General features: G+C 54.5%; 7 protein-coding genes and 2 long non-coding RNA genes across 22 annotated transcripts in view; 4 read left to right on the forward strand and 5 right to left on the reverse strand.

Moving 5' to 3' along the window:
* Positions 1-18899, reverse strand: part of LOC129134543 (valine--tRNA ligase, mitochondrial-like) — a 20753-nt gene extending 1854 nt beyond the window's left edge. Inside the window, exons 1-16 of the mRNA XM_077191062.1 lie at positions 18786-18899; positions 18538-18725; positions 17702-17783; positions 16014-16095; positions 14066-14179; positions 12128-12194; positions 10141-10238; positions 9941-10022; positions 9106-9225; positions 8451-8562; positions 7816-7904; positions 6930-7020; positions 4665-4792; positions 3604-3707; positions 1620-1701; positions 886-962 (exon numbers count right to left, since the gene is read on the reverse strand). Coding sequence (XP_077047177.1) covers positions 886-962; positions 1620-1701; positions 3604-3707; positions 4665-4792; positions 6930-7020; positions 7816-7904; positions 8451-8562; positions 9106-9225; positions 9941-10022; positions 10141-10238; positions 12128-12194; positions 14066-14179; positions 16014-16095; positions 17702-17783; positions 18538-18725; positions 18786-18840 — 1571 coding nt within the window. The 5' untranslated portion in view covers positions 18841-18899. The remainder of the gene's footprint in view (positions 1-885; positions 963-1619; positions 1702-3603; positions 3708-4664; positions 4793-6929; positions 7021-7815; positions 7905-8450; positions 8563-9105; positions 9226-9940; positions 10023-10140; positions 10239-12127; positions 12195-14065; positions 14180-16013; positions 16096-17701; positions 17784-18537; positions 18726-18785) is intronic.
* Positions 18900-19055: 156 nt separating this feature from the next.
* Positions 19056-33974, forward strand: GTF2H4 (general transcription factor IIH subunit 4). Its single transcript, XM_077191232.1, is given in 19 exon segments — positions 19056-19099; positions 20147-20279; positions 21279-21342; positions 21345-21378; positions 23568-23621; positions 23623-23697; positions 25374-25435; positions 25438-25469; positions 25565-25613; positions 25616-25652; positions 26153-26261; positions 27208-27276; positions 28201-28284; positions 29256-29320; positions 29358-29440; positions 30149-30279; positions 31445-31492; positions 32655-32733; positions 33666-33974. Coding segments are annotated over 18 exon segments (1365 nt in total). The 5' UTR covers positions 19056-19099; positions 20147-20162; the 3' UTR covers positions 33839-33974.
* Positions 33975-36088: 2114 nt separating this feature from the next.
* DHX16 (DEAH-box helicase 16) lies at positions 36089-67448 on the forward strand. Of its 10 annotated transcripts, XM_077191217.1 has the most exons (20): positions 36090-36362; positions 36778-37016; positions 37929-38073; positions 39067-39123; positions 41165-41419; positions 44345-44569; positions 48824-49012; positions 49556-49666; positions 50393-50508; positions 53064-53274; positions 54274-54372; positions 54975-55127; positions 56030-56170; positions 57769-57931; positions 59107-59225; positions 61382-61449; positions 62935-63097; positions 63302-63463; positions 65350-65523; positions 67216-67448. In XM_077191217.1, the coding sequence occupies exons 1-20, from the start codon at positions 36153-36155 to the stop codon at positions 67342-67344; spliced, it is 3129 nt and encodes a 1042-aa protein (XP_077047332.1). In that variant the 5' UTR covers positions 36090-36152; the 3' UTR covers positions 67345-67448. The 10 variants fall into 10 exon arrangements, with proteins under 10 accessions (XP_077047333.1, XP_077047332.1, XP_077047334.1 ...); XM_077191218.1 differs by lacking the exons at positions 62935-63097; positions 63302-63463; positions 65350-65523; positions 67216-67448 and adding an exon at positions 62310-62592 and having other exon boundaries at positions 36089-36362; XM_077191219.1 differs by lacking the exons at positions 36090-36362; positions 36778-37016; positions 37929-38073; positions 39067-39123; positions 41165-41419 and adding an exon at positions 42456-42509.
* C27H6orf136 (chromosome 27 C6orf136 homolog) lies at positions 67447-72831 on the reverse strand. Its single transcript, XM_054654184.2, has 6 exons — positions 72550-72831; positions 71548-71886; positions 70702-70790; positions 69294-69494; positions 67731-67800; positions 67447-67656 (listed from the first exon to the last, which is right to left on the reverse strand). Exons 1-6 carry the CDS (start codon positions 72679-72681, stop codon positions 67573-67575), a joined length of 915 nt encoding a protein of 304 aa, XP_054510159.2. The 5' UTR covers positions 72682-72831; the 3' UTR covers positions 67447-67572.
* Positions 72832-73785: 954 nt separating this feature from the next.
* Positions 73786-84086, reverse strand: ATAT1 (alpha tubulin acetyltransferase 1). Of its 4 annotated transcripts, XM_077191228.1 has the most exons (11): positions 83847-84086; positions 83435-83495; positions 82717-82799; positions 81695-81755; positions 80383-80406; positions 80125-80214; positions 78966-79067; positions 77479-77524; positions 76110-76184; positions 75436-75604; positions 73786-73928 (listed from the first exon to the last, which is right to left on the reverse strand). In XM_077191228.1, the coding sequence occupies exons 1-11, from the start codon at positions 83945-83947 to the stop codon at positions 73904-73906; spliced, it is 837 nt and encodes a 278-aa protein (XP_077047343.1). In that variant the 5' UTR covers positions 83948-84086; the 3' UTR covers positions 73786-73903. The 4 variants fall into 4 exon arrangements, with proteins under 4 accessions (XP_077047343.1, XP_077047342.1, XP_077047344.1 ...); XM_077191227.1 differs by lacking the exon at positions 80383-80406 and having other exon boundaries at positions 80125-80238; positions 83847-84085; XM_077191229.1 differs by lacking the exon at positions 80383-80406 and having other exon boundaries at positions 80125-80238; positions 82717-82803; positions 83847-84003.
* Positions 84087-84668: 582 nt separating this feature from the next.
* On the reverse strand, positions 84669-86762 carry MRPS18B (mitochondrial ribosomal protein S18B). The gene is made up of 7 exons (XM_077191231.1): positions 86556-86762; positions 86055-86166; positions 85866-85963; positions 85557-85625; positions 85164-85230; positions 85008-85067; positions 84669-84929 (listed from the first exon to the last, which is right to left on the reverse strand). Exons 1-7 carry the CDS (start codon positions 86622-86624, stop codon positions 84691-84693), a joined length of 714 nt encoding a protein of 237 aa, XP_077047346.1. The 5' UTR covers positions 86625-86762; the 3' UTR covers positions 84669-84690.
* Positions 86763-86839: 77 nt separating this feature from the next.
* LOC129134527 (uncharacterized) lies at positions 86840-87711 on the forward strand. Its single transcript, XR_008536174.2, has 2 exons — positions 86840-86967; positions 87382-87711. It is a non-coding gene; the product is annotated as an uncharacterized LOC129134527 (long non-coding RNA).
* A 27564-nt stretch (positions 87712-115275) lies between these two features.
* Positions 115276-115878, forward strand: LOC143695806 (uncharacterized). Of its 2 annotated transcripts, none has more exons than XR_013185337.1 (3): positions 115276-115592; positions 115628-115649; positions 115787-115878. It is a non-coding gene; the product is annotated as an uncharacterized LOC143695806 (long non-coding RNA). The 2 variants fall into 2 exon arrangements; XR_013185338.1 differs by lacking the exon at positions 115787-115878 and adding an exon at positions 115709-115753.
* Positions 115879-118103: 2225 nt separating this feature from the next.
* Positions 118104-137433, reverse strand: part of ABCF1 (ATP binding cassette subfamily F member 1) — a 37019-nt gene continuing 17689 nt past the window's right edge. Inside the window, exons 12-23 of the mRNA XM_077191063.1 lie at positions 135128-135276; positions 132870-132953; positions 130947-131071; positions 128879-128991; positions 126191-126362; positions 122561-122635; positions 122009-122079; positions 121397-121429; positions 119998-120166; positions 119378-119442; positions 119221-119293; positions 118104-118422 (exon numbers count right to left, since the gene is read on the reverse strand). Coding sequence (XP_077047178.1) covers positions 118256-118422; positions 119221-119293; positions 119378-119442; positions 119998-120166; positions 121397-121429; positions 122009-122079; positions 122561-122635; positions 126191-126362; positions 128879-128991; positions 130947-131071; positions 132870-132953; positions 135128-135276 — 1296 coding nt within the window. The 3' untranslated portion in view covers positions 118104-118255. The remainder of the gene's footprint in view (positions 118423-119220; positions 119294-119377; positions 119443-119997; positions 120167-121396; positions 121430-122008; positions 122080-122560; positions 122636-126190; positions 126363-128878; positions 128992-130946; positions 131072-132869; positions 132954-135127; positions 135277-137433) is intronic.

Below are 137433 nucleotides of genomic sequence, written 5' to 3' on the forward strand. Positions count from 1 at the left end.
TGGGACATGTCCGTCACATCTGATACCACGCCCACCACACCTGGGACACGCCCACTGCTGGGGAGACCACGCCCACCACAGCTGAAACCACGCCCCGGACACGCCCATCGCAGCTGAGACCACGCCCACCACGTCTGGGACACGCCCGCTGCTGAGGAGACCACGCCCACCACGTCTGGGACACGCCCGCTGCTGGTGAGACCACGCCCACCACGTATGGGACACGCCCGCTGCTGGGGAGACCACGCCCACCACGCCTGGGACACGCCCGCTGCTGGGGAGACCACGCCCACCACATCTGGGACACGCCCACCACTTCTGGGACACACCCACTGCTGGGGAGACCACGCCCACCACGTCTGGGACATGCCCACCACACCTGAGACCACGCCCACCACAGGTGAGACCCCACCCACCATATCTGAGACCACACCCACCACATCTGAGACATGCCCATCACTGGTGAGACCACGCCCACTACACGTGGGACACGCCCACCACACCTGAGACCACACCCACCACACCTGGGACACGCCCAGCACTGGGGAGACCACGCCCACCATGCCTGGGACATGTCCATCACATCTGATACCACGCCCACCACATCTGGGACACGCCTACCACACCTGAGACCCCGCCCGCCACACATGGGACACGCCCACCACTGGTGAGACCACGCCCACCACTCCCGAGACCACGCCCCTCAGATCTGAGACCACTCTCACCACACATGAGGCTCCACCCACAACAACTGGGACCCACCCACCACAGCTGAGACTCCGCCCCCAACAGCTGAGACACCTCCCACAACAGCTGAGACCACGCCCACCAATACTGAGCCCCTCACCTGACCCCGCCCCCTCACCCCGAGGCCCCGCCCCTCACCCCGCACTCTCCATCCAGCTTTTCCAGTTTTTCTCGTGGAATTTGGGCACCAGGCGGAGCCGCCCCGACGTCACCGCCTGGCACAGGTGAGAGGAGAGAGACCCCAAAATGTCCCCAAATCCCCCCAGGTGACAGAGACCCCAAAATGTCCCCAAATGTCACCACAGGTGAGACCCCTCAGGTGAGACCCCTCAGGTGAGAGAGACCCCCCCAAAATGTCCCCAAATGTCACCACAGGTGAGACCGACCCCCCAAAATGTCCCCAAATCCCCCCAGGTGAGAGAGAGCCCAGGTGAGACCTCTCAGGTGTGAGACCCCCCCAAAATGTCCCCAAAATCCCCCTCAAAATGGCACCACAGGTGAGACCTCTCAGGTGAGACCCCCCAAAATGTCCCCAAATGTCACCTGCTGGCCACCCAGGTGAGACCCCTCAGGTAGGACACCCCCCTAAAATGTCCCCAAATCCCCCCAAAATGTCACCACAGGTGAGACTGACCCCCCAAAATGTCCCCAAATCCCCCCCAAATGGCACCTGCTGGGCACAGGTGAGACCCCTCAGGTGAGACCCCCCCCAAAATGTCCCCAGATCCCCCCCAAAATGGCACCTGCTGGGCACTCAGGTGTCCCCAGGTGTGTGTGTGACCCCTCCCAGGTGTCCCCAGGTGTGTGTGTGACCCCCCCCAGGTGTCCCCAGGTGTCCCCAGGTGTCCCCAGGTGTCCCCAGGTGCCCTCACCTGCAGCGCCTCCCTGGCCATGTCCCCGCAGGTGAGGAACCACTGGCGCTTCAGCAGGAACTCGACGACATCACCGGAGCGGCTGCGGGGACAGGGACACCTGAGGGACACCTGGGGGACACCAGGGACACCTGGGGGACACCTGGGACAGCTGGGGACACCTGGGGGACCTGAGGGGGCACCTGGGGACACCTGGGACACACCTGGGACAGCTGGGGACACCTGAGGGACAGCTGGGGACACCTGAGGGACACCTGAGGGACACCTGAGGGACAGCTGAGGAGACACCGGGGAACACCTGGGGGACATTGGGGACACCTGAGGGGACACCTGGGGGACACCTGGGGGGCACCTGAGGGACACCTGGGGGACAGCTGGGGGGGCACCTGAGGGACACCTGGGGGACAGCTGGGGGACACCTGGGGACACCTGAGGGACACCTGGGGACACCTGAGGGACATTGGGGACACCTGGGGACACCTGGGACAGCTGAGGAGACACCTGGGGGACAGCTGGGGACACATGGGGGACACCTGGGATACTTGAGGAGCACCTGAGGGACACCAGGGACACCTGGGGGACACCTGAGGGACACCTGAGGGGCATTTGGGGATACCTGGGACACCTGAGGGACACCTGAGGGGGCACCTGGGGGACACCTGGGCACACCTCAGGGACACTGGGGACACCAGGTGTGTTACCTGCACAGGGGCAGGGTCATGGCGTGGGTGACACTGGGGACATTGGGGACAGGTGAGGTGACATTGGGGACATTGGTGACATTGGGGACACCAGGTGTGTTACCTGCACAGGGGCAGGGTCATGGCATGGGTGACATTGGTGACACCTGAGGTGACATTGGTGACATTGGTGACACCTGGGGACAGGTGTGTGTTACCTGCACAGGGGCAGGGTCATGGCGTGGGTGACACTGGGGACAGGTGAGGTGACATTGGTGACATTGGTGACACCAGGTGTGTGTTACCTGCACAGGGGCAGGGTCATGGCGTGGGTGACATTGGGGACAGGTGAGGTGACATTGGTGACATTGGGGACACCTGTGTTACCTGCACAGGGGCAGGGTCATGGCGTGGGTGACATTGGGGACACAGGGGACAGGTGAGGTGACATTGGTGACATTGGGGACACCTGGGGACAAGTGTGTGTTACCTGCACAGGGGCAGGGTCATGGCGTGGGTGACACTGGGGACAGGTGAGGTGACATTGGGGACACCAGGTGTGTGTTACCTGCACAGGGGCAGGGTCATGGCGTGGGTGACATTGGGGACAGGTGAGGTGACATTGGGGACATTGGTGACACCTGTGTTACCTGCACAGGGGCAGGGTCATGGCGTGGGTGACACTGGGGACATTGGGGACAGGTGAGGTGACATTGGGGACACCAGGTGTGTGTTACCTGCACAGGGGCAGGGTCATGGCGTGGGTGACACTGGGGACAGGTGAGGTGACATTGGTGACAATGGTGTCACCTGTGTTACCTGCACAGGGGCAGGGTCATGGCGTGGGTGACATTGGTGACACCTGAGGTGACATTGGTGACATTGGTGACACCTGTGTTACCTGCACAGGGGCAGGGTCATGGCGTGGGGGATGTTGGGGACACTGGGGACAGGTGAGGTGACATTGGTGACACCTGAGGTGACATTGGTGACACCTGTGTTACCTGCACAGGGGCAGGGTCATGGTGTGGGTGACATTGGGGACAGGTGAGGTGACATTGGTGACATTGGTGACACCTGGGGACAGGTGTGTGTTACCTGCACAGGGGCAGGGTCATGGCGTGGGTGACATTGGGGACAGGTGAGGTGACATTGGTGACATTGGTGACACCTGGGGACAGGTGTGTGTTACCTGCACAGGGGCAGGGTCATGGCGTGGGTGACATTGGTGACATTGGGGACAGGTGAGGTGACAATGGTGACATTGGGGACATTGGTGACATTGGTGACACCAGGTGTGTTACCTGCACAGGGGCAGGGTCATGGCGTGATCCGTCACCCCCCGGAGCAGCCCCCGCTGGGCCAGCGCTGCCACCACCTGAGCACGGGCCTCGAACCTGGGGACACCCTGGGGACATTGGGGACAGTGGGGACATTGAGGGGACATTGGGAAAAAATGGGGGAAAAAAGGAAAAAATGGGACTGGGGACATTGGGGATGTTGGGGACATTGGGGACATTGAGGGGATTGGGGACATGGGCCAGGTTTGGGCCCGTTTGGGGTCATTTTTGGGGACAGTTTGGGGACACCTTGGTGTCATTTTTGGGGTGATTTTTGGAGTCATTTGGGGACAATTTGGGGTCATTTTTGGGGACACTTCGGGGTCATTTTTGGGGCCATCTGGGGACAGTCTAGGGTAATTTTTGGGGACAGTTTGGGGCCGTTTGGGGTCAATTTGGGGTCATTTTCGGGGCCACTTTGGGGCCATTTTTGGGGCCATTTTTGGGGCCAGTTTGGGGTCATTTTTGGGATCATTTTTTGGGACACTTTGGGGTGATTTTTGGGGCACTTTGGGGCCATTTGGGGTCATTTTTTGGGACACTTCCGGGTCATTTTTGGGGTCAGTTTGGGGCCATATTTGGGGCCATCTGGGGCCAGTCTGGGGTCATTTTTAGGGACAGTTTGGGGCCGTTTGGGGTCAATTTGGCGCCATTTGGGGTGATTTTTGGGGTTATTTTTGGGGCCATTTTTGGGGCCACCTTGGGGCCATTTTTAGGGCCATTTGGGATAATTTTTGGGGCCCTTTGGGGTGGTTTTTGGGGCCGTTTTTGGGGCCCTTTGGGGTGGTTTTTGGGGCCATTTTGGGGCCACTTTGGGGCCATTTTTAGGGCCATTTGGGGTAATTTTTGGGACCATTTTGGGGCCCTTTGGGGTGGTTTTTGGGGCCATTTTGGGGCCCTTTGGGGTGGTTTTTGGGGCCTTTTTGGGGCCATTTTTGGGGTGATTTTGGGGCCCTTTGGGGTGGTTATTGGGGCCCTTTGGGGTGGTTTTTGGGGCCATTTTTGGGGTGGTTTTGGGGCCGTACCTGCAGCCACCCCCCTCCCGGGGGACACAAGGTGCCGTCGTCGGCGATGACCGAGAGCAGCGGCAGCGCGTGGGCCCGGGCCAGGGCCAGGTCCTGGGGGCTGTGCCCAGGGGTCACCTTCACCGCACCTGGGGACAGGGACACACCTGGGTCACACCTGGGTCACACCTGGGGCACACCTGGGTCACACCTGGGGCACACCTGTGCCACCTGTTTGTCATCTATTGTCAGTTATTGTCATCTATTGTCATCTATTGTCACCTACAGGGCCTGGGGGCTGTGCCCGGGGGTCACCTTCACCGCACCTGGGGACAGGGATGGGACAGGGTCACACCTGGGTCACACCTGGGGCACACCTGGGTCACACCTGGGTCACCTGTTTGTCATCTATTGTCACCCACAGGTCCTGGGGGCTGTGCCCGGGGGTCACCTTGACTGCACCTGGGGACAGGGATGGGACAGGGACACACCTGGGTCACACCTGGGTCACGCCTAGGTCACCTGTTTGTCATCTATTGTCACCTATTGTCACCCAGTGTCACCCACAGGGCCTGGGGGCTGTGCCCGGGGGTCACCTTCACCGCACCTGGGGACGGGGACAGGGCAGGGTCACACCTGGGTCACCTGTTTGTCATCTATTGTCACCCATTGTCACCTATTGTCACCCACAGGTCCTGGGGGCTGTGCCCAGGGGTCACCTTGACCGCACCTGGGGACAGGGATGGGACAGGGACACACCTGAGTCACCTGTTTGTCACCTATTGTCACCTATTGTCACCTATTGTCACCTACAGGGCCTGGGGGCTGTGCCCAGGGGTCACCTTGACCGCACCTGGGGACAGGGACGGGGCAGGGATGGGACAGGGACACACCTGAGTCACACCTGGGTGACACCTGGGTCACACCTGTGTCACCTGTTTGTCACCTATTGTCAGTTATTGTCACCCACAGGTCCTGGGGGCTGTGCCCGGGGGTCACCTTGACTGCACCTGGGGACAGGGACAGGGCAGGGATGGGACAGGGACACACCTGGGTCACACCTGGGTCACCTGTTTGTCATCTATTGTCACCCAGTGTCACCCACAGGGCCTGGGGGCTGTGCCCGGGGGTCACCTTCACCGCACCTGGGGACAGGGATGGGACAGGGTCACACCTGTGTCACCTGTTTGTTATCTATTGTCACCTACTGTCAGTTATTGTCATCTATTGTCACCTATTGTCAGTTATTGTCACCCACAGGGCCTGGGGGCTGTGCCCGGGGGTCACCTTGACTGCACCTGGGGACAGGGATGGGACAGGGACACACCTGGGTCACACCTGGGACACACCTGAGTCACCTGTTTGTCACCTCCTGTCACCCAGTGTCAACCCAATCCCTCCCAGTTTATCCCAGTCCCTCCCAGTTTATCCCAGTCCCATCCCAGTTTATCCCAGTCCCTCCCAGTCCCATCCCAGTTTATCCCAGTCCCCTCCCAGTCCCCCCAGTTTATCCCAGTCCCTCCCAATCCCCTCCCAGTCCCTCCCAGTTTATCCCAGTCCATCCCAGTTTATCCCAGTCCCATCCCAGTCCCTCCCAGTCCACCCCAACCCCATCCCAGTCCTCCCAGTCCATCCCAGTTTGTCCCAGTCCCCCCCAATCCCCTCCCAGTCCCTCCCAATCCCCTCCCAATCCCCTCCCAGTCCCTCCCAATCCCCTCCCAGTCCATCCCAGTTCATCCCAGTCCCTCCCAGTCCCCCTTTAACTTCGCCCATTTTGTCCCAGTCCCTCCCAGTCCCTCCCAGTTTATCCCAATCCCCTCCCAATCCCCCCCCAGTCCCTCCCAGTTTATCCCAGTCCCTCTCAGTCTGTCCCAGTTTATCCCAGTCCCCTCCCAGTCCCTCCCAGTCCCCCTTTAACCCCTCCCAGTCCCTCCCAATCCCCTCCCAGTCCCCCTTTAACCCCTCCCAGTCCCCCTTTAACCCCTCCCAGTCCCTCCCAGTCCGTCCCAGTCCCTCCCAATCCCCTCCCAGTCCCTCCCAGTCCATCCCAGTTTATCCCAATCCCCTCCCAGTCCCTCCCAGTCCCCCTTTAACCCCTCCCAGTCCCTCCCAATCCCCTCCCAGTCCCTCCCAATCCCCTCCCAGTCCCCCTTTAACCCCTCCCAGTCCCTCCCAGTCTGTCCCAGTCCCTCCCAATCCCCTCCCAGTCCCTCCCAGTCCCTCCCAGTTTATCCCAATCCCCTCCCAGTCCCTCCCAGTCCCTCCCAGTCCGTCCCAGTTCCTCACCGGTTCCCAGCTGGGGCTGCACGCTGGGGTCGCTCACCACGGGCAGCAGGGCCCCGCTGAACGGGTGCCTCACCCGCCGGCCCTGCAGGTGCTGAGGGGGCGTGGTCAGACGGGGACACGCCCCCAAACCACACCCCATAACCCTAACCCTTTAAGAGCCTCCGGGTAAGCCACGCCCCTTTGTGGGTGGAGCCATTCCAGACCAATCCCTGCCTGGCTGTGAGATGGCGCCGCCCAGCCATTGGCCACGCCCACAGCAATGAAGCTCCACCCCCCCTTTACCCCAAGCGCCGCCTCTTTACCCTTATATGGATGCACAGAAAAGGGGAGGGGCTAAACCTGGACAGCCAATGGCTGCCCTGCAGGGGAGCCACGCCCACCATGCCCATAAATTTAGGGAGTCCCGCCCATCCCAATGAAGCCCCGCCCATCCCGATGAATCTGCGCCCATCCAAATGAAGCTCCGCCCATCCTAATGAGGCCCCGCCCATCCTAATGAGGCCCCTCCCATCCCAATGAATTTCTGCCCATCCCAATGAAGCTCCAACCATCCCAAAGAAGCCCCACCCATACAATGAAGCTCCACCCCTCCCGATGAAGCCCCGCCCATCCCAGTGAAGCCCCGCCCCTCATCAGGTACTGGGGGTCCCTTGGGTGCACGGCCCCGGGCCCCAATGAAGCCCCACCCATCCCAATGAAGCCCCGCCCATCCCAATGAAGCTCCGCCCATCCCAATGAAGCCCCGCCCCTCACTGAAGCCCCGCCCCTCATCAGGTACCGGGGGTCCCGCGGGTGCACGGCCCCAGCCCCAATGAAGCCCCGCCCCCTGACTCAGCCCCGCCCATGCCAACGAAGCCCCGCCCCCAGGTTAAGCCCCGCCCCTCACCAGGTATCGGGGGTCCCTTGGGTGCACGGCCACGGCCACGTCCCCAAAGAGCGTCTCAGGGCGCGTGGTGGCCACCGGCACCTCCAGCCCTGGGGACACCAGGGGACACTCAGGGGACACCCGGGGGACACTCAGGGGACACCCAGGGGACACTTAAGGAACATTGGGGACACTCAGGGGACACCCAGGGGACACCAGGGGACACTTAAGGGACATTGGGGACACATTGGGGACACCCGGGCGAGAGCCACGGGACACCCAGGGGACATTGGGGACACTCAGGTGACACCAAGGGACACCAAGGGACACCCAGGGGACACGTTGGGGACATTTATGGGACATTTGGGACACCCAGGGGACACCAGGAGATACTCAGAGGACATTGGGGACACCCAGGGGACACTCAGGGGACATTGGAGACACCAAAGGACACCCAGGGGACACCCAGGGGACACCCAAGGGACATTGGGGACACTCAGGTGACACCCAGGGGACACCAGGGGACACTCAGAGGACAATGGGGACACCCAGAGGACATCAGGGACACGTTGGGAACGCTCAGGTGATACCCAGGTCATGTTCAGGATGTCCCCAGTGCCACCCCCAGTGTCCCCAGTGTCCCCAGTGCCACCCACCGTCGTCCCCCTCCACGGGGTAGGCGAAGGTGACGAGGACACCGAAGGTGACGGGGTGGGGACAGTTGGGGACGTTCAGCGCCGTGGGACCTGTCAGGACACGGGGCTCCACCTGGGGGGACATTGGGGACATTTGGGGACATTGGGGACACCTCAATGTCGGCCAGCGCCGATCTCAGGGCGCAGCTCCAGGTCACACTGGGGACATTGGGGACATTTGGGGACATTGGGGACATTGGGGACACCTCAATGTCAGCCAATGCTGATCTCAGGGCGCAGCTCCAGGTCACACTGGGGACATTGGGGACATTTGGGGACATTGGGGACATTTGGGGACATTTGGGGACATTGGGGACATTGGGGACACCTCAATATCAGCCAATGCCGATCTCAGGGCGCAGCTCCAGGTCACATTGGGGACATTTGGGGACATTTGGGGACATTTGGGGACATTTGGGGACACCTCAATGTCGGCCAATGCAGATCTCAGGGCACAGCTCCAGGTCACACTGGGGACATTGGGGACATTTTGGGGACATTTTGGGGACATTTGGGGACACCTCAATATCAGCCAGTGCAGATCTCAGGGCGCAGCTCCAGGTCACACTGGGGACATTGGGGACATTTGGGGACATTTGGGGACATTTGGGGACACCTCAATGTCGGCCAATGCCGATCTCAGGGCGCAGCTCCAGGTCACCGCCCTCTGGTCCCTGCGGATCAGCCCGGCCTCGAAGAGACGCACGAAGGCCTCGGTGACAGCGCGGGAGAAACCCTGGGGACACCATGGGGACAGCTGGGGACACTTGGGGACACTTTGGGGACACCTGGGGACACTTTGGGGGAGGTTTGGGGACGCAATGGGGACGGTTCAGGGAGGATTGGGGACAGTTTGGGGGAGTTCAGGAGAGTTGGGGACGCTTGGGGACACTCTGGGGACAGTTGGGGACACTGGGGACAGTTGGTGACAGTTTGGGGACACTCTGGGGACAGTTGGGGACAGTTTTGGGGACAGCTTAGGGACATTTTCGGGATGCTTTGGGGCCAGTTGGGAGCATTTAGGGACACTCAGGACACTTGGGGACAGCTGGGGACAGCTCAGGGACCCTTGGGGACAGCTCAGGGACCCTTGGGGACACTTTGGGGATGGTCTGGGGACACGTTGGGGACACGTTGGGGACAGTTTGGGGACATTCTGGGGACAGTTTGGGGAGAGTTGGGAACGTTTCAAACGCTTGGGGACAGCTTGGGGACAGCTTGGGGACACTTTGGGGACACTTTGGGGACACTTTCGTGACACTTTGAGGACATTTTGGTGACACTTAGGGGATGGTCTGGGGACACTTTGGGGACACTTTCGTGACACTTTGGTGACATTTTGGGGACAGGCTGGGGACACTCTGGTGACACTTTGGGGACACTTTGGGGACAGTTTGGGGACACTTTGGTGACACTTTGGCGACACTTTGGGGACATTTGGTGGCACTCACGGGGTCCATGGTGAAGGCGCAGCGGCTCCAGTCCAGCGAGGCCCCGAGCGCCCGCAGCTGCTGCAGGATCTGCTCCCCGTGCCTGGGGGGACACCAGGGTGTCCCCAATGTCCCCAAGGTGTCCCCAAGGGTCCCCAATGTCCCCAAGGTGTCCCCAAGGTGTCCCCAGTGTCCCCAAGGTGTCCCCAGTGTCCCCTCACCGCTCCTTCCAGCGCCAAACCTCGCGCACGAACTCGGCCCGGCCCAGGTCCTGCCGGCGCTGCCGGCGCTGCTGCCACAGCCAGCGCTCCACGATGGCCTGGGGACATTGGGGACACATTGGGGACAGCCCTGGGGCTGCCACAGCCAGCGCTCCACGATGGCCTGGGGACAATGGGGACACATTGGGGACATTGGGGACACATTGGGGACATTGGGGACAGCCCCCAGTGCTGCCACAGCCAGCGCTCCACGATGGCCTGGGGACACATTGGGGACAATGGGGACACATTGGGGACAATGGGGACACATTGGGGACATCAGGGACAGCCCCCGGGGCTGCCACAGCCAGTGCTCCACGATGGCCTGGGGACAATGGGGACACATTGGGGACAATGGGGACACATTGGGGACATTGGGGACACATTGGGGACAATGGGGACAGCCCCCGGGGCTGCCACAGCCAGCGCTCCACGATGGCCTGGGGACACATTGGGGACATTGGGGACACATTGGGGACATCAGGGACAGCCCCCGGGGCTGCCACAGCCAGCGCTCCACGATGGCCTGGGGACACATTGGGGACACATTGGGGACAATGGGGACACATTGGGGACATCAGGGACAGCCCTGGGGCTGCCACAGCCAGCGCTCCACGATGGCCTGGGGACAATGGGGACACATTGGGGACACTGGGGACATCCCTGGGGACATTGGGGACAGCCCCCGGGGCTGCCACAGCCAGCGCTCCACGATGGCCTGGGGACAATGGGGACAATGGGGACACATTGGGGACATCAGGGACAGCCCCCGGTGCTGCCACAGCCAGCGCTCCACGATGGCCTGGGGACAATGGGGACACATTGGGGACACATTGGGGACACATTGGGGACATTGGGGACAGCCCCCAGTGCTGCCACAGCCAGCGCTCCACAATGGCCTGGGGACAATGGGGACACATTGGGGACACACTGGGGACAGCCCTGGGGCTGCCACAGCCAGCGCTCCACGATGGCCTGGGGACACATTGGGGACAATGGGGACACATTGGGGACACTGGGGACACATTGGGGACACATTGGGGACATTGGGGACACATTGGGGACATCCCCTGTGCTGCCACAGCCAGCGCTCCACGATGGCCTGGGGACACATTGGGGACACATTGGGGACACATTGGGGACACATTGGGGACACTGGGGACACATTGGGGACATTGGGGACAGCCCTGGGGACATTGGGGACAGCCCTGGGGCTGCCACAGCCAGCGCTCCACGATGGCCTGGGGACAATGGGGACACATTGGGGACATTGGGGACACATTGGGGACAATGGGGACACATTGGGGACATTGGGGACACATTGGGGACATCCCCAGTGCTGCCACAGCCAGCGCTCCACGATGGCCTGGGGACAATGGGGACACATTGGGGACATTGGGGACACATTGGGGACAATTGGGGACATCAGGGACAGCCCCCAGTGCTGCCACAGCCAGCGCTCCACGATGGCCTGGGGACACATTGGGGACACATTGGGGACACATTGGGGACATCCCCTGTGCTGCCACAGCCAGCACTCCACGATGGCCTGGGGACACATTGGGGACACATTGGGGACATTGGGGACACATTGGGGACATCCCCTGTGCTGCCACAGCCAGCACTCCACGATGGCCTGGGGACAATGGGGACACATTGGGGACACATTGGGGACATTGGGGACACATTGGGGACACATTGGGGACATCCCTGGGGCCAGGGCAAGCAGATTTGGGGACATTTCAGGAAGATTTAGGGACATTTGGGGACAGTTTGGGGACATTTGGGGACACACCTGGGTGGCAATGCCAGCGTGGGGATGTTCAGAGGGGATTTGGGGACATTTGGGGACATTTGGGGACACACCTGCATGGCAATGCCAGCGTGGGGCTGTTCAGAGCGGATTTGGGGACATTTGGGGACAGTTTGGGGACATTTGGGGACACACCTGGGTGGCAATGCCAGCGTGGTCGGTGCCCGGCACCCACAGGACGTCCCAGCCCTGCATCCTCCGCCTGCGCCCAAAAAAAACCCAAAATAACCCCCAAAAAAACCCCCAAATAACCCCCCCAAAATAACCGCAAATAACACCCCAAATAAATCCCAAAAAAACCCCAAAGTAATCTCAAAACAGCCCCAAAAAACCCCAAATATTCCCAAAACAGCCCCAAAATAATCCCAAAACAAATCCCCAAAATCCTGCAAAATACACCCCAAAAACCCCCCAAAAACCCTCCTAAGTTCCCCAAACCCCACTCAAACCCCCCAGACCCCCCAAAACCCCCACTCAAACCCCTCAAATCCCCCCCAACTCACCCCAAATCCCCCCCAAACTCACCCCTAACCCCACTCAAATCCAACTCAAACCCCCGAAAAAATCCCCCCCAAAATCACCCAAAATCCCACTCAAACCCCCCAAAATCCCCCCAAACCCCACTCAAACCCCCCAAACCCCCCAAAATCCCTTCTCAAACCCTTCAAATCCCCCCCAAATCCCACTCAAACCCCCCAAAACCCCCTCTCAACCCCCCCCAGACCCCCCAAACACCCTCTGAACCCCCCAAAATTCCCCCAAATCCCCCCAAACCCCACTCAACCCCCCCAAAATCCCCAAATCCCCCCAAAATCCCACTCAAACCCCCCCAAACCCCCTCTCAACCCCCCAAAACTTCCTCTCAAATCCCCCAAAATCCCCCCAAACTCACCCCAAACCCCACTCAAACCCCCCCAAATCTCCCTGAACTCACCCCAAACCCCACTCAAACTCTTCAAGTCCCCCCCAAATCTCCCCAAACTCACCCCAAAATTCCCCCAAACTCCACTCAAATCCCCCCAAACTCCACTCAAACCTCCCAAATCCCCCCCAACTCACCCCAAATCCCCCCAAACCCCACTGAAACCCCACTCAAACTCCCCAGAACCCCCATTCACACCCCCCAAATCCCCCCCAAATCTCCCCTAAAATCCCCCCAAATCCCACTCAAACCCCCCAAAATCCCCCCAAACTCACCCCAAACCCCACTCAAACCCCCCAAAACCTCCCCTCAAATCTCCCAAATCCCTCCCTAACCCCACTCAAACCCCCCATAACCCCACTCAAACCCCTCAAATCACCCCCAACTCACCCCAAAACCCCCACTCAAACCCCCCAAAATGCCCCCAAACCCCACTCAAACCCCCTCTGAACCCCCCACATCCCCCCCAAATTCCCCCAAACCCCACTCAAACCCCCCAAACTCACCCCAAATCTCCCCCAAACTCACCCCAAACCCCACTCAAATCCCCCCCAAAATGCCCCCTAATCCAACTCAAACACCCCAAATCTTCCCCCAAACCCCACTCAATCCCCCCAAACCTCCCCTAAAATCCCCCCAAATCCCACTCAAACCCCCCAAAACCCCCTCTCAAGCCCCCCAGACCCCCAAAAATCCCCTCAAACCCCTCAAATCCCCCCCAAAATCCCCCCAAACCTCACTCAAACCCTTCAAAATCCCACCATAACCCCATTCAAACCTCTCAAATCTCCCCAAAATCCCCCCAAACCCCACTCAAACTCCACAAAACCCCCACTCAAACCCCCAAATCCCCCAAAATCTCCCCCAACTCACCCCAAATCCCACTCAAACCCCCCCAAAGTCCCCCCAAACCCCTCAAATCCCCCCAAATTTTCCCCAACTCACCCCAAATCCCCCCAAAATCCCCCCAAACCTCCCCTAAAATCCCCTCAAAATCCCCCCAAACCTCCCCTAAAATCCCCCCAAATCCCACTCAAACCCCCCAAATCTCCCTGAACTCACCCCAAACCCCACTCAAACCCCCCAAATCCCCCCCAAACCCCCCCAAACCCCCAAATCCCCCCCAAATCCCCCCATTTTCCCCCCCGTACCAGCGCACCAGCGCGTCCTGCAGGCTGACGCTCAGGGCGTGGCCCAGGTGCAGGGACCCGGTGACGTTGGGGGGGGGCAGCACCAGGCTCAGCACCGGGGCCCCCCCCCGGGGCCTGGGGGAGGGGAAAAATGGGGCTGGGGGGGGGGGAGGGGCACCCCCCAGGTGGGGCTGGACCCCCTCCCCAAAGTGGGGATGGACCCCCCCAAAGTGGGGCTGGACCCCCTCAGGTGATTTTGGGGTCCCTCAGGTGGGGCTGAACCCCCCAAGGTGGAGCTGGACCCTCCCCAAGAGGTTTTGGGGTCCCTCAGGTGGGGATGGACCCCCCCAAAGTGGGGATGGACCCCCCCAGGTGGGGCTGGACCCCCCCCAAAGTGGGGCTGAACCCCCCAAAGTGGGGATGGACCCCCCCAAGAGGTTTTGGGGTCCCTCAGGTGGGGCTGGACCCTCTCAGGTGAGGCTGAACCCCCCCCCAAAAGTGGGGCTGGACCCTCCCAAAGTGGGGCTGGACCCCCCCCCAAGGTGATTTTGGGGTCCCCCAGGTGGGGCTGAACCCCCCAAGGTGGGGCTGGACCCTCCCAAGGTGGTTTTGGGGCTCCTCAGGTGATTTTGGGGTCTCCCAGGTGGTTTTGGGGCTCCCCAGGTGTGTTTTGAACCCTTCCCAGGTGGTTTTGGGGTCCCTCAGGTGGGGCTGGACCCTCCCACAGGAGGTTTTGGGGTCCCCCAGGTGGTTTTGGGCTCCCCAGGTGGGGCTGAACCCCCCCAAAGTGGGGCTGGACACCCCCCCCAAGGTGGTTTTGGGGCTCCTCAGGTGGGGCTGGACCCCCTCAGGTGGGGCTGAACCCCCCAAGGTGGGGCTGGACCCCCCCCCCAAGGTGGTTTTGGGGTCCCTCAGGTGGTTTTGGGGTCCCTCAGGTGGTTTGGGGCTCCCCAGGTGATTTTTGGGACCCCCAGGTGGTTTTGGGGTCTCCCAGGTGTGTTCTGAACCCTCCCCAGGAAGTTTTGGGGTCCCTCAGGTGGGGCTGAACCCCCCCAAAGTGGGGCTGGACCCTCCCAAGGTGGTTTTGGGGCTCCTCAGGTGATTTTTGGGGTCCCTCAGGTGGAGCTGGACCCCCTCAGGTGGAGCTGGACCCTCCCAAGGTGGTTTTGGGGCTCCCCAGGTGGGGCTGGACCCCCTCAGGTGGGGATGAACCCCCCCAAGGTGGGGCTGGACCCTCCCAAGGTGGGGCTGGACACCCCAAAGTGGGGCTGGACCCCCCCACAGGAGATTTTGGGATTCCCCAGGTAATTTTGGGGTCTCCCAGGTGCTTTTGGGGTTCCCCAGGTGATTTTTGGGACCCCCAGGTGGTTTTGAACCCTCCCCAGGTGGTTTTGGGGTCCCTTGGGTGCATTTGGGGCTCCTCAGGTAATTTTGGGGTCCCCCCCAGGTCATTTTAGGGACCCCCCCGGTCATTTTTTACCCCATCCCAGGTGATTTTGGGGACCCCCCCAAGTAATTTTTGGGTCCCCCCCAGGTGATTTTGGGGATCCCTCCCAGGTCATTTTTTACACCCCCCAGGTAATTTTGGGGGTCCCCCCAGGTGATTTTGGGGATCCCCCCCAGGTGATTTTTTACCCCCCCAGGTGATTTTTGGGACCCCCCCCCAGGTAAATTTGGGCCCCCCCCCAGGTGATTTTTTGGGTCCCTCCCAGGTCATTTTTTACCCCACCCCAGGTCATTTTTTACCCCACCCCAGGTGATTTTTGGGTCCCCCCCAGGTGATTTTGGAACCCCCCCCCCCAGTGATTTTTTGGGTCCCCCCCCAGGTAATTTTGGACCCTCCCAGGTGATTTTTGGGGATCCCCTCCAGGTGATTTCTGGGCCCTCCCCAGGTCATTTTTTTGGGTCCCCCCCGGTGGTTTTTGGGGTCCCCCCCCCCGGTGGTTTTTGGGGTCCCCCCCCCCCTCACCTGTGCAGGTGGGCGGGGTCTGAAGGCCCCGCCCCTCTCCCACCATTGGTACCAAGCGGCCTCGACGTAGCGGGGGCTGTACCTGGGGGGGAGGGGCACGGCCGTGGCTGCGGCCCAGGGGGCACCTCAGGGGGGGGGGAGGGGCCACAAAACCCCCCCAAAAAAATCTACACAAAAATCCCAAAAAAACACCCGAAAAATCCACCCAAAATACCCAAAAATCTGCTCAAAATTCACCAAAATCCACCCAAAATCAGGGCTGTACCTGGGGGGGAGGGGCACGGCCGTGGCTGCGGCCCCAGGGGGCACCTCAGGGGGGGGGGGAGGGGCCACAAAACCCCCCCCCAAAAAATCCCCAAAAAAATCTACACAAAATACCCAAAAATCCACCCAAAAATCCCAAAAAACCACCCAAAAATCCCAAAAAATCCACCCAAAATACCCAAAAATCCACCCGAAAATTCACCCCAAAATCCCCAAAAAAATCTACACAAAAATCCACCCAAAAATCCCAAAAAAACACCCAAAAATCCACCCAAAATGCCCAAAAAAACACCCAAAAATTCACCTAAAATACCCAAAAACCCACCCAAAACCCCACCCAAAATCTGCCCAAAATTCACCCAAAAATCCACCCAAAAACCCCAAAAAAATCCACTCAAAATCACCCTAAAATACTCAAAATTCACCTCAAAAACCCACCCAAAAATCCACCCAAAGCACCCAAAAATCACCTCAAAATCTGCTCAAAATTCACCCAAAATCCACCCAAAAATCCACCCAATAATCCCCAAAAATCCACCCAAGAATCACCCTAAAATACTCAAAATTCACCCCAAAAATCCCAAAAAACTCACCCAAAAATCCACACAAAAATCCCAAAAATCCACCCAAAAATCCACCCAAGAATCACCCTAAAATACTCAAAATTCACCCCAAAAAATCCACCCAAAAATCCCAAAAATCCACCCAAAAATCCACCCAAAAAATCACCCTAAAATATTCAAAATTCACCCCAAAAATCCACCCAAAAATCCACTTAAAAATCCATAAAAATCCACCCAAAAATCCCCACAAAAATAAACCTAAAATACTCAAAATTCACCCCAAAAATCCACCCAAAAATCCACCCAAAAATCCATAAAAATCCACCAAAAAATCCCAAAAAATCCACCCCAAATCACCCTAAAATACTCAAAATTCACCCCAAAAATCCCAAAAAACTCACCCAAAAATCGCCCCAAAAAGCCCAAAAATCCACCCAAAAATCCACCCAAGAATCACCCTAAAATACTCAAAATTCACCCCAAAAATCCACCCAAAAATCCACCTAAAAATCCACCCAAAAATCCCAAAAAATCCACCCAAAAATCCACCCCAAAATCACCCTAAAATACTCAAAATTCACCCCAAAAAATCCACCCAAAAATCCACACAAAATACCCAAAAATCCACCCCAAAATCACCCGAAAATACTCAAAATTCACCCCAAAAATCCCAAAAAGCCCACCCAAAAATCCACCCCAAAAATACCCAAAACCTGCTCAAAATTCACCCAAAATCCACCAAAATCGCCCCAAATTTCACCCAACCCTGGGCTGTCCTGGGCCAGGGCTGTCCCCAGTGTCACCTCCCCCCCCCCCCGCTTGGGGACACCCAAAATGTCCCAAAATGTCCCCAATTTTTACCCTTTTTGCCATCGGGGCCCAGCGGGTGCTGATATTGCAGCTCAGCCTGGGGGCTCCAGCCCTTAGGGAGGGGCTGCGGCTCCTGCGGGACCAGTACGGACCAGTATAAACCAGTATGGACCAGTATAAACCACTATAAACCAGTATGGACCAGTATGGACCAGTATGGACCAGTATGGACCAGTATAAACCAGTATGGACCAGTATAGACCAGTATGAACCAGTATGGACCAGTATAAACCAGTACGGACCAGTACGGACCAGTATGGACCAGTACGGACCAGTATGGACCAATATGGACCAGTACAGACCAGTATAAACCAGAATAGCCCAGTATGGACCAGTATAAACCAGTACAGAGCATCTAAAACCAGTCCAAGCCAACCCACACCAGTACAAACCAGTGCTCGTCACGGTCTCCCAGTTTCTCCCAGTATAAACCAGTAACCCCAAATCCCCCTTGAACCCATTCCCAGCCCCTCCAATCCCCCCAATCCCCTCCCAGTCCCTCCCAGTATAAACCAGTAACCCCAAATCCCCCTTGAACCCTTTCCCAGTCCCTCCCAGTACAAACCACTGACCCCAAATCCCCCTTTAACCCTTTCCCAGCCCATTCCCAACCCTCTCCCAGTCCCTCCCAGTCCCCCCAGTCTCTCTCCCAGTCCCTCCCAATGCCCCCCAATCCCCTCCCAGTCCCTCCCAGTACAAACCAGTAACCCCAAATCCCCCTTTAACCCTTTCCCAGCCCCTCCCAGTCCCTCCCAGTACAAACCAGTAACCCCAAATCCCCCTTTAACCCTTTCCCAGCCCATCCCCAACCCTCTCCCAGTCCGCACCTTCTCCCGCACCGCCCCTCTCTCCCTCCTCAGCCGCTGCCGCTTCTCCCTCTGCTCCCGGCCCCGCAGCCTCGCCCGCTCGGGCCCGTCCCACGCGGGGCTCCCGGGGCTCTCCCCGGCCGGGGGGGTCCCGGCTGAGGGGGTCCCGCTGCTCCAGGCGCGGGGCCGGGCCCGAGGAGCCCCGGGAGGCCCCAAAACCCGGGGGGCGCCGAGGGCAGCGCGGCTGAGGGAGGGCGCCGCCATGGGAGGCCCCAAAACCCGGGGGGCGCCGAGGGCAGCGCGGCTGAGGGAGGGCGCCGCCATCTTGGAATGGGAAAGGGCGGGGCACGTGACCGGGGAAAGGGCGGGAATGGCGTCACGTGACCGGGAATGGGCGGTGATGGCATCACGTGACCGGAAACGGCGTAAAATGACATCACGTGACCAGGAAAAGGGCGGAGATAACATCACGTGACCGGGGGAAGGACGAGAATGGAGTCACGTGACCGGGAAAAGGGCGGGAGCTGCGATTGGGGGCGTGGCCCCGGCGGGAAGGGGGCGTGGCCGCGGGCCGCGGCGTGGGGTGAGTGTTTGGGGCGGATTTTGGGGGAAATTTGGGGGAATTTGGGGAGTTTGGGGGGGAAAGCGGGGCTGGGGGGCGGCGGGGGTTGGAGGGCAGCGAGGGGGTTTGGGGTAACTGGGGTTAATTTGGGTTAATTGGGGGTTTGGGGTAATTGGGGTTAATTGGGGAGGTTGGGGGGTTTGGGGTAATTGGGGTTAATTGGGGAGGTTTGGGGTAATTGTGGGGTTTGGGTTAATTTGGGTTAATTGGGGGGTTTGGGTTAATTTGGGTTAATTGGGGGGGTTGGGGTAATTGGGGTTGATTGGGGTTAATTTGGGGCAAAGTGAGAGTGGGGATTTCGGGGATCATTAGGGGAGGTGCCCCCGGGTGTAACCCAGGTGTAACCCAGGTGTAACCCAGGTGTAACCCCAGTATATCCCAGGTGTATCCCATGTGTAATCTGTGTGTAACCCCGGTGTATCCCAGGTGTATCCCCGGTGTATCCTGTGTGTATACCAGGTGTAACCCAGGTGTAACCCCAGTATATCCTGTGTGTAACCCGTGTGTATCTCAGGTGTAACTCAGGTGTGATGTCGCGGGTGCAGCTGCAGTGCAAGAACCTGCCCGAGTTCCTGTCCCAGGTGTAACCCATGTGTATCCCATGTGTAACCCATGTGTAACCCCGGTGTATCCTGTGTGTATCTCAGGTGTAACCCCTGTGTAACCCTGGAGATGTCGCGGTGCAGCTGCAGTGCAAGAACCTGCCCGAGTTCCTGTCCCAGGTGTAACCCATGTGTAACCCTGGTGTATCCTGTGTGTATCTCAGGTGTAACCCAGGTGTAACCCTGGAGATGTCGCGGGTGCAGCTGCAGTGCAAGAACCTGCCCGAGTTCCTGTCCCATGTGTAACCCCGGTGTAACCTGTGTGTAACCCAGGTGTAACTCAGGTGTGATGTCGCGGGTGCAGCTGCAGTGCAAGAACCTGCCCGAGTTCCTGTCCCAGGTGTAACCCCGGTGTATCCTGTGTGTAACCCCGGTGTAACCCCGGTGTAACCCGTGTGTATCTCAGGTGTAACTCAGGTGTGATGTCGCGGGTGCAGCTGCAGTGCAAGAACCTGCCCGAGTTCCTGCGGGGGCTGAGCCCCCCCACGCTGGACCGGCTCTATGGGCACCCGGCCACCTGCCTGGCCGTCTTCAGGTGGGCTAATTAACACTAATTAATGCTAATTAGTACTAATTAATCCTTTATTTATCCTTTATTAACCCTAATTAATCAACATTAAATCTAAATAACCCTAAGTGACCTTGTGCTACCTGCCTGGCCGTCTTCAGGTGGGCTAATTAATGCTAATTAACATTAATTAATACTAATTAATCCTTAATTAATCCATAATTAAGCCTTCATTAACCCTGATTAACCAAAATTAAAGCTAAATATCCCAAAATAATCGTGTGCCATCTGCTTGGCTGTCTTCAGGTGGGCTAATATTAATACTAATTAGTGTTAATTAATCCTTAATTAATCATTAATTATACCTAAATAATCCAAAATAATCCTGTGTCACCTGCCTGGCCGGCTTCAGGTGGGTTAATTAACACCAATTAACCCTAATTAACCTTCAATTAATTGCAATTAACCCTAATTTCCCCCCAGGGAGCTGCCAGGCCTGGCCCAGGCCGGGATTTGGGGCCATTTTGGGTGGATTTGGGCCATTTTTGGTGATTTTTTTGAGCCGTTTTTGATGAATTTTGGGAGTTTCTTGGGTGGGGTTTTTGGGGCTGTTTTGGGTGATTTTGGGGTAATTTTGGGGTTTTTTTTTTGGGGTGATTCTGGGGTGATTCTGGGGGTCCTGACCCCCCAAATTCTCCCCCCCCCAGGGAACTTCCAGGCCTGTCCCAGGCCGGCATTTGGGGCCATTTTGAGTGGATTTGGGGCCATTTTTGAGCTGTTTTTGACGGGATTTTGGGGTTTTTTTGGGGTGGGGTTTTTGGGGTGATTTTGGGGTGATTTTGGGGGTCCTGACCCCCAAATTCTCCCCTCAGGGAGCTGCCAGGCCTGGCCCAGGCCGGGATTTGGGGCCATTTTTGATGATTTTTGAGCCGTTTTGACAGGATTTTTGGGGTTTTTTTGGGGTGGGGTTTTTGGGGTGATTTTGGGGTGATTCTGGGGGTCCTGACCCCCCAAATTCTCCCCTCAGGAGCTGCCAGGCCTGGCCCAGGCCGGGATCATGCGGATGCTGTTCCTGGAGCAGCCCCTGCCCCAGGCGGCGTGGGGCTCTGGGTCAAGAAGGAGCACAGCAGGTGGGGCTGGGGGCATTTTGGGGGGTCCTGGGGAGGTTTTGGGGGTCCTGGGGAGGTTTTGGGGGTTCTGGGGTGGTTTTGGGGGTTCTGGGGTGGTTTTGGGGCATTTCATGGGAATTTTGGGGATTTTTGGGAGGAAATTTGGGGTTTTTGGGAGGTGGTTTTGGGTTAAGAAGGAGCCCTGGGAATGGGGCTGGGGGCGATTTTGGGGGTCCCTGGGGTGGATTTGGGGGTCCTGGGCGATTTTGGGGGGTCCTGGGTGGATTTGGGGGTCCTGGGGTGGATTTGGGGGAATTTTGGGGGGTCCTGAGGGGGAAATTTGGGGTTTTTGGGGGGTGGTTTTGGGTCAAGAAGGAGCCCTGGGAATGGGCTGGGGGCGATTTTGGGGGTCCTGGGTGGATTTTGGGGGTCCTGGGGAGGTTTTGGGGCATTTCATGGGAATTTTGGGGATTTTTGGGAGGAAATTTGGGGTTTTTGGGGGGTGGTTTTGGGTCAAGAAGGAGCACAGCAGGTGGGGCTGGGGGCGATTTTGGGGGGTCCTGGGGTGGATTTGGGGGTCCTGGGGTGGATTTGGGGGGACCTGGGGTGGATTTGGGGGTCCTGGGGTGGATTTGGGGGAATTTTGGGGGGTCCTGAGGGGGAAATTTGGGGTTTTTGGGGGGTGGTTTTGGGTCAAGAAGGAGCCCTGGAATGGGGCTGGGGGCGATTTTGGGGGTCCTGGGGGATTTTGGGGTCCTGGGGTGGTTTTGGGGTATTTCATGGGAATTTTGGGGGATTTTTGGGAGGAAATTTGGGGTTTTGGGAGGTGGTTTTGGGTCAAGAAGGAGCACAGCAGGTGGGGCTGGGGGCGATTTTGGGGGTCCTGGGGTGGATTTTGGGTTCCTGGGGTGGATTTGGGGGTCCTGGGATGGATTTGGGGGCATTTTGGGGGATTTTATGGGATTTCAGGGGATTTTGGGGGATTTTTGGGAGGAAATTTGGGTTTTTGGGGGTGGTTTTGGGTCAAGAAGGAGCCCTGGGAATGGGGCCGGGGGCGATTTTGGGGGTCCTGGGAGGGGTTTGGGGAATTTTGGGTGATTTAGGGGTGTTTTGGGGCTATTTTGGGGCGGTTTGGGGGTCTCAGGGAAAGTTTTGAGGTATTTTGGTTGATTTTGGGGCTATTTTGTGGTAATTTTGGGTATTTTTTGGGCTGTTTTTTGTGTGATTTTGGGGTGATTTGTGTAATTTCGGAGCTGTTTTGGGTGATTTTGTGGCTGTTTTGGGTGATTTTCTGTGATTTTGGGCTGTTTTGGGCGATTCTTGGTGATTTTGGGGTGATTTTCTGTGATTTTGGTGTGATTTGTGTAATTTTGGGCTGTTTTGGGGCGATTCTCGGTGATTTTGGGGTGATTTTCTGTGATTCTGGGGCTGTTTTGGGGCGATTCTCGGTGATTTTGGGGTGATTTGTGTAATTTTGGGGCTGTTTTGGGGCGATTCTCGGTGATTTTGGGGTGATTCTCTGTGATTTTGGGGTGATTTTCTGTGATTTTGGGGCGATTCTCGGTGATTTTAGGGTGATTTTCTGTGATTCTGGGCTGTTTTGGGGCGATTCTCTGTGATTTTGGGGTGATTTGTGTAATTTTGGGGCTGTTTTGGGGTGATTTTCTGTGATTTTGGGGTGATTTTCTGTGATTTTGGGGTGATTTTCTGTGATTCTGGGGCTGTTTTGGGGCGATTCTCGGTGATTTTGGGGTGATTTTCTGTGATTTTGGGGTGATTTTCGGGCGATTCTCTGTGATTTTGGGGTGATTTTGGGGCGATTCTCGGTGATTTTGGGGCGATTTTCTGTGATTCTGGGGCTGTTTTGGGGCGATTCTCGGTGATTTTGGGGTGATTTTGGGGCGATTTTCTGTGATTTTGGGGTGATTTTCTGTGATTTTGGGGCGATTCTCGGTGATTTTGGGTGATTTTGGGGCGATTCTCAGTGATTTTGGGGTGATTTGTGTAATTTTGGGGCTGTTTTGGGGCGATTCTCGGTGATTTTGGGGTGATTTTCTGTGATTTTGGGGCTGTTTTGGGGCGATTCTCGGTGATTTTGGGGCGATTTTCTGTGATTTTGGGGTGATTTTCTGTGATTTTGGGGTGATTTTCTGTGATTTTGGGGCGATTCTCGGTGATTTTGGGGTGATTTTGTGGCCTCTGTGTTTCAGGGAGCAGCAGCAGAGCCAGGAGGTGCTGCTGGAGCTGCGCCTGTGGCACCCCACACCCTCCCGGGGGGCTCCCGGGGGTCGCCCTGCACCCCAACTTCCGACAGAACCTGCGCGTGGCCCTGCTGGGGGGGTGAGGGGGAAATGGGGGGAAAACAGGAAAAATGGGGGAAAAAAACAGGAAAAAATGGAGAAAAAACTAGAAAAAAATGGGGGAAAAACCAGAAAAAATGGGGGAAAAAACCAGAAAAAAATCAGAAAAAAATGGGGAAAAAAACAGAAAAAATGGGAAAAAAACAGGAAAAAATGGGGGAAAAAACCAGAAAAAATGGGGAAAATGGGGGAAAAAACCAGAAAAAATGGAGAAGGAAAAACAGAAAAAAAAAATGGGGAAAAAAACCAGAAAAAATGGGGGAAAAAACCAGAAAAAATGGGGAAAAAAAACAGAAAAAAATGGGGGAAAATGGGGGAAAAAACCAGAAAAAATGGGGGAAAAAACCAGAAAAAAATGGGAAAAAAACCAGGAAAAAATGGGGGAAAATAGGGGGAAAAATTAGAAAAAATGAGGGGGGAAATGGGGGGAAAATGGAGGGGAAACGGGGAAAAATAGGGGGAAAAATCAGAAAAAAATAGGGGGGAAAAGTCAGAGAAAATAGGGGGAAAATGGGGAAAAATCAGAAAAAAATAGGGGGGAAAAGTCAGAAAAAATGGGGGTAGAAATGGGGAAAAATAGGGGGAAAAATCAGAAAAAAATAGGGGGGAAATGGGGGGAGCATCAGAAAAAATGAGGGGGGAAATGGGGGGAAATCAGAAAAAATGAGGGGGGAAATGGGGGGAAAATGGGGAAAAAATAGGGGAAAATCAGAAAAAAATAGGGGGGGAAGGTCAGAAAAAAATGGGAGGGAAAATGGGGAAAAACGGAGGGAAAACGGGGAAAAAATAGGGGAAAATCAGAAAAAAAATGAGGGGGAAAATGGGGGAAAAATCAGAAAAAATGGGACAAAAGTCAGAAAAATAGGGGGAAAAATCAGAAAAAAAAAAAAAAAAAAAAATTAGAATAAATGGGGGGAAAATAGACTGATTTTGTAGGGTCCTGCAGGGCTCAGGTTCGTGTGGGAATTTGGGCCAAACAATCAGAAAATCAGGAATTTTGGGACACTTTTGGGATTTTTTTGGGTCTAGGGTTTTGAGGGGGCAGTTTTGGGGGCTTTTTGTTTTTTTGGGTTTTTTTTGGGGTCTAAACCCCCTCAGGGATTGCTGATTTTGGGGGTTACCTCAGAGCCAAGGCCTGTGTGCAAATTTAGGCCAAACAACCAGAAAATCGGGGTTTGTGAGGGGATTTTGGGAAGATTTTGGGACTTTTTGGGTCTGGAGGTTTTTGGGGGCCGGTTTTTAGGTTTTTTGGGGTGGTTTTTGGGTCCAGATCCCCTCTGGGTGGTGATTTTGGGGGGGTCCTTCGGCAGCAAGGCCTGTGTGGGAATTTAGGCCAAACAACCAGAAAATCGGGTTTGTGAGAGGATTTTGGGAAGATTTTGGGAGTTTTTGGGTCTGGGGGTTTTTGGGGGTGGTTTTTGGGTTTTTTTGGGTGTTTTTTTGGGGTCCAGATCCCCTCAGGATGGTGATTTTGGGGGGCCCCACAGCATCAAGGCCTGCGTGGGAATTTAGGCCGAGCAACCAGAAAATCGGGATTCGTGAGGGGATTTTGGGAAGATTTTGGACTTTTTGGGTCTGGGGGTTTTGTGGGGTGGTTTTTGGGGTTTTTTGGGGTGCTGACCCCCCCGGGGGGCCGCGTTTTTGGGGTTCTGGCAGGGGCAAGGCCTGGTCGGACGACACGGCCCCGCTGGGCCCGGACCGGCACGCCCGCGACGTTCCCGCCTGGACAAGTACGCCGAGGAACGCTGGGAGGTGGGAATTGGGACATTTTGGGGATTTTGGGGCACTTTGTGGGATTTTGGGGGGTTTTGGGGGTGCCAAAGAGGCTGAATTTTTATTATTTTTAGGTGGTTTTGCACTTCATGGTTGGGTCCCCGAGCGCGGCCGTCAGCCAGGACTGGCGCAGCTGCTGGTGCAGGCCGGGCTCATGAAGAGGTTTGAGGAATTTGGTGCATTTTTAGGGGAGATTTGGGAATTTTGGGGGGTCCCTGAGGGGGTTTAGAGGGAATTTGGAGGGGTTTGAGGGGATTTGGGGAGGATTTGAGGGGATTTTGGGGGGTTTTGGGGGAAGTTTGGGGCCTGGTGCAGCTGCTGGTGCAGGCCGGGCTCATGAAGAGGTTTGGGGGAATTTGGGGCATTTTTCGGGGAGATTTGGAATTTTGGGGAGTCCTGAGGGGGTTTAGAGGGAATTTGGGGCCCGTCCCCAATTTTGGGGTCACCAGTGAGGGAAACTGGGAGTTTTGGGGAGGATTTTGGGCCGATTTAATTGGATTTTGGGGAGGATTTTGGGCCGATTGAATTGGATTTTAGGGGGGATTTTGGGGAAGATTTTGGGCCGATTCGTTTGGATTTTGGGGTGCTGTGAATTTGGGGTGATTCCTTCAGATTTTGGGGTTTTTCTGACACCTCCTCCCCATTTTTTTTGGGGTCCCCAGCGAGGGGGGGGAGCCGCCCTGCATCACCTCGGCCGGGTTCCAGTTCCTGCTGCTCGACACCCCCGCCCAGCTCTGGTTCTTCATCCTGCAGTACCTGAAGGGGGCCGAGGTCAGGGAGCCCCAAAATCCCCCAAAATTCGGGTTCGGGGAGCCCCAAAACCCCAAAAATTGTGGGGTCCCCAAAAAACCCCGAAATCACCTCAAAACGACGCCCGGGTTTGGGGGGTTTTGTCATCCGGGAGGTGCTGGGAGGGAAATCCCGAAATTTGGGGGGGGTCCTAAAACTCGGGAGGGTCCCCAAAATATGGGGAGGGTCCCCAAAAAATGGGGAGGGTCCCTAAAAGGTCTAAAATTTGTGAGTTTTAAAAAAAAATTGGGGATTTGCCCAAAACGTGGCTCAGAGTGACCCCACCAGGGTTTGGAGCTTCGTTGTGGGATTTTGGGGGGGGATCCCAAAATTTGGGGGTGGGATCCCAAAAAAATCTGTAGGGGGTCCTCAAAATCTGGGGAGGGTTCCTAAAATTTGGGGGGTTTTCCTTAAAATTTGGGGTTTTCCCTAAATTTGAGGTTTTTCCCCCAAAATCTGGGGAGGGTTCCTAAAATTTGGGGGTTTTCTCTAAATTTGAGGTTTTACCCCCAAAATCTGGGGAGGGTTCCTAAAATTTGGGGTTTTTCCCTAAAATTTGGGGTTTTTTTTCCCAAATTTGAGGTTTTTCCCCCAAAATCTGGGGAGGGTTCCTAAAATTTGGGGGTTTTCCCTAAAATTTGGGGTTTTCCCTAAATTTGAGGTTTTCCCCCAAAATCTGGGTAAGTTCCCCAAAAATTGGGGGGTCCCTAAAATCGGGGAGGGGGTCTTAAAATTTGGGGTGGGGGGGTCCCTAAAATTTGGGTTTTTCCCTAAAATTTGGGGGTTTTTTCCACAAATTCGAGGTTTTTCCCCAAATCCGGGGAATTTCCCAAAATTTCGGGGAGGTCCCAAAAATCCCAAAATTTGGGGGGGGGGGGTCCCCAAAAGCCCCGGGACCCCCCCAAACCCCCCCTGTGCCCCTCCCCAGGCGCGGGGCATGGACCTGGTGGAGATTTTGTCCTTCCTGTTCCAGCTGAGCTTCTCCACCCTGGGCAAGGTGGGACTGGGAGGGACTGGGAGGGACTGGGAGGGACTGGGATGGGCTGGGAGGGGACTGGGATGGACTGGGAGGGACTGGGATGAACTGGGATGAATTGCAAGGGACTGGAATGAACTGGGAGGGGACTGGGAGGGAACTGGGAGGGACTGGGAGGGAACTGGGATGGGCTGGGACGGGATTGGGATGGACTGGGAGGGACTGGGAGGGGATTGGGGGGGACTGGGAGGGACTGGGATGAACTGGGATGAATTGCAAGGGACTGGAATGAACTGGGAGGGGACTGGGAGGGGACTGGGAGGGACTTGGAGGGGATTGGGAAGGATTGGGATGGACTGGGATGGACTGGGATGGACTGGGAGGGAACTGGGAGGGACTGGAATGAACTGGGAAGGGATTGAGGGGAACTGGGATGGACTGGGAGGGACTGGAATGAACTGGGAGGGGATTGAGGGGAACTGGAATGAACTGGGAGGGGATTGAGGGGAACTGGGAGGGATTGGGATGAACTGGGAGGGACTGGGAGGGACTGGGAAGGGATTTGGATGAGCTGGGATGAATTGGGAGGGACTGGAATGAACTGGGACGGGATTTGGAGGGACTGGGGAGGGGATTGGGATGAACTGGGAGGGGATTGAGGGGAACTGGGATGGACTGGGGGGCACTGGGGAGGGACTGGGATGAACTGGGAGGGGATTGGGGGGGGGGCATTGGAATGAACTGGTTTGAACTGGGAGGTTACTGGGCTGAACTGGGAGCGTCCCAGGGCTGTTCCTGGAGCACTGAGAGCGTCCTGGATGTTACTGGGCTGAACTGGGATGAACTGGGCTGAACTGGGAACTCACTGGGAACTCACTGGTCCCAACTGGTCCCAACTGGTGCAAACTGGTGCAAACTGGTGCGAACTGGTGTGAACTGGTGCAGGATTACTCGGTGGAGGGCATGAGCGAGTCCCTGCTGACCTTCCTGCAGCACCTGCGCGAGTTCGGGCTGGTGTTCCAGAGGAAGGTGAACTGGGAGCACTGGGAGCACTGGGAGGGCACATGGGGACACTGGGAGGGGACACTGGGGGGGACTGGGAGGGGACACTGGGGGGGACTGGGAGGGGACACTGGGGGGGACTGGGAGGGGACACTGGGGACACTGGGGACACTGGGAGGGACTGGGGACACTGGGAGAGACATTTGGGGGCACTGGGAGGGGACACTGGGGATACTGGGAGGGGACACTGGGGGGGACTGGGAGGGCATTGAGGGGACACTGGGGACACTGGGAGGGGACACTGGGGACACTGGGGATACTGGGAAAGGACATTGGGGACATGGGGACACTGGGGACACTGGGAGGGGACATTTGGGGACACTGGGGACACTGGGGACACCGGGAGGAACTGGGAGGGACATTTGGGGACACTGGGAACACTGGGAGGGACATTGGGGACACTGGGGACGCGGGGGCCATGGGGACACTGGGAGGGGACACTGGGGACACTGGGAGGTGCCAGGACTGACCTGGGGACACTCAGGGACACTGGGGACAGCTCCTGCCTCAATGGGGACACCTGGGGACATTTGGGGACACTCAGGGACAGCTCATGTCCCACCTGGGGACAGCTGGGGACAGCTGCTGGCACCTTGGGGACACATGGGGACACCAAGGACAATTCCTGGGGACACTCGGGGACACTCAAGGACAGCTCCTGTCCCGTTGGGGACACTTGGGGACACTTGGCGACACTCAGGGACAGCTCCTGGGGACACTCAGGGACACTCAAGGACAGCTCCTGTCCCACTTGGGGACATTTGGGGACACTGGGGACAGCTCTTAGCCCCTTGGAGACACTTGGGGACACTCAGGAACAGCTCCTGGGGACACTCAGGGACACTCAAGGACAGCTCCTGGCCCCTTGGAGACACTTGGGGACACTTGGGGACATTTCCTGGGGACACTTGGGGACACTGCGGTCACGCTGTCCCCAGCGGAAGTCGCGGCGCTTCTACCCGACCCGGCTGGCCATCGCGCTGGCCTCGGGGACAGCGGGGACATCGCTGGGGACATCGCTGGGGACATCCCCGGGGGACAGCAGGGACGGCGCTGGGGACAGAGCCCGACGGCCACGGCTTCATCCTGGTGGAGACCAACTACCGCATCTACGCCTACACAGGTGGCACTGGGGACACTGGGGACACCTTGGGGACAGCCCTGTCACCCTGGGGGACACCTGGGGACACCTTGGGGACAGCCCTGTCACCTCCCTGTCACCCTTGGTCCTCCCTGTGTCTCAATGTCCCCAACCCTCAATGTCCCCAATGTCCCCCTCAATGTCCTCTCAATGTCCCCAATCTCCCCAAATGTCCCCATTGTCCCCAATGCCCCCATTGTCCCCTTAATGTCCCCTCAATGTCCCCAATCCCCTCCATGTCCCCTCAATGTCCCCAATTCCTCCAATTTTCCCAATGCTCCCACTGTCCTTGATGTCCCCAATGTCCCCTCAATGTCCCCAATGGCTCCAATGTCCCCAATATCTCCAACCCCCCCCAAATGTCCCCAATCCCCCCATTGTCCCCATTGTCCCCAATGTCTCCAATCCCCCCAATGTCCCCAATGCCCCCTCATTGTCCCCAGTCCCCTCAATGTCCCCTCAATGTCCCCCAATGTCCCCAATGTCCCCAATGGCTCCAATGTCCCCAATATCTCCAACCCCGCCAAATGTCCCCAATCCCCCCAATGTCCCCGGTGTCCCCAATCCCCCGATGTCCCCTCAATGTCCCCATTGTCCCTGATGTCCCCTCAATGTCCCCTCAATGTCCCCATTGTCCCCATTGTCCCCAATGTCCCCTATGTCCCCTCAATGTCCCCGCGCTGTCCCCAGACTCGGAGCTGCAGGTCGCCCTCATCGCGCTCTTCTCGGAGCTCCTCTATCGCTTCCCCAACCTGGTGGTGGCCCAGGTGACAAGGGACAGCGTGCAGGCGGCCATCGCCAACGGCATCACTGCCGAGCAGGTGACACTGGGGACACTGGGGGGATTGGGGACATTGGGGACACCATTGGGGGGATTGGGGACACTGGGGACAGCGTGCAGGCGGCCATCGCCAACGGCATCACGGCCGAGCAGGTGACACTGGGGACAATGGGGGGATTGGGGACAGCGTGCAGGCGGCCATCGCCAACGGCATCACGGCCGAGCAGGTGACAATGGGGACAATGGGGGGATTGGGGACATTGGGGACACTGGGGACAGCGTGCAGGCGGCCATCGCCAACGGCATCACTGCCGAGCAGGTGACACTGGGGACACCAATGGGGACATTGGGGACATTGGGGACATTGGGGACAGCGTGCAGGCGGCCATCGCCAACGGCATCACGGCCGAGCAGGTGACACTGGGGACACTGGGGACAATGGGGACATTGGGGGGATTGGGGACATTGGGGACATTGGGGACACTGGGGACAGCGTGCAGGCGGCCATCGCCAACGGCATCACGGCCGAGCAGGTGACACTGGGGACAATGGGGGGATTGGGGACATTGGGGACAGCGTGCAGGCGGCCATCGCCAACGGCATCACGGCCGAGCAGGTGACAATGGGGACATTGGGGACACCATTGGGGGATTGGGGACATTGGGGGGATTGGGGACACTGGGGACAGCGTGCAGGCGGCCATCGCCAACGGCATCACCGCCGAGCAGGTGACACTGGGGACAATGGGGGGATTGGGGACATTGGGGACACTGGGGGGATTGGGGACATTGGGGACAGCGTGCAGGCGGCCATCGCCAACGGCATCACCGCCGAGCAGGTGACACTGGGGACACCAATGGGGACATTGGGGACATTGGGGACACTGGGGACACTGGGGGGATTGGGGACATTGGGGACACTGGGGACATTGGGGACAGCGTGCAGGCGGCCATCGCCAACGGCATCACGGCCGAGCAGGTGACAATGGGGACATTGGGGACAATGGGGACATTGGGGACATTGGGGGGATTGGGGACACTGGGGGGATTGGGGACATTGGGGACATTGGGGACAGCGTGCAGGCGGCCATCGCCAATGGCATCATGGCCGAGCAGGTGACAATGGGGACATTGGGGACATTGGTGACACAGGGATTTGGGGACATTGGTGACATTGGTGACACTGGTGGTGTCCCTCCCCCGCAGATCATTCACTTCCTGCGCACCCGCGCCCACCCCGTGATGGCCAAACAGGTGAGGGGACCCCAAAGGGGGGCCCAGATCCATTCTGGGGGTTCCCAAATCCATTCTGGGGGTTCCCAAATCCCTTATGGGGATCCCAAATCCGTTCTGGGGGCTCCCAAATCCATTCTGGGGGCTCCCAAATCCATTCTGGGGGTTCCCAAATCCATTCTGGGGGTTCCCAAATCCTTTATGGGAGGTCCCAAATCCTTTGGGTATCCGAAATCCTTCAGGGGGCCTAAATTTGGGGGGGTCCCAGATCCATTTTGGGGGTCCCAAATCCATTCTGGGGGTTCCCAAATCCTTTATGGGGGGTCCCAAATCCTTTTGAGGGGTCCCAAATCCTTTGGGTATCCGAAATCCTTCAGGGGGCCTGAATTTGGGGGGTCCCAGATCCATTTTGGGGGTCCCAAATCCTTTATGGGGGGGTTCCCAAATCCTTTATGGGGGCTCCCAAATCCTTTGGGTATCCAAAATCCTTCAGGGGGCCTGAATTTGGAGGGTCCCAAATCCATTCTGGGGGGTCCCAAATCCTTTATGGGGGCTCCCAAATCCATTTTGGGGGGTCCCAAATCCTTTATGGGGGGGTCCCAAATCCATTCTGGGGGCTCCCAAATCCATTTTGGGGGTTCCCAAATCCTTTTGGGGGGTCCCAAATCCTTTGGGTATCCGAAATCCTTCAGGGGGCCTGAATTTGGGGGGTCCCAGATCCATTTTGGGGGTCCCAAATCCTTTATGGGGGGGTCCCAAATTCTTTTGGGGGGTCCCAAATCCATTCTGGGGGGTCCCAAATCCTTTATGGGGGGGTCCCAAATTCTTTTGGGGGATCCCAGATCCATTCTGGGGGGTCCCAAATCCTTTATGGGGGGGGTCCCAAATCCATTTGGGGGGTCCCAAATCCTTCATGGGGTGTCAAAAATCTTTTGGGGGTCCCATTCCTGGGGTACCCCACTGTCCCCCTGTGTGTCCCCATCCCTGTCCCTGTCCCCTGTGTCCCCACCGTGTCCCCATGGTGTCCCTGTCCCTGTGTCCGTGTCCCTGTCCCCCTGTCCCTGTCCCCATGTCCCCACGGTGTCCCTGTCCCCCTGTCCCTGTCCATGTCCCTGTCCATGTCCCTGTCCATGTCCCTGTCCCTGTCCCCATGTCCCCACGGTGTCCCTGTCCCTGTCCCCAGAGCCCGGTGCTGCCCCCGACCATCACGGACCAGATCCGGCTCTGGGAGCTCGAGCGGGACCGGCTGCGCTTCTCGGAGGGTCAGTGTCCCCAAAGTGTCCCCAAAGTGCCACCAGGGTAACCCCAAAGTGTCACCAAAGTGCCACCAGGGTAACCCTAAAGTGTCCCCAAGGTGTCACCAGGGTGCCCCCAAAGTGTCACCAAAGTGCCCCCAAATTGTTCCCAAAGTGTCACCAAAGTGTCCCCAGGGTGCCCCCAAAATGGTCCCAAAGTGTCACCAAGGTGTCCCCAGGGTGTCACCAAAGTGTCCCCAAATTGTTCCCAAAGTGTCCCCAGGGTGCCACCAGGGAGTCCCCAAATATCACCAGGGTGTCACCAGAGTGCCCCCAAAGTGTCCTCAGGGTGTCCCCAAATTGTCCCCAAGGTGTCCCCAGGGTGTCACCAAAGTGTCCCCAAATTGTTCCCAAAGTTGTTCCCAAGGTGTCCCCAAAGTGCCACCAGGGTGTCCCCTGAGTGCTCCCAAATGCCACCAAGGTGTCCCCAAAGTGTCCCCGGAGGGTTCTGAAAGTGTCCCCAAGGCGGGAGGTGCCACCCTGGGGATGTCCCCAAAGTGGGAGGTGCCACCACAAGGTGGGAGGTGCCACCCTGGGGATGTCCCCAAAATGGGAGGTGCCACCACAGGGCGGGAGGTGCCACCCTGGGGATGTCCCCAAGGCGGGAGGTGACACCCAGGCCGTGTCCCCAAAGTGGGAGGTGCCACCACAGGGTGGGAGGTGCCACCCAGGCCGTGTCCCCAAGGTGGGAGGTGCCACCCTGGGGATGTCCCCAAAGTGGGAGGTGCCACCCTGGGGATGTCCCCAAAGTGGGAGGTGCCACCCCAAGGTGGGAGGTGCCACCCAGGCCGTGTCCCCAAAGGAAAGCGCCACCCCTGGCGATGTCCCCGAGGTGGGAGGTGCCCCCAAGGGCTGCCACGCCCCGCTGGCACTGTCCCCTCCCTCTGTCCCCCCCCCAGGTGTGCTGTACAACCAGTTCCTGTCCCAGGTGGATTTCGAGGTGCTGCGGGACCACGCCCGGGCCCTGGGCGTGCTGGTGTTCGAGAACCCCGCGCGGCGCCTGATGGTCGTCACCCCCGCCGGCCACCCCGACGTCAAACGCTTCTGGAAGAGGCAGAAACACAACGGCTGACCCCAAAAACCCCAAAATCCCGGAGTTTGGGATCCCTGAAAACCCCGAAATCCTCAAAATCGCGGAGTTTGGGGTCCAAAAAACCCCAAAATCGCCAAATTTGGGGTTACTGGGGCACCTCGACATCAAACGCTTCTGGAAGAGGCAGAAACACAACGGCTGACCCCAAAAACCCCAAAATCACCAAGTTTGGGATCCCTGAAAGCATCAAAATCATCAAAATCGCGGAGTTTGGGGTCCAAAAAACCCCAAAATCACCAAATTTGGGGTTACTGGGGCACCTCGACGTCAAATGCTTCTGGAAGAGGCAGAAACACAACGGCTGACCCCAAAAACCCCAAAATACCCAAAATCCCGGAGTTTGGGGTCCAAAAAACCCCGAAATCACGAAATTTGGGGTCGGAAATCACCAAATTTGGGGTTACTGGGGCACCTCGACGTCAAACGCTTCTGGAAGAGGCAGAAACACAACGGCTGACCCCAAAAACCCCAAAATACCCAAAATCACTGAGTTTGGGATCCCTAAAAACCCCAAAATACCCGAGTTTGGGGTTGAAAAATCCCAAAATTTGGGGTTACTGGGGCCACCCTGATGGTCGTCACCCCCGCCGGCCACCCCGACGTCAAACGCTTCTGGAAGAGGCAGAAACACAACGGCTGACCCCAAAAACCCCAAAATCCCGGAGTTTGGGATCCCTGAAAACCCCAAAATCCTCAAAATCGTGGAGTTTGGGGTCCAAAAAACCCCGAAATCACAAAATTTGGGGTCGGAAATCACCAAATTTGGGGTTACTGGGGCACCTCGATGTCAAACGCTTCTGGGAGAGGCAGAAACACAGCGGCTGACCCCAAAAACCCCAAAATACCCAGAAACCCCAAAATCCCAGAGTTTGAGATCCTCAAATCCTCAAAATCGCAGAATTTGGGGTCCAAAAAACCCCGAAATCACGAAATTTGGGGTTACTGGGGCACCCTGATGGTCGTCACCCCCGCCGGCCACCCCGACGTCAAACGCTTCTGGAAGAGGCAGAAACACAACGGCTGACCCCAAAAACCCCAAAATCCCGGAGTTTGGGATCCCTGAAAACCCCGAAATCCTCAAAATCGCGGAGTTTGGGGTCCAAAAAACCCCAAAATCACCAAATTTGGGGTTACTGGGGCACCTCGACATCAAACGCTTCTGGAAGAGGCAGAAACACAACAGCTGACCCCAAAAACCCCAAAATACCCCAAATCCCGGAGTTTGGGATCCCTGAAAACCCCAAAATCCTCAAAATCCCCGAGTTTGGGGTCCAAAATCACCAAATTTGGGGTTACTGGGGCACCTCGATGTCAAACGCTTCTGGAAGAGGCAGAAACACAACAGCTGACCCCAAAAACCCCAAAATCCCCAAAATCCCGGAGTTTGGGATCCCTGAAAACCCCAAAATCCTCAAAATCACCGAGTTTGGGGTCCAAAATCACCAAATTTGGGGTTACTGGGGCACCCCGATGTCAAACGCTTCTGGAAGAGGCAGAAACACAATGGCTGACCCCAAAAACCCCAAAATCCCCAAAATCCCGGAGTTTGGGGTCCAAAAAACCCCGAAATCACGAAATTTGGGGTCCTGTTGCCCCAGAATGTCCCTGCAAATCTAAAACTTTGGGTTTGGGATCTTTGGGGTTGCGGGCGCCCCAAAATTTGGGGTTCTGGCGCCTCGTTCCTACAGAAATCCAGGATTTGTAGGGGGAAATGTCATTTTTTTGTACAAACGCTGTTTTTTTGCGAAGGTTTTTTTGTAGTAAAAACGTTTTGAGCCAAAAAAGCGAAGTTTTGAGAGCCTGAGGGAAAAGTAGATCCTGGAAATTTTGGGGGATTTGGTGGGAAAATCCCGGATTTTGGGGAGAAAATTTTGGGGATTTTTGGGAATTTTGGAGTTGGGAGAGGGGGGGATTTCTGAGGGGAAAAACACGGATTTAGGGAAAATAGCGACGAATTCCCGGGGGAGAGACGGGATTGATGGATTTTGGGGGTGAAAATGGGGAATTTGGGGATAAAACTGAGGATTTTGGAGATAAAAATCGGAATTTCGGTCCCAGTATCCCAAATGCCGAATTTAGGTTGTGCTTCTCACCGCGGCGTTACGGTAAAGCCGCCATCGCTCTCGCGATATTACGGTAACGCCGCTAGTGGGCGCGGCCTCGCTCTGATTGGCCGAACCCGCCCGCCGCGGGCTACCCTTGCGCTGATTGGCCGAGTCTTTCCCGCGCTGTGCGCTGATTGGACAGCTCCGTGAGGGAGGAGGAGAAGGAGGAGGAAGACGCAGCAGCGGCCATGGCGGCCACGGCGGCCCTGGAGCGCTGGGTGTCCGGGCAGCTGCAGGAGCTGCTGGGCCTCAGCGCCCGCCATGTCCCCGCCTTCCTGGTGGCGCTGGCGCGGCGCAGCCGGAGCCTGGAGGAGCTGCTGGAGCGGCTGCGCGAGACCGAGGCCCTGCGCGTGGAGGAGCCGCGCGTGCGCGAGTTCGCGCGGCAGCTGTGGGACAAGGTGGGCGGGAACCCGTGAGGGGAGAGGGGGAAGGGGGCGGGGCTTCTCGGGGAGGCGCGAGAATGGGAGTGGGCGGGGCTTGTCTGAGGGGAGGCGGTTTTGTATGGAGATGGAGGCGTGGCCTAAGGGAGTGGGCGTGGTTTGAACGCGGCCTATTTAGTGCTGGGGGCGTGGCCAATGGAGAATGGGAGAAGCCTAAAGACAAGGTGTGGTCAGAAGTGGGCGTGGTTTAACCAACTTTGAGGATGACATCACGACCAGTGGGCGTGGCTGCCACACAGAGCAACCAATCAGGCTGAGCTCTGGCTTGCAAATGGGCGTGGACATTTCTAGGTGTGGCCAAGTGGGTGTGGCCATATTGGGTGTGGTTCAGTGGGCGTATCCATGGGCGTGTCCTGACCCCGCCCACCCGCAGGTGCCCCGTGAAGCCCCCCGGGAGCCCCCCGGCCGCGCGGCCGAGCGGGCGGCGCTGGAGCTGCAGCGCCAGAACCGCGGCTACCGATTGGTGGAGAGCGACGAGGAGGAGGCGGGGCCGGGCCCCGCCCACCCCGACCACGCCCAGAACGAGCCACGCCCCCGGCGGCGACACCTGAGGCGACGTCACCGCTCCGAGTCCCCCCCTGAGACCCCCCCGGCCGCGCCCGAGCCCCCACCGTGAGTGCAGGGGGGGATTTTGGGGTGAAATCCCCACATTTTGGGGTCACCCCAATTCTGGGGGGGCTTCCCTTCCCCTTGGGGCTCCCCCCGATCCTTTGGGTGCTGCAATTTTGGGATTTCCCCTCTCAGAACCCTCCCAAAAAAAACCCTCAAATCCCACAAATTTCGCCTTTTTTTGTGCTCATGGGGGGATTTTGGGGGTCCCAGGTGGGGCTTGGGATCCCAGGTGGGATTTTGGAGTTCCCAAGTGGGGATTTTGGGGTTCCCAAGTGGGGTTTTGAGGTTTCCAGGTGGGGATTTTTGATGTCCTGAGTTGGATTTTTGGAGTTCCCAGGTGGGATTTTGAGTTCCTGAGTGGATTTTGGGTCTCTCAAGTTGATTTTTGGGGTTCCCAGGTGGGGTTTGGAATCCCAGGTGGGATTTTGGGTGTCCCAAGTTGGATTTTTGGGATCCCAGGTGGGGTTTTTGGGGTTCCTGAGTGCATTTTGTGTCTCCCAAGTTGATTTTTGCCATTTCCCGGGTGGGATTTTGGGTGTCCCGAGTTGGATTTTTGGGGTTCCCAGTTGGGATTTTGGGTCTCCCAAGTTGATTTTTGGGGGTCCCAGGTGGGATTTTGGGTGTCCTGAGTTGGATTTTTGGGGTTCCTGAGTGGATTTTGTGTCTCCCAAGTTGATTTTTGGGGTTCCCAAGTGGGATTTTGGGGTTCCTGAGTGGATTTTGTGTCTCCCAAGTTGATTTTTGGGGGTCCCAGATGGAATTTTGGGTGTCCCGAGTTGGGATTTTTGGGGTTCCCGAGTTGATTTTGGGGTGGGATTTTCACCCTTCCTTTGCCTCCCGGCTCCCATCTCCCCCTCCCCTCTCCCCGGGGGTGTTTTTGGGGTCCCCCCGCCCATTCCCGGCCTCCCCAAGGGCCCCCGAGGAGCCGGAGGAGGAGTGGGAGGCGTCGGAGCGGGAGCGGCTGCGGGACCTGCGCGAGCGCGACGCCTTCGCCGAGCGCCTGCGGCGGCGGGACCGGGACCGGGACAGGGACAGGGGCGCTCGGGGGGACCCCAAGGTGGGGCCTGGAGGGGTCCCAGGGGGGTTTGGGGGGAGTCTGGGGGACCCCAAGGTGGGGGTTTGGGGGGGTTTGGGGGGGTTTGGGGGCTCCTGGGGGGGGTTTGAGGGGGGTTTGGGGGGGCTGGGGGGACCCCAAGGTGGGGCCTGGGGGGGTTTGGGGGGGACTGGGGGGAGTTTGGGGGTCCCAGGGGGGTTTGGAGGGTCCTTGGGGGGATTTGAGGGGGGTTTGGGGGGCACGGGGGAACCCCAAGGTGGGGCCTGGGGGGTCTCAGGGGGGTTTGAGGGGGATTTGGGGGGTCCCAGGGGGGTTTGGGGGGGGTTTGGAGGGTTCTTGGGGGGATTTGAGGGGGGTTTGGGGGGCTGGGGAGACCCCAAGGTGGGGCCTGGGGGGGTCCTGGGGGGGTTTCGGGGGCTGGGACGGGATGGGGGGACCCCAAGGTGGGGCCTGGGGGGGTCCCAGGGGGGTTTGGGGGGTCCCAGGGGGGTTTGGGAGGCTGGGGAGACCCCAAGGTGGGGCTTGGGTGGGGCTATGGGGCATTTGGGGGCCTGGGGGGACCCCAAGGTGGGGCCTGGGGGGTCTCAGGGGGGTTTGAGGGGGATTTGGGGGGTCCCAGGGGGGTTTGAAGGAAGTTTGGGGGCTCCGTGTGGGATTTGAGGGGGCTTTGAAGGGGCTGGGGGGTCCTGGGGTGACTCCAAGGTGGGCCTGGGGGGATTTGGGGGGTCCTTGAGGGGATTTGGGGGGTCCTGGGGGGCTGGGGATGCTCGGGGGGACTCCAGGGTGGGGTTTGGGGGTGTTTTGGAGGGTCCTGGGGGGTTTGGGGGGGTTTGAGGGGAGTTTGGGGGCTCCGTGTGGGGTTTGAGGGGGGTTTGAGGGAAGTTTGGGGGGTCCTGGGGGGGTTTGGGGGGTCCTTGGGGGGCATTTGTTGAGTTCTGGTGGAGTTTGGGGCATTCTCAATGGGATCGGGGCCCTCACCCCCTTTGCCTTGCCCAGGCCTACGAGGAGGCCCAGAAACGCCTGAAAATGGCAGAGGAGGAGCAGAGAGCCCTGGTGAGAGACAGGAGGGGAGGAACCCCCAAATGCCCAGTTCCCCTTTTCCTCCACATTTTCCCTATTTCCCCAAATCCCAGAGCACCCGCCCATTTCACCCCATTTGAATGCCATTTTTTCCCATATTTTCACCATTTTTTCTCATTTTAATCCCATCTTTTCCCCATTTTTTGCCCCCAGATCCCCGAGCTGCGCAAGCGCTCCCGCCGCGAGTACCTGCCCATTGCACCCCATTTCACCCCATTTTAATGCCACTTTTTCCCATTTTTCACCATTTTACCCCATTTTAATCCCATTTTTCCACCATTTCACCCAATTTTACCCCATTTTTTCACCATTTTTTCACCATTTTTTCCCCCATTTCCCCTCAGATCCCCGAGCTGCGCAAGTGCTCCCGCCGCGAGTACCTGCCCATTTCACCCCATTTTAATCCAATTTTTCCACCATTTCACCCAATTTTTTCCCATTTTAATGCCATTTTTCCCCATTTTTCCCCCATTTTTTCCCCCATTTTTTCCCCCATTTTTTTCCCCCAGATCCCTGAGCTGCGCAAGCGCTCCCGCCGCGAGTACCTGCCCATTGCACCCCATTTTACCCCATTTTTTCACCATGTCACCCCATTCTAATCCCATTTTTTCTCATTTTAATCCCATTTTTTCCCCATTTTACCCCATTTTTTCACCATTTACCCCATTTTTTTCCCCGTTTTTTCCCCAGATCCCCGAGCTGCGCAAGCGCTCCCGCCGCGAGTACCTGCCCATTGCACCCCATTTTAATGCCATTTTTTCACCATTTTACCCCATTTTAATGCCATTTCTTCCCATTTTTCTCATTTTTTCACCATTTCACCCCATTTTAATGTCATTTTTTTCCCATTTTTTCCCATTTTAATCCCATTTTTTCCCATTTTTTTCCAGTTCTTTCACCATTTCCCTCCCAGATCCCCGAGCTGCGCAAGCGCTTCCGCCGCGAGTACCTGCCCATTGCACCCCATTCTAATCCCATTTATTCACATTTTAATGCCATTTTTTCACCATTTCACCCCATTTTTTCACTGTTTCACCCAATTTTTTTCCCATTTTTTCCCCCATTTTTTGCCCCCAGATCCCCGAGCTGCGCAAGCGCTCCCGCCACAAGTACCTGCCCATTGCACCCCATTTTAATCCCATTTTTTCCCATTTTAATGCCATTTTTTCCCATTTTAATCCCATTTTAATGCCATTTTTTCCCCATTTCTCCCCAGATCCCCGAGCTGCTCAAGCGCTCCCGCCGCGAGTACCTGCCCATTGCACCCCATTTTAATCCCATTTTTTCCCATTTTTTTCCCATTTTTCCCCCATTTTTTGCCCCCAGATCCCCGAGCTGCGCAAGCGCTCCCGCCGCGAGTACCTGCCCATTGCACCCCATTTTAATCCCATTTTTTCCCATTTTAATCCCATTTTTTCACCATTTCACCCCATTTTAATCCCATTTTTTCTCATTTTAATGCCATTTTTTCCCCCCAGATCCCCGAGCTGCGCAAGCGCTCCCGCCGCGAGTACCTGCCCATTGCACCCCATTTTAATCCAATTTTTTCACCATTTCACCCCATTCTAATCCCATTTTTTCTCATTTTAATGCCATTTTTCCCCATTTTTTCCCCATTTCTCCCCCAGATCCCTGAGCTGCGCAAGCGCTCCTGCTGCGAGTACCTGCCCATTGCACCCCATTTTAATCCCATTTTAATCCCATTTTTTCACCATTTTACCCCATTTTAATGCCATTTTTCCCCATTTTTCCCCCATTTTTTGCCCCCAGATCCCCGAGCTGCGCAAGCGCTCCCGCCGCGAGTACCTGCCCATTTCACCCCCATTTTTTCCCATTTTAATGCCATTTTTTCCCCATTTCCCCCAGATCCCCGAGCTGCGCAAGCGCTCCCGCCGCGAGTACCTGCCCATTGCACCCCATTTTAATCCCATTTTTCCACTATTTTACCCCATTCTAATCCCAGTTTTTCGCCATTTCACCCCATTTTTTCCCATTTTAATCCCATTTCTCCCAGATCCCCGAGCTGCGCAAGCGCTCCCGCCGCGAGTACCTGGCCAAGCGGGAGCGGGAGAAGCTGGAGGAGCTGGAGCAGGAGATCCAGGACGAGGAGCTGCTCTTCGGGGAGGAGGCGCTGACGCTGCCCGAGCGCCGCGAGCTGAGCTACAAACGGCGCCTGAGGGACCTGGCCCAGGACTACAAACGGGCGGGGGCCAGGGAGCAGCTGGAGAGGAGCAGCCGCTACCACATCCCCGAGGAGACACGGGACAAGGTGGGGGGAACTAAAATCTGCACTGGAAAAACCCCAAATCAGCAGCTGAAAAATCCCGAAATTGGCACCTGAAAAATCCTGAAATTGGTACTTGAGAAATCCCAAAATTGGTACCTGAAATATCTGAGAAAACCTCAGAGTTGGAACCTGAAAAATCCCAAAATTGGCGCCTGAAAATCCCAAAATTGGCACTTGAAATGTCCTGAAATTGGCACCTGAAAAATCCCGAAATTGGCGCTTGGGGAGGGGCAGCCGCTACCACATCCCCGAGGAGACACGGGACAAGGTGGGGGAAACTAAAATCTGCACTGGAAAAACCCCAAAATCAGCAGCTGAAAAATCCCGAAATTGGCACCTGAAAAATCCTGAAATTGGTACCTGAGAAATCACAAAATTGGTACTTGAAATATCTGAGAAAACCTCAGAGTTGGAACCTGAAAAATCCCAAAATTGGCACCTGAAAAATCCCAAAATTGGCGCCTGAAAATCCCAAAATTGGTACTTGAAATATCCTGAAATTGTTATCTGAGAAACCCCCAAAGCTGGAATCTGAAAAATCCTGAAATGGGTACTTGGAAAGTTCCAGAATTGGCACCTGAAAAATCCCAAAATTGGGACCTGAAAAATCCTGAAATCTGCACCGGAAAACCCCCAAAATCAGCAGCTGAAATTCAGCTGGGAAATGCTGAAATCAGCACCTGAAAAATCCCGGAATTGGTACTTGAAAAATCCCAAAATTGGCACCTGAAAAATCCCAAAATTGGTACTTGAAATATCCTGAAATTGGCACCAGAAAAATCCCAAATTGGCACGCAGGAAATCCTAAAATTGGCACCTAAAAAACCCCAAAATTGGTACCTGAAAAATCCCAAAATTCACACCTGAAAAATCCTGAAATTGGCGCCTAAAAAACCCCAAAATTCACACCTGAAAAATCCCAAAATTGGCACCTAAAAAACCCCAAAATTCACACCTGAAAAATCCCGAAATTGGCACCTGAAAAATCCCAAAATTCACACCTGAAAAATCCCAAAATTGGTGCTTGGGGAGGGGCAGCCGCTACCACATCCCCGAGGAGACACGGGACAAGGTGGGGGGAAACTAAAATCTGCACTGGAAAAACCCCCAAAATCAGCAGCTGAAATTCAGCTGAAATGCTGAAATCGGCGCCTGAAAAATCCCGGAATTGGTATCTGAGAAATCCCAAAATTGGTACTTGAAATATCTGAGAAAACCTCAGAGTTGGAACCTGAAAAATCCCAAAATCGGCACCTGAAAAATCCCAGAATTGGTACTTGAAATATCCCAAAATTGGCACCTGAAAGATCCCAAAATTGGCACCTGAAAAATCCCAAAATTGGTACTTGAAATATCCTGAAATTGGAACCTGAAAAACCCCAAAATTCACACCTGAAAAATCCCGAAATTGGCACCTGAAAAATCCCAAAATTGGTACTTGAAATATCCTGAAATTGTTATCTGAGAAACCCCCAAAGCTGGAACCTGAAAAATCATGAAATTGGCACCTAAAAACCCCCAAAATTGGCGCCTAAAAAACCCCAAAATTGGCACCTGAAAAATCCCGAAATTGGCACCTAAAAAAACCCAAAATTCACACCTGAAAAATCCCAAAATTGGCACCTAAAAAACCCCAAAATTCACACCTGAAAAATCCCGAAATTGGCGCTTGGGGAGGGGCAGCCGCTACCACATCCCGAGGAGACACGGGACAAGGTGGGGGAAACTAAAATCTGCACTGGAAAAACCCCAAAATCAGCAGCTGAAAAATCCCGAAATTGGTACTTGAAAATCCCAAAATTGGCACCTGAAAAATCCCGAAATCTGCACCTGAAAACCCCAAAATCAGCAGCTGAAATTCAGCTGAAATGCTGAGATGGGCACCTGAAAAATCCCGGAATTGGTACTTGAGAAATCCTGAAATTGGTACCTGAAATATCTGAGAAAACCCCAGAGTTGGAACCTGAAAAATCCCAAAATTTGCACCTGAAAAATCCCAAAATTGGCACTTGAAATGTCCTGAAATTGGCACCTGAAAATCCCGAAATCAGCACCTGAAAAATCCCAAAATTGGTACTTGAAATATCTGAGAAAACCCCAGAGTTGGAACCTGAAAAATCCTCGAAATCGGCACCTGAAAAATCTCAAAATTTGTACCTGAGAAATCCCAAAATTGGTGCTTGAAAAATCCTGAAATCTGCACCTGAAAACCCCCAAAATCAGCAGCTGAAATTCAGCTGAAATCAGCACCTGAAAAATCCCAAAATCTGCACCGGAAAATCCCCTCACTGACCCCCAATCCCCCCAAGCCGCCCCCAAATCCCCCCTAAAACCTCTCCCCATGACCCCAAACCGCCCCAATTCCCCCCAAACCCCCCCCAATCCCCCCAAAACCTTTCCCCATAATCCTCAATTCCCCCCAGATTCCCCCAAATTCCCCCTAAAACCTCTCCCCATGATCCCAAACCCCCCCAAATTCCCCCCAAAACCTCTCCCCATGACCCCAAACCCCTTCCCACGATCCCAAACCTCTCCCCAGATCCCCATAAACCCCCCCAATCCCCTCGCTGACCCCCAATCCCCCCTAAACCTCTCCCCATGACCCCAAACCCCACCCCAAACCCCCATAAAACCACTCCCCATGACCCCAAACCCCCCCAGTCTCCCCCAAATCCCCTCCAATGCCCCCCAAAACCTCTCCCCACAATCCTTAACCCCCCCCAGATGCCCAAATCCCCCCCAATTCCCCCCAATCCCCCTCGCTGACCCCCAATCCACCCCCAAAACCTCTCCCCATGACCCCAAACCCCTCCCCATGATCCCAAACCTCTCCCCACGATCCCAAACCTCTCCCCATGACCCCAAACCCCCCCAATCCCCTCACTCTCTCCCAATCCCCCCCAACAGAAGATTCCAGAACGGGAGGAGGCGCAGGAGGAGGCGCTGGCGCCGCGGGACGAGCAGCGGCGCTGGGAGGAGCAGCTGCTGGGGGCGGCCGCGCTGCGCTTCGGGGCCAGGGACGCGCGCGGCAGGGACGGCAAGGACGGCAAGGAATACGAGCTGCTGCTGGAGGAGGAGGAGATGGTGCAGTTCATCAGTGCCGCTCAGTTAGAGGGCACTGACCCCCAAAAGGTGGGGTTTGGGGTCACCCAGGGGGTCCTGACAGGGTTTGGGGGGGATTTGGGGTGGTTTGGGATGGTTCAGGGGGGTTCAGGGGGGATCAGAGCTGCTGCTGGAGGAGGAGGAGATGGTGCAGTTCATCAGTGCCGCTCAGTTAGAGGGCACTGACCCCCAAAAGGTGGGGTTTGGGGTCACCCTGGGGGTTTGGGGGGGATGTGGGGGGGATTTGGGGGGGATTTGGGGTGGTTTGGAGGGGATTTGGGGGGATGTGGGGGGGATCAGAGCTGCTGCTGGAGGAGGAGGAGATGGTGCAGTTCATCAGTGCTGCTCAGCTCAAGGGGACTGACCCCCAAAAGGTGGGGTTTGGGGTCACCCAGGGGGTCCTGACAGAGTTTGAAGGGGATTTGGGGTGATTTGGGGGGGATTTGGGGTGGTTTGGGATGGTTCAGGGGGGTTTAGGGGGGATCAGAGCTGCTGCTGGAGGAGGAGGAGATGGTGCAGTTCATCAGTGCCGCTCAGTTAGAGGGCACTGACCCCCAAAAGGTGGGGTTTGGGGTCACCCTGGGGGTTTGGGGGGGATTTGGGGGGGATTTGGGGTGGTTTGGAGGGGATTTGGGGGGATCTGGGGGGGATCAGAGCTGCTGCTGGAGGAGGAGGAGATGGTGCAGTTCATCAGTGCCGCTCAGTTAGAGGGCACTGACCCCCAAAAGGTGGGGTTTGGGGTCACCCAGGGGGTTGGGGGGGGATTTGGGGTGGTTTGGGGGGGATTTGGGGCAGTTTGGAGGGGATTTGGGGGGATCTGGGGGGGATCAGAGCTGCTGCTGGAGGAGGAGGAGATGGTGCAGTTCATCAGTGCTGCTCAGTTAGAGGGCACTGACCCCCAAAAGGTGGGGTTTGGGGTCACCCTGGGGGTCCTGAGTGGGTTTGGGGGGGATTTGGGGTGGTTTGGGGGGGATTTGGGGTCATAGGAAGGGGTTTGGGATGGCTGGGGAAGGACCAGGAGCTGCTGCTGGAGGAGGAGGAGATGGTGCAGTTCATCAGTGCCGCTCAGTTAGAGGGGACTGACCCCCAAAAGGTGGGGTTTGGGGTCACCCAGGGGGCTTGGGGGGGATTTGGGGTGGTTTGGGGGGGATTTGGGGTGGTTTGGGGGGGATTTGGGGTCATGGGAGGAGGTTTGGGATGGTTGGGGAGGGACTACGAGCTGCTGCTGGAGGAGGAGGAGATGGTGCAGTTCATCAGTGCCGCTCAGTTAGAGGGGACTGACCCCCAAAAGGTGGGGTTTGGGGTCACCCTGGGGGTTTGGGGGGGATTTAGGGTCATAGGAAGGGATTTGGGGGGGGATTTGGGGTGGTTCAGGGGGGTTTAGGGGGGATCAGAGCTGCTGCTGGAGGAGGAGGAGATGGTGCAGTTCATCAGTGCTGCTCAGTTAGAGGGGACTGACCCCCAAAAGGTGGGGTTTGGGGTCACCCAGGGGGTTGGGGGGGGATTTGGGGTGGTTTGGAGGGGATTTGGGGGGATCTGGGGGGGATCAGAGCTGCTGCTGGAGGAGGAGGAGATGGTGCAGTTCATCAGTGCTGCTCAGCTCGAGGGGACTGACCCCCAAAAGGTGGGGTTTGGGGTCACCCTGAGGGCCCTGAGTGGGTTTGGGGTCACCCAGGGGGCTTGGGGGGGATTTGGGGTCATAGGAAGGGGTTTGGGGGGATTTGGGGTGAATTTGGTGACACTGAGGGTGACCCCAGGATGTCCCCGAGGCCGAGCGCCACCAGCAGTGGGTGGTTACTGGTGGGAGCAGGGTGAATTTGGGGTGAATTTGGGGTGAATTTGGGGTGAATTTGGTGACACTGAGGGTGACCCTGGGGTGTCCCTGGTGTCCACAGGATGTCCCCAAGGCCGTCCCCGAGGCCGAGCGCCGCCGGCAGTGGGTGGTTATTGGTGATTTTGGGGTGATTTTGGGGTGAATTTGGTGACACTGAGGGTGACCCTGGTGTCCCCAGGATGTCCCCGAGGCCGAGCACCGCCGGCAGGGGGTGGTTACTGGTGGGAGCGGGGTGAATTTGGGGTGAATTCAGTGACACTGAGGGTGACCCCAATGACCCCGCGGTGTCCCCGGTGTCCCCAGGATGTCCCCGAGGCCGTCCCCGAGGCCGAGCGCCGCCGGCAGTGGGGACAGGGGGTGGTTACCGGTGAATTTGGGGGTAATTTGGGGTGAATTTGGTGTCCCCAGGATGTCCCCGAGGCCGTCCCTGAGGCCGAGCGCCGCCGGCAGTGGGTGGAACCGGGGTGATTTTGGGGTGAATTTGGTGACACTGAGGGTGACCCCAATGACCCTGGGCTGTCCCCAGGATGTCCCCGAGGCCGTCCCTGAGGCCGAGCGCCGCCGGCAGTGGGGACAGTGGGTGGTTATTGGTGATTTTGGGGTGAATTTGGTGACCCTGGGGTGTCCCCGGTGTCCCCAGGATGTCCCCGAGGCCGTCCCCGAGGCCGAGCGCCGCCGGCAGTGGGTGGAACCGGGGTGAATTTGGGGTGAATTTGGGGTGAATTTGGGGTGAATTTGGGGTGGATTTGGTGACACTGAGGGTGACCCCGGTGTCCCCAGGATGTCCCCGAGGCCGTCCCCGAGGCCGACCGCCGCTGGCAGTGGGTGGTTATTGGTGATTTTGGGGTGAATTTGGTGACCCTGAGGGTGACCCCAATGACCCCAATGACCCTGGGCTGTCCCCAGGATGTCCCCGAGGCCATCCCCGAGGCCGAGCGCCGCCGGCAGTGGGGACAGTGGGTGGTTACCGGTGATTTTGGGGTGATTTTGGGGTGAATTTGGTGTCCCCAGGATGTCCCCGAGGCCGTCCCCGAGGCCGAGCGCCACCAGCACGGGGTGGTTACCGGTGATTTTGGGGTGAATTTGGGGTGAATTTGGTGACACTGAGGGTGACCCCAATGACACCGAGGTGTCCCCAGGATGTCCCCGAGGCCGTCCCCGAGGCCGAGCGCCGCCGGCAGTGAGTGGAACCGGGGTGAATTTGGGGTGAATTTGGTGACCCCAGGATGTCCCCGAGGCCGTCCCCGAGGCCGAGCGCCGCCGGCAGGGGGTGGTTACCGGTGATTTTGGGGTGAATTCGGGGTGGATTTGGTGACACTGAGGGTGACCCCAATGACCCTGGGCTGTCCCCAGGATGTCCCCGAGGCCATCCCCGAGGCCGAGCGCCGCCGGCAGTGGGTGGTTATTGGTGATTTTGGGGTGAATTTGGGGTGAATTTGGTGACACTGAGGGTGACCCCAATGACCCCAAGGTGTCCCCGGTGTCCCAGGATGTCCCCGAGGCCAAGCACCACCAGCAGTGGGTGGTTCCTGGTGAATTTGGGGTGAATTTGGGATGGATTTGGTGACCCCAATGACCCTGGGCTGTCCCCAGGATGTCCCCGAGGCCGTCCCCGAGGCCGAGCGCCGCCGGCAGTGGGTGGTTATTGGTGATTTTGGGGTGAATTTGGTGACACTGAGGGTGACCCTGGGGTGTCCCCGGTGTCCCCAGGATGTCCCCGAGGCCGAGCGCCACTGGCACTGGGTGGAACCGGGGTGAATTTGGGGTGGATTTGGTGACACTGAGGGTGACCCCAATGACCTTGGGCTGTCCCCAGGATGTCCCCGAGGCCGAGCGCTGCCGGCAGTGGGTGGTTACCGGTGATTTTGGGGTGAATTTGGGGTGAATTTGGTGACACTGAGGGTGACCCCAATGACCCCGAGGTGACCCTGGTGTCCCCAGGATGTCCCCGAGGCCATCCCCGAGGCCGAGCGCTGCCAGCAGTGGGTGGAACCGGGGTGAATTTGGGGTGAATTTGGTGACCCCAGGATGTCCCCGAGGCTGTCCCCGAGGCCGAGCGCCGCCGGCAGTGGGTGGTTACTGGTGATTTTGGGGTGGATTTGGTGACACTGAGGGTGACCCCAATGACCCTGGGCTGTCCCCAGGATGTCCCCGAGGCCGTCCCCGAGGCCGAGCGCCGCCGGCAGTGGGTGGAACCGGGGTGAATTTGGGGTGAATTTGGTGTCCCCAGGATGTCCCCGAGGCCGTCCCCGAGGCCGAGCGCCGCCGGCAGTGGGGACAGTGGGTGGTTATTGGTGATTTTGGGGTGAATTTGGTGACACTGAGGGTAACCCTGGTGTCCCCAGGATGTCCCCGAGGCCGTCCCCGAGGCCGAGCGCCGCCGGCAGTGGGGACAGTGGGTGGTTACCGGTGATTTTGGGGTGATTTTGGGGTGAATTTGGTGTCCCCAGGATGTCCCCGAGGCCGTCCCCGAGGCCGAGCGCCGCCGGCAGTCGCTCCAGGACGGCCGCCGGGCCCTGCCCATCTTCCCCTTCCGGGACGAGCTGGTGGCGGCCGTGGCCCAGCACCAGGTGCTGGTGATCGAGGGCGAGACCGGCTCGGGGAAAACCACCCAGATCCCCCAGTACCTGCACGAGGAGGTGAACTGGGAGCACTGGGAGCACTGGGAGGGGATTGGGGGGGATTGGGAGGGATTGGGGGTGATTTAGGGGGAAATTGGGAGGGACTGGGGGAACTGGGAGGGACTGGGAGGGGATTGGGGGAAATTGGAAGGGACTGGGAGGGGATTGGGGGGAACTGGGAGGGACTGGGAGGGACTGGGAGAGGATTGAGAGGAACTGGGAGGGGATTGGGGGAAATTGGGAGGGACTGGGAGGGGATTTGGGGCAATTGGGAGGGACTGGGAGGGACTGGGAGGGGATTGGGGGAAATTGGGAGGGACTGGGGGGACTGGGGGCAATTGGGAGGGACTGGGAGGGGATTGGGGGACACTGGGAGGGACTGGGATTGAACTGGGAGGTGGTTGGGGACACTGGGAGTGATTTGAGAGGATTTGGGGTCCTGGGGGGATCCGGGGCCGCTCAGGTCTCGTTTTTGGGGTCAGTTCAGTTCCAGGGGGGTCCCTTGGGGTCGGGGGTCTCTGTGACCCCCCCTGACCCCCACATTGTCCCCGATGTCCCCAGGGCTACACGCGGGGGGGGCTGAAGATCGGCGTGACGCAGCCGCGACGCGTGGCAGCCATGAGCGTGGCAGCCAGGGTGGCCGTGGAGATGGGGACAAAGCTGGGCAACGAGGTGACAAAGGGGACAGCGGGGACACTGGGGGACATTGGGGACATTGGGGAGACTGGGTACATGGGGGACACTGGGGACATTGGGGACAATGGGGACATTGGGGGACATGGGGGGACATGGGGGACATTGGGGACACTGGGGACATGGGGGACATTGGGGGACACTGGGGACATTGAGGGACATGGGGGACATTGGGGGACATTGGGGACATGGAGGACACTGGGGACATTGGGGACAACGGGGACATTGGGGGACATTGGGGACATGGGGGGACACTGGGGACATTGGGGACAACGGGGGCAATGGGGACATGGGGGGACATTGGGGACACTGGGGACATTGGGGGACATTGGAGACATTGGGGACAATGGGGACATTGGGGAGACAACATGGGGGACATTGGGGGACACTGGGGACAAAGCTGGACAATGAGGTGACAACGAGGACACTGTGAGGACACTGTGAGGACACTGGGGACATGGGGGACATTGGGGGGACATTGAGGACAAAGGAGACACTGTGGGGACACTGGGGACACTGGGGACACATCCCTACCCCTACCCACACCGTCCCCACTTTGGGGACACGTCCTGCTCACTCTGGGGACACTTGGGGCACGTGAGTGACCTCAGGGGGGTGGCCTGAGTGACCCTGAGGGTGACAGCGACCCCGGGGAGGGGACAGCAGCCCCGGGGAGGTGACAGGGCCGTGTCCCTTGTCCCCAAGGTCGGGTACAGCATCCGCTTTGAGGACTGCACGTCGGAGCGCACGGTGCTCAAGTACATGACAGACGGGATGCTGCTGAGGGAGTTCCTGACAGAGCCAGACCTGGCCTCCTACAGGTGACACTGGGGACACTGGGGACACTGGGGACACCTGGGGACATTGGGGACATTGGGGACAGGGACAGCCAGGGGACATTGGGGACACCTGGGGATGCTGCTGAGGGAGTTCCTGACAGAGCCAGACCTGGCCTCCTACAGGTGACACCGGGGACACTGGGGACACTGGGGACACCTGGGGACATTAGGGACACTGGGGACATTGGGGACCCTGGGGGACATTGGGGACATTGGGGACGGGATGCTGCTGAGGGAGTTCCTGACAGAGCCAGACCTGGCCTCCTACAGGTGACACTGGGGACACTGGGGGGACATTGGGGACACTGGGGACGTTGGGGACACTGGGGACATTGGGGACACTGGGGACAGGGACAGCCAGGGGACACTGGGGACATTGGGGACGGGATGCTGCTGAGGGAGTTCCTGACAGAGCCAGACCTGGCCTCCTACAGGTGACACCGGGGACACCGGGGACACTGGGGACACTGGGGACACTGGGGACACTGGGGACACTGGGGACATTGGGGACACCTGGGGACAGGGACAGCCAGGGGACATTGGGGATGTGTCCTTCTTTGTGTCCCTGTCCCTGTGTCCCTGTCCCTGTGTCCATCCCTGTGTCCCCATGTCCATGTCCCCATGTCCATCCCCGTGTCCCTGTCCTTTTCCCCATGTCCATCTCTGTGTCCGTGTGTCCATCCCCATGTCCGTGTGTCCATCTCCGTGTCCGTGTGTCCGCAGCGTGATCATGGTGGACGAGGCCCACGAGCGCACCCTGCACACGGACGTGCTCCCTGTGTCCCTGTCCCCATGTCCATCCCTGTGTCCCTGTGTCCCTGTGTCCATCCCTGTGTCCCCATGTCCCCATGTCCATCTCCGTGTCCGTGTGTCCGCAGCGTGATCATGGTGGATGAGGCCCACGAGCGCACCCTGCACACGGACGTGCTCCATGTGTCCATCCCCATGTCCATCCCTGTGTCCCCATGTCCATCCCGGTGTCCATGTGTCCATCCCCGTGTCTGTGTGTCCATCTCCATGTCCCCATGTCCCCATGTCCATCCCGGTGTCCGTGTGTCCGCAGTGTGATCATGGTGGACGAGGCCCACGAGCGCACCCTGCACACGGACGTGCTCCCTGTGTCCCTGTGTCCCTGTGTCCCTGTGTCCATCCCCATGTCCCCATGTCCATCTCCGTGTCCGTGTGTCCCTGTGTCCATCCCTGTGTCCCCATGTCCATCTCCGTGTCCGTGTGTCCCTGTGTCCATCCCCATGTCCCCATGTCCATCTCCGTGTCCGTGTGTCCATCCCCATGTCCCCATGTCCATCTCCGTGTCCGTGTGTCCGCAGTGTGATCATGGTGGATGAGGCCCACGAGCGCACCCTGCACACGGACGTGCTCCATGTGTCCCTGTGTCCCTGTGTCCCTGTGTCCCTGTGTCCATCCCCATGTCCCCCATGTCCCCATGTCCCCGTGTCCATCCCAGTGTCCATGTGTCCTCAGTGTGATCATGGTGGACGAGGCCCACGAGCGCACCCTGCACACGGACGTGCTCCCTGTGTCCCTGTGTCCCCGTGTCCATCCCTATGTCCCCGTGTCCATCCCCATGTCCGTGTGTCCATCCCCGTGTCCCCGTGTCCATCCCGGTGTCCGTGTGTCCATCTCTGTGTCCGTGTGTCCGCAGTGTGATCATGGTGGACGAGGCCCACGAGCGCACCCTGCACACGGACGTGCTCCCTGTGTCCCTGTGTCCCTGTGTCCATCCCCATGTCCCCATGTCCCCGTGTCCCCATGTCCCCATGTCCATCCCGGTGTCCATGTGTCCATCCCGGTGTCCGTGTGTCCGCAGTGTGATCATGGTGGACGAGGCCCACGAGCGCACCCTGCACACGGACGTGCTCCCTGTGTCCCCATGTCCCCATGTCCCTGTGTCCATCCCCGTGTCCCCATGTCCATCCCCGTGTCCGTCTGTCCATCTCTGTGTCTGCAGTGTGATCATGGTGGACGAGGCCCACGAGCGCACCCTGCACACGGACGTGCTCCCTGTGTCCCTGTGTCCATCCCCATGTCCCCATGTCCATCTCCGTGTCCGTGTGTCCATCCCCATGTCCCCATGTCCATCTCCGTGTCCATGTGTCCTCAGTGTGATCATGGTGGACGAGGCCCACGAGCGCACCCTGCACACGGACGTGCTCCCTGTGTCCCTGTCCCCATGTCCCCATGTCCCCATGTCCCCATGTCCCCGTGTCCATCCCCGTGTCCATGTGTCGATCCCGGTGTCCCCATGTCCATCTCCGTGTCCGTGTGTCCTCAGTGTGATCATGGTGGACGAGGCCCACGAGCGCACCCTGCACACGGACGTGCTCCCTGTGTCCCTGTCCCCATGTCCCCATGTCCATCCCCATGTCCCCATGTCCATCTCCGTGTCCGTGTGTCCTCAGTGTGATCATGGTGGACGAGGCCCACGAGCGCACCCTGCACACGGACGTGCTCCCTGTGTCCCCATGTCCCCATGTCCCCATGTCCGTGTGTCCATCCCGGTGTCCGTGTGTCCGCAGCGTGATCATGGTGGACGAGGCCCACGAGCGCACCCTGCACACGGACGTGCTCTTCGGCCTCATCAAGGACATCGCTCGCTTCCGGCCGCAGCTCAAGGTCCTGGTGGCCTCGGCCACGCTGGACACCGAGCGCTTCTCGGCCTTCTTCGACCACGCGCCCGTGTTCCGCATCCCGGGGCGCCGCTTCCCCGTCGACATCTACTACACCAAGGTGACACTGGGGACATTGGGGACACTGGGGACAGACAGGGGACATTGGGGACACTGGGGACACTGGGGGCATTGGGGACATTGGGGGTGTTCAGGGCATTGGGGTCATCCCGGGGCGCCGCTTCCCCGTCGACATCTACTACACCAAGGTGACACTGGGGACACTGGGGACACTGGGGACAGACAGGGGACATTGGGGACATTGGGGCTGTTCAGGGCATTGGGGACACTGGGGGCATTGGGGGCATTAAGGACTTGGGGATGTTAATGGGGACATTAATGGGGACATTGGGGGTGTTCAGGGCATTGGGGACACTGGGGACATTGGGGACATCAGGGGACATTGGGGCTGTTCAGGGTGTTCAGGACACTGGGGACATTGGGGACACTGGGGGCATTGGGGTCATCCTGGGGCGCCGCTTCCCCGTGGACATCTACTACACCAAAGTGACATTGGGGACACTGGGGACACTGGGGACACCAGGAGACATTGGGTGTGCTCAGGGCATTGGGGACACTGGGGACATTGGGGGCATTGGGGGCATTAAGGACTTGGGGATGTTAATGGGGACATTAATGGGGACATTGGGGGTGTTCAGGGCATTGGGGACACTGGGGACATTGGGGACATCAGGGGACATTGGGGGTGCTCAGGGCATTGGGGACATTGGGGGTGTTCAGGGCATTGGGGACATTGGGGACATTGGGGGCATTAAGGACTTGGGGATGTTAATGGGGACATTAATGGGGACATTGGGGGTGTTCAGGGCACTGGGGACATTGATGGGGACATTTGGGGTGCTCGGGACATTGGGGACATTAATGGGGACACTGGGGGTGCTCAGGGGTACCAGGCTCTGTGGGCTCTTGACAGTGTTTGGGGACACAGGAGAAGGGGGGGATGGCTGGGGATCTCTGGGGACAGCTGGTGCTGGTGTCCCCATGTCCCCTGTGTCCCCAATGTCCCCAATGTCCCCTGCTGTCCCCAATGTCCCCGCAGGCGCCTGAGGCCGATTACCTGGAGGCCTGCGTGGTGTCGGTGCTGCAGATCCACGTCACCCAACCCCCGGGGGACATCCTGGTCTTCCTCACCGGGCAGGTCAGTGTCACCTCAGTGTCCCCTCAGTGTCACCTCAGTGTCACCTCAGTGTCCCCCTGCTGTCCCCATCCCTGCAGGTGTCCCTGTTCTCTGCTGTCCCCAACCCCAATTTCCTGCCGCCGGTCTTTGTCCCTCTGTGTCCCCAGTCTCCCAAATGTCCCCAATGTCCCTGATACCCCTGAGTGTCCCCAGTGTCCCCAATGTCCCCAGCGCTGTCCCCAATGTCCCCTGGGTGTCAGGAGGAGATCGAGGCCTGTGTGGAGCTGCTGCAGGAGCGCTGCTGGTGCAATGTCCCCAATGTCCCCAAATCTCCCAAATGTCCCCAATGTCCCTGATACCCCCAGTGTCCCCAATGTCCCTGATACCCCTGGGTGTCCCCAATGTCCCCAATGTCCCCTGGGTGTCAGGAGGAGATCGAGGCCTGCGTGGAGCTGCTGCAGGAGCGCTGCTGGTGCAATGTCCCCAATGTCCCCAATGTCCCTGATAACCCCAATGTCCCCAATCCCCTGGGTGTCCCTGATCCCCCTGATATCTCTGAGTGTCCCCAATGTCCCCAATGTCCCTGATACCCCTGGGTGTCCCCAATGTCCCCTGGGTGTCAGGAGGAGATCGAGGCCTGCGTGGAGCTGCTGCAGGAGCGCTGCCGCCGCCTGGGCTCGCGCCTGCCCGAGCTGCTGGTGCTGCCCATCTACGCCAACCTGCCCTCGGAGCTGCAGGCCCGCATCTTCCAGCCCACGCCCCCCGGCGCCAGGAAGGTGCGCTGGCCCTTTAAGGGAGGGGCGGGGCCTCGGGAAGGGGCGTGGTGTCATGGGAGAGGGGCGGGGTTTAAGGGAAATGGGGTGGGGTTTAAGGGGAAGGGGATGGGGTTTCATTTAGGGAGCCAGGAAGGTGCGTGGGCCCTTTAAGGGAGGGGCGGAGCTTCAGGAGGGGGCATGGTGTAATAGGAGAGGGGCGGGGTTTAAGGGAAATGGGTGGGGTTTCATTTACAGACCCAGGAATATGCGCTGGCCCTTTAAGAGAGAGGGTGGGACCTGGGGGGGGGTGTGGCTTCATGAAAGTGAGTGGGGCTTAATTGGGTGTGATCAGCAGAGGCGGGGCCTAAAGGGGGTGTGGTTTTCTTGGGTGTGGTCAGAATGGGTGGGGCTTGATTTGGGTTGGTCAAAATGGGTATGGCTCAATTGGGTGTGGTCAGAATGGGCGTGGTCTAAACAGGGTGTGGCTCAATTGGGTGTGGTCAGAATGGGGTGTGGCTTTGTTTTATGAGGTCAGAGTGGGTGTGGCTCAATTGGGTGTGGTCAGAAGGGGTGTGGTCTAAACAGGGTGTGGCTCAATTGGCTGCGGTCAGAATGGGCGTGGTCTAAACAGGGTGTGGCTCAATTGGGTGTGGTCAGAATGGGTGTGGTCTAAACAGGGTGTGGCTCAATTGGGTGTGGTCACAAGGGGTGTGGTCTAAACAGGGTGTGGCTCAGTTGGGTGTGGCCAAAATGGGCGGAGCCTAAAGGGCTGCGGCTTCCTTGGGCCTGGCCCGCCGCGTAGCCCGCGATTGGCTGGAGCTCCACGTGGGCGGGGCTTAACAGCCGCAGTGCTTTCCCTGGGGGCGTGGCCTGCGAGGGCGCGTCCCGGGCGTGTCCCAGCGCTGTCCCCTCACCTGGCACAGGTGGTGGTGGCCACCAACATCGCCGAGACCTCGGTGACCATCGACGGCATCGTCTACGTGCTGGACCCCGGCTTCTGCAAGCAGAAAAGCTACAGCGCCCGCACGGGCATGGAGTCCCTGGTGGTGACACCCTGCTCCAAGGTGCGTCACCTGGGTGTCACCTGTGTCACCTGAGTGTCACCTGTGTCACCTGTGTCACCTGTGTCTCACCTGTGTGTCACCTGTGTCACCTGTGACACCTTATTGTCATGTACTGTCATGTATTGTCATCTATTGTCACCTGTTGTGAGCCCCCCACACGGGCATGGAGTCCCTGGTGGTGACACCCTGCTCCAAGGTGCGTCACCTGTGTGTCACCTGGGTGTCACCTGTGTGTCACCTGTGTCACCTGTGTCACCTGTGTCACCTTATTGTCATGTATTGTCATGTATTGTCATCTATTGTCACCTGTTGTGAGCCCCCCACATGGGCATGGAGTCCCTGGTGGTGACACCGTGCTCCAAGGTGCGTCACCTGTGTCACCTGGGTGTCACCTGTGACACCTTATTGTCATGTACTGTCATCTATTGTCATCTATTGTCACCTGTTGTGAGCCCCCGCACGGGCATGGAGTCCCTGGTGGTGACACCGTGCTCCAAGGTGCGTCACCTGTGTGTCACCTGGGTGTCACCCGGGTGTCACCTGTGTGTCACCTGTGTGTCACCTGTGTCACCTGTGTGTCACCTGTGACACCTTATTGTCATGTACTGTCATGTACTGTCATGTATTGTCACCTGTTATGAGCCCCCGCACGGGCATGGAGTCCCTGGTGGTGACCCCTGCTCCAAGGTGGGTCACCTGGGTCACCTGTGTCACCTGGGTGTCACCTGTGTCACCTGGGTGTCACCCTATTGTTATGTACTGTCATGTACTGTCATGTATTGTCACCTGTTGTGAGCCCCCGCACAGGCATGGAGTCCCTGGTGGTGACACCCTGCTCCAAGGTGGGTCACCTGTGTGTCACCTGGGTGTCACCTGGGTGTCACCTGGGTGTCACCTGTGTCACCCTATTGTCATCTATTGTCACCCTATTGTCATCTATTGTCACCTGTTGTGAGCCCCCGCATGGGCATGGAGTCCCTGGTGGTGACACCCTGCTCCAAGGTGTGTCACCTGTGTCACCTGTGTCACCTGTGTCACCTGGGTGTGACCTTATTGTCATGTACTGTCATGTATTGTCATCTGTTGTCACCTGCTGTGAGCCCCCGCACGGGCATGGAGTCCCTGGTGGTGACCCCGTGCTCCAAGGTGTGTCACCTGTGTCACCTGGGTGTCACCTGGGTGTCACCTGTGTGACCTTATTGTCATCTATTGTCACCCTATTGTCATGTATTGTCACCTGCTGTGAGACCCCGCACGGGCATGGAGTCCCTGGTGGTGACCCCTGCTCCAAGGTGCGTCCCAGGTGTGTCCCAGGTGTATCCCAGGTGTGTCCCAGGTGTGTCCCAGGTGTCCCGGGTGTGTCCCAGGTGTGTCCCAGGTGTGTCCCAGGTGTGTCCCAGGTGTCCCGGGTGTGTCCCAGGTGTGTCCCAGGTGTGTCCCAGGTGTCCTGGGTGTGTCCCAGGTGTGTCCCAGGTGTCCTGGGTGTGTCCCGGGTGTGTCCCAGGTGTGTCCCGGGTGTGTCCCAGGTGTCCCAGGTGTGTCCCAGGTGTGTCCCAGGTGTGTCCCAGGTGTCACAGGTGTCCCTTTGGTGTCCCCAGGCCTCAGCCAATCAGCGCGCAGGCCGCGCCGGCCGCGTGGCTCCCGGGAAGTGCTTCCGGCTCTACACGGCCTGGGCCTTCCAGCACGAGCTGGAGGAGACGGCGGTGCCGGAGATCCAGAGAGCCGACCTGGGGGCACTGGTGCTGCTGCTCAAGAGCCTGGGTAGGGACTGGGAGGGACTGGGAGGGACTGGGACAGACTGGGAGGGACTGGGAATGGACTGGGAGGGACTGGGAGGGACTGGGAGGGACTGGGAATGGACTGGGAGGGACTGGGAATGGAGTTATGGGGACTGGGAAGGACTGGGAGGGAACTGGGATGGACTGGGACAGACCTGGGGGCACTGGTGCTGCTGCTCAAGAGCCTGGGTAGGGACTGGGAGCACTGGGAGGGACTGGGACGGACTGGGAGGGACTGGGAATGGACTGGGAGGCACTGGGAGGGACTGGGAATGGACTGGGACAGACTGGGAGGGACTGGGAATGGAGTTATGGGCACTGGGAGGGACTGGGACAGACTGGGAGGGACTGGGAGGGACTGGGAATGGACTGGGACGGACTGGGACAGACTGGGAGGGACTGGGAGGGGCTGGGAATGGAGATATGGGCACTGAGATGGACTGGGACGGACTGGGAATGGAACTGGGATGGACTGGGAGGGACTGGGACGGACCTGGGGGCACTGGTGCTGCTGCTCAAGAGCCTGGGTAGGGACTGGGAGCACTGGGAGGGACTGGGACAGACTGGGAGGGACTGGGAATGGAGATATGGGCACTGGGAGGGACTGGGAGGGACTGGGACAGACCTGGGAGGGACTGGGAATGGACCTGGGGGCACTGGTGCTGCTGCTCAAGAGCCTGGGAAGGACTGGGATGGACTGGGAGGGACTGGGAGGGACTGGGAGGGACTGGGCAGGGATTGGGGGGCACTGGGACGGACCGGGAGGGGCTGGGAATGGAGTTATGGGCACTGGGAGGGACTGGGAGTGGACTGGGAATGGAGTTATGGGCACTGGGATGGACCTGGGGACGCTGGTGCTGCTGCTCAAGAGCCTGGGCAGGGACTGGGACAGACTGGGATGGACTGGGAATGGACTGGGATGGACTGGGATCAAACTGGGATGGACTGGGATGGACTGGGACAGACTGGGATGGACTGGGATGGACTGGGAATGGAGTTACGGGCACTGGGAGGGACTGGGGACACCAGGGTGACACAGGGGGGGTTTGGGGACAGCCAGGTGACCCTGAGGTGACCCTGAGGTGACCCCGAGGTGACCCTGAGGTGACCCTGAGGTGACCCCGAGGTGACCCTGAGGTGACCCTGAGGTGACCCCAGGTATCAATGACCTGATCCACTTTGACTTCCTGGACCCTCCCCCCCACGAGACGCTGGTGCTGGCGCTGGAGCAGCTCTATGCCCTGGGGGCACTGAACCACCTGGGGGAGCTCACCACGGTACTGGGAATACTGGGATGGACTGGGAATACTGGGAATGGGGAATGAACCACCTGGGGGAGCTCACCACGGTACTGGGATGGACTGGGATGGACTGGGAGGGACTGGGATGGGAACTGGGAATGGGGAATGAACCGCCTGAACCACCTGGGCGAGCTCACCACGGTACTGGGAATACTGGGAGGGACTGGGAGAGGGACTGGGAATGGGGAATGAACCACCTGGGGGAGCTCACCACGGTACTGGGAGCACTGGGAATACTGGGAGGGACTGGGAATACTGGGAGAGGGATTGGGAATGGGGAATGAACCGCCTGAACCACCTGGGGGAGCTCACCACGGTACTGGGAATACTGGGAGGGACTGGGATGGACTGGGAGGGACTGGGATGGGGAACTGGGAATGAACCGCCTGAACCACCTGGGCGAGCTCACCACGGTACTGGGAGCACTGGGAATACTGGGATGGACTGGGAATACTGGGAGAGGGACTGGGAATGGGGAATGAACCGCCTGAACCACCTGAGGGAGCTCACCATGGTACTGGGACGGACTGGGAATACTGGGAGAGGGACTGGGAATACTGGGAGAGGGATTGGGAATGGGGAATGAACCGCCTGAACCACCTGGGCGAGCTCACCACGGTACTGGGATGGACTGGGAATACTGGGAATACTGGGAGAGGGACTGGGAATGGGGAATGAACCACCTGAACCACCTGGGGGAGCTCACCACAGTACTGGGATGGACTGGGAATACTGGGAATACTGGGAGAGGGACTGGGAATGGGGAATGAACCACCTGAACCACCTGGGTGAGCTCACCACGGTACTGGGAATACTGGGATGGACTGGGAGGGGAACTGGGAATGGGGAATGAACCGCCTGAACCACCTGGGGGAGCTCACCACGGTACTGGGAGGGACTGGGAATACTGGGAGGGACTGGGAATACTGGGACAGGGAACTGGGAATGGGGAATGAACCGCCTGAACCACCTGGGGGAACTCACCACGGTACTGGGAGCACTGGGAGGGACTGGGAATACTGGGGGAGGGATTGGGAATGGGGAATGAACCGCCTGAACCACCTGGGGGAACTCACCACGGTACTGGGACGGACTGGGATGGACTGGGAGGGACTGGGAATACTGGGAGAGGGATTGGGAATGGGGAATGAACCACCTGAACCACCTGGGGGAGCTCACCACGGTACTGGGACAGACTGGGAGGGACTGGGAGGGACTGGGAGTGGGGAATGAACCGCCTGAACCACCTGGGGGAACTCACCACGGTACTGGGAATACTGGGATGGACTGGGAGGGACTGGGACAGGGACTGGGAATGGGGAATGAACCACCTGAACCACCTGGGGGAGCTCACCACGGTACTGGGAGCACTGGGAGGGACTGGGATGGGAACTGGGAATGGGGAATGAACCGCCTGAACCACCTGGGGGAACTCACCACGGTACTGGGAGCACTGGGAGGGACTGGGAGGGGAACTGGGAGGGGAACTGGGAATGGGGAATGAACCACCTGGGCGAGCTCACCATGGTACTGGGAATACTGGGAATACTGGGATGGGAACTGGGAATGGGGAATGAACCACCCGAACCACCTGGGGGAGGTCACCACGGTACTGGGAATACTGGGAGGGACTGGGAGGGGAACTGGGAATGGGGAATGAACCGCCTGAACCACCTGGGGGAGCTCACCACGGTACTGGGAATACTGGGATGGACTGGGAGGGACTGGGAATACTGGGATGGGAACTGGGAATGGGGAATGAATCACCTGAACCACCTGGGGGAGCTCACCACGGTACTGGGATGGACTGGGATGGACTGGGAGGGGAACTGGGAATGGGGAATGAACCACCTGGGGGAGCTCACCACAGTACTGGGAGGGACTGGGATGGACTGGGAATACTGGGAGAGGGACTGGGAATACTGGGAGAGGGACTGGGAATGGGGAATGAACCACCTGGGGGAAATAACCACGGTACTGGGAGGGACTGGGATGGACTGGGATGAACTGGGAGCACTGGGATGGACTGGGAGCACTGGGACACACTGGGAGTGTCCCCGGGGGTCTCCCTGGTGGTCACTCTGTCCATCTGTCCCCTCTGTCCCCTCTGTCCCCCTGTCTGTCTGTCCCAGCTGGGCCGGCGCATGGCGGAGCTGCCGGTGGAGCCCATGTTGGCCAAGATGATCCTGGCGAGCGAGCAGTGAGTGACAGATGGGTCCCCAGAGTGTCCCCAAAGTGTCCCCAGTGTGTCCCATCTCCCCTCAGTGCTTCCCCAAAGTGTTCCCAGAGTGTCCCCAAAGTGTCCCCAGAGTGTCCCCAGTGTGTCCCATCTCCTCTGAGTGTCCCAAAAGTGTCCCCAGAGTGTCCCCAGAGTGTCCCCAGTGTGTCCCCAGAGTGTCCCCAGTGTGTCCCATCTCCTCTGAGTGTCCCCAAGGTGTCCCCAGAGTGTCCCCAGAGTGTCCCCAGTGTGTCCCTGGTGTGTCCCCAAAGTGTCCCTGGTGTGTCCCCAGAATGTCCCATCTCCTCTGAGTGTCCCCAGTGTGTCCCCAGAGTGTCCCCAGTGTGTCCCCAGTGTGTCCCATCTCCTCTGAGTGTCCCAAAGGTGTCCCCAGAGTGTCCCATCTCCTCTGAGTGTCCCCAAAGTGTCCCCAGTGTGTCCCCAGTGTGTCCCATCTCCTCTGAGTGTCCCCATAGTGTCCCCAATGTCCCCACCCAGGTACAACTTCACGGAGGAGGTGCTGATGTTGGCTGCCATGTCCCCAGTGTCCCCTCAATGTCCCCAATGTCCCCAATGTCCCCAATGTCCCAGATATGGCTGCACAGAGGAGGTGCTGACGGTGTCCCCAATGTCCCCTGAGTGTCCCCAATGTCCCCAATGTCACAGATATGGCTGCACAGAGGAGGTGCTGACAGTGTCCCCAATGTCCCCTCAGTGTCCCCAATGTCCCCAATGTCACAGGTATGGCTGCACAGAGGAGGTTCTCACGGTGGCAGCCATGCTCTCGGTGAACAACGCCGTGTCCCCACTGTCCCCTGAGTGTCCCCAATGTCCCCAATCAGGTATGGCTGCACAGAGGAGGTTCTCACAGTGGCAGCCATGCTCTCGGTGAACAACGCCGTGTCCCCAATGTCCCCTCAGTGTCCCCTCAGTGTCCCCAATGTCCCCAATGAGTTATGGCTGTACCGAGGAGGTGCTGACAGTGTCCCCAGTGTCCCCTCAGTGTCCCCAATGTCCCCAATGTCACAGGTATGGCTGCACAGAGGAGGTTCTCACGGTGGCAGCCATGCTCTCGGTGAACAACGCTGTGTCCCCAATGTCCCCTGAGTGTCCCCTCAGTGTCCCCAATGTCCCCAATATCTCAGTTACGGCTGCACAGAGGAGGTGCTGACAGTGTCCCCAATGTCCCCTGAGTGTCCCCAATGAGTTATGGCTGTACCGAGGAGGTGCTGACGGTGTCCCCAATGTCCCCTGAGTGTCCCCAATGTCCCCAATGTCACAGGTATGGCTGCACAGAGGAGGTTCTCACGGTGGCAGCCATGCTCTCGGTGAACAACGCCGTGTCCCCAATGTCCCCTCAGTGTCCCCAATGTCCCCAATGTCCCCAATGTCACAGTTATGGCTGCACAGAGGAGGTTCTCACAGTGTCCCCACTGTCCCCTGAGTGTCCCCAATGTCCCCAATCAGGTATGGCTGCACAGAGGAGGTTCTCACGGTGGCAGCCATGCTCTCGGTGAACAACGCCGTTTTCTACCGGCCCAAGGACAAGGTGCTCCACGCCGACAGCGCCCGCGTGGCCTTCAGCGTGCCCGGGGGCGACCACCTGGTGCTGCTCAACGTCTACAACCAGGTACGGGGACACCTTGGGGACACCTTGGGGACATCGTGGGGCTGGGGCCACCTCCGGCAGCAGCACTGACCTTCGTGTCCCTTGGTGTGTCCCTGTCCTGCTGTCCTCATCCGTCTCGTGCCCATGTCTGTGCTGTCCCATTGTGTCCCCCCCGTGTCCCCTGTGTCCCCTGTGTCCCCCCCGTGTCCCCTGTGTCCCCTCCAGTGGGTGGCCAGCGGTCACTCCCTGCAGTGGTGCTACGAGCACTTTGTCCAGGCGCGCTCCCTGCGCCGCGCCCGGGACGTGCGGGAGCAGCTGCAGGGGCTGATGGAGCGCGTGGAGATCGCCCCGTCCTCCTGCCAGGGCAACCTGGACCTCGTCAGGAAGGTAAAGCCCAAAATATCCCAAAATACACCCCAAAACGGCCCCAAAACCCCTGCCAAAATATCCCAAAATATTCACAAAATATCCCCCAAAATATCACCCAATCATGCCTCAGCCCCGTCCTCCTGCCAGGGCAACCTGGACCTCGTCAGGAAGGTAAAGCCCAAAATATCCCCCAAAATATCCCCCAAAATATCCCAAAATATTCACAAAATATCCCCCAAAATATCCCCAAAATGTCCCCAAATACACCTCAAAATATCCCCCAAAATATCCCACGTAATAACCCCAAATCACGCCTCAGCCCTGTCCTCCTGCCAGGGCAACCTGGACCTGGTGCGCAAGGTAAACCCCAAAATATCCCCCAAAATATCCCCCAAAATACCCCAAAATATTCACAAAATATCCCCCAAAATATCCCACGGAATAACCCCAAATCACGCCTCAGCCCCGTTCTCCTGCCAGGGCAACCTGGACCTCGTCAGGAAGGTAAACCCCAAAATATCCCCCAAAATGTCCCCAAATACACCTCAAAATATCCCCCAAAATATCCCAAAATATCCCAAAATATCCATAAAATATCCCCCAAAATATCCCACAAAATAACCCCAAATCACGCCTCAGCCCCGTCCTCCTGCCAGGGCAACCTGGACCTGGTGCGCAAGGTAAACCCCAAAATATCCCCCAAAATAAACCCCAAATACACCTCAAAATATCCTAAATTACCCCCCAAAATATTCACAAAACACACCCCAAAACGTCCCCCAAATACACCTTAAAATAGCCCAAAATACACCCCAAAATATTCACAAAATACACCCCAAGAAGTCCCCCAAATACACCTCAGAATATCCCAAAATACACCCTAAAATAAACCCCAAATCCACCCCAAAATATCCCCAAATACACCCCAAAATATCCCCCAAACACCCCCTAAAATATCCACTGATTCCAGTGTATCCCAGTGCCCTCCCAGTCCCTCCCAGTCCATCCCAGTCCCTCCGAGTGCATCCCAGTCCCTCCGAGTGCATCCCAGTCCCTCCGAGTGCATCCCAGTCCCTCCCAGTGCCCTCCCAGTCCCTCCCAGTGCCCTCCCAGTCCCTCCCAGTCCATCCCAGTGTATCCCAGTCCCTCCCAGTCCATCCCAGTCCATCCCAGTTCCCTCCCAGTGCTCTCCCAGTGCCACTGTCCCCATTTTTGTCCCCCCAGGCCATCACAGCCGGGTTCTTTTACCACACGGCGCGGCTGGCGCGGGGCGGGTACCGATCCCAGTGCATCCCAGTCCATCCCAGTGCCCTCCCAGTGCCCTCCCAGTCCATCCCAGTGTATCCCAGTCCCTCCCAGTGCCATCCCAGTAACACTGTCCCCTCTCTGTGTCCCCCCAGGCCATCACAGCCGGGTTCTTTTACCACACCGCATGCTTGGCGCGGGGCGGGTACCGATCCCAGTGCATCCCAGTCCCTCCCAGTCCATCCCAGTTTATCCCAGTCCCTCCCAGTTTATCCCAGTGCCCTCCCAGTGCCATCCCAGTAACAGTGTCCCCGTTTTTGTCCCCCCAGGCCATCACAGCCGGGTTCTTTTACCACACCGCACGCCTGGCGCGGGGCGGGTACTGATCCCAGTGCCCTCCCAGTCCATCCCAGTGCATCCCAGTCCCTCCCAGTCCATCCCAGTGCCCTCCCAGTCCCTCCCAGTGCCATCCCAGTAACAGTGTCCCCGTTTTTGTCCCCCCAGGCCATCACAGCCGGGTTCTTTTACCACACAGCGCGGCTGGCGCGGGGCGGGTACCGATCCCAGTCCATCCCAGTGCCCTCCCAGTCCATCCCAGTTTATCCCAGTCCCTCCCAGTGCCATCCCAGTGCCACTGTCCCCTCTCTGTGTCCCCCCAGGCCATCACAGCCGGGTTCTTTTACCACACGGCGCGGCTGGCGCGGGGCGGGTACCGCACGGTGAAGCACCAGCAGCCGGTGTTCATCCACCCCAACAGCGCCCTGTTCGCCCTGCAGCCCCGCTGGGTGCTCTACCACGAGCTGGTGTGCACCTCCAAGGAGTTCATGAGACAGGTGGGGACATGGGGACACCTTGGGGACAGTGTGGGGACAGTGTGGGGACACTGTGGGGTCATGGGGACACAGGGCAGGGACAGGGGGACACAGGGGAGGGTGGGTACAGGGACACGCTGAGTGCTCTACCACGAGCTGGTGTGCACCTCCAAGGAGTTCATGAGACAGGTGGGGACACCTGGGGGACACCCTGGGGACACCTGGGGGACAGTGTGGGGTCATGGGGACACAGGGCAATGTGGCTATGGGGACACAGGGTGGGTACAGGGACACACTGAGTGCACCTCCAAGGAGTTCATGAGACAGGTGGGGACACCTGGGGACACCTGGGGACACTGTGGGGACACCTTGGGGTCATGGGGACACAGGGCAGTGTGGGTACAGGCACACGCTGGGTGCTCTACCACGAGCTGGTGTGCACCTCCAAGGAGTTCATGAGACAGGTGGGGACACCTTGGGGACATGGGGACACCCTGGGGACACCTTGGGGACAGTGTGGGGTCATGGGGACACAGGGCAGGGTGGGGCTATGGGGACACAGGGTGGGTACAGGGACACAGGGTGGGTACAGGGACACGCTGGGTGCTGCACCGTGAGCTGGTGTGCACCTCCAAGGAGTTCATGAGACAGGTGGGGACACCTGGGGACACCTTGGGGACACTCTGGGGTCATGGGGACACAGGGCAGTGTGGGTACAGGGACACACTGGGTGCTCTACCACAAGCTGGTGTGCACCTCCAAGGAGTTCATGAGACAGGTGGGGACATGGGGACACCTTGGGGACAGTGTGGGGTCATGGGGACACCCTGGGGTCATGGGGACACAGGGCAGGGTGGCTATGGGGACACTGTGTGGGTACAGGGACACAGGGTGGGTATGGGCACACGCTGGGTGCTGCACCGTGAGCTGGTGTGCACCTCCAAGGAGTTCATGAGACAGGTGGGGACATGGGGACACCTGGGGACAGTGCGGGGTCATGGGGACACCTTGGGGTCATGGGGACACAGGGCAGGGACATGGGGACACAGGGCAGGGTGGCTATGGGGACACAGGGTGGGTACAGGGACACACTGAGTGCACCTCCAAGGAGTTCATGAGACAGGTGGGGACACCTGGGGACACCTGGGGACACTCTGGGGACAGTGTGGGGTCATGGGGACACAGGGCAGGGACATGGGGACACAGGGCAGGGTGGGTATGGGGACACAGGGGACGCACCTCCAAGGTGACAAAGCAGTGACCCCAAGCCATCACCCCCATCCCCACATGTCCCCAGGTGTGTCCCAGGTGTGTGACAGGTGTGTCACGGGTGTGTCCCAGGTGTGTCCTTGTCCCCAGGTGTGTCACAGGTGTGTGCCTTGTCCCCAGGTGATCGAGATCGACAGCTCCTGGCTGTCCTTAGGGGTGTCCCCAGGTGTGACAGGTGTCCCTAACCCTAACCCTAACCTTCATAGATGTCCCCAGGTGTGTCCCAGGTGTGTCCCAGGTGTCCCCAGGTGTGTGACAGGTGTCCCTAGATGTCCCCAGGTGTGTCCCAGGTGTCACACAGGTGTGACAGGTGTGTCCCTTGTCCCCAGGTGATCGAGATCGACAGCTCCTGGCTGTCATTAGGGATGTCCCCAGGTGTGTGACAGGTGTCATAGATGTCCCCAGGTGTCCCCAGGTGTGTGACAGGTGTGTCCTTGTCCCCAGGTGATCGAGATCGACAGCTCCTGGCTGCTGGAGGTCGCCCCCCATTATTACCAGGCCAAGGAGCTCGAGGACGGCAGCGGCCGCAAAATGCCCAAAAAAGCCGGGAAATCGCGGGAGGAGCTGGGCTGACCCCGCCCCCGGGGACATTGGGGACATTTGGGGACATTGGGGACATTGGGGACACCATCAGGGCCCAGCCCAATACACCCGCCATGCTCGGGGACGCCGCTGTCCCCGTGTCACCGCTGCTCCTTTATTCTGTACATTAATTTAAGGGAGGGGAGGGGACAAAGGTGACAAAGGTGACAAAGGGGGGGGGGGGGGCGCTCAGGTGTCGCTGTCACCTCCGTGGTGGCCTCAGGGCCGGGCCAGCGCCACCGCCAGCGCCGCGGCCACCAGCAGCTTCTTGGGCTCGGGGACGGCCGTGGGGGCTGGCATCAGCTGGGGACACCAAAGTGTCACCAAAGTGTCACCAAAGTGTCACCGAGGTGTCCCCAAGGTGTCCCCAGACTCACCTTGTCCACGCGGTGGCAGCGGATGAGCCCCTGGGGGTTGAGGAAGAAGGTGGAGAGGGCGTCGTAGGACCTGGGGGGACATTGAGGGGACACTTGGGGACACGGGGGTGGCACCAGCGCCTCGGGGGTGACTCAGGTGTGACTCAGGTGTGACTCAGGTGTGACTCAGGGGGGTCACTGAGAGCAGCAGGTGCTGGTGGTAGGAGGGGGTGACACAGAGGGGGACACAGGGATGGCACAGGGGGTGACACAGGGGTGACACAGTGACAATGGGGGGTGACACAGGTGTGACACAGTGACACAGAGGTGTGTCAGTACCTGAGCAGTGTCCGTTTGTCCCGGCGGTACCAGCGCAGCAGCAGCAGGTGCAGGGGCAGTGACACAGGGTGACACAGGGATGGCACAGGGGGTGACACAGTGACACAGGTGTGACACAGGTGTGACACAGTGACAATGGGGTGTGTCTGTACCTGAGCAGTGTCCGTTTGTCCCGGCGGTACCAGCGCAGCAGCAGCAGGTGCAGGGGCAGTGACACAGGGATGGCACACGGGGTGACACAGGGATGGCACAGGGGGTGACACAGTGACAATGGGGGTGACACAGGGGTGACACAGTGACACACAGGTGTGTCTGTACCTGAGCAGTGTCCGTTTGTCCCGGCGGTACCAGTGCAGCAGCAGCAGGTGCAGGGGCAGTGACACAGGGGCAGTGACACAGGGGGTGACACAGGGGGTGACACAGTGACACAGGGGTGACACAGGGTGTGACACAGTGACAATGAGGGCTCACACAGGTGTGTCCGTACCTGAGCAGTGTCCGTTTGTCCCGGCGGTACCAGCGCAGCAGCAGCAGGTGCAGGGGCAGTGACACAGGGGCAGTGACACAGGGATGGCACAGGGGGTGACACAGGGGTGACACAGTGACAATGAGGGGTGTCCCTCACCTGAGCAGTGTCCGTTTGTCCCGGCGGTACCAGCGCAGCAGCAGCAGGTGCAGGGGCAGTGACACGGGGGCAGTGACACAGGGATGGCACAGGGGGTGACACAGTGACACAGGTGTGACACAGGTGTGACACAATGACAATGGGGTGTGTCCGTACCTGAGCAGTGTCCGTTTGTCCCGGCGGTACCAGCGCAGCAGCAGCAGGTGCAGGGGCAGTGACACAGGGGCAGTGACACAGGGGCAGTGACACAGGGGCAGTGACACAGGGATGGCACAGGGTGTGACACAGTGACAATGGGGGCTCACACAGGTGTGTCCGTACCTGAGCAGTGTCCGTTTGTCCCGGCGGTACCAGCGCAGCAGCAGCAGGTGCAGGGGCAGTGACACAGGGGCAGTGACACAGGGATGGCACAGGGGGTGACACAGTGACAATGGGGGTCACACAGGTGACACACAGGTGTGTCCCTCACCTGAGCAGTGTCCGTTTGTCCCGGCGGTACCAGCGCAGCAGCAGCAGGTGCAGGGGCAGTGACACAGGGGCAGTGACACAGGGGCAGTGACACAGGGATGGCACAGGGTGTGACACAGTGACAATGAGGGGTCACACAGGTGTGTCTGTACCTGAGCAGTGTCCGTTTGTCCCGGCGGTACCAGCGCAGCAGCAGCAGGTGCAGGGGCAGCCCCGTCAGGCGCCACCGCGCCCGCAGGCTCCAATCCTCCGGGTGCCGCGTCAGCGCCAGCACCTCCAGCCTGAGGCTGGCAAAGTAACCCCAGGCCAGGGCCCGGCACAGCGCCACGGCCACGGCGTACATGGCCCGGCCCCTGGGGACACGGGAGAGTGGCATTGTCACCCATTGTCACCTCCCTGTGCCACCCATCGCTGCCACTGTCACCCATTGTCACCAACTGTCACTGCCCGGCACAGCGCCACGGCCACGGCGTACATGGCCCGGCCCCTGGGGACACGGGAGAGTGGCATTGTCACCACTGTCACCCATTGTCACCTCCCTGTGACACCCTGACAGTGCCACTGTCACCCATTGTCACCCATTGTCACCCATTGTCACCCACTGTCACTGCCCGGCACAGCGCCACGGCCACGGCGTACATGGCCCGGCCCCTGGGGACACGGGAGAGTGGCATTGTCACCTCCCTGTGACACCCTGACACTGCCATTGTCACCCATTGTCACCCATTGTCACTGCCCCATCAGGGCCCGGCACAGCGCCACGGCCACGGCATACATGGCCCGGCCCCTGGGGACATGGGGACATTGTCACTGTCACCATTGTCACCCATTGTCACCTCCCTGTGACACCCTGACACTGCCATTGTCACCCATTGCCACGGCCACGGCGTACATGGCCCGGCCCCTGGGGACACGGGAGAGTGGCATTGTCACCTCCCTGTGCCACCCCGATACTGCCACTGTCACCCACTGTCACCCACTGTCACTGCCCGGCACAGCGCCACGGCCACGGCGTACATGGCCCGGCCCCTGGGGACACAGGGACATGGGGACATTGTCATTGTCACCTCCCTGTGCCACCCCGACACTGCCATTGTCACCCACTGTCACCCATTGTCACCCCTTGTCACTGCCAGGCACAGCGCCACGGCCACGGCGTACATGGCCCAGCCCCTGGGGACATGGGAGAGTGGCATTGTCACCTCCCTGTGACACCCTGACACTGCCACTGTCACCCATTGTCACCCATTGTCACCCATTGTCACCCATTGCCACGGCCACGGCGTACATGGCCCGGCCCCTGGGGACATGGGGACATTGTCATTGTCACCCATTGTCACCTCCCTGTGCCACCCTGACACTGCCATTGTCACCCACTGTCACTGCCCGGCACAGCGCCACGGCCACGGCGTACACGGGGACAGGGGACAGCGTCATTGTCACCCATTGTCACCTCCCTGTGCCACCCCGCAGGTGTCCATGGCTGTCCCCATGGCTGTCCCCATGGCTGTCCCCATGGCTGTCCCCAGTGGTGTCCCCAGTGTCCCCAGTGTCACCCACCGCGTGTGCAGGTGCAGGTGCTGGCACTGGAACTCCACGTCGGGGGCGTACAGGGCATAGTCCGGGATCTTCAGGAAGAAATTGGGGAGCTGGGGAGGGGACACGGGGGGGTCACTGGGGTTGTTGTCACCTCCCCCTGGCTGCTGTCACCTCCCCTGGCTGCTGTCACCTCCCCCTTTTCCTGTCAATCCCCCACAGTTTTGTCACCCCTTGCTCCATTTTGTCCCCCCCTTCCTTGTCACCCCCTCCTCCATTTTGTCACCTCCTCCCCAGTGCTGTCACCCCCCCATTTTGTCACCCCCCCCGTTCTGTCACCCCCTCCCCATTTCATCACCGCCTCCCCAGTGTCCCCAATGCTGTCACCCCCCTCCATTTTGTTCCCCCCTCCCCATTTTGTCCCCCCCCTCCCTGGGCCTTTTTTTCCCCCCCTCCCCATCTTATCCCTGTCCCCATTGTGTCCCCCCCCTCCATTTTGTGTCCCCCCTCCCCATGTTACCCTTGTCCCCATTGTCCCCCCTCCCCATTCTGTGTCCCCCTCCCCATCTTACCCCTGTCCCCATTGTCCCCTCCCCATCTTACCCCTGTCCCCATTGTCCCCTCCCCATTTTGTGTCCCCCTCCCCATTCTGTGTCCCCCTCCCCATCTTATCCCTGTCCCCATTGTCCCCCCCATGTTACCCCTGTCCCCATTGTGTCCCCACTGTCCCCCCCATGTTACCCCTGTCCCCATTGTCCCCCCCTCCCCATGTTCCCCCCACCGTCCCCATTGTCCCCCCCCGTCCCCATTGTCCCCCCCTGTCCCCCCTGTCCCCATTGTCCCCCCATTTTGTGTCCCCCGCGCTGTCACCTCGTGCCGCAGCCTCTCGTGCATGCTGGCCAGGTGCTCCTCCATGGACGGGGGGGGGCTCTGGGGGGGGCTCCCCCCGCTGCCTTTTGGGGGCGGGGTCCCCGGGGAGGGGGAGGGGCCGGGGGCGGGGCCCAGCAGCAGCCGCCGCCCCCCGAAGGGGCCGGGCCGGGGCGGGTCCCGGACGTCGATGTCGTCCTGGCTCCTCCCGTCCACCGTGGTCACCGGAGCCCCCCCGAGCCCCTGCAGCCCCCGGGGAGGGGTCCCGGGGGGCCGGGGGGGGCAGCGCGGGGGGGGCAGCAGAGCCAGGGCCGGGCCCGGAACCAGGGGGGGCTCCAGGTCCTGGAAATTGGGGGGGGAAAGGGGAAAATTGGGGGGGGAAAAGGGGATTTGGGGGGAAAAAAAAGGGGAATTTGAGGCTGGGGCAGTGAGGGAGCACCCGGGGCTGGGAGTGGGTCATTGGAGGGGGGTTTGCCCCATGGAAAATGGGGATTTTTCCCGATTTTCGAGAGATTAACTAACTCCATTTTTGGGGGATTTGGCACCATATTAGGAGGATTTGCCACACGGAAAATTGGGTTTTTCCCGGTTTTGGAGAGATTTACCCCATTTTGGGGGGGATTTGCCCCATTTGGTTCCCACCAGGAACCCCCGGCTCCGCCCCCAGAAGGAAGCCCCGCCCCAACAGGAACCCGCCCTTGATTTGCATAACCACGCCCCGCTAGCGGCAAAAGCGAAACTATTTAAGGACTCTAATTTGCATAGCCACGCCCCGTTAACGGCAAACCGAAAGTATTTAAGGATGCGATTTGCATAACCGCGCCCAGCCTTAATTTCGCACACGCCTCTTTAATTGCATGCCCCGCCCACCCACCGCTTTTTATTTGCATAACTCCTCTCCCCGCCCACCCACAACCCTAGTATTTACATAACCCCACCCACTCTGCGGCTCTATTTGCATAACCCCGCCCCCCGTGTGTCCCCCCCTCAGCGCTCTCCCCTCACCTGCGGCCGCGCTCGGTAGCGGCGGCGCGGCGGGGCCGGCCCGGGAGGCGCTGCCGCGGCTGCCGGAGCCCAGGCGCGGCCGGGCCGGAGGCGGACGGCGGCGGTGACGGTGGCGGTGACGTGCCGGTACATGGCGGCCCCGGTGTCCCCTCGCTGTCCCTTCGCTGTCCCCGCTCGGCGCTGCCGCCGCCGCCGCCGCTTTTCTCCCCTCACGGCGGCCGCTCGCTCTGCGCCTGCGCGGGCCGCGCGCGCGCTTCAAGCCCCCCCTTCCCCCCCCCCCGCCTCACCGCAATGCGCCTGCGCAGAACGCGGGAAGGTGACCCGGAGCCGGCTGCGCATGCGCGGTGGCGCCGCGCCGGTCCCGCCCATCCGTAGTTCATTCATGAGGTAGAAAAGGGGCGGAGACAAGAGATGCGAGCCAATAGGAAGCGCCGCTCCTACGCTCGGAGGTGGAACCATGACCATATATGGGTAAAATTGCAAAAAAACCACGCCCACACCCGGAAGAGACGTCAAGAAGGAGCCAAAATCGCCGATTTTATTGAAATGTCCCCAAAAAAACGAGCGGGGGGCGGGAGGGGAAGGCACCCCCCGGGGCCGGGCGGGGGGAGGGGCACCCACGGGGCAGGGAGGAGGGGCCCAGTGGGCGGGAACTGGTCCCAGTAAGGTGGGAACTGGTTCCCAGTATAGCAGGAATGGGTTCCCAGTTGGGTTATGGGGTGGGAACTGGTTCCCAGTAGGGCAGGAACTGGTTCCCAGTTGGGTTATGGGGTGGGAACTGGTCCCAGTGGGGTGGGAACTGGTTCCAGTGGGGCAGGAATCCATTCCCAGTTGGGTTATGGGGTAGGAACAGGTTCCCAGTATAGCAGGAATGGGTTCCCAGTTGGGTTATGGGGTGGGAACTGGTTTCCAGTGAGGCTTCCAGTGGGATAGGAACTGGTCCCAGTGGGGTTATGGGGCAGGAACTGGTCCCAGTTGGGTGGAAACTGGTTCCCAGTAAGGCTGTGGGGTGGGAACTGGTTCCCAGTTGGGTTATAGGGCAGGAACTGGTTCCCAGTGGGGCAGGAACTGGTTCCCAGTTGGGTTACGGGGTGGGAACTGGTCCGAGTGGGGCAGGAATCCATTCCCAGTTGGGTTATGGGGTGGGAACTGGTTCCAGTTGAGTCCATGGAGCTGGGGGGGGGGGGGGGGGGGGGTCAGTGGCCACAGTTGGGGGTCAGGGGGGGGGGGGGGGGGGGGTCAGTGGCCACAGTTGGGGGTCAGTGGCCAGAATTGGGGGCCAGTGGCCATGGGGGGGTCAGTGGTTGGATTTTGGGGGTCAGTGGCCGGAGGGGGGAGGGGCTGGGGGGGGAGGTCAGCGGCCGACGCGCCCCAGGGAGCTGTGGGGGGAGGGGGAAACACCTCAAACTGAGCCTGAGACTGAGCCCAAAATCCCTAAAACTGAGCCCAAAATCCCCAAAACGGAGCCCAAAATCCCTAAAAGTGAGCCCAAAATCCAGCCCAAACGCAATCCTAAAACTGAGCCCAAAATCCCCAAAACGGAGCCCAAAATCCCAAAAACTGAGCCCAAAATCCAGCCCAAACTCAATCATAAAATTGAGCTCAAAATCCCTAAAACTGAACACAAAGTCCCTAAAACTGAGCCCAAAATCCAGCCCAAATCCATCCCTAAATGAGCCCAACCTAAACCCAAACCCAGCCCAAAGTGATCCCAAGGTGTCCCCAGGTACCCCCCATTTCCCCCCCATTCCCCCCAATTTTCCCCCCCCATTTTCCCCATTTCCTCCACAATTTCCCCCCCATTTCCCCACACATTTCCCCCCCATTTCCCTCCAGTTTCCCCCCATTTTCCCCCCCATTTTCCCCTATTTCTCCCGCATTTCCCCCCCAATTTCCCCCATTTACCCCCCCATTTTCCCCCCATTTCTCCACCCATTTCCCCTCCATTTCCTCCCCCCAATTTCCCCCCCATTCCCCTGCATTTCCCCCCATTTCCTTCGCATTTTCCCCACATTTCCCTCCCCATTTCCCCCCCTTTTTCCCCCATTTCTCCCCCAAGTTTCCCCCCCATTTTCCCCCTATTTCCCCCCCCATTTCCCCCCCAGTTTCCCTCATTTCCCCCCATTTCCCCACCCATTCCCCCCCTTTTTCCCCCATTTCCCTCCCCCATTTTCCCCCACACATTTCCCACATTTCCCCCTCCATTTCCTCCCCCCATTTTCCCCCATTTCCCCCCCCATTCCCCCATTTCCTCCCCAATTTCCCCCCAATTTTTTCCCCCATTTTTCCCCTATTTCCTCTCCATTCCCCCCCAATTTCTCTCCCCATTCCCCCCCAATTTTCCCCCATTTTCCCCCCCATCCCCCCCCATTTCCTCCCCAATTTCCCCCCACCCATTCCCCCCCATTCCCCCTTTTTCCCCCTCATTTCCCCCCCCATTCCCCCATTCCCTCCCCAATTTCCCCCCTCACTTTCTCCCCATTCCCCCCCCCATTTCCCTCCCCCATTTTCCCCCCCATTCCCCCCCAATTTTGTCCCCCATTTACCCACCCATTTCCCCAATTTTCCCCCCATTTCTGCCCCCATTTCCCCCACGCATTCCCCCCCTTTTTCCCCCATTTCCCTCCCCCCATTTTCCCCCATTTCCCCCAATTTCCCCCCCCCATTCCCCCATTTCCTCCCCAATTTCCCCTCAATTTTTTCCCCCATTTTTCCCCTATTTCCTCCCCATTCCCCCCCCATTTCTCTCCCCATTCCCCCCCAATTTTCCCCCATTTTCCCCCCCAATTTTCTCCCCCATTTACCCACCCATTTCCCCCATTTCCCCCCCCATTTCTGCCCCCAATTTCCGCCCCCAATTTCCCCGCCCCCATTTCCGGTGCGTACCTGGCTCGGCGCGGGGGCGGCTCCGGGGGGGTCTCTGTTCCCGGGGGGGTTCCCGGGGGGGTCCCCGGGGGGGTTTCCCGGCGCACCAGGAAGGGGCGGAGGCTGCCCCGCACCGGGGACCCCCGGCCCAGGTTAAAGGGCCAGGGGGGCTCGGGCTCCTCGCGCAGGACTGAGGGGGCGGGGCCAGGGTCAGGGGGCGGGGCCAAACAAAGTGACCACACCCACCAGCCCCCCTTGATCACAGTCACTGCCTGGGGGCGGGGCCACGCGCAGTGACCACACCCACACACCCATGGATCAGTCACTGACTGGGGGCGGGGCCAAGCAAAATGACCACACCCACCAGCCCTCATTGATCAGACACAGCTTGGGGGCGGGGCTATGCACAGTGACCACACCCACCAGCTCCCATTGGTCACAGTCACTGCACGGGGGCGGGGCCATGCGGTGACCACACCCACCAGCCCCCACTAATCAGTCACTGCACGGGGGCGGGGCTAACGGCAGGGGGCGGGGCCACTCACAATGACCACACCCACAGATGTTGCTCACCCCCATTGGCCATGGGTGGGGCTACAAAGAGGGACACGCCCACTGACCACACCCACACACCTAACGGCCACACCCACTGACCACACCCACTGACCACGCCCCCTGACCACGCCCCCGCTCACAGTGGCGCTCGCTCAGCGAGTACGGCTTGATCGGCTCCTCGGGGCGGGGCCGCGGGAACGGGCGCCGGGCCGGGGCTGCGGAGAGGAGCCCAAAATCACCCAAAATTCACCCAAAATGCAGCCCAAAATTCACCCAAAATCACCCAAAATTCAGCCAGAATTTACCCCCAAAAATCAGCCAAAATTCACCCAAAATGCAGCCCAAACTCACCCAAAATTCAGCCAGAATTCACCTCAAATTCACCCAAAATGCAGCCCAAAATCACCCAAAATGCACCCAGAATTCAGCCCAAAATGCACCCAGAATTCAGCCCAAAATCACCACAAATTTAGCGAGAATTTACCCCCAAAATCACCCAAAATTCACCCAAAGTTCAGCCCAAAATTCACCCAAAATTCAGCCCAAAATTCAGCCAGAATTTACCCCAAAATCACCCAAAATTCACCCAAAGTTCAGCCCAAAATGCAGCCCAAAATCACCCAAAATGCAGCCCAAAATGCAGCCAGAATTCACCTCAAAATCACCACAAATTCACCCCAAAATTCACCCAAAATTCAGCCAGAATTCAGCCCCCAAAATCATCACAAATCCAGCCAGAATTCACCCCAAAATCACCACAAATTCAGCCAAAATTCACCTCAGAATCACCTCAAGTTTACCACAAACTCACCCAAAATTCAGCCAGAATTCACCCAAAAGTCCCCTCAAAATCACCCCAAATTCAGCCAGAATTCACCCCAAAATTCACCCCAAAATTCACCAAAAATTCATCCCAAATTCAGCCAAAATTCACCACAAATTCACCCTAAAATTCAGCCAGAATTCACCTCAAACTCACCCCAAATTCACCACAAAATTCACCTCAAATCCACCCAGAATTCCTCCCAAAATTCACCTCAAATTTACCTCAAATTGAGCCCAAATTCATCCTAAATTCACCTCAAATTCACCCCAAAATTCACCTCAAATTCTCTCATAATTCACCCCAAAATTCATCCCAAATTCATCCCAAATCCACCCAAAATTCACCCCAAAATTCACCTCAAATTCTCTCATAATTCACCCCAAAATTCACCCCAAAATTCACCAAAAATTAATCCCAAATTCAGCCAAAATTCACCCCAAATTCAGCCCAAAATCACCACAAATTCACCGAAAATTCACCCCTAAAATCACCACAAATTCCCCCTAAAATTCAGCCAGAATTCACCTCAAATTCACCCCAAAATTCACCTCAAACTCACCCAAAATTCACCCCAAAATCACCTCAAATTCACCCCAAATTCACCCAAAATCCACCCAAACTCCAGGAAATGCAGGAATTGACCCCAAACCAGGGAGAGGAGGAGAATTCCAGCCCAGCCTCACCTGTTCTGGTGGAGAAAAATCCCTCAAAAATGACAAAATTGTTCACCTGGAGAGGGGGAAATGCAAAAATGCCCTGCAGGGTTTAAAACCTGATTTCCCTGACTCCCATTTACGCTAATAAATAAAAATAAAATAAAGCAAAAATTAAAAATAATGAAGAAATGGGTAAAAAGCCTCAATAATTATAAATATAAACATATATAAACAATTTAATTATAAATATAAATGTGAACAAATGCAATCATAAATATAAAATTAAATAAGAAATATATTATTAAGCAAAAATAAATATAAAATTAAGTAATAAATTTAAAATGTAAATATAAATAAATATTAAATTTTATAATAAATAAATATACAAATAAGTAAGGCTAAAATATAAATATAAATAAGTATTGAGTAGAATAAATAGCTGTAAATATAAAATAAATACAAGTATAAAAATCACTAAAATATATAAAAATAAAAATATTAAAAAAATTTGAAAATAATGAACACACAACCATAACATTAAAAATAAAGTAAAAAATAAAATTAAAATAAAATAAATATAAATATTTAACCAAAACCCCATCATTTAAACCCAAACCCTTAAATTACCCAACCTGGCCCAATAAAACCCCCAAAAAAACCCCAAAAAACCCCCAATAAAACCCCCCAAAAAAACCCCAGTAAAACCCCCAATAAAACCTCAATAAAACCCCAATAAAGCCCCGATAAAACCCCCAAAAAAACCTCAATAAAACCCCAATAAAACCTCAATAAAACCCAAAAAACCCCCAATAAAAACCCCATTAAAACCCCAATAAAACCCCCAATAAAACTCCCAAAAAACCCAATAAAACCCAAAAAAAAACCCCAAGAAACCCAAATAAAACTCGAAAAAAAACCCCAAATAAAACCCGAAAACCCCCCCCCAAAAAACCCATAAAAACACATTAAAACCCCCAAAAAAACCCAATAAAACCCCAATAAAACCCCCAAATAAAACCCCAAGAAAACGCCAATAAAGCCCCGATAAAACCCCAATAAAACCCGAAAAAAACCCCAATAAAACCCCCCAAAAAAACCCAATAAAACCCCCAAAAAAAACCCCAAAAAACCCCAATAAAACCCCGATAAAACTCGAAAACAAACCCCAATAAACCCCCAATAAAACCCACAAAAAAACCCCAAAAAAACCCCGAAAAAAAAACCATTAAACCCCCCAAAAAACCCCAATAAAACCCCCAAATAAAACCCCAAGAAAACGCCAATAAAGCCCCGATAAAACCCGAAAAAAAACCCAAAAAAAACCCCAATAAAGGCCCAATAAATCCCCAATAAAACCAGAATAAATACCTAATAAAGCCCCAATAAAACCCCAATAAAACCCCAATAAAAACCCGAAAAAAACCCCTAAAAAAACCCAAAAAAACCCCAATAAAAACCCCCAAAAAAACCCATTAAAACCCCAAAAAATGCAAATATTCCCATTTCCAGCCCACCTGTGGGATGAGGTCGCAGAGCCCGAAATGTTTCCTGAGGAAGCCCAGGAGCTTCTCCGAGGGTCTGTCCACGGCCAACTTGTGGGGCTGCACCCGCTCCCGCTGCAATTGGGGGATTTTGGGGGGCCAGGAACCCCAAATTCTCATTTCCCACCTCAAAATCCCCATTTCCCACCTTAAAAATCTAATTTCCCACCTTAAAATCCCCATTTTCCACCTTAAAATTCCAATTTCCCCTCACAAAATTCTCATTTTCCCTCTTAAAATTCCCATTTCCCCTCACAAAATTCCCATTTCCCGCCTCAAAATTCCCATTTTCCGTCTTAAAATTCCCATTTCCCCTCACAAAATTCTCATTTCTCCTCACAAAATTCCCATTTACCCCCTTAAAATTCCAATTTCCCCTCACAAAATTCTCATTTCCCCCTCACAAAATTCTCATTTCCCCTCACAAAATTCCCATTTTCCCTCACAAAATTCTCATTTCCCCTCACAAAATTCCCATTTCCCGCCTCAAAATTCCCATTTCCCACCTCAAAATTCTCATTTCCCACCTTACAATTCCCATTTCCTCTCACAAAATTCCCATTTCCCACCTTAAAATTCCCATCTCAAAATTCTCATTTCCCACGTTAAAATTCTCGTTTCCCCTCACAAAATTCCCATTTCCCACCTTAAAATTCCCATTTCCCACCTCAAAATTCTCATTTCCCCTCACAAAATTCTCATCTTAAAATTCCCATTTCCCCCCTTAAAATTCCCATTTCCCCCTCACAAAATTCTCATTTCCCCCTCACAAAATTCCCATTTCCCCTCACAAAATTCCCATTTTTTTTCCTCCTCAAAATCCCATTTTTTCCTCCCAAAAATCCCATTTTTCCCTCCAAATTTCCCTATTTCCCCCCAAAACCCCATTTTTTTCTCCCAAAATCCAATTTTTTCCCCCCAAAATCCCATTTTTTCCTGCCAAATTTCCATTTTTCTCTCCCCAAAACCCCATTTTTTCCCCCCAAAACCCCATTTTTCCCCCCAAAAATCACATTTTTCTGCCCCAAACCCCCATTTTTTCCTCTCAAATTTCCATTTTTCCCCCCAAAACCCCATTTTTCCCTCCCCCAAACCCCATTTTTGCCCAATTTTGCCGTTTTTCCCCCCAAACCTGCAGCATCTCCCGGAAGAGCTCCCGGCCCAGCCCCCGGCGCTGTTGGGACTCGTGGATGTAAAAATCCAAAACACAGAGAGGCTCCACCTCCACGTGGGACCCGTCCCGCTCCTGGAAACCCCAAAAAATCCCAAAATTCCACCCAAAATCCCCAAAAAAACCAAAAAATTCCAGCCCAAAATCCCCCAAAACCCCAAAATTCCGGCCCAAAATCCCCAAATTCCAGCCCAAATCCAGGACACAGAGAGGCTCCACCTCCACATGGGACCCGTCCCGCTCCTGGAAACCCCAAAAAATCCCAAAATTCCACCCCAAAATCCCAAAAAATCCCCAAAAAAACCAAAAAATCCCAGCCCAAAATCCCCCAAAACCCCAAAATTCCGGCCCAAAATCCCCAAATTCCAGCCCAAATCCAGGACACAGAGAGGCTCCACCTCCACATGGGACCCGTCCCGCTCCTGGAAACCCCAAAAAATCCCAAAATTCCAGCCCAAAATCCCCAAAAATTCAGGCCCAAAATCCCAAAATTCTACCCCAAAATCCCCCTGGGATCCACCCTAAAATTCCCCTCGGATTGGGACCCAAAATTTCACCCCAAATCCCACAGGATCCACCCCAAATCCCCCAGATTTCACCCCAAAACCCTCAGGGATTGAGGCCCCAAATCCCCCAGATTTCACCCCAAATCCCACAGGGATTAAAAACCCCAAATCCCACAGGATCCACCCCAAATCCCACAGGGATTGAGGCCCCAAATCCCCAAATTTCCCCCCAGAAATCCCAAAATCTCCCCCAAAAATCCCAAAACCCCACCCAAAATCCCACAGATTCCACCCCAAATCCCACAGATTTCACCCCAAATCCCACAGAGATTGAGACCCCAAACCCCCCAGATTCAGACCCCAAACCCCCAAATTTCCCCCCAGAAATCCCCAAATCTCCCCCAAAAATCCCCAAAGTCCCACCCCAAACCCCCCGGATTTCACCCCAAATCCCCCAGGGATTGAGACCCCAAATCCCACAGGATCCACCCCAAATCCCACAGAGATTGAGACCCCAAATCCCCCAGATTTCACCCCAAATCCCCCAGGGATTAAAAACCCCAAATTCCGCAGATTTCACCCCAAATCCCCCAGGGACTGAGGCCCCAAATTCCCCAGATTTCACCCCAAATCCCCCAGGGATTGAGGCCCCAAATCCCCCAGATTTCACCCCAAAATCCCCCAGATTTCACCCCAAATCCCCCAGAGATTGAGACCCCAAATTCCCCAGATTTCACCCCAAAATTCCCCTGGGATTGAGGCCCCAAATCCCCCAGATTTCACCCCAAAATCCCCCAGATTTCACCCCAAATCCCCCAGGGATTGAGGCCCCAAATCCCACAGGATCCACCCAAAAACTCCCCTGGGCCTGGGACCCCAAATCCCCAAATTTCCCCCCAAAAATCCCCAAATCTCCCCCAAAAATCCCAAAGTCCCACCCCAAACCCCCCGGATTTCACCCCAAATCCCCAAAAAACCCCAAAAATCCCCAAAAAAGCCCCAAAACCCCAAATCCCAGCTCTCACCAGCAGGAAGAGTTTCTTGTATCCCACCTTGAGGAACCCCAGCACTGCACCCCGGGGGCACCTGCGGGATTTGGGAAAATTTGGGAGGAATTTGGGAAAATTTGGGAGAAATTTGGGGTAAATTTGGGAAAAATTTGGGGGAAATTTGGGATAAGTTTGGGGGAAATTTGGGATAAATTTGGGATAAATTCGGGAGAAATTTGGGAAAAATTGGGGAAATTTGGGGGAAAATTGGGGTAAATTTGGGAGAAATTTGGGATGAATTTGGGGGAAATTTCGGATGAATTTGGGAGAAAATTGGGATAATTTCAGGAGAAATTCGGGAGAAATTTGGGGGGATTTGGGAAAATTTGGGGGAAATTTGGGGGAAATTTGGGAGAAATTTGGGGGAATTTAAGAGGGAATTTAAGGGGGGACTTGGGGGAAAATTTGGGGCAATTTGGGGGGGAGTTTGGGAAGATTTTGGAAAGTTGGGGGAAATTTGGGGGAATTTAATGGGGGATTTGCGGGAAATCTGGGGGAAAAATTGGGGGGAATTTGGGGGGAATTTGGGATAAATTTGGGGGGTTTGGGGGAAAATTTGGGGAGAGTTTTTGGGATATTTTGGGGGTGATTTAGGGGATATTTTGAGAATACTTTGGGGGTGATTTGGGGGATATTTTGGGGGTGGTTTTGGGGATATTTTGAGGATATTTTGGGGGTGATTTTGGGGATATTTTGAGGATATTTTAGGGATATTTTGAGGGTGATTTTGGGAATATTTTGAGGATATTTTGAGGATATTTTAGAGATATTTTGGGGGTGATTTTGGGGATATTTTGAGGATATTTTAGGGGTGATTTAGGGGATATTTGGGGGATATTTTGGGGGTGGTTTTGGGGATATTTTTAGGATATTTTAGGGGTATTTTGGGGGATATTTTAAGGATATTTTGGGGATATTTTGAGGATATTTTAGGGGTATTTTGGGGGTGATTTTGGGGATATTTGGGGGATATTTTGGGGTGGTTTTGGGGCTCTCACCGGGTGTCCCTGAGGATGTACAGCACGTGCCTGTTGCTCTCCATTCGCGCCGCGCTCGTCACGGGGGTGGAGAGGCCCTGGGCCTGCCTGGGGGCACACGGGACCCCCCATGACCCCCAAATTCCATCTGGGACCCCCCCAATTCCCCCTGGGACCCCCCATGACCCCAAAATTCCATCTGGGACCCCCCAAATTCCCCCTGGGACCCCCCATGACCCCCAAATTCCATCTGGGACCCCCCAGATTCCATCTGGGATCCCCCAATTCCCCCTGGGACCCCTCAATTCCTCCCTGGGCCCCCCAGTTTCCCCTCAGACCTCCCCAGTTTCCCTTTGTGACCCCGAATTTCCCTCTGGGACCCCCCAATTCCCCTTGGAACCCCCCCAGTTTCCCCTCAGATCCCCCAATTTCCCTCTGGGATCCCCCAGTTTCCCCCTGGCAACCCCCAATTTCCCCCTCAGACCCCCAGTTCCTCCTCAGACCCCCCGAACTTCCCTCTGGACCCCCCAATTTCCCCCTGGAACCCCAAATTTCCCTCTTGGACCCCCCAATTTCCCTTTGTGACCCCAAATTTCCCCCCTAGGACCCCCCCAGTTTCCCTCTGGGAACCCCCAATTCCCCCTCAGACCACCCCAAATTCCCCTTGGGACCCCCCTGTGACCTCCCATTGTTCCAAATGAGCCCCAATTCCCCTCAGTGACCCCCCCAGTGCCCCCACCTTGGCCGAGGCCTTGCCCAGTTCATCGATCACCGTCCTCAGCTGCTGCTCCAGCTCCTCCCTGAGCCGGGGGACACCGAGAGGAGCCATTGGGACCCCACTTTGCCCTCACAAAAACCCAAAAAACCCCAAAAAACCCGGGTCTGCCAGCTCCTCCCTGAGACAGGGGACACCGAGAGGAGCCATTGGGACCCCACTTTCCCCTCACAAAAACCCCAAAATCCCCCCAAAAACCCCAAAAAAGCGGGGTCCGCCAGCTCCTCCCTGAGACAAGGGACACCGAGAGGAGCCATTGAGACCCCCCTCACAAAATCTCCAAATCCCTCCAAAATCCCCCAAAAAAGCGGGGTCCGCCAGTTTCCCGGCATGCCCCGCGACCCTTCCCGTCCTGCCCCGCGCCCATTCCCGGTACCGTTTGACGGTGCCGCCGGGGCGCCCCGCGGGCCGCAGGTGCTGATCCACCACGCAGAAACGATCGCCCAGCACCGGGGCCAGGTCGAAAGGGAACTCCATGATGGAGTTGCGGGCTCCGAGCCCCGGGCCCGGCTCGGCACCACCGCCGCCTCCGCCCGCCGGGCCCGGCCCGGCCGCCACCGCCACGGCCGCGCCCGGGCGGCAAAGAAACCACGCCCCCCGCGGGGAGGAATCAGCCAATCGTGGTACGGCCCGCCAAGCGCCGGCCAATCGGTGCGCTGGATTTTTCCGTGCTTAACAACGGAGTCCCGCCTTTAGTAACCGCCAGCCAATCGTTGCTGCGGCCGCACCCGTCTCTAGCAACCAAGTACCGCCCTTAGCAACCGTCAGCCAATCGCTGCTGACCGTTTGACAGATCTTAGCAACCAAGTCCCGCCCATGGCAACCGCTTACCAATGGCAGCTGCCCTCAGCAATCAAACCCCACCCATAGCAACCGCCGCCAAATCGCTTCCGTAGTCAGACATCAAACCCCGCCCCTAGCAACCCCTCAACCAATCGTGTATTTTCTCCTGGACTAAGCTCCACCCCTGGCACCTGCTCGCCCAATCGCTACCGCCCCTTCTCCCGCCCTTAGCAACCAAGCCCCGCCCTCCTGAGCAACCGGATTTTCGCGCCACAGCAAAGCATGAAGGGAAGCATCCCCCCCTTCCCGCAAAGCATTGTGGGATATACTCCCCTTCCGCGCGCCGCCTCTTTTCGGCCCCGTCCGCCATTTTGGCCTGGTGCCTCAGTTTCCCTGACGCCAAGAAAAACGCCAATTTTAGGGGATTTTCAACATTTTTATTTCCCCGACGGGCTCGGGGGGGTATCCGGGTAATCCTCCTTAAGGAATCCCCGGTACAAATGGCGCATCCGAGCCACCTCGTCGGCGGGGGGCTGCTGCCACTCGTACCAGGGGTACCAGGCCTTGCCCGGCTCCCTCAGCGCCGGCGCTGGGGGAGTTTTGCCCACGGCCGCGTGTTGGTTGGAGAAATCCTCCTCAGGAACCGGCACAAAAGGGACCTGGAGCCACAGGAGACCTGGGGAGGGGGGATTGAGGGGTTTGGGGGGCGTCCAGCAGGGTTGGGAATGGTTAAAATTTGGGGTTTGGGGTTTACCGTGGTCCTGGGCCTGGGCGATGGCCTGGGAGAGGCGTTTGTGCTGCTTCATGCAGATCCCTGAGGGGAAAAGGGACAAAGGGACACACAGAGGTGGCACCAAGGACACAAAGGTGACCTCAAGGACATAAAGGTGACCCTCAGGTGTGCCCTCACCTGTGTGGATGGGGTGGAAGATGACGCCGGAGTGGGGGCAGATGAACTGGTCAAGAAGCTTCACATTCTGGAAAGGGGAAAAAAAGAGTGAAAAAGAGATTAAATGGGTAAAAAAGAGGTAAAATCGGGTAAATACAGAGGTGAAACGGGTAAAACAGAGGCAAAATGGGTAAAAAAAAAGGTGAAAGGGGTAAGAAAGAGATTAAATGAGTAAAAAAGAGAAAAAAGAGAGTAAATATGGAGAAGAGAAGGAAAAAAAGGAGGAAACGAAAGGAATAAAAGATAAATAAAATGGAAAAAGAGTAAGAAAGAAGGAAAAGGGGAGAAGAAGGAAGAGCAGGAGCAGGGACCAGTACAGTCCCACAGATTTGCCCCAAAAGCTCCCAAACTCACCCGAAAATCCACGAGCAAGTTCCGGTCCCGGCAGATGGGGCAGGGGTTCCCCACAGGCCTCCCCCGGCGCTGGGGGAAGGACATGGGCAGTCCCAGTCAGTCCCAGTGACCACCAAAACCTCCCAGTGCCTCCCAGTAACCCCCAAAACCTCCCAGTAACCCCCAAACTATCCCAGCGTCCCCAAAAGTACCATTGAGAGCCCTGCATTGTCCACAAGATGCCCCCCAAAATGGAACCTGAGGTGCCTCAAGAGCCCCCAAAATGCCCTCAATACTCTCCCAGTGCCTCCCAGTGCTCCCAGTGCTCACCAGGCAGGCCTTGCGGGGGCTCTGGGGGGGCACGGAGCCCTTGTGGTTGCGCCGGTAGCCGTGCCACACCGGCCTGTCCCCGTAGGTGGCCCTGTACTCTGTGTGGGGACATTTTGGGGGGATTTGGAGGGGTTTTGGGGACTCCAAAATTGCCCCAAAATTCCTCTCCTTACCACCCCACAAACCAACCTTCGCTCTCCAGGTACTCCCAGGGCCGCTCCTGGTAAGGGGAGGGGGCGGCCGGGGGGTCCTTGGGGGTCTCCTTGGGGGTCTCCTGGGTGCTGCAGAGGCGGGGGAGGGCCTGTGGGAAGGGGGTAATGACGTCATACATGTCATCAGAGCGATGACGTCACACACGGGCTGGCCCCTCCCTTCCCTCTCATCGCCCGACCCTCGGCAGCGACCTCAGAAGGGGCGATGCTCTACGTGACGTCACTAAAACAAAGCAAAAGCGTGATGTGACGTCATCGCAATGCGGACAATGACGTAACGCCTTAGGAAAAGCCACGCCCTCCGTGACGCACCCGCGCGCCCCCTAGCGGGGAAATAAAATCCCGTGACGTCACTCGCCCGGCCCCGCCCCGCCCCGCCGCACGTGGCGCGCGCTGCCCTTTCCCCCCTCACGTCCCGGTTTTCTTTCCCCCTTGCCCCAAATTCCCGGTACCCCCTCCCTCCGCTCCCCGTCCTCACTTGAGCCCACCGCAGGTTCCTCACGCCGCCCGCTGCCCTCAGCGCCACCGCCGCCAAGGCCAGCGCCATCTTCCCGCCTCTCCCTCACGCCCCGCCCCGCGCCTCTCCCTCACGGCGGGGCGGGGCGCCGCCATCTTTGCCGCGTGGCCACGCCCCTCTTCTCCAGACTGGCGCGCATGCGCAGCGCGCTCCCCTCGCCCTCCCCGAATTAAAACTGCGCCACACGGCCCGCGGACAATGGCGGGCGGCGGCCGCGCGTGCGCGGTGTTGCGTCCGCGCAGGCGCCGTTTGGCCGCTCAACGGCCGGGAGGCGTGGCCGGCGCGCGCCGGGGGGCGTGGCGAGGCGCTGGGCGTTGCCTGGTATAAATAGCCGCTCCCGGCGTTGCCGCCGCCATTCTGAGGGCTGGTGGAGGTGAGTAGAGAGCTGCGCTGGGCCGGGGCTTTGCGGGCGGGGAAGGGGGCGCGGGGGATTTTTCCCCTTTTTTTTGGCTTTGGGGGGCTCTTGCAACGCCAAACATCGTTTACGTGGGGAAAAACGCGGCTTATCCCGTCCCAGAGCCCCTCCGGGGCAGCCGCCGCCCTCACGTTCCCTCAAGGCTGAGCCCCCCCCCCCCCCCCTTCCAAGGGCGTTTCCTCGTTATTTTTTTTTCTTTTTTCCCCCTTTTAAAGCTCTAAATTCTCCCCGGGGATAACAGCTTCTAATCGTTTCGTGTCTTTTCTTCTTCGCTTCTAATATCTTTTTTTCAATTTTTTCTCTTTTTTTTTTATCGTTATGCCCATCCCCCACCTTCCCCCCCCCTTTTATTTTTCCTTTCCCCCGCTCCAGGTTTGGTTGGTCTTGAGAGACGCCGTCGCCTTTACCACGAGAGAAAAAACCAATACAAACAATACAAAATACAATACAAAACGCGAACAAAACAACAAAAATATATAAATATACAACAAAGAGGGGAAGGAAAAAACCAGGTTTTCTCTCCCCCTTTGCCGTGAAGAGCCGCCGCAGCCTCTCCGTCCTTTGGACCGTCCTTGGAAGCCGTTCCAAACCCGAAGAAAACTGCCACTTTAAAAAACATATTTCCCTCTTCTTTCCCCCAAAAAAACAAAGGCAAAACCCACTTTTTTTTCGAGCAGAAAAAAAAAAACCCAAGCAACTTTTTTTTTTATTACTATTTTTTTTTTTGGTTTTCAGTTTAGCTCGATCCACTCCTTTAGGGCTTTAAAAAACAAACAAAACCCAAGGGACAAAAAACCTTTAAAAAAATACCCAAAATACCCGTCAAGCTGCAAAAAAAAAGTTGCTGCGTTTTTTTTAAAGCCATGATTAAAATCAAACGAATTTTTTGGCTCTAACACCACCTCCAAATGCCAAAATCCAAACCTTGAAGCGCTGTCGGCTGAGAAAAAAAATTGGATAGTAAGTGTTGAATTTTCAGCAGGCTCCCCCCTTTACCCTTTAAAAAATACAAGAAAAAAGCCCTTTAAAAAGTTATTTGTCACAAAGAGCAAAAATAATGGGAGGAAGAGCCCCCCCGTGTGCTTGAGGAGGACGTGGGCTGTGCCTAAAGGTGGTGAAAATGGAAATTTTGGGGGGATTTCGGGAGAAAAGAGCGGTTTCGGAGGAGGAGGAGGGGTCCACGAGCAGCTCCCCCGGTTTAAAAAAAAACAAAAATCCCGCAAAAAAAAACCCCAAAACCCAAACCTCCCAAAAAAAGCTGGAAAATGGCCCCAAAAACCCGAAAAAGAAAAAAAATCGCGCGGTGGGGGAGACGGAATTTATGGAATTTTCGGGGCATTCCCGGCGAGCAATCTGTACATAAAGATTGCAAAAAAAATAGCAAAAAAATCAAAAAGAAAATAAGGGGGGGGAAAGGGAGGAAAAAACCGCGCGGGGCTGGGGTGGGGAAGGTTGGAAATTACAAAAAAAACAAGCTGATTTCTTTCCTATTTTTATTTTTTAGGTGCCATTTTAGGATTGTTTTTTGCGCTGAGAAACGCGGGGTGGGGGGGAGGGGGGTGTTGGTGGTGAGGGAAGGGGAAAATTTGGGCTTTTCGGTGGGGAATTTTTGGGATTCGGGTGAAATTCCGGTCGGGGGGGTCGCAATCTAGCAATAAAGATTGCTAGGCAGGCCGAGCTTTGCCCAAATTCTGCATTTTTTCCCTCAGAAATTCACTTTAAAGCGTTTCCCCCCCCCCTTCCCCTCAGAGCCTTTCTAGGGCAGCTCCAAAATGGCGGCCGCGCTTTGTTTGCCCCGAATCCGCGGTTTTTTCCCTCGTTATTCCGCGGCTTTGGGCGTTTTTATTCCAGCTCTGACCCCCCCCTTGTTATTTCTTAAACCCCCCCGCTTTTAATTCCTTAATTTTAGGGGGGTTTAACCCCAAATCCTGGGGGTTTTTTAGGATTTTTTTGGGGGAAAAGGGGTTTAACGCGTTTCTCTTTGTCGCTTGTGTCTGTGTGTGTCCCCCCCCCGCCCCGCGCTTTTTAAACCCCCAAAAATTCCTCAAAAATGCCTAAAAATTCCTTTAAAACCCCCGAATTTGGGGTTTTTTTTCTCAGCTCTAAAATGGCGCCGAGGCCTCGTTGTTGATGCCCCTCCCACTGTGGGCCCCCCCTTTAAAATTCCATTTTTCACCCCTCCAAATCCCTTTTTGTTCCCTAAAATCCCTTTTTTAACCCCCCCTTTCACCCGCAGGACCCACAAAATCCTCATTTTTACCCCTTTTTTCCACAGGATTTTTGTTATTTTCTCTGTTCTTTTTTCTTGCCTTTTTTTTTTTTTGTGGGATTTTTTGAGGGGGGGATTTCAGGGCGGTTTTGGGGAATTCGGGAGTGTCCTGGAGCCTTTGATAACCTTGAATTTATCGTGACAGGGAAATGCTACCACTGGGCTTCACCCCCCTTTTCTCACACACAACCAAAAACCAACCAAAAAAAACTAAAAAACAAAAAAAAAATCGGAATTTTGGGAGGGAGAACACCCCCAAAACTCCATTTTTTTCCCGATTTTCAATGGTTTTGCCCCGTTTTTGCAGCTTAGGAAGCTTTACTTCAGCAAAGGGAGGGAACAGCCACAACCCGGGTAAGCAAAAAAATCCTTTTTTTTTTTTTTTTTTCTCTTTTTTTTTTGTTTTTTTTTTTTTTTTTTTTGGGCTTAATTCCATTTCACGGCCTTTGGATCCAGGGTTTTCAAACATCCAAAATTCCCCTTTTTTCCCCCCCTTTTCCCTCTCCTGGTGCATGCGGCAGTCGGGAGTTGGGCTTTTCCTCCTTTTTTATCCTCAAAATTTCACGGATTTTGCTAAAAAACCGCCGAGATCCCTGGTGAAAATTGAGATTTTTTTCAGCAATAAACCCATTTATTTGGCATTAATTCCTCCCCAATTTCCTCCCTTTTCTCCCCAGTGGTAGCATTTCCTACTGGGGGGGGGGCACGGGCAGTTTCCCCCTTAAATCCCCCCCAAAAAATCCCTTTTTTGGGGGTAAAACGAGTCAAAAATGCTGTAAAATCCCAATTTTGGGCACGAGGGGATCAGGCCTTGACCCACCCCTCAATTTAACGAGCTGGGAATTATCCCCCCCCCTTAAAAAAATGGAATTTTTTCCCTTTTTGGGGGGATTTTGGGCACCCCCAGCTCCTTTAAGGAAGGGATAACCCCAAAAATGAGAGAAAAGACCCCAAAAATCTTTGGGGGCAGGGGGATTTGCCCCTCCCCCAGTGCTGGGACCCCCTCCCAGGGGGGTTTTTTGTCCCCCCCAGTTCATTTTGGGGGGGGGTCAAAGGTTACAGTGAGAATTTGGGTTTAAATCTCCCAATTTTGGGGTCCCCCCGCTCATTTTTGGGATATTTTTAAGGGGGTTTGTGCTGGTTTAACTTTTTCTTGTGTCTTTACAGAGGGGTGGCATTGCTGACCCCCCCCCCCTAATTAATCTCCCTTTTAATTAATTAACAATGGGGGGGAACTCTTAACGAGCCCCAGCTCTGGGCGCTGCACCCAGGTCAAAAATTGAGATTTTTCACCTCAAAAATGGAGATTTTTGAGTTGTTTAACCCCAAAAAACATCCCCAGCTCCTCCCCCCGCCCTCATTAAGGAAACTGGGTCATAATTAAGCTCTAATTAGTGGTGATTAATGACGTCAGAGCCTGAAACCCCCTCAGGAAATGGGGGGAGGATTCCGGGATTGGGGTCAATGAGCGTCGGGTCATTAAAGGGGGGGGGTTTGGCCTTAATTAACGAGGTGTTAATTAATGGTTGGTTCATTAGTCAGAGGGTTTAATTAAGGCCTGAGCTTGGGGAGGGTGGGACACCCCCAAATGTGGCAGCTCATTAATTAACCCGGATTAATTAACATGGGGGGGGGAAGGTTGTGATTGGAAAGCCCCCCCTGGACCCTTGTTCTGCTCATTAATTAACAAAAAATTAATGAAATTATGAGGGAAAACTGCTGGCAATGACAGATTTTCGTCTCTTTTTTTGTTAATGAGTTTAATTAACTTTAAAATTAAAAATTTGATTGGGAGGGGAGGAAAAACTCTGGGTTTGTGTCCCCCCCCCCATGGTGTGACCCTAAATCCTCATCCCCAGTGGTAATATCTTAATTAATTAATTAATAATTAATTAATCAGCTAATTGGAATGACATCAGAGGGGGAGGGGGGCTGTGACTCCCCTTGGGGGGGTCCCTGGGACCTTTTTTGGGGTCATTTTCCAGCATTTTGGGGTCATTTTCTGGCATTTTGGGGTCATTTTCTGGCATTTTGGGGTCATTTTCCAGCATTTTGGGGTTGATTTCTGAGCTTTTGCAGTTGATTTCTCCCTTTTGGCTTTGACTTCTTGCTTTTATTTTGGTTTTTCCAGCATTTTAGGGTCAATTTCCAGCTTTTTGGGGTGATTTTCCAGCTTTTTGGGGTGATTTTCCTGCTTTTTGGGGTGATTTCCCTGCTTTTGGGGGCCAATTTCCACCTTTTCAAGGCCGATTTCTGCTTTTTAAAGCTCTTCTCCACCTTGAGGGCAATTCCCAGCTCTTTGAGGTTGATTTCCCATTTTTTTTGTGTTGTTTTCCAGCTTTTTCCGGTGGTTTTCCAGTTTTTAGGCTTGGTTTCCTCTTATTGGTTTTATTTTCCAGCTTTTTGAGGTTTGTCCTCGCTTTTGGGGCAGAATTCTGGAATTTTGGGGTTCTTTTCCAGCTTTTTTGAGGCCTATTTCCAGCTTTTTTGGCGTCCATTCCCACATGTTTAGGCTTCTTTCCAATGTTTTAATTTGTTTTTCCAGAATTTGGGGTTCATTTCCCTCATTTTCAGATCCATTTCCTGCCTTGTAGTTTTGATTTCCTGGTTTCTAGGTTGATTTAATGAACTTTCCGTGGTCCTTTTCCACTTCTTTGGGTTCATTTCCCTTTTTTTAGGCTTGATTTTTATCTTTCAGTGTAAATTTTTAATTTTTAGGATCGATTTCCCCATATTCCCCACCTTTTTGAGGTTCTTTTCCTCCATTTTAGGGCACATTTCCCTCTTTTCCCTCCCAATTTTGCTCTCACCTCTCATTTCACCCCCCAGAATTTTTGCACACCATTATTTTCTCACCTCTCCCCTTTATTTTTCTCCTTTATTTTCCCCCTTTATTTTCCCCTTTATTTTTCCCTTTTTCCCCCCTTTTCCCCCTTTTTTCCCCCTTTTCCCCCCTTTTTTACCCTTTTTTCCCCCTTTTTTTCCAAATTTTTTCCAGTTTTTTCCCCCTTTTCCCCCCCTTTCCCCCCTTTTTTTTCCCCTTTTTTCCCCCTTTTTCCCCATTTTTTCCCCATTTTCCCCCCTTTTTTCCAAATTTTTTCCATCTTTTTCCCCCCTTTTTCCCCTTTTTTCCCTCCTTTCCCCCCCCTTTATTTCCCCCCTTTTCCCCCTTTTTTTCCCATTTTTTCCAATTTTTTTCCCCATTTCTCCTTTTTCTCCCTTTTTTCCCCCTTTTTTCCCCATTTTCCCCCCTTTTCTCCCCTTTTTTCCCCTTTTTTCCCCCTTTTTTTCCAATTTTTTTTTCCAAATTTCCCCCCCCTTTCCCCTTTTTTTCCCCTTTTCTCCCCCCTTTTCCCCCCTTTCCCCCCTTTTTTCCCCCTTTATTTTCCCTTTTTTCCCCCCCGTTTCCCCCCTTTTTCCCCCCTTTTTCCCCCTTTTTTTCCCCTTTTTTCCCCAATTTTTTCCCCCTTTTCCCCCCATTTTCCCCCTTTTTCTCCCATTTTTCCCCCAATTTTTCCCTTTTATTTTCCCAGCCTGTTCCTGTCCATGGGCTCTGGCCCCATCGACCCCAAGGAGCTCCTGAAGGGCCTCGATTGTTTCCTGGGCCGGGATGGGGAGGTCAAAACCATGGATGGCATCTCCAAAATCTTCAGGTAAAAAAAAAAAACCCAAAAATCTCCATTTTTTGCAGCTTTTGCACCCTTTTTATTACATTTATAGCTGCTAATTGTTATTAATTGCTGTTAATTAGCCTCATGAAGGACTCCCAGAAGATGGTGAGTCGCTGCATTTACCTCAACATCCTCCTGCAGACCCGGGCCCAGGACATCCTCAACAAGTAAAAATTGAATTTTAATTTCATTTTTTTGGGGAATTTTTGGGTGGATTTCGATACTTTTGAGGTTTTCCCAGCCAGATCTAGACAGAATTCCCACTTTTTCCCCTCAGGTTTCATCCTCAGGCTAAGCAAGCACGGGGAAAATTGGATTTTTTGAGGGCGTTTTGGGGAAAATTTGGGTGGATTTGAGTGGTTTAGAATTTATCCCAACCAGATCTCGACAGAATTCCCAATTTTCCTCCTCAGATTTTGTCCTCAGGCCAAGTAAACCTGTGGAAAAATGCAATTTTTGAGGGGATTTTGGGAAAATCTGGGGTGTGTTTGAGGTTTTCCTGGCCAGATCCTTCTGGAATTCCAACTTTTTTCCCTCAGGTTTTATCCTCAGGCCAAATAAGCACAGAAAATTAAATTTTAGCTGCATTTTGGGTGAATTTATGGAGAATTTAGGTGGTTTTGAGGTTTTCCTGGCCAGATCCTTCCAGAATTCCAACTTTTTTCCCTCAGATTTCATCCTGGCTTAGTAAACATGGAGAAAAGTGAATTTTAGGTGGATTTAGACAGATTTTGATGGGGTTTTTTTTGGATTTTGGGCAGATTTTGATGATTTGAATTTTTCCTACTTGGATCTGGACAGAATTCCCACTTTTTTTCCCTCAGATTCATCCTGGCCTAAAAATCAGGCAAAAAATTTGATTTTTTTTTGGATTTTGGGCAGATTTGGCATATTTTGACAGAATTTTTTAAAATTTCAAATGGATTTCAGCAGATTTTGACAGAATTAAAGTTTTCCTGTCTGGATCTGGTCAAAATTCCCACTTTTTACCCTCAGATTCATCCGGACCTAACAATCAAGTTAAAAATTTGATTTTTTTTTGGATTTTGGGTGAATTTTGGCAGATTTGACAGGATTTTTTTAAAATTTCAAATGGATTTAGGCAGATTTTGACAGAATGAAGGTTTTCCTGTCTGGATCTGGACAAAATTCCCACTTTTTTCCCTCAGGTTCATCCCGACCTAGTAATCAGGTTAAAAATTTGATTTTTTTTGGATTTTGGGTGTACTTTGACAGGATTTTTTTAAAAAATTCAAATAAATTTCAGCAGATTTTGACAGAATGAAGGTGTCCTTGTTTGGATCTGACAAAATTCCCACTTTTTTCCCTCACATTCATCCCGACCTAAAAATCAAGCGGAAAAATGCAATTTTTTTGATTTTGGGTGAATTTTCACCAATTTTGACCGGGTTTTTTTTGAATTTCTGATAGATTTTTACAGATTATGACCAAATAAATATTTTCCTGTCTGAACCTGACCCAAATTCCCACTTTTTTCCCTCAGGTTCATCCCGACCTAGTAATCAGGTTAAAAATTTGATTTTTTTTGGATTTTGGGCAGATTTTGACAGGATTCTTAAAATTCTAAATGGATTTTGGCAGAATGAAGGTTTTTTGTCTGGATCTGGACAAAATTCCCACTTTTTTCCCTCACATTCATCCCGACCTAGTAATCAGGTTAAAAATTTGATTTTTTTTTGGATTTTGGGTGTATTTTAACCGATTTTGACCGGGTTTTTTTTGAATTTCTGATAGATTTTTACAGCTTTTGACCAAATAAATATTTTCCTCTCTGAACCCGACCAAAATTCCCACTTTTTTCCCTCAGATTCATCCGGACTGGCAATCAGGTTAAAAATTTGATTTTTTTTTGCATTTTGGGTGGATTTTGGCAGATTTGACAGGATTTTTTTAAAATTCTAAATGGATTTAGGCAGATTTTGACAGAATGAAGGTTTTCCTGTCTGGATCTGGACAAAATTCCCACTTTTTTCCCTCAGATTCATCCCACCTAGTAATCAGGTTAAAAATTGGATTTTTTTGGATTTTGGGCGTATTTTAACCGATTTTGACCGGGTTTTTTTGAACTTCTGATAGATTTTTACAGATTATGACCAAATAAATATTTTCCTGTCTGAACCCGTCCCAAATTCCCACTTTTTCCCCTCAGGTTCATCCGGATCGGGGGCTACAAGCTGCTCAACACGTGGCTGACGGGCTCCAAGGCCGCCAACAACGTCCCCTTCCTGCAGCAGCTGCTGCTCACCCTGCAGCACCTCCCGCTCACCGTCGACCACCTCAAGCAGGTCTGGCCCTTGGGGACACCCGGGTGGCACCTGGGGACACCGGGGTGGCACTTGGGGACATCGCAGGTGGCACCTGGGGACACTCGGAGTGGTTTTGTACCACTCCAAAGTGATTTTTGTCTCATTTAAAGTGATTTTTGTCTCATTTAAAGTGATTTTTGTCTCATCTAAAGTGATTTTTGCCTCATTTACAGTGATTTTTGCCTCACTTAAAGTGATTTTTGCCTCATTTAAAGTGATTTTTGTCTCATTTACGGTGATTTTTGTCTCATTTAAAGTGACTTTTGCCTCATCAAAAGTGATTTTTGTCTCATTTAAAGTGATTTTTGCCTCATTTAAAGTGACTTTTGTCTCATCTAAAGTGATTTTTGCCTCATTTAAAGCGATTTTTGTCTCACTTTTTGACTCAGTGGCAATTGGGGACACTGGGGTGGCACTTGGGGACACTCAGAGTGGGTTTTGTCCCGCTCCAAAGTGACTTTGTCTCATTTAAAGTGGTTTTTGTCTCATTTAAAGTGATTTTTGCCTCATCTAAAGTGATTTTTGCCTCACTTAAAGTGATTTTTGCCACATTTAAATTGACTTTTATCTCATTTAAAGTGATTTTTGCCTCATTTAAAGTGATTTTTGTCTCATTTAAAGCCCTTCCAGGGCCTTTGGGGACACCTGGGTGGCCTTTGGGGACATCGCAGGTGGCACCTGGGACACTCGGAGTGGGTTTTGTCCTGCTCCAAAGTGATTTTTGTCTCATTTAAAGTGATTTTTGTCTCATTTAAAGTGTTTTTTTCCACACTTACAGTGATTTTTGCCACATTTACGGTGATTTTTTTCACATTTAAAGTGATTTTTGCCTCATTTAAAGCGATTTTTGTCTCACTTTTTGACTCAGTGGCCCTTGGGGACATCACAGGTGGCACCTGGGGACACTCGGAGTGGGTTTGTCCTGCTCCAAAGTGATTTTTATCTCATTTAATAAGTGAATTTTGCCACATTTAAAGTGATTTTGCCACATTTAAAGTGACTTTTATCTCATCTAAAGTGATTTTTGCCTCATCAAAAGTGATTTTTGTCTCATCTAAAGTGACTTTTGCCACATTTAAATTGACTTTTATCTCATTTAAAGTGATTTTTGCCTCATTTACAGTGATTTTTGCCTCATTTAAAGCCCTTCCAGGGCCTTTGGGGACACCGGGATGGCCTTTGGGGACATCGCAGGTGGCACTTGGGGACCCTCAGAATGGGTTTTGTCCTGCTCCAAAGTGACTTTGTCTCATTTAAAGTGATTTTTGTCACATTTAAAGTGATTTTTGTCACATTTAAAGTGATTTTTGCCTCATTTAAAGTGATTTTTGCCACATTTACAATGATTTTTACCTCATTTAAAGTGATTTTTGCCTCATTTAAAGTGATTTTTGCCACATTTAAAGTGATTTTTGCCTCTTTTAAAGTGATTTTTGCCCCTTTTGTCCCCTCCCTGACCCTCGCTTCCCTCTGCAGAACAACACGGCCAAGCTGGTGAAGCAGCTCAGCAAATCAGCGATGATGAGGGTGAGCAGGAACCCCCCAAAAATCCCCAAAATCCCCTTGGAACCCCAAAATCCCCTTGGGAACCCCAAAATCCCCCTCAGACCCAAAATCCCCCTCAGACCCCAAAATCCCCCTCAGGCTCCTCAAAAAAAACCCTGAGAACCCCAAAAAAAACCCCTCAGATGCCCCAAATATCTCAAAAAATCTCCCTAAAACCCCCCTGGAATGCCCCAAAATCCCCCAAAAAACCCCTGAGAACCCCAAAATCCCCCCAGACACCCCAAAATCCACTTGGGACCCCCCAAAATCCCCCTCAGAGCCCCAAAATCCACTTGGGACCCCACAAAATCCCCCTCAGACCCCCCAAAAAAAACCCTGAGAACCCCAAAATCCCCCTCAGATGCCCCAAAATCCACTTGGGACCCCCCAAATCCCCCTCAGAGTCCCCAAAATCCACTTGGGACCCCCCAAAATCCCCATCAGACCCCCCCAAAATCCACTTGGGACCCCCCAAAATCCTCTTGGGACCCCCAAAATCCCCTGAGAGCCCCAAATCTCCCTCAGAGCCCCAAAATCCACTTGGGACCCCCCAAAATCCCCCTCAGACCCCCCAAAATCCACTTGGGACCTCCCAAAATCCCCCCAACCCCCCAAATTTCCCCTCAGACCCCCCAAAATCCCCTGAGAGCCCCAAAATCCCCTCAGACCCAAATCCTCCCTCAGACCCCTCGGGATCCCCAAAACCCCTCAGGCCTCCCCAAAAATCAGCCCAGATCCCTCTGAAACCCCCCAAAATCCCCCCCAAAACTCCTCTAGGTCGCACTGCCCACCCCCTGCTTGATTAATGACTGATTAATTCGTGATTAATTAGTGATTAATTAGTGATTAATTGGTAATTAACCCTCAGAGCTCCGGCGCTTGGCCTCCATCCTGGTCAGTGACTGGATGGGGGTGATCCGCTCCCAGAGCAGCTCTCAACCCACAGGTGAGCCCCAAAAAAACCCCAAAATCCCCCCAAAATTCCCCCAAAAAACCCCAAAATCCCCCCCAAAATCCCTCACCCTTTTTTCCTCCCTCAGAACGGGATAAAAAGAAAAGAAAAGAGGAAAACAAAAGCAAAACTCCCGTCCGGAGAAGCCCCAGGAGACCAAAAACGAGGCCAAAAATGAGGAAATTCCCGAAAAGAAACGGGAAAAACCCAAATCCCTGCGGACCACGGCCCCCAGCCACGCCAAGTTCCGCTCCACAGGTGAGATTTGGGGAAATTTGGGGGGATTTGGGCAATTTGGGGTGATTTTTGGGAATTTCGGGCTGGTTTTAAGGAAATTTGGGCTGGTTTTAAGAGAAATTGGGGCTGGAAATGGGGAAATTTGGGGATTTTGGGAATTTAGGACTGGGTTTAAAGGAAATTTGGGGGTTTTGGGGAATTTGTGCTAAAACTGGGGCTATTTTGGGGGAATTTGGGGTGGGTTTTGGCTGTTTTGGGGAATTTGTGGTAAAATTTGGGCTATTTTAGGGGAATTTGGGGTGGGTTTTGGGGTGATTTTTGGGAATTTCGGGCTGGTTTTAAGAGAAATTTGGGGCTGGAAATGGGGAAATTTGGGGATTTTGGGAATTTAGGACTGGGTTTAAGAGAAATTTGGGGCTGGAAATGGGGAAATTTGCGGATTTTGGGCAAATTTGGGATTGGATTTTGGAATTTAGGACTGGGTTTAAAGGAAATTGGGGCTGGTTTTGGGGAAATTGGGGGTTTTGGGCAAATTTTCATTGAGATTTTGGGAATTTAGGACTGGGTTTAAAGGAAATTTGGGGCTGAATTTGGGGGTGTTTGGGGTAATTTGTGCTAAAACTGGGGCTATTTTGGGAATTTGGGGTGGGTTTGGGTTTTAATGGGAGTTGGGATGGTTTTTGGGAATTTAGGCCTGGTTTTAAAGGAAATTTGGCTGGTTTGGGGAATTTGGGGCTCTTGAAGGGAATTTGGGGCTGATTTGGGCTGGTTTAATGCACTTTGGGCTGGGTTTTGGGAATTTAGGAGTGATTTTAAGAGAAATTGGGGCTATTTTGGGGAATTTGTGCTAAAACTGAGGAATTTAGGCTGAGTTTTGCCCTCAGTGAAATTCTTGCTGCTTTCTGAGGCGAATTCGGGAACTCGTCCTCATCCGACAAATACAGCCTGAAACCCGTCCCTGTCAAGAGGCAGAGGTGGGATTTGGGGCAATTTCAGACCATTTTGGGCAATTTTGGGGTTTCAGAGCCATTTTGGGGTCAAAGCTGCTTTTGGGGCCGATTTGGGGGAATTTTTGGGGGGTTTCAGGCCTGCTTTGGGGCAGTTCTGGAGACGTTTCAGGATCATTTTGGGGATTTTTTTTGGGGGATAATTGGGGTTTTTGGGGGTTTCTGAGTCATTTTAGGGCTGTTTTGGGGATGCTTTCAGGGTGATTATGGGGTGCAGTTTTGGGATCATTTTAGGAGTGGTTTCAGGGCTTTTTAGGGGTAATTTTGGGTCTATCTTAAGGACAGGTTTGGGGCTACTTTGGGGCTGTTTTGGGTGCAATCTCAGGGATTTTGGGGTGGTTTTGGGGGATCCTGACCCTTTTTCCTTCCCAGTGCCCCGACAGCCCCTGGAGAAGCTCCTCTGGCAGAGAAAAAATACAAACCCCTAAACACAGCCCCAAATGCAGCCAAGGAGATCAAAGTGAAGATCATCCCCCCACAGTCGTGAGTTTGGGGACATTTGGGGGTTTTTTGGGCCATTTGGGGTTGATTTTTGTGCCATTTTGGGGTTGATTTTGGGGTCATTGGTGGTTTCATTTTGGGGTCATTTTGATGCCATTTGGGGGTTGATTTTTGTGCCATTTTGGGATTGTTTTGGTGCCATTTTAAGCTTGGTTTTTGTGCCATTTTGGGGTTGATTTTGGGGTCATTGGTGGTTTCATTTTGGGGTTTTTTGGTGCCATTTTGGGGTTGATTTTGGTGCCATTTCTGGTTTCATTTTGGGTTTTTTTGGTGCCATTTGGGGGTTGATTTTGGTGTCATTTCTGGTTTCATTTTGGGGTTCATTTTGGGATTGTTTTGGTGCCATTTGAAGCTTGATTTTTGTGCCATTTTGGGGTTGATTTTGGTGCCATTTCTGGTTTCATTTTGGGGTCATTTTGATGCCATTTGAAGCTTGTTTTGGTGCCATTTCTGGTTTCATTTTGGGGTCATTTTGTGCCATTTTGGGGTTGATTTTGGTGCCATTTCTGGTTTCATTTTGGGGTTTTTTGGTGCCATTTGGGGGTTGATTTTTGTGCCATTTTGGGGTTGATTTTGGTGTCATTGATGGTTTCATTTTGGGATTGTTTTGGTGCCATTTTAAGGTTGGTTTTTGTGCCATTTTGGGGTCATTTTTGGTGCCATTTCTGGTTTGATTTTGGGGTCATTTTGGTGCCATTTAGGGTTTGGTTTTGGGGCCATTTTGGTGACAATTCAGGTGATATTCGGGACCTTTCCAGGGGAAACTTTTGGTGCCATTTTGGGTGCACCTGGGTTCCTTTTGGGAGTCATTTTTGAGGACATTTTGGGTGGATTTGGGTGGTACCTGGACACCATTTGGGACTGATTTGGGTCCCATTTTGAGAAAAATTTGGGTCCAGTTTTTTAGGATTTCTGAGGCGTTTTATGATGGATTTGGATCCTTTTTAGGGCAGATTTGGGCACCATTTTGAGGCAGGTTTGGGACCCGTTTTGGGGTGAATTTGGGGTTTTTTTGGTGACTTCTCTTTGCTCCCCTCAGCCATGGAAGGCCTTGGGTTCCTGGATGCCCTGAACTCAGCACCCGTCCCCGGCATCAAAATCAAAAAGAAGAAAAAAGTTCTGTCCCCAACAGCAGCCAAGGTGAGGGAGGGTTTGGGACATTTTGGGGACATTTTGGAAAAATTTGGGAGCCATTTTAGGGGTACCTCAAGTCCCTTTTTGGGAACATTTAGGGGGTTATTGTAGACACACTTTTAGGGGCTAATTTGTGAATATTTTGAATCATTTTTTTGGAACACTTTTGGGGTAATTTGCAGATCATTTTTGGAGCCATTTTACTGCACTTTTAGATATTTTTTTGGGGACAGTTTGTGGACTTTTTGGGGGCCATTTTGTGGAAACTTTGAGTCCCTTTTTTGGGGACATTGATGCCTTTTTGGTGAACACTTTGGTGGCCATTTTGTGGCCTCTTTGGCTGCATTTTGTCCCTTTCTGTGGGACGATTGGCTGCCATTTTGAGACCCCTACAGACGCCATTTTGTGAACACCTCATGAACCGTTTTAGGGACACTTTGGCAGCCATTTTGTGAACCCTACAGACGCCATTTTGTGAACACCTCATGAACCGTTTTAGGGACACTTTGGCAGCCATTTTGTGAACACCTCATGACCCATTTTGTGCACTGTTTGGCAGCCATTTTGTGAACACCTCATGACCCATTTTGGGTACACTTTGGCAGCCATTTTGTGCACAATTTGGCAGCCATTTTGGGGACACTTTCAGCAGCCATTTTGTGAACACCTCATGACCCATTTTGTGCACAGTTTGGCAGCCATTTTGTGAACCCTTCATGACCATTTTGGGCACACTTTGGCAGCCATTTTGTGAACCCTTCATGAGCCATTTTGGGGACAGTTTGGCAGCCATTTTGTGCACACTTTCGGCAGCCATTTTGTGAACCCTTCATGACCCATTTTGGGGACACTATGGCAGCCATTTTGTAAACACCTCATGACCCATTTTGTGAACACTTTAGGAGCCATTTTGTGCGCAACTTGGCAGCCATTTTGTGAACACCTCATGACCCATTTTGGGCACACTTTGGGAGCCATTTTGTGAACCCTCATGATCGACCCATTTTGGGCACACTTTGGCAGCCATTTTGGGCACACTTTGGCAGCCATTTTGAGCACACTTTAGGAGCCATTTTGGGCACACTTTGGGAGCCATTTTGGGTACAATTTGGCAGCCATCTTGTGAACACCTCATGATCCATTTTGGGCACTCTTTGGCAGCCATTTTGTGAACACTTTGGCAGCATTTTGGGCACACTTTGGCAGCCATTTTGTCAACCCTTCATGACCCATTTTGGGCACACTTTGGCAGCCATTTTGTGAACACCTCATGACCCATTTTGGGCACAATTTGGCAGCCATTTTGTGACCACCTCATGACCCATTTTGGGCACACTTTGGCAGCCATTTTGTGCACAATTTGGCAGCCATTTTGTGAACCCTTCATGACCCATTTTGGGCACACTTTGGGAGCCATTTTTGTGCACACTTTAGGAGCCATTTTGTGCACAATTTGGCAGCCATTTTTGTGAACACCTCATGACCCATTTTGTGCACAATTTGGCCGCCATTTTGTGCACACTTTAGGAGCCATTTTGAGCACACTTTAGGAGCCATTTTGTGCATAATTTGGCAGCCATTTTGTGAACACTTTCGGAGCCATTTTGGGCACACTTTGGCAGCCATTTTGTGAACCCTTCATGACCCATTTTGTGCACACTTTAGGAGCCATTTTGTGCACAATTTGGCAGCCATTTTGTGAACACCTCATGACCCATTTTTGTGCACAATTTGGCCGCCATTTTGTGCACACTTTAGGAGCCATTTTGAGCACACTTTGGCAGCCATTTTGGGGTAAAACCCCCCTGTTCTGACCCACCTCATGTCCCCCCAGCCCAGCCCCTTCGAGGGGAAGCCGGCACCAGAACCCAGCACGGCCAAACCCTCGTCCCCAGAGCCGGCGGCCGCGGAGCCCATGGACACGGGACCGGCCGGGGACGCCGGTGCCGGCCATCGAGGTGCCTGAGCCCATGGACACCGGTACGGACTGGGGCACTGGGAGGGACTGGGGACGCTTTGGGGATGGTTTCTGTGGGGTTGGGGACAGTTTGGGTGGGCTTTGGGCTGTTTAGGGTCAGTTTGGGTTGGATTGGGGCTGTTTGAGGTCAGTTTGGGGACAGTTTGGGTGGGATTTGGGACAGTTTAGAGTCAGTTTGGGAGAGTTTAGGGACAGTTTGGGTGGGATTGGGGCTATTTAGGGTCAGTTTGTGTGGGATTGGGAGAGTTTAGGATGGATTTAGGGTCAGTTTGGGTGGGATTGGGGCTGTTTAGGGTAAGTTTGGGTTGGATTGGGGCCGTTTCAGGGTCAGTTTTGGGACAGTTTGGGTGGGATTTGGGACAGTTTAGAGTCAGTTTGGGATAGTTTAGGGTGGTTTAGGTTCAGTATGAGTCAAATTTGGGCTGTTTAGGATCAGTTTGAGACAGTTTGGGGTGGGATTTGGGCTGTTTAGGATCAGTTTGGGGGAATTTGGGGCCATTTTAGAAGCACTTTGAGTCCCCTTTTGGGACCATCAAGGTGCCATTTTGAATCCCTCCAGGCCCCATTTTGGTGTCACTTTGCCCCATTTCAGGCCCCATTTCACCCCTCCCCGGGTGCCATTTTAGCCTCAAACCCCCCATTTTTGGGATCTCCCTTTGCTGATCACCCCTGCTGTCCCCTCAGGCTCCTCAGAGACAGGGGGTGACTCCAAGGCCACCGATGTCCCCTCTGAGGGAGGCCCAGCCCCGCGCAGGCCCCGCAAGAAGAAATCGGTGTCGTGGCCTGAGGAGGGGGCGGCTGCGCGAGTATTTCTACTTCGAGCTGGACGAGACGGAGCGAGGTGAGCCCCAAACGGCCAAAATTCACCCCAAAAATCCCAGGAGAACCTCTCTGGGACCATCTTGGGATCGTTTCAGGGCCATTTTGTGGGAATATCCGGTCCCATTTTGGGGTCATTTTAGGGATAGTTTGGGTTCCCATTTTGTGGGACCCTGTGGGCACCATTTGGGGATAATTTACAGGGACATTTTGTGGGAACGTTTTGATGCCATTTTGGGATTGTTTCCAGGACATTTTGTGGGAATACTTGGTGTCATTTTGGGGTCCTTTTAGGGACAATTTGGGTCCCTTTTTGTGGGACCCTCTGGGCGCCATTTTAGGATCATTATTTTGTGGGAACACTCAGTGCCATTTTAGGGTCATTTTAGGACAGTTTGGGTTCCCTTTTGGGGACATTTTAGGGGCCATTTTGTGGATAATTTGGGTGCCATTTCAGGAAGCTTTGGGTCCCTTTTTGGGAGCAATTTGTGTCTGTTTTTGTGGACACTTTGGGCTCCATTTGTGGACACTTTGGGCACCATTTTGTGGGCGCTTCGGGTCCCTTTTTGTGAACACTTTATGTCACTTTTTGTGGACACTTTAAGTCCTTTTTTGTGGGCAATTTAAAACCCTTTTTGTCGACACTTTGGATGCCATTTTCCGAACAATTTGGGCACCATTTTGTGGACACTATCGGTCCTTTTTTGTAGGCACATTAAACCCTTTTTGTGGACAATTTGGGTCCCTTTTTGTGGACACTTCGGATTCCATTTTGTGGACAATTTGGTCCCTTTTTGTAGGCACTTAAAACCCTTTTGTGGACACTTTGGATTCCATTTTGTGGACAATTTGGCTGCCATTTTGTGACCCCTTGGCTGCCATTTTGTGACCCCTTTGGCTGCCATTTTGCCGAACCCTTTGGCCGCCATTTTGTGAACCCTTTGGGCAGCCATTTTGTGACCCCTTTGGGCGCCATTTTGTGACCCCTTTGGCACCATTTTGCGACCTCTTTGGCCACCATTTTGTGACCCCTTTGGGCGCCATTTTGAAACATTTCCAACTCAACCAATCCAAACCAACACAATCCCAGGATTTCTTCCCACTAATCCCCACCTTCCCCCCTTCTCAGTGAACGTGAACAAGATCAAGGACTTTGGCGAGGCGGCCAAGCGGGAGATGCTGAAGGACCGGCACGCCTTCGAGACGGCGCGGCGCCTCAGCCACGACTCCATGGAGGAGAAGGTGCCCTGGTCTACCCCAAGGCCCTGGAGCTGCCGGCGCCGCTCGTCATCCCCGGCAGCGCAGCCGCGAGCGCTTCACGCAGGCCGAGCGTGTCAAGGGCATCCTGCAGGAGATTTTCCTCTCCAAAGAGAGGTGAGAGAGGGGAATTTGGGGAGGTTTGCGGGGAATTTGGGAATTGGGGGGGGGGCAAATCCCACATCTCATTTTGGTGATGGGGAATGGGATTTGTAGTGTTCAGGGCCCAGCATATCAAGGGGTGGTGAGGGTGATTTGGCGGCCATTTTGTGAGGGTTTTGGGCGCCATTTTGTGATGGCTTTGGATGCTAATTTGTGAGGGATTTGGGGTTGATTTTGTGAGGGCTTTGGGTGCCATTTTGTGAGGATTTTGGGCTCCATTTTGTGGGGGCTTTGGGTGCCCGTTTTTGTGAGGGTTTTGGGTGGTCGTTTTGTGAGGGCTTTGGCGTTCATTTTGTTAGGGCTTTGGGCGCCATTTTGTTAGGGATTTGGGGTCAATTCTGTGAGGGTTTTGGAGTCCATTCCATGAGAGCTTTAGGGTCCATTTTGTGATGGCTTTGGACGCCAATTTATGAGGGATTTGGGGTTGATTTTGTGAGGGCTTTGGGCTCCATTTTGTGATGGCTTTGGATGCTAATTTGTGAGGGATTTGAAGTTGATTTTGTGAGGGCTTTGGCCGCCATTTTGTGAGGGCTTTGGGCACCATTTTGTGAGGGCTTTGGTGCCACAAATGTGAGGGATTTGGGGTCAATTCCATGAGGGCTTTGGGTGCCATTTTGTTAGGGATTTGGGGTCAATTCCGTGAGGGTTTTGGAGTCCATTCCATGAGAGCTTTAGGGTCCATTTTGTGGTGGCTTTGGACGCCAATTTATGAGGGATTTGGGGTTGATTTTGTGAGGGCTTTGGGCTCCATTTTGTGGGGGCTTTGGGTGCCATTTTGTGAGGGTTTTGGGGTCAATTCCATGAGGGCTTTGGGTGCCATTTTGTGAGGGCTTTGGGCGCCACAAATGTGAGGGATTTGGGGTCAATTCCATGAGGGCTTGGGTGCCATTTTGTGAGGGTTTTGGGGTCCATTCCATGAGGGCTTTAGGGGTCCATTTTGTGATGGCTTTGACGCCAATTTGTGAGGGATTTGGAGTTGATTTTGTGAGGATTTAGGGTTGATTTTTGTGAGGGCTTTGAGCACCATTTTGTGAGGATTTTGGGCTCCATTTTGTGAGGGGTTTGGGTGCTGTTTTGTGAGGGCTTTAGTGGTCATTTTGTGAGGGCTTTGGGCTCCATTTTGTGAGGGCTTTGGGTGCTGTTTTGTGAGGGATTTGGGAGCCATTTTGAGGATGATTTGAGCCTCTTTTTGGGGAGGCTCTGGGTCTTTTTTTAGGAACACTTTTGGTGCTATTTTGGGAATTATTTCAGGAACATTTTAGGTGCTTTTTTTGTCATTTTGAGCCCTTCTTTGAGGAGACCATTTTGGATCACTTTGTCCTTTTTGGGGGACAACTTGGGTGCATTTTTGGACCATTTTGAGGGATACCCAAGCTTGTGGGGAATCCAATATTTCTGACACACACAGAACTGGAAAAACTAAACCCGGAAATGTGGGCTAGAAAGCCTTTGGGCCCTCAGTGATAAAAATGAGGAAAAAAGACAAAAATGGGGAAAAACTGAGAAAAAGGGCAGAAACACGGGGAAAACAGGAAAAAATGAGAAAAAGAACAAAAAGAGGGGGAAATTTGGAAGAAATGAGAAAAAAAAGGGTAAAACCCCAGGGAAAATGGAAAAAAATTAGGAAAAAAACTAGAAAAAAGGGCAAAAAACACAGGGGAGAAAAAGGGAAAAAAATGAGAAATAAAATTTTTTGGGATCCCAGAAACCCACTGAGCTTTTCCCACCCCTTCAGCATTCCCGACAGCCCCACGAGCCAGACCCGGAATCCTACGAGCCGCTCCCACCCAAGCTCATCCCCTTGGACGAGGTAAGCCCTGGAGAAAAAGAAAAAAAAAAGCTAAAAAAAGCTAAAAAAGATAAAAAAACACCAAATTCCTTTTGTGACCCCCCTCTTTTTTGTGCCCCCCCCTCAGGACTGCTCGGGTGAGGACGGGGCCTATCCCGAGGGCCTGGATCCCGGCGCCGCCGCGGCCTCCCCGGAGCCGGGCACGGGGGCAAAGCTGCCCCCAGTCCTTGCCAACCTCATGGGCAGCGTCGGGGCCGGCAAGGGCCCCCCAGGACCCCCCCAAAACGCCCCATCAACATGCAGGAGATCCTCAGCTCATCATGGTAACCCCCCAAAAAAATATGGGGCACCCTGAAAGTTGGAGGGGTGGGGGGGGGGCACAAATTTTGGGGGGGGTTTCAATTTTGGAGGTTACAAATTTGGGGTTGTAAATTTGGGGTCACCCCTGTCCTTTGAACCCAGAATTTGGGATGCATCAAAATGTGGGGGGAGGGAGGGTCGTTAATTGTGGGGCATCAAAAATTGGGGATCACCCCCTAAAATTTGGATATTCTGATTTGGGACACCCTAAAATCTGTGAGGGCACAGTTGGGTGGGGAGGATTGAAGGGTGGAACCCCCATTTTCCCTTCCCTCACTGTGGGTTTTTCCTGATTCCCCCTTTTTTCCCATTTTTTCCCATTTTCTCCCTGGTTTTCCCCCATTTTTTCCTCTTGTTTCTCATTTTCCCCCATTTTTTCTCATTTGCTTCCCTGGTTTTCCCCCATTTTTTCTCATTTTTTCCCCGTTTTTCCTCATTTTTCCCCTGTTTTGCCCCATTTTTTTTTCTCATTTTCCCCCCATTTTCTCTCATTTGCCTCCCTGGTTTTCCCCTGTTTTTCTCATTTTTTCCCCCGTTTTTTCTCATTTTTACCCCGTTTTTTATCATTTTTTCCCCGTTTTTTCTCATTTTTCCCCCTGTTTTTTCTCATTTTTTTCCCCATTTTTCCCCATTTTTTTTCTCATTTTCACCCTGGTTTTTCTCATTTTTCCCCATTTTTTTCTCATTTTTCCCCCATTTTTCTCATTTTTTCCCCCCGTTTTTTCTCATTTCCCCCCCCGTTTTTTCTCATTTTCCCCCCATTTTTTCTCATTTTCCCCCCCGTTTTTTCTCATTTTCCCCCGTTTTTTCCCAATTTTTTTTCTCATTTTCCCCCCATTTTTTCTCATTTTCCCCCCGTTTTTTCCCATTTTTTCTCATTTTCTCCCTGTTTCTCCCCTCAGGGCGGCCCCAGCAGCCACAAGGCCGAGGAGCTGCTGAAGCAGCCGGATTATTCAGACAAGATCAAACACCTGCTGGGCAACCTGGGCAACCAAGGCCCAGGGGACCCGGGGGAGGTGAGGGACACCTGGGGACACCTGGGGACACCTGGGGACACCTTGGGGGACACATTTGGGGACAATGTCCAGTGTCCCTGACAGGGATTTTGGCAACTGGGGACACCCCCTGAAATTGGGGTAAATTGGGGTGGGGGGGGGGGGGTCTCTAAATTGGGTTGATCCCCTTAAATTTGGGGTCTCTAAATTGGGGTGATCCCCCATAAATTGGGGAAAAATTGGGGTCTCTAAATTGGGACAGTCCTTTACATTTGGGGTCTCTAAATTGGGTTGATCCCCTTAAATTGGGGTCTCTAAATTGGGGTGATCCCCCATAAATTGGGGAAAAATTGGGGGTCTCTAAACTGGGGAGATTCCCCTTAAATTTGGTTCTTTAAATTGGGGACATTCCTTTAAATTGGGGTCTCTAAATTGGGGACATTCCCTTAAATTTGGGGGTCTCTAAATTGGGGTAAATTTGGGGGTTTCTAAATTGGGGAAACCCCCTTAAGTTTGGGGTAAATTTGGGGGTCTCTAAACTGGGGAGATTCCCTTAAATTTGGGTTCTTTAAATTGGGGACATTCCCTTAAATTTGGGGTCTCTAAATTGGGGACATTCCTTTAAATTTAGGGGTCTCTAAATTGGAGAATCCCCATAAATTGGGGTAAATTTGGGGGTCTCTAAATTGGGGACATTCCCTTAAATTTGGGGTCTCTAAATTGGGGTGATCCCCCATAAATTGGGGAAAATTGGGGGTCTCTAAACTGGGGAGATTCCCTTAAATTTGGGTTCTTAAATTGGGGACATTCCTTAAATTTGGGGTCTCTAAATTGGGGTAATCCCCATAAATTGGGGTAAATTTTGGGTCTCTAAATTGGGGACATTCTGTTAAATTGGGGTCTCTAAACTGGGGACATTCCCTTAAATTTGGGGTCTCTAAATTGGGATGATCCCCATAAATTGGGGAAAATTTGCGGTCTCTAAAATGGAGACATTCCCTTAAATTTGGGGTAAATTTAGGGTCTCTAAACTGGGGACATTCCCTTAAATTTGGGTTCTTTAAATTGGGGAGATTCCCTTAAATTTGGGGTCTCTAAATTGGAGAATCCCCCTTAAATTGGGGTAAATTTGGGGTCTCTAAATTCGGCTGATCCCCTAAATTTGGGGGTCTCTAAATTGGGGACATTCCTTTAAATTTTGGGGTCTCTAAATTGGGGTGATCCCCTTAAATTGGGGTAAATTTTGTGTCTCTAAATTGGGAACATCCCCTAAATTTGGGGTCTCTAAATTGGGGATTCCCCCTTTAATTGGGGTGGCCCGGGGGGGTCCCCTCCTTGCTCAGGGGATGTTTTGGGGTCCCCCTGACCCATTTTTTTTTTGGTTTTTTCCCCCATTTTTGCAGTTCCCCATGGGCTGTTGGGCCCTGGCCCCATGAATGGATTCCCACCCCCCAAGATGCAGCATTTCCCCCCGGGGGGCGCCATGCCAGGTAAGTGCCCCTCCCCAAATTATCTAAACCCTAAAAAAATCCCCCAAAAATTAAAAAAAAAAAAAAGTCTCCCTAAAATAAAAAAAATCCCCTGAAAAAACCAAAAAATTCCACAAAATTCCCCAAAAAATCCACAAAAAATTAAACAAAAACTCCCCAAAAATAAAAAAAAAAAAAATCCCAAAAAGTCTCCCAACCCCCCCTCAAAAAATCCCAAAAAACAAAAATTCCCAAAACACCCAAAAAATTCCACAAAAAAAACCAACCCCCCCCAAAAATCCCACAAAATCCCACAAAATTAAAAAATCCCAAAAAATACCCACCAACACCCTCCCAAAATCACAAAAAAAAAACCCCAAAAAATCCAAAGAAAATCCCCCAAAAATAAGAAAAATCCCCCCCAAAAAATGCCAAAAAATCCACCAAAATCCACCAAAAGAAACCCCACAAAAACCCTCAAAAATAAGAAAAATCTCCCAAAAAAATGCCAAAAAATTCCCAAATCCACCAAAAGAAACCCCACAAAAAACCCCCCCAAAAATAAGAAAAATCTCCCAAAAAATTCCCCCAAATCCACCAAAAGAAACCCCACAAAAACCCTCAAAAATAAGAAAAATCTCCCAAAAAATTCCCCAAAATCCACCAAAAGAAACCCCACAAGAACCCCAAAAATAAGAAAAATCTCCAAAAATTGCCAAAAAATTCCCAAAACCCAAAAGAAACCCCACAAAAACCCCAAAAATCAAAACCCCCTAAAATCAAAACAACCCCTCAAACTGATAAAAAACACCCCAAAATCTCCTTTTCTAACCCCAATTTTTTCTCTTTTTTCCCCCCCCCTCAGGTCCCCACGGCGGCGGCGGGCGGCGGGGGCGGGGGGGGGCGGTCCCCGGCCTCCCCCCGGGGCTCCGGGAGGTCCCCGGATGTTGGGGCCGCCCCCCCCCCAGCGCGGCGGCGATTTCTGGGGGGAGGGGCCCGACGGGGGTGGGGGGAGGGGGCGGCGGCGGCCTCCGCGGGGGCCCCCCCAATGGGGGAGGGGGAATGCGCGGGGGGTGGGGGAGGGGGCGGCGGCGGGGGGGGGGCCCGCCCCCTCCCCCCGTTCCACCGCCCCCCGCCCCGGGGGGTCGCGGCGGTGCCGAGCCCCCCCCTCCCCCCCCTTATCGCTGCCGGGGCGGGGGAGGGGGAGGGGGCAGGAGCGGGGGACCCCCCCCCCAATGGCGGCGGCGGAGGAGGGGGGGGGTCTCGGGGGGGCCCTCCCCACCCCCCGGCGGGCACGGCTGAGCACGGCAGAGACCACCCCCCCCCCCGGGGCCACGGCGGAGGCCACGGCGGAGGTAAATTGGGGGGGGGGGGGCCTGGCTCTGGGGGGGGGGGCCCGGCCCCGCTTGGGAGGGGCCCGTGGGTGCCCCCTTCCCCACCCCCCCCGCCCCCGCCTTTCCTGCCCCCGCTGGAGGGGGGGGGGCGGCGAGCCCCCTCCCCCCACCCCCTCACCACCCCCCCATGCACCCCCCCGAGCACCCCCCCCCCCGGGCCGTGGGGGAGGGGCCACGATTGGCGCAGACCCCCCATGGGGCTCTGAGGAGGGGGGGGGGCTGAGAGAGAGACCCCTCCCCCTAATTGGTGTGACCCCCCCCTCCCCCATCCCATGATGGCTGCGGGGTGAATGGGGATGAGTGGGACCCCCCCCCCAAAATGGGGCTGTGGGACCCCCCCAACAAAATGGGGCAGAGAGGGAACCCCCCCATAATGGGGCCGACAGGGACCCTTCCTACAAAATGGAGCAGAGAGGGGACTCTCCCCAAAATAGGGGTGATGGTGGTGAGGGACTCCCCCCCAAAAGCGGCACTGAGGGGTTCCCCTCGGAAATCGAAAGGGGTCTCCCTAAAATATGGGGAGGAACCCTCCCAAAATGGCTTCAGGGCAGCAAGGGACCCCTCCCCAAAATGGGGGTGATGGCGGTGAGGGACGCCCCCAAATGGCCCCTGAGGAGTGCTGGGCTCGCCCTCAAAATGGCGGAGAGACCCAAAATTTGCTGGAGGGGCGGTGAGGGACCCCCACCCCAAAAATGGCTGAGGGACTCCCAAAAATGGGGAGCGACCCCCGCCCCAAAATGGCTGAAGGACCCCCCAAAATCGGGAGCGACCCCTCCCCAAAACGAGGCCCGGTCCCTCACGGTGCCTGTGGCGGGAGGGCCTGCGGGGCATGCTGGGAGTTGTAGTTTGGCGGTCGGTTGCGAGCAGGGCATGCTGGGAGTTGTAGTTTGGTGCCGGCAAAGCGGCCGCGAGGCATGCTGGGAAGGAAAAGTGTGCAGCAAGCCGCCGCAAAGGCCGCTGGGAGTTGTAGTTTTTGGACTTGTGGCAGCAGGGCGTGCTGGGAGTTGTAGTTTTTTGTCCTGGGAGGGCAGCAGGGGATGATGGGAGTTACGAGCAGCTCCTGACTGGAGGCCGCTGAGGCCTGGTGGGGGTTTAAATCTGCTCTGGGAGGGGCTGTAAAGGATTCTGGAACTGTAGTTCAGCCGGGTGGGGCATCAAAGCATGCTGGGAGTTGTAGTTCAATTCGAGGTGTGCCGTAGGGTTTCACAGAAGGGCCAAAAACCAGGCCTAAGGAGGCCTCTGATGCCTGGTGGGGCCTAAACCCGGCACTAATGCCCCAGCAAGGGGTGCTGGGACTTGAAGTTCCACAGCGTTGGGCAGCAAAGCATGATGGGAGTTGTAGTTCAGCTCCAGGCGCCAAAAGCCAGTCCTAGGAAAGGCCCTGAAGCCTGAGCGGGCCTAAACCTGGCTTTACCTGCACAGCAAGGGTTGCTGGGATTTGTAGTTTTATCTTTCATGTAACCAGCAGGGCATGCTGGAGTTGTAGTTCATGCAATTTTTATGGCACAAAGGATGCTGGGAGTTGTAGTTCCAGGATCGGGGTGCCCCCAAAATCCACCCAGCCCCTCCCAGATTTGGGACAGGGACCCCGCTGGCCCCTGGCCCCAAAATCCCCATTTTTTACCCCATTTTTAACCCCATTTCTTTTCTATTCCGTCCTTTTGTCCTCCTGCGGCTGCTCCAGGAGCATTTTGGGGCTGGGGGTTCAGCCCCCTCCCCTTACAAACTCTAAAATCCTCCTTCAAACCCCAAAATCTTCTTGAAAACTCTAAAATCCTCTTTAAAAACCCCAAATCCTCCTAAACCCCCCAAAATCCCGTCCCCATCCTTTTCCTGCTCCATTTTGGGCCCATTTTTCATTATTTTCATGTCAGGGGTTCATCCCCTTTAAGCCCCAAAAAGTCCTCTTTAACCACCCCAAAATTCTCTTTATATTCCCTAAAATTCTCTTTTGATGCCCCTTTTTAACCCCTTCCCGCCCTTCCTACTCCTTCTCCCACAGCTGCTGTGTTGGGGCTGCCCTGGTGCTGGTTTTGGGCCATTTCAGGGCAATTTTGGTGTCAGAATTCATCCCTTCTCCTTTACCCTCCAAAATCCTCCTTAAACCCTCAAAATCTCCTCAAATGCCCCAAAATCCTCATGAAACCCCCCAAAATCCTGTCCCCTCACAGAGCCGCCATTTTGAGGCCTTCCTGGGCCTGCTCTGGGGCCTTTTTGGGGCCATTCCAGGAGATTTTGGGGCACTTTTGGGCTTGGTTTGGGGTTAGGGGTTTATCCCTCTATCCTTTAAATCCCAAAATCCTTTTTAAAAGCCCCAAAATCCACTTTAAACCCCCCAAATTTGTGTCCTCGTGCTCCTCTCCCTCACAGAGCCGCTGCCATTTTGGGGCCCAAATTCTGAGGCCATCCTGGAGCAATTTTGGGGCCATTTCGGGTTGTTTTGGGGGCCTTTTTGGGCATTTTGGGTTCAAGGGTTCACGCCCTTACCCTTTAACCCCCAAAATCTTCCTCAAACCTCCCAAAATCCTCTTTAAACCCCCCCAAAATTTGTGTACCCACCCTCCTCTCCCTCACAGAGCCGCCCGCCATTTTGGGCCCATTTTGAAGCCGTCCTGGAGCCATTTTGGGTCGGTTTTGGGGCCATTTGCAACATTTTCGGCCGTTTGGGGATCAGGGGTTTATTCTCCACCCCTTTAAATCCCAAAATTTCTCTTTAAACGCCCCAAAACCCCCTTAAACCCCCCAAAATTTGTGTTTCCCGCCCTCCTCTCTCCCTCACAGAGTTGCCGCCATTTTGGGCCCATTTTGAGGCCGTCCTGGAGCCGTTTTGGGGCTGCTTTTGGGGCCCTTCTGAGTAATTTTGGGCCATTTTGGGGTCAGGGGTTCATCCCCTTCCCTTTAACCCCCAAATTCTCCTCAATCCTCCCAAAATCCTCCCCAAACCCTCCAAAATCACGTCCCCACCGTTCTCACCCAGCCGCCATTTTGAGGCCGTCCCGAGCCCGTTCTGGAGCAATTTTGGGGCCGTTTTGAGCGGTTTTTGGGGCCATTTTGAGCGATTTTGGGCTCATTTAGGATCCTTTGGGAACATTTTGGACCGTTTCAGGCTCAGGGGTTCACCCCCTTTGCCTTTTACCCCCAAAATCCTCCTCAAACCCCTCCAAAATCGCGTCCCCGCCCTCCTCTCCCCAGCCGCCATTTTTGAGGTCATCCGAGCCCATTCTGGAGCAATTTTGAGCGGTTTTGGGGCAATTTTGAGCGATTTTGGGGTCATTTAGGGGCCCTCGGGAACATTTTGGACCCTTTTGGGTCCAGGGGTTCACCCCCTTTGCCTTTTACCCCCAAAATCCTCCTCAAACCCCTCCAAAATCGCGTCCCCGCCCTCCCTCACTCTCCCCAGCCGCCATTTTGAGGCCGTCCCGAGCCTGTTCTGGAGCAATTTTGGGGCGGTTTTGGGGGCCATTTTTGAGCGATTTTGGGCTCATTTAGGATCCTTTGGGAACATTTTGGACCGTTTCAGGCTCAGGGGTTCACCCCCTTCCCCTTATAACCCCCAAAATCCTCCTCAAACCCCTCCAAAATCGCATCCCCCGCCCTCTCTCTCCCAGCCGCCATTTTGAGGTCGTCCTGGAGCCATTTTGAGCAATTTTGGGGCCGTTTTGGGGGCCGTTTGGAGCCATTTTGGAGCCATTTTGAGTCTGAGGGGGGATTAAACCCCCCCCTTTCCCCTTTAAACCCCCCCAAAAAAATCCTCCCCCCCAAACCTTTTTAACCCTTTCCTCCCCTCCTCCCTCCCACTCCCTCACAAGCACCGGGATTTCTCCGGGCCGTTTTTGGGGCCGTTTTTTTGGGGCCGTTTGGGGCCGGGGGCCGGCGCCTGACGCGCCCCCCCCCTTTTTGTCTCCCCCAGACATGTCGAGCCGCGCCGTGTGCCGCCACTTCATGCTCAAGGGCAGCTGCAGGTACGAGAACAACTGTGCCTTCTACCACCCCGGCGTCAACTGGGCCTCCCCTGCCCTGAAACACCCCCCAAAAACACCCAAAAAAAACCCCCAAAAAAAACCCCAAATCCACCCCAAAACCATCCCCCCCCCCCACCCCCCGGTTATGGCTTCCGTGAGGCCTCGGAGGGGGAAAATGTGGGGGGGTGGGGAAGAAAAGAAAAATGGAATTATTGTTGTTGTTGTTGAGGTGTGGTGGTGGTGGTGTTTAGGGGGGGGTTTGGGGTAGGAATTGGAGATTTGGGGTTGAAAATTGGAGATTTGGGGTTGAAAATTGGAGATTTGGGGTTGAAAATTTGGAGGTAAAATTGGGAGATTTGGGTGTAGGAATTGGAGATTTGGGGTTGAAGATTTGAGGTAAAATTGGGAGATTTGGGGTTGAAGATTTGAGGTAAATTGGAGATTTGGGTGTGTAGGAATTGGAGATTTGGGGTTGAAGATCTGAGGTATAAATTGGGAGATTTGGGTGTAGGAATTGGAGATTTAGGGTTGAAAATTGGAGATTTTGGGGTTGAAGATTTGAGGTAAAATTGGGAGATTTGGGGTGTAGGAATTGGAGATTTTGGGGTTGAAGATTTGAGGTAAAATTGGGAGATTTGGGTGTGTAGGAATGGGAAATCTGGGGTAGGAATTGGAGATTTGGGGTTGAAGATTTTGAGGTAAAATTGGGAGATTTGGGTGTGTAGGAATTGGAGATTTGGGGTTGAAGATTTGAGGTAAAATTGGGAGATTTGGGTGTGTAGGATTGGAGATTTTGGGGTTGAAGATTTGAGGTAAAATTGGGAGATTTGGGGTGTGTAGGAATTGGAGATTTTGGGGTTGAAAATTTGAGGTAAAATTGGGGGATTTGGGTGTGTAGGGAATTGGGAAATCTGGGTAGGAATTGGAGATTTGGGGCTGAAGATTTGAGGTAAAATTGGGAGATTTGGGTGTGTAGGAATTGGAGATTTGGGGTTGAAATTGGAGATTTGGGGTTGAAAATTTGAGGTAAATTGGGAGATTTGGGTGTTGTAGGAATTGGGAAATCTGGGTAGGAATTGGAGATTTGGATTAGAAATTGGAAATTTGGGGTGAAAAAGTGGAATTCTGGGGTTTAAAAGTTGAAATTTGGGGTTAAAAGTTGAATTTTGGGTTAAACGGAGGTTAGGGAGAAATGCTCCTTTAAGGGGCAGAAATGTGAATTTTTGAGGGGAAATGTGAATTTTGGGGGGGAATCAATTGATGGGGTGGGAATTTTCCTATAAGGGGCAGAAATTAAAATCTAGGGGGGAAAATTGGAATTTTAGGGTGGAAATTGGGAGTGTTAGGGTGCAAATCCTTTCTCAAGGGACAGAAATTGTCATTTATGGAGCAGAAATTTCGATTTTTGGGGTGGAAATTGGAGTTTTGGGCAGAAATTGTCACTTTTGGGGCAGAAATTTGGATTAAGGGGTGACAATTGCAATTTCTGGGTTTAAAATCCATCCCCAAGGGGTCAAATATTTCATTTTGGGGCAGAAGAATTTTGTCATTTTTGGGGCGGAAATCCTCCCCAGGAGCACAAACTCTGATTGATGGGGCGGAATTTCCCCCTCTGAGGTAAAATTGTCACTTTTGGGGGGAGAAAATCACAATTTTGGGGGTTTTCACCTCTACAGGGGCTGAAAAAATCTCAAATTTGGGGCAAAAACCCTTCAATTCTGGGGGAAAAACGTCACCCCAGGGGCAGAAATTCTCATTTTTGGGGCAAAAATTCTCATTTTTGGGGCAAAAATTTTCATTTTGGGGTCAAAATTTTTCATTTTGGGTGCAAAATTTTTCATTTTTGGGGCAAAATTCTCATTTTGGGGTCAAAATTTTTCATTTTTGGGGGGTTTTGGCACCCTCAGGGCTCAACAATTTTTTTGAATTTTGGGTCAAAACCTTCAAACCTTCAATTTTCAAGACCCAAATCCCCCCCTTAGGGCCTCCCCTCCCCCCCCTCCCATAGGGGTGCCCCTCCCCCTTTGCGGGGCGGGGCTGGACCCCTCCCCCAAACGGTGACGTCACCCCCTGGGAGGGGAGGGGGGCGGGGCCATTAGCAATCATTAATCACCCATTATTAATTATTTATTCATCACCACCACCCCTCCCCCCACCGGCTCCAGCTCTGCCCCATTTTGTGTGGGGGGGGGGATGGGGGATGGGGGAGGGGGGGTGGGGAGATTTCCCCTCCCCCACCCCCACCAATTCCTCCCCTCCCCCCCTCTCAGCTCGCAGCCGCCGCCCCTCCCCCACTCTGCCGCCGCCGCCGCCGCCTTTGGGGGGGGGGTGGGGGAGGGGCCGGGGGGTGGGGGAGGGGCCAGGGGGTGTGGGTGGGGGAGGGGCCGCGCCGGACGCTGTTTTCTGTGAAAACTTTGGCCGGGGGGGGGTGGGGGGGGGTGTGGGGGGAGGGGCAAAAACAAAACCCCCCCCCCCTCCCCCCCCCCCCTTCCTCCTCCTTTTGTATATTTTGTACATTTAATTAATAAAGTTTGGGGAGAAACCCCGGAAATGAGAGAGTGGCGTGTGGGGGGGAGGGGCGGGGTCATCCGGGGTCACACTGGGGTCATCTGGGGTCATTTGGTCACTCCAGGAACCCTGGGGAGGGGGCAGGGATGTCACAAAACTGACCACGCCCACAATGGCCACGCCCACACTGACCACGCCCATTGACCACAATCAGTGGCCACACCCACACTGACCACACCCATTCACCACACCCATTATGACCACACCCCTACTAGACACGCCCATTGACCATACCCACAGTGACCACTCCCCTCTGACCATACCCACACTGACCACGCCCATTGACCACGCCCACACTGACCACGCCCACAATGACAACTCACACCGGCCACACCCACAATGAGCACTTCCTGCTGACCACACCCACACTGACCACGTGTATTGACCACACTCCAAAAGGCCACACCCACACTGGCCACACCCACAACAGTCGCACCCACACCAACCACTCCCCAGTGACCACACCCACACAGGCCACACCCACAACGATCACACCCACACTGACCACACCATGACCACGCCCACACTGACCACACCCATTGACCACGCCCACACCGACCACGTTCACATTGGCCACACCCATTCTGACCACGCCCATTGTTCACACCCACAATGACGATGCCAGTTGACCACACCCATACTGACCACGCCCACAATGACCACGCCCACTCCACCATTGCTCCACCACCGTTTATTTCTCTCTCTTTGCCCCCCTGCGCCCTCTGCTGGTCACTGCCGGTAACTGCAGCAACTCCAGCGGTCACTGTGGTCACTGTGGTCACTGTGGTCACTCTTGTGGTCACCGTGCTCACTGTGGTCACTCTTGTGGTCACCGTGGTCACTCTTGTGGTCACTCCCGAGGCCGGTGCACCACGACCTCGCCCAGGGCCTCCAGCACCTCCCTTTTGTAGTCGTCGAAGTCGCCGTCGATCTGGCTCAGGCCCTGCTCCTCCACCACCCACAGCTGGCAGTTGGTCTCGGTGATCAGCCGGGCGTCGTGGCTGACCACGATCACCGCTGTGACGTCACAGTGATGTCAGAGTGACGTCATCACCGCGGGTCACATTTAGGGGCGGTTTTTGGGCAGTTTTTGGGGGGTTTTGGGACGGTTTTGGGGGGGATTTGGGTCTGGTTTTGGGGCATTTCCCCACCCACAGCTGGCAGTTGGTCTCGGTGATGAGCCGGGCGTCATGGCTGACCACGATCACCGCTGTGACGTCACAGTGATGTCAGAGTGACGTCATCACCATGGGTCACATTTAGGGGTGGTTTTGGGGCAGTTTTTGGGGCGTTTTGGGGCAGTTTTTGGGGCATTTTGGGTCTGTTTTTGGGGTATTTTCCCACACACAGTTGGGTCTCGGTGATCAGCCATGGCTGACCACGATCACCGCTGTGACGTCACAGTGACGTCACAGTGACGTCATCACAACGGGTCATGTTTTGGGGTGGGTTTTAGAGAATTTTTCAGGCGTTTTTTATCCATTTTTAGGGTATTTTTGATCCATCTTTGGGTTATTTTCGATTCATATTTGGGGCGTTTTGCATCCATTTTTGATTCGTTTTTGGGATATTTTTATCCGTTTTTTGGGGCATTTCTGGGGCATTTTTGATCCATTCTTTGGGGCATTTTGGCTCCATTTTTGGGCCTCCCCCTCCCTAATTTTTTGGCAATTTTCTCCTCCCACCAATTCACATTTTCCCCTTCATTTTTTGGGGCTCCCTCTCCCCATTTTTTGTGATCCCTCTCCCCATTTTTAGGCGTGACATCATTGCTGTGGCCCCACCCACCCAGCCCCGGCCCCGCCCAGGCCCCACCTCCTTTGTACTCGTTGATGGCGTCGGCCAAGGCGTCGATGGATTCGATGTCCAGGTTGTTGGTGGGCTCGTCCTGGGGTCAAGGGGTCACACAGGTGAGGTCACGCCTGGCCCCGCCCCCTTCAGGCCCCGCCCCCTTTAGGCCCCGCCCCCTCACCAGGATCAGCACATCCGGTTCCCGGCAGGAGAGTTCAGCAAACACCACCCGGGCCTTCTGCCCACCTGAGAAAGGGGCGGGGCTTAGACACAGGCCACGCCCTCCCTGGTGCCGACCACGCCCCCAGACACAAGCTACACCCCCAGGCACTAAGCACACCTGCCCAAACACTGGCCACGCCCACCCAGGTGCCTGCCACGCCCTCCCCACCCCACCAACGTACAAGCCACACCCTTCCAAGTCAAAGCCACGCCCACCTAGGTACTGGCCACGCCCACCACATCCCTCCACAAACCCTCCAGGTGCCAACCACGCCCTCTGAAGTGCTAGCCACGCCCTCCAGACAATAGCTACACCCTTCCAAGTCAAAGCCACGCCCTCCAGACACGAGCCACGCCCCCCACCCAATTCCCCACGCCCTCTACATCCTAGCCACACCCTGTCACTCACTAGCCACGCCCTCCCAAGCACTAGCCACGCCCTCTCTGCCACTAGCCACGACCTCGCAGGCATTAGCCACGCCCTCCCCACACTCCCCAGATCATAACCACGCCCACCCGGTTCCCAGCCGCACCCCCCCATGTTTAGGCCCCGCCCCGCGGGCTGCTGGCCCCGCCCACCCGAGAGCTTGGCGATCTGCAGGGTGTGGGCGTGGCCCTCGAGGCCGAAGCGGCCCAGGCACCTGCGCGCCTCCTGGTGGGGGAGGTTGAAGCTGCGCTGCAGGAACTCGGCCGCCGTCTCCTCCAGGCGCAGCTGCTCGGCCGCCTGCTGGTTAAAGAACCCCACCTTCTGTGGGCGGGGAAAGGGGCGGGGTCAGGGACAGGCCACACCCACCACAGAGCTGCCACACCCATCCCTCAGTGCTGGTTAAAGAACCCCACCTTCTGCAGGGGGCGGGGAAAGGGGCGGGGTCAGGGACAGGCCACACCCACTGACACACCTACCCATCACTGCTGGTTAAAGAACCCCACCTTCTGTGGGCGGGGCGAGGGGCGGGGTCAGGGCCAGGCCACACCCACAATGAACCGCATCCATCCCTCCCTGCTGGTTAAAGAACCCCACCTTCTGCAGGGGGCGGGGAAAGGGGCGGGGTCAGCGATAGGACACGCCCACTGACAGACACACACCCCTCCCTGCTGGTTAAAGAACCCCACCTTCTGTGGGCGGGGAAAGGGGCGGGGTCAGGGACAGGCCACACCCACTGCCACACCTATCCATCACTGCTGGTTAGAGAACCCCACCTTCTGTGGGCGGGGCGAGGGGCGGGGTCAGGGACAGGCCACACCCACAATAAACCACATCCATCCCTCCCTGCTGGTTAAAGAACCCCACCTTCTGCAGGGGGCGGGGAAAGGGGCGGGGTCAGGGACAGGACACACCCACTGATAAACACACACCCCTCAGTGCTGGTTAAAGAACCCCACCTTCTGCAGGGGGCGGGGCGAGGGGTGGGGTCAGGGACAGGCCACACCCACTGATAAACACACACCCCTCAGTGCTGGTTAAAGAACCCCACCTTCTGCAGGGGGCGGGGAAAGGGGCGGGGTCAGGGACAGGACACACCCACTGACAAACACACCCCCATCCCTCAGTGCTGGTTAAAGACCCCCACCTTCTGTGGGCGGGGCCTGGGACACGCCCACAGGCCACGCCCACCCATCACTGACCGGCAACACCCACCCCAGAGCGGCCCTGCCCACTCCGGATGAGCCACGCCCACCCCACTTCTGAACGCCCCCATTCTGCTGGGGAAGGAGGGCGGGGTCGTGGCCACGCCCACTGGCCACGCCCACATCCATCACCCCCTTCCCCACCCCAATTTCAGCTTCAGGAGTGGCCACGCCCATCCAGGCGATGCCACGCCCTTTATCATGAGGCCACACCCCCTTGGTGACCACACCCCTTTCTGTTTGCATGCGAGGCCACACCTCCAACCACACCCACTTAAGCCCCGCCCCTTCCCCTCTTATTCCGACCACGCCCCTCAATGCCCCGCCCCCTTTGGCCCCGCCCCTTTACCAGCCGGTGGTTGCGCCTCATCTGCCCCCGGAGCTGCGGAGGAATTGGGATGGAAAGGGTTAAAAAACCCCAAATTTTGGGGCAAATTCCCCCATTTTTGGGTCCTTTCCCCCCAATTTTTGGGGGGATTTTTTCCCTCATTTTGCGGGGAATTTCCCCCATTTTTAAAAGAAATTTTCCCTCCCTTTTTTGGGAATATTTTTCCCCATTTTGGGCGATTTCCCCCCAATTTTTGGGAATATTTCCCCCCCTCATTTTTGGCCTTTTTCCACCAATTTTTGGGATTCTTTCCCCCCATTTTTGGGGCTTTTTTCCCCATTTTTTTGGTCCCTTCTCCCATTTTTTGTGGGTTTTTTCCCCCCCCATTTTTTGGTCCCCAACCCCATTTTTTAACCCTTTTCCCATTTTTTGGGGTTTTCCCCCCATTTTCCGCCCACCCCCCCAAATTCCATTGTCTTGTCCCATTTTCCCATTTTTTGTGGGGTTTTTCCCCCCATTTTTTGATCCCTTTTCCCATTTTTTTTATGTTTTCCCCCCATTTTTGGGCTCATTTTCCATGTTTTCAGCTCCCTTTTCCATTTTTGGTTTTTTTCCCCCATTTTTGCCCCGTACCGGTGTCAGGGCCCCGGTCAGCAGCTGCAGCAGGGTGCTCTTCCCAACCCCATTGGGGCCCACGATGCAAACTGCAGAAATTTGGGGAAATTTGGGAAATTTTGGGGAAAATCTGGGAAAATTTGGGGAGAAATTGGGGAAAATTTGGGAAATTTTGGGGAAATTTTGGGGAAAATTTGGGGGGGATTGGGGGTTCCCAGTCAGGGAGGGTTCCCCCAACCCCACCCCAGGAGGTTTTGGGGCCGTTTTGGGGCAATTTTTGGGGATTTTGGGGCAATTTTTGGGGCTGTTTTTTGGGCTTTGGGGCTGGTTTTCAGTTTTGGGGCCGTTTTTGGGGTTTTTGGACCATTTTGGGGCCGTTTTTAGGGCCGTTTTTTGGAGCTTGTTTTGGGGCTGTTTTGGGGGTTTTGGGGCCATTTTTGGGGTGGTTTTGGGGCCGTTTTATGGATTTTTGGGGCAGTTTTTGGGCAGGTTTTGGGGCCGTTTTTGGGCAGGTTTTGGGGCCGTTTTGGCGCCGTTTTTGGGGTTTTGGGGCCGTTTTTGGGGTCCCACCTCGGGATTCCATGTCGATGCCAAAGTCCAGGTTCCGGAACAGCAGCTCCTGACCCTCGTAGCCAAAATCCACCCCTGGGTTTGGGGGAGAAATTTGGGATTTTTTTTGGGGAAAATTCAGAATTTTTTTTGGGGGGGGCATCCCCCTGAAATCCCCCCAACCCCAAAAATCCCCTTGAAACCACCCCAAATCCTCCCAAAATCCCCTCCAAAACTGCCCAGATCCTCCCAAAACCACCCCAAATCTCCCCGAAATCCCCAAACCACCCCAAATTCACTGAATTCCCCCCAAAAATCTCCCCAAAAATCCCCAAAAAAGCCCCCGAAACCTCCCCAAACCCCACCTAAAATCCCCCAAAAATTATAGAAAAAAACCCCCAAAACCACCCAAAATCACCCCAAAAAAACCCCATTAAAAACCCCAAATTCCCATCAAATCCCCCAAATCACCCTCAAACCTCCAAACCACCCCAAATCCATTGAAACCCACCCAAAAATCTGCCAAAAGTTCCTCACAAATCCCCCCCAAACCTGCCCTGAAGCCTCCTCAAACATCCTTCGAAACGGCCCCAAAATGGCGGAAAAAAACCCCAAAAATGCCCCAAAAACGCCCCAAAAACGCCAGAAATCCCATAAAAACCACCCCAAAACCACTGGAAATCACCCTCCAACCTCCAAAAACCCCAAATCCATTGAAACCCACCCAAAAATCTGCCAAAAGTCCCTCACAAATCCCCCCCAAACCTGCCCAAACCCTCCTTCGAAAGGGCCCCAAAATGGCGGAAAAAAACCCCCAAAAATCGCCCGAAAACCCCAAAAAAACACCGTAAAAAACCCCAAAACCTCCCGAAATCACCCCAAAATGTGGAGTTTGGGGTCTCACCGTGCAGGCCGAGCACGGGGGGGCTGAGAGGGGGCGGGTTGGGGAAGGTGAAGCGCACGGAATATTCCCGGGCCTGAGAGGCCCGAAACCCCCAAAAAACCCCAGAAATCCCCCAAAAACCCCAGAAATGCCCCCAAAACTACCCCAAAACCACCCCAAATCATCCTCCAACCTCCAAAAACCCCAAATCCATTGAAACCCACCCAAAAATCTGCCAAAAGTACCTCACAAATCCCCCCCAAACCAATCCCAAACCTGCCCTGAACCCTCCTTCGAAATGGCCCCAAAATGGCGGAAAAAAACCCCCAAAAATCGCCCAAAAACCCCAAAAAAACACCGTAAAAAACCCCAAAACCTCCCGAAATCACCCCAAAATGTGGAGTTTGGGGTCTCACCGTGCAGGCCGAGCACGGGGGGGCTGAGAGGGGGCGGGTTGGGGAAGGTGAAGCGCACGGAATATTCCTGGGCCTGACAGGCCCGAAACCCCCCAAAAATCCCAGAAATCCCCCAAAAACCCCAGAAATCCCCCAAAAACCACCCCAAAACCACTGGAAATCACCCTCCAACCTCCAAAAACCCCAAATCCATTGAAACCCACCCAAAAATCTGCCGAAAGTCCCTCACAAATCCCCCCCAAACCGCTCCGAACCTGCCCTGAACCCTCCTTCGAAACGGCCCCAAAATGGCGGAAAAAACCCCCAAAAATCGCCTGAAAACCCCAAAAAAAGGCCGTAAAAAACCCCAAATTCCCCCAAAATTTCCCCAAAACGGTGAATTTGGGGTCTCACCGTGCAGGCCGAGCACGGGGGGGCTGAGAGGGGGCGGGTTGGGGAAGGTGAAGCGCACGGAATATTCCTGGGCCTGAGAGGCCCGAAACCCCCAAAAACCCCAGAAATGCCCCAAAACCCCAAAAACCACCCCCAAAACCACCTGAAATCACCCTCCAACCTCCAAAAACCCCAAATCCATTGAAACCCACCCAAAAATCTGCCAAAAGTCCCTCACAAATCCCCCCCACACCACTCCAAACCTGCCCGAACCCTCCTTCGAAGCGCCCCCAAAATGGCGGAAAAAAGCCCCCAAAAATCGCCCAAAAACCCCAAAAAAACGCCGTAAAAAACCCCAGAACCTCCCGAAATCACCCCAAAATGTGGAGTTTGGGGTCTCACCGTGCAGGCCGAGCACGGGGGGGCTGAGAGGGGGCGGGTTGGGGAAGGTGAAGCGCACGGAATATTCCTGGGCCTGAGAGGCCCGAAACCCCTCAAAAACCCCAGAAATCCCCCAAAAACCCCAGAAATCCCCCAAAAACCACCCCAAAACCACTGGAAATCACCCTCCAACCTCCAAAAACCCCAAATCCATTGAAACCCACCCAAAAATCTGCCAAAAGTCCCTCACAAATCCCCCTCAAACCGCTCCGAACCTGCCCTGAACCCTCCTTCGAAATGGCCCCAAAATGGTGGAAAAAAACCCCCAAAAATTGCCCGAAAACCCCAAAAAAACGCCGTAAAAAAACCCAAATTCCCCCAAAATTTCCCCAAAACGGTGAATTTGGGGTCTCACCGTGCAGGCCGAGCACGGGGGGGCTGAGAGGGGGCGGGTTGGGGAAGGTGAAGCGCACGGAATATTCCGGGCCTGAGAGGCCCGAAACCCCCCAAAAACCCCAGAAATCCCCCAAAAACCCCAGAAATGCCCCCAAAACTACCCCAAAACCACCCCAAATCGTCCTCCAACCTTCAAAAACCCCAAATCTATTGAAACCCACCCAAAAGTCTGCCAAAAGTCCCTCACGAATCTCCCCCAAACCAATCCCAAACCTGCCCTGAACCCTCCTTCAGAATGGCCCCAAAATGGCGGAAAAAAACCCCCAAAAATCGCCCGAAAACCCCAAAAAAACGCCGTAAAAAACCCCAAAACCTCCCGAAATCACCCCAAAATGTGGAGTTTGGGGTCTCACCGTGCAGGCCGAGCACGGGGGGGCTGAGAGGGGGCGGGTTGGGGAAGGTGAAGCGCACGGAATATTCCCGGGCCTGAGAGGGCCTGAAACCCCCCAAAAACCCCAGAAATGCCCCAAAAACCCCAGAAATGCCCCCAAAACTACCCCAAAACCACTGGAAATCACCCTCCAACCTCCAAAAACCCCAAATCCATTGAAACCCACCCAAAAATCTGCCAAAAGTACCTCACGAATCTCCCCCAAACCAATCCCAAACCTGCCCTGAACCCTCCTTCAAAACGGCCCCAAAATGGCGGAAAAAACCCCCAAAAATCGCCCAAAAACCCCAAAAAAACGCCGTAAAAAACCCCAAAACCTCCCGAAATCACCCCAAAATGTGGAGTTTGGGGTCTCACCGTGCAGGCCGAGCACGGGGGGGCTGAGAGGGGGCGGGTTGGGGAAGGTGAAGCGCACGGAATATTCCCGGGCCTGAGAGGGCCTGAAACCCCCCAAAAACCCCAGAAATGCCCCAAAAACCCCAGAAATGCCCCCAAAACTACCCCAAAACCACTGGAAATCACCCTCCAACCTCCAAAAACCCCAAATCCATTGAAACCCACCCAAAAATCTGCCAAAAGTACCTCACGAATCTCCCCCAAACCAATCCCAAACCTGCCCTGAACCCTCCTTCAAAACGGCCCCAAAATGGCGGAAAAAACCCCCAAAAATCGCCCAAAAACCCCAAAAAAACCCCGTAAAAAACCCCAAAACCTCCCGAAATCACCCCAAAATGTGGAGTTTGGGGTCTCACCGTGCAGGCCGAGCACGGGGGGGCTGAGAGGGGGCGGGTTGGGGAAGGTGAAGCGCACGGAATATTCCCGGGGCCGCCGCAGCAGCTCCGGGGCCTCGGCCGCGTCCTCCGAGGGCGCCCGGCGCCGGCATTTCTGCTGCTTGCGGGTCAGGGCCTCCTTGGTCTGCTTCTCCTGCAGGATTTGGGGCAAAATCAGGTGGTTTTGGGAAAATTTGGGAAAATTTGGGGTGTTTTTTTGGTTTTTTGGGGTTTTTTTGGGGTTTTTTTGGGTTTTTTTGAGTTTTTTTTACTGGGATTTTGGGAGGGTCGGGGCTTCCTTCATCTGCTTCTCCTGTGGGGATTTGGGGAGATTTGGGGCAAAATCAGGGAGATTTGGGAAAATTTGGGGTTTTTTGGGGTTTTTTTGGGTTTTTTTGGGTTTTTTGGGGGTTTTTTTGGGCAATTTTGGAATTTTTTTTGAGTTTTTTTACTGAGATTGTGTGAGGGTCAGGGCCTCCTTCATCTGATTCTCCTGGGGAGATCTGGGGGAAATTCAGGCGGTTTTGGGATTTTTCTACTATTTTCTGGGAATTTGGGGTGTTTGGGGATTTTTAGGCTTTTTTTGGGGTTTTTTGGGGTTTTTTAGGGGGATTTTTTGAGGTTTTTTGGGGGTTTATGAGGGGATTTTGTGAGGGGGTTTTGGGGTTTTCTTTCTGCTGCTTGCGGGTCAGGGCCTCCTTGGTCTGCTTCTCCTGTGGGGATTTGGGGGAAATTCAGGGAGATTTGGGAAAATTTGGGGGTTTTTTTGGTTTTTCTGGGGTTTTTTGGGGTTTTTTTGGGGTTTTTTGGGGTTTTTTTGAGTTTTTTTGCTGGGATTTTGGGAGGGTCGGGGCTTCCTTCATCTGCTTCTCCTGTGGGGATTTGGGGAGATTTGGGGGAAAATCAGGGAGATTTGGCAAATTTGGGTTTTTTGGGTTTTTTGGGTTTTATTTTGGGGTTTTTTTGGGGGTTTTTTTGGGATTTTTTGAGATTTTTTGGGGGTTTTTGAGGGGATTTCGTGAGGGGAGTTTTGGGGTTTTCTTTCTGCTGCTTGCGGGTCAGGGCCTCCTTGGTCTGCTTCTCCTGCAGGATTTGGGGGAAAATCAGGGAGATTTGGGAAAATTTGGGGATTTTTGGGGATTTTTTTGGTTTTTTTGGGGTTTTTTTGGGGTTTTTTTTGGGGTTTTTTTGGGGCAAATTTGGAATTTTTTTGAGGTTTTTTCCTGGGATTGTGGGAGGGTCAGGGCCTCCTTCATCTGCTTCTCCTGTGGGGATTTGGGGCAAATTCAGGGAAATTCGGGAAAATTTGGGGGTTTTGGGGGGAATTTCAGGGAATTTGGGTTCTTTACTGGGAGTTTTAGGGTTTTTTAGGGTTTTTTGGGGATTTTTTGAGATTTTTTGGGGGTTTTTGAGGGGATTTCGTGAGGGGAGTTTTGGGGTTTTGTTTCTGCTGCTTGTGGGTCAGGGCCTCCTTGGTCTGCTTCTCCTGCAGGGATTTGGGGGAAATTCAGGGGAATTTGGGGTTTTTCTATGATTTTCTGGGAATTTGGGATTTTTGGGGTTTTTTGGGGGGATTTTTGGGGGTTTTTTGGGGGTTTTTTGGGGCAAATTTGGAATTTTTTTGAGGTTTTTTCCTGGGATTGTGGGAGGGTCAGGGCCTCCTTCATCTGCTTCTCCTGTGGGGATTTGGGGCAAATTCAGGGAAATTCGGGAAAATTTGGGTTTTTTGGGCGAATTTTAGGGAATTTGGGGTTTTTTACTGGGAGTTTTGGGGCAAGTTTTGGGTTTTTTTGAGGATTTTGTGGTATTTTTGTGAGGGGATTTTGGGGTTTTTTTTTTGAGCATTTTGTGATTTTTTTATGAGGGGACTTTGGGGTTTTTTCAGGATTTTGTGATTTTTTGTGAGGGGATTTTGGGGTTTTTTAGGATTTTCTCATTTTTTGGGGGGATTTTGGGGTATTTTTTTTAAATTTTATGATTTTTTGTGAGGAGATTTTGGGGTTTTTTTAAAAGTTTTGTGATTTTTTTTTTGTTTGGGGATTTTGGAGGTTTTTTGAAAATTTTGTGATTTTTTGTGAGGGGATTTTGGTGGTTTTTTTTCAGGATTTTCTAATTTTTTAGGGGATATTCTGGGTTTTTTTAATTTTCTGATTTTTTGGGCGGAATTTTGGGGTTTTTTGAGCATTTTGTGATTTTTTTTGTGAGGGGATTTTGGGTTTTTTTGAGCATTTTGTGATATTTTTGTGAGGGGATTTTGGTGTTTTTTTTTTCAGGATTTTCTCAGTTTTTGGGGGGGATATTTGGGGTTTTCTGAAAATTTTGTGATATTTTTGTGAGGGGATTTTGGGTTTTTTGAGCATTTTGTGATATTTTTGTGAGGGGATTTTGGTGGTTTTTTTTCACGATTTTCTCATTTTTTAGGAGATATTTTGGATTTTTTTTTTAATTTTATGATTTTTTGTGAGGGGACTTTGGTTTTTTTTTAAATTTTGTTATTTTTTTGTGAGGGGAATTTGGGTTTTTTTCATGATTTTCTTATTTTTTGTGAGGGAATTTTGGTTTTTTTTCAGGATTTTCTCATTTTTTGCGAGGGAATTTTGGTTTTTTTTAAAATTTTCTCATTTTTTGGGCAGAATTTTGGGGTTTTTTTGTTATTTTTGGAGCCCTCACCGCCTGTTTGGTCGATTTTCCCCCGGCTTTGAGGTCCCTCAGTTTCTTCTCCTGTTTCTCAAATTGTTTCAGCAGCTCCTTCTGCTTCTGCTGGTACATCTTCTTAAAAGTCACTGAAAATGGGAAATTTTGGGCAATTTTCAGCAATTTTCCAGAATTTCTGGGAATTTTGGGGCCGTTTCCGACCCCTCCATTCCCATTTTCCTTTTTTTTGTTTATTTGCTCCCAAAATTCCCAATTTTTCCCTTCCATTCCTCATTTCTTTTCTCCTTTATTTCCAATTTTTCCTCCCCATTTTTTCCCAATTTTCCCCCAATTCCCATCCCCTTTTTTATCCCTTTTTCACCTTTTTTATCCCTTTTTCACCTTTTTCCCCTCTTCCCATTCCCAATTTTCCCCAATTTTCCCCAATTTTCCCCCCATTTTCCCCCTGTTCCCATTCCCCATTTTTTCCAATTTCCCCCCATTTTTCACCCCATTTTTCCCATTCCCAATTTCCCCCAATTTTCCCCCAATTTTCCCCAAATTTCCACCCCCATTTTCCCTTTTTTCCCATTCCCAAATTTCCCCAATTTTCCCCAATTTTCCCCCATTCCCATTCACATTTTTCACTCCTTTTTCCCCCCATTTCCCTCCCTTATTTTTTCCCAATTTTTCCACCCAAAATTCCCCAAATTCCCAGATTCCTCTTCCAATTTTCCCCCATTTTTCCCCAATTTTTGTCATTTTTTCACCGTTTTTTCCCATTTTTCCCCATTTTTCCCAATTTCCCGTTTTTTTGCCCCAATCTCACTGTAGTTCCCCCTGTAATAATGCAGTTTTTGGCTGTCCAGGTGGATCAGCCCCATTTCCCATTTTCCCCCATTTTATTCCCCATTTTTTGGCCGATTTTCGTCATTTTTTCACTGTTTTTTCCCATTTTTTCCATTTTTTTCCCATTTTTCCCAATTTCCCGTTTTTTTGCCCCAATCTCACTGTAGTTCCCCCTGTAGTAATGCAGTTTTTGGCTGTCCAGCTGGATCAGCTCCCATTGCCCATTTTATTTCCATTTTTTGGCCGATTTTCATCATTTTTTCACCGTTTTTTCCCGTTTTTTTCCCATTTTTTCCCAATTTCCCCATTTTTTACCCCAAATCTCACTGTAATTCCCCTGTACCATTGCAGTTCCTGCCTCTCCAGCTGGATCAGCCCCATTTCCCATTTTCCCCATTTTATCCCCATTTTTTGGCCGATTTTTGTCATTTTTTCACCGTTTTTTCCCATTTTTCCCCATTTTTCCCAATTTCCCCATTTTTTGCCCCAAATCTCACTGTAATTCCCCTGGACCATTGCAGTTCCTGCCTCTCCAGCTGGATCAGCCCCATTTCCCATTTTCCCCCATTTTATTCCCATTTTTTGGCCGATTTTTGTCATTTTTTCACCGTTTTTTCCCATTTTTTCCATTTTTTTTCCATTTTTCCCAATTTCCCGTTTTTTTGCCCCAATCTCACTGTAATTCCCCCTGTAGTAATGCAGTTTTTGGCTGTCCAGGTGGATCAGCTCCCATTTCCCCATTTTCCCCATTTTATTCCCATTTTCCCCCATTTTTCCCCCATTTTTTGGCCGATTTTCGTCATTTTTTCACCGTTTTTTCCCGTTTTTTCCCATTTTTCCCAATTTCCCGGTTTTTTGCCCCAATCTCACTGTAATTCCCCCTGTAATAATGCAGTTTTTGGCTGTCCAGGTGGATCAGCTCCCATTACCCCATTTCCCCCATTTTATTCCCATTTTTCGGCCGATTTTCGTCATTTTTTCACCGTTTTTTCCCATTTTTTCAATTTTTTCCCCAATTTTCCCAATTTCCCGGTTTTTTGCCCCAATCTCACTGTAGTTCCCCCTGTAGTAATGCAGTTTTTGGCTGTCCAGGTGGATCAGCTCCCATTTCCCCATTTGCCCCATTTTATTCCCATTTTTCCCCATTTTATTCCCATTTTTTGGCCGATTTTTGTCATTTTTTCACCGTTTTTTCCCATTTTTTCAATTTTTTTCCCATTTTTCCCAATTTCCCGGTTTTTAGCCCCAATCTCACTGTAGTTGCCCCTGTAATAATGCAGTTTTTGGCTGTCCAGGTGGATGATGTCGGTGCAGACGTCGTCCAGGAACCCCTGGTCGTGGGACACCACCAGCAGCGTCTTCTTCCAGCTCTGCAGGTAACTGGGATGGGGGGAAAAACCCGGATTTTGGGAAAAAGGGGAAATTCCGGGGGAAAAATCAGAATTTAGGAGGAAAAAATGGGGAATTTTGGGGGGAAAAATGGGAGTTTTGGGGAAAAAATGGGAATTTTAGGGGGAAAATGGGAGTTTCTGGAAAAAAACGGAATTTTGGAGGGGAAATGGGAATTTTGGAGGGAAATGGGAGTTTTGGGGAAAAAATTGGGATTTTGGAGGGAAAATGGGAATTTGGGGAAAAAAATTGGAATTTGGGGAAAAAAATGGGGATTTTGGAGGGAAAATGGGAATTTTAGGGGAAAAATGAGAATTTTGGGGAAAAAAAGGGAATTTTGGGGGGAAAATGGGAAATTTGGGGGGAAAATGGGAAATTCAGGAGGAAAATCGGGATTTTGGAGAGAAAATGGGAATTTTGTGGGGAAAAAAGAGAATTCTGGGGAAAAAAAGGGAATTTTAGGGGGAAAATGGGAATTTCAGGGGGGAAAATAGGATTTGGGGGGAAAAAGGGAATTTCAGGAGGAAAATTGGGAATTTCAGGAGGAAAATTGGGAATCTGGGGAAAAAATGGGGAATTTGGGGGGAAATGGGAATTTGGGGAGGAAAAAATGGGAATTTTGGAGGGAAATGGGAGTTTTGGGGAAAAAATGGGGATTTTGGAGGGAAAATGGGAATTTTGGGGGGAAAAATGGGAAATTTGGGGGGAAAATGAGAATTTTGGGAAAAAAATGGGAAATTTGGGGGGAAATGGGAATTTTGGGGGGAAAAATGGGAATTTGGGGGGGAAAAGTGGGAGTTTTGGGCAAAAATCCTAAAAAGATTTTAAAACCCCCCCAAAAAAAATCCCCAAAATAATTATTAAAGAATCCCTAAAAAATCCCAAAATATTCCCAAAAATTCTCCCCCCCCAAAAAAAAATAAAAACCCTCCAAAAAAATCTCCAAAAAATAAGAAAAGAAAAAGAAATTTTAAAAAATCCCTAAAAAATAAAATCTCCCAAAAATCCCTAAAAAAAATCCCTAAAAAAATCCTTAAAAAATCCCTAAAAAAATCCAATAAACACCTAAAAAATAAATTTTAAAAATCCCTTAAGAAATAAAAAAAAATCCCTTAAAAATCCAAAAAAATTCCTAAAAGAATTTTAAAATATCCCTTAAAAGATCCCTAAAAAATCCCTAAAAAATCCAAAAAAATCTCTAAAAATCCCCCCAAAAAAATCCCAAAAAACCCAAAAAAATCCCTTAAAAATTTCTAAAATTTCCCTAAAAAATTCTTAAAAATCCCCTAAAAAAACCCAAAAAATCCCTAAAAAAATCCAAAAAAATCCCTAAAAAATCCCCAAAAAAATCAAAATCAAAAAGGCCCTAAAAAATCCCTAAAAATCCCTAAAAGATCCCTAAAAAATCCCTAAAATAAATCTATAAAAATCCCTAAACAATCCCTAAAAAATTCCTATAAAAATAAAAAAATTCCCACAAAAATATCCCTAAAAAAATCAGTCCCTAAAAAATAAAAAAATCCCAAAAAAACCCAAAAAAATCCCTTAAAAAATTCCCAAAATTTTCCTAAAATTTTTTCAAAAATCCCCTAAAAAAACCCTAAAAAATCCCTGAAAAAAATCGAAAAAAATTAAAAAAAAAATCAAAAAAGATCCAAAAAAATCCCTAAAAAAATCCAAAAAATTCCAAAAAAATCCCTAAAAATTCCCCAAAATTCCCCAAAATTCCCCAAAATTCCCAAAATCCCCGAATCCCCCCCAAAATTCCCCAAATCCCCGAATCCCCCACTTGTTGAGCCAGATGACGGCGTTGAGGTCCAGGTGATTCGTGGGCTCGTCCAACATCAGCAGCGTCGGCTCCAGGAACAGAGCCCTGGAACAGGGATGGACAACGGGGTTACAATGGGGTTACACACGGGTTACAATGGGGTTACACACAGGGGTTACACAGGGATTACACATGAGGTTACAACGGGGTTACAACAGGGTTAGAACCTGAGATACACAGGGGTTACAATGGGGATACACACAGGTTACAATGGGGATACAATGGGGTTACACAGGGGTTACACACAGGGGTTACACACGGGTTACAATGGGGATACAACGGGGTTAGAACCTGAGATACACCAGGGTTACAATGGGGATACACAGGGGTTACAATGGGGATACACAGGCGCTACACACAGGGGTTACACATGGGGTTACACACGGGTTACAATGGGGTTACAATGGGGATACACACAGGTTACACCTGAGATACACACGGGTTACACCTGGGTTAAGAACCTGGGTTACACAGGGGTTACACACGTGTTACACCCTGGGATATGCCTGGGTTACACCTGAGATACACCTGGGTTACAACAGGGTTAGAACCTGGGATACACACAGGTTACACTGGGAATACACCTGGGTTAGAACCTGGGTTACAATGGGGATACACCAGGGTTACACCTGGGTTAGAACCTGGGTAACACTGGGGTTACACACAGGTACACTTGAGAAACACCTGAGTTACACCTGGGTTAGAACCGGGGTTACACCTGGGTTAGAACCGGGGTTACACCAGGGTTGAACCTGGGTTACACCAGGGTTACACTGTGGTTACACCTGAGAAACACCTGGGTTAGAACCTGGGTTAGACACAGGTTACACCTGAGTTACACCTCAGATACACCTGGGTTACACCTGGGTTACACCAGGGTTAGAACCTGGGTTAGAACCTGGGTTACACCTGAGATACACCTGGCTTAGAACCTGGGATACACCTGAGTTATATACAGGTTACACCGGGGTTACACCTGGGTTAGAACCTGAGTTACACGGGGGTTACACACAGGTTGCACTGGGGTTACATCAGGGTTACACCTGGGTTAGAACTGGGGTTACACAAGGGTTACACCTGAGTTACACCTGGGATACACTGGGGATACACCTGGGACACACCCGAGTTACACTGGGGTTACAAATAGGTTACACCTGGGATACACCTGGGATACACCTGACCCCACCTGTGCCCCCCTGCACCTCCCCGCACCCACCTGTGTCCCCCTGCACCCACCTGACCCCACCTGCACCCACCTGTGCCCACCTTTAACCCCCTGCACCCCCCTTTAGCCCCCTGTACCCCCCTGCACCCACCTGTGCCCACCTGAGCCCACCTGGCCTCATCCTCCATCCCCCCGAGAACTTCCAGGTCTGCATTTCCCAATGACACCAAATCCTGGAGCTCACCTGCACCCACCTGCACCTACCAGCACCCACCTGTGCGCCCCTGAACCCATCTGCACCCACCTGACCCCACCTGAACTCACCTGCACCCACCTGAACTCACCTGCACCCATCTGCACCCACCTGGCCAGGCTGACCCTCATCCTCCATCCCCCCGAGAACTTCCGGGTCTGCATTTCCCAATGGCACCAAACCCTGGGGCTCACCTGCACCCACCTGCACCCACCTGAACCAACCTGCACCCACCTGTGCCCCCCTGACCCCACCTGCATCCACCTGCATCCACCTGCACCAACCTGCACCCACCTGAACTCACCTGTGCCCACCTGCACCCACCTGTACCCACCTTTAACCCCCCCTGCACCCACCTGTACCCACTTGTGCCCCCATGCACCCACCTGGACCCATCTGCACCCACCTGCACCCACCTGGACTCACCTGACCCCACCTGTACCCACCTGCAGCCACCTTTACCCCCCTGCACCCACCTGTGCCCACCTGGCCTCATCCTCCATCCCCCCGAGAACTTCCGGGTCTGCATTTCCCCAATGGCACCAAACCCTGGGGCTCACCTGCACCCACCTGCACCCCCCTTTACCCCCCTGCACCCACCTGTACCCACCTGTGCCCACCTGCACCCATCTGCACCCACCTGTGCCCCCCTGCACCCACCTGGCCAGGCTGACCCTCATCCTCCATCCCCCTGAGAACTTCCGGGTCGCTCTGTTCTGCATTTCCCAATGGCACCAAACCCCGGGGCTCACCTGCACCCACCTGCACCCACCTGACCCCCCTGCACCCATCTGCACCCACCTGGCCAGGCTGACCCTCATCCTCCATCCCCCTGAGAACTTCCGGGTCGCTCTGTTCTGCATTTCCGGGGTGAAGCCCAGCCCGGCCAGGATCCTCCGGGCCTTGGCCTCGGCGGCGGCGGCGCCGATCGCCCGCAGCTCCTCGTACACCTGGGCAGGTGAGGGCAGGGCAGGGTGAGCTCGGGGACGCCCAGGGGTGCCCAGGGGTGCCCCAGAGGTGCCCAGGTGTGAGCTCAGGAACCCCCAGGTGTCCCCAGGTGTGCCCAGGTGTGAGCTCAGGAGCCCCCAGGGGTGCCCCAGGTACCCCCAAGTGTGCCCAGGTATCTCCCAGGTACCCCCAGGTGTATTTTAGGGTCCCCCAGATGTCCCCAGGTGTGTCCCAGGTACCCCCAGGTGTGCCCCAGGTGTGATTTCAGGACCCCCCAGGTGTGCCCCAGGTACCTCCAGGTATGTCCCCGGTACCCCCAGGTGTGTTTTAGGGTCCCCCAAGTGTATCCCAGGTGCCCCCAGGTACCCCCAGGTGTGCCCCAGGTGCCCCCAGGTGTGCCCCAGGTGTGCCCAGGTGAGAGTTCAGGAACCCCCCAGGGGTGCCCAGGTGTGCCCAGGTGTGAGTTCAGTACCCCCCAGGTATCTCCCAGGTACCCCCAGGTGTGTTTTAGGGTCCCCCAGATGTATCCCAGGTGCCCCCAGGTGTGAGTTCAGGAACCCCCAGGTGTGCCCCAGGTACCCCCAGGTGTGAGTTCAGGACCCCCCAGGTGTGCCCCAGGTATGTCCCCGGTACCCCCAGGTGTGTTTTAGGGTCCCCCAAGTGTATCCCAGGTGTCCCCAGGTGCCCCCAGGTGTGTCCCAAGTGTCCCCAGGTGTGTCCCAGGTGTGAGTTCAGGATCCCCCAGGTATCCCCATGTGCCCCCAGGTGTGTTTTAGTGCCCCCAGGTGTGCCCAGGTGTGAGTTCGGGACCCCCCCATGTGTCCCCAGGTGTCCCCAGGTGTGCTCAGGGTGAGTTCAGGACCCCCCAGGTGTGCCCCAAGTACCCCCAGATGTGCCCAGGTGTGCCCAAGTATCTCCCAGGTACCCCCGGGTGTATCCCAGGTGTGCCCAGGTGTGAGCTCAGGAACCCCCAGGGGTGCCCAGGTGTCCCCAGGTGTGCCCCAGGTACCCCCAGGTGTGCCCAGGTGTGAGTTCAGGACCCCCCAGGTGTCCCCATGTGCCCCCAGGTGTGTTTTAGGGTCCCCCAGATGTATCCCAGGTGTGAGTTCAGGAACGCCCAGGGGTGCCCAGGTGTGCCCCAGGTACCCCCAGGTGTCTTCCAGGTGTATTTTAGGGTCCCCCAGGTGTGCCCCAGGTGCCCCCAAGTGTGCCCCAGGTATGTCCCCGTTACCCCCAGGTGTGTTTTAGGGTCCCCCAAGTGTATCCCAGGTGCCCCCAGGTGTGAGTTCAGGAACCCCCAGGGGTGCCCAGGGGTGCCCCAGGTGCCCCCAGGGGTGTCCCAAGTGTCCCCAGGTGTGCCCAGGTGTGAGTTCAGGACCCCCCCATGTGTCCCCAGGTGTCCCCAGGTGTGCCCAGGGTGAGTTCAGGACCCCCCCAGGTGTGCCCCAAGTACCCCCAGATGTGCCCAGGTGTGCCCAAGTATCTCCCAGGTACCCCTGGGTGTATCCCAGGTGCCCCCAGGTGTGAGTTCAGGAACCCCCAGGTGTGCCCAGGTGTGCCCCACCTATGTCCCAGGTACCCCCAGGTGTGTTTTAGGGTCCCCCAAGTGTATCCCAGGTGTGTCCAGGTGTGCCCAGGTGTGAGTTCAGGACCCCCCAGGTGTGCCCAGGTGTGAGTTCAGGATCCCCCAGGTGTGCCCAGGTGAGAGTTCAGGACATCCCAGGTGTGCCCCAGGTACCCCCAGGTGTATTTTAGGGTCCCCCAGGTGTGCCCAGGTGTGTCCCAGGTGTGCCCCAAGTATGTCCCCAGTACCCCCAGGTGTGTTTTAGGGTGCCCCAGATGTATCCCAGGTGCCCCCAGGTACCCCCAGGTGTGCCCCAAGTATGTCCCAGGTACCCCCAGGTGTGTTTTAGTGCCCCCAGGTGTGCCCAGGTGTCCCCAGTTGCCCCCAGGTGTATCCCAGGTGTATTTTAGTGCCCCCAGCTGCCCCCAGGTGTATTTTAGTGCCCCCCAGGTGCATCCCCAGGTGTGTTTTCGTGTCCCCCAGGTGTATCCCAGGTTCCCCCAGCTGCCCCCAGGTGTATCCCAGGTGTATTTTAGTATCCCCAGGTGCATCCCCAGCTGTCCCCAGGTGTGTTTTAGTGCCCCCCAGGTGTGCC

This window comes from Agelaius phoeniceus, chromosome 27 (genome assembly GCF_051311805.1).
Source record: "Agelaius phoeniceus isolate bAgePho1 chromosome 27, bAgePho1.hap1, whole genome shotgun sequence".
Lineage (NCBI taxonomy): Eukaryota > Metazoa > Chordata > Aves > Passeriformes > Icteridae > Agelaius > Agelaius phoeniceus.

Bases quoted from the DNA above. Each gene is read 5' to 3' on its own strand.
- DHX16 (XM_077191217.1), top strand. From the start codon at position 36,153: ATGGCGGCCACGGCGGCCCTGGAGCGCTGGGTGTCCGGGCAGCTGCAG. The intron at 37,017-37,928 runs GTGAGTGCAGGG...GGCCTCCCCAAG, and splicing joins GCCGCGCCCGAGCCCCCACC to GGCCCCCGAGGAGCCGGAGG. The intron at 53,275-54,273 runs GTGACACTGGGG...ATGTCCCCGCAG, and splicing joins TCGACATCTACTACACCAAG to GCGCCTGAGGCCGATTACCT.
- C27H6orf136 (XM_054654184.2), bottom strand. From the start codon at position 72,681: ATGTACCGGCACGTCACCGCCACCGTCACCGCCGCCGTCCGCCTCCGG. The intron at 71,887-72,549 runs GTGAGGGGAGAG...CCCAATTTCCAG, and splicing joins GCTACCGAGCGCGGCCGCAG to GACCTGGAGCCCCCCCTGGT. The intron at 70,791-71,547 runs GTGACAGCGCGG...TCCCCTCCCCAG, and splicing joins ACGAGAGGCTGCGGCACGAG to CTCCCCAATTTCTTCCTGAA.
- ATAT1 (XM_077191228.1), bottom strand. From the start codon at position 83,947: ATGGAGTTCCCTTTCGACCTGGCCCCGGTGCTGGGCGATCGTTTCTGC. The intron at 77,525-78,965 runs GTGGGCTGGAAA...CCCCCTCTCCAG, and splicing joins TCTGCGACCTCATCCCACAG to GTGAACAATTTTGTCATTTT. The intron at 75,605-76,109 runs GTGAGCGGGGGC...CCGCCCCCTCAG, and splicing joins CTCGCTGAGCGAGCGCCACT to TCCTGCGCGAGGAGCCCGAG.
- MRPS18B (XM_077191231.1), bottom strand. From the start codon at position 86,624: ATGGCGCTGGCCTTGGCGGCGGTGGCGCTGAGGGCAGCGGGCGGCGTG. The intron at 85,964-86,054 runs GTTGGTTTGTGG...GTCCCCACACAG, and splicing joins GGAGTACCTGGAGAGCGAAG to AGTACAGGGCCACCTACGGG. The intron at 85,068-85,163 runs GTGAGGGCACAC...TTTTCCCCTCAG, and splicing joins CTTCCACCCCATCCACACAG to GGATCTGCATGAAGCAGCAC.